The sequence below is a fragment of the Ambystoma mexicanum genome, chromosome 6p (assembly GCF_040938575.1).
Source record: "Ambystoma mexicanum isolate Mex_15411 chromosome 6p, UKY_AmexF1_1, whole genome shotgun sequence".
Lineage (NCBI taxonomy): Eukaryota > Metazoa > Chordata > Amphibia > Caudata > Ambystomatidae > Ambystoma > Ambystoma mexicanum.
This window is the reverse complement of record NC_090935.1, coordinates 836996709-837140887: the sequence shown is the minus strand read 5'-3', so window position 1 is coordinate 837140887 and position 144179 is coordinate 836996709.

Genomic DNA, 144179 nt, shown 5'->3' with positions numbered 1-144179 from the left:
ACATCGCGAGTCCTGCCGGTAGCATTTCGGAGTGGGTGTGGTTGTGGGAGGAGACTGGGTGTGCACTTTATGTGTTTTCAGGCTGTATGGCCTCCACCTGTGGTGATTCATTCCACCTGTGCAAGCTGCTCTCCCCTTTGGCCGAGCACGTCCCGCACACAACGCTGCTAATCGAGGAACGGCATCTTGCTATTGCAATCATGTATTTGTACCCGATGGCCGTGTAACAATTGTTGATATGTACATTCGGCTATGGTCCCATTGTTTTACATACAATCTTTGCAGTCGCGAACAGACTTGTGATGGGTCAGTGGAACGTAGTACTCGAGTAACGGTGGGCCCTCATGCATCACTGTACAGGGTTGCAACGACGGGCGGGGCGTCCCATTAGTGGGTGATGGCAGTTGACATTTTCACACACAGCTGCACTAGCTGGATTAATTTGTGATTTCAAACGGCCACAGATGCCTTTTCGACGTGATGTTGCAAATGAGGGATTCGAAGGCCGGCGCTTTCGGTCTTCGGCTAGCTGAGAGGAGATGCCCACAGGTCTGACTGCAAGTATAATGTTCTATTGTTCGATGTCCTTGAGACAGAGGCCATGGCGAGGAAGCAATGATTGATATGAATAGTTTGGGATGCGCTATATTGACGTGGGCGATGAGGCCGGACGTTCCCAAAATCATGTAACTTCACAACACAGATATTACGGGCTGGGACACTGTGGATTTTGCAGGCTGCATTACGCACAGACTCAATGGAAATCCCGAATGTCTTGTGAGTAAATATTCCAGTGTATTTATAACAGGATGAGGGAATGATGAATGGATGCATGGCCAGCTGATTTGATACAGGGTTTGCCATGTACAGGGCTTGTTGGAATCTATCCGCCTCCCCTGCGCTATGTGATGCAGGGCTGCCATAGTGGCACCATCGTCTATCTGGCCTTGTTGAGCCCTCCCTGTCTCGACGCGCCTTCAGACACTTGTGTCCATGCACGTTGACATTCCCATCTGATGGAATCTGTTTTGACAGACGCATGCACAGGTACACTCGTTTGGGATGGTGTTTACACCTCGATGTAGATAGTTATGAGTGGCAAGTGGTTTTGGGGTGGTGATGATCCTTTGGAGTGGGCTAGCATGCATATGGCTGTGGATTTAGTGTGGTCATTGGAGTGAGTTGTTCGAATGTACTTCTGAAGGCCATTCTGTTCTTTTTCTTTTCTTTTTGTTGACAGGTATCTCCTGCCCTTTTGCCACTGCCATCTGTATGCCACTCCTGCAGATGGCGTTTACTCCCGACACCTGCTGCTTCGTGTTAATCAGTGGAGCAGCATTACGATCTTATGGGACGATCGCCAATGGGCCACATGCCCTTACGCAGTACTAGTGGCTCGGAGCAACATTTCGGCCTTTCAGTTGGACTAGTGCCTCCCCATTGGGACGGGCCTGCGGTTCTGTGCGCTTCCATGTTGCCTTTTCGTACGTGAATGTGGCTCTGTGTACCATGATGGGACAGGGCGTCACACAAGTAGTAGCTGGTCATTCCTTGCGGATGCAGCCCACAATGGTGATATGTGTTTTGGAGTTCATGGACTGATGGCTGTATGGGCTTGGTGATTTAGTTGTGCATTAAATTTCTATTCTGATATGGCCCGTGTAGCGTTCTTCTTTGCGAGTGATGTGGCATATTCCTATTTGGGGAGCGATGTTTTGTGAGGAGATCTGCATTGGGTTCCGGTTTCGGAGTATAGTCGCGTGGTACTGTGCTGGGCGCGTTTGCCTACGGAGCCCAGTGAGGTCAGGGATGGGGGATGCCAATATGACTGTTTGGATGTTGTCATGCTCAGGGGCGGGGGATTGGGTTTTGTGTAACAGACGACGGTCAGCCAGGTGGACTGGTGGAATGTTGTGAGTTTCGTGATATTGCTGGTCACAGGTGCCTGTGTTTGCGTGCGTTTCGGGGGGGGAATGTGGTCATGTCCATTGGAATGGCTTCTGTATTCGTGCCATCTGTGCCCTGCAGCTCCCATTGGCCCCTCTTGTGGATCTTTTGTTCGTTGGCATGCATGGGTGACTTGTACATTTCACTGGTAGCATTGTGACTTCATTGCACCTACGAGGAGTTGTGCTTTGTGGGCAGGGAGCGGTGTACAGGCACTCAGTGGGGCCGTTTACGGTTGATTCGCGATGCCGTACTTCTCACCATGGCGGAATGGTGGTTTCCGCCATGCTTGATGGCGTTAGGTGCATGTCCGCTAGGGTCGGAATTCGCGTACCCTTGCGCCATGGTGGTATTTACGGTTTGGCATGGCGCGCGCGCGCGTACTTGGTGCAGTTAGCGTTGGCGTTCACTACGGTGTCGCTAATGACTTCGTACTTTGCGGTGGCGGGTCATAGTCGCACCGAGCGCTATTCGATGGCGGTATTGCATCTCCGCCATCGTTTTCCGATTTCCGCCTGGGTCGTAATGAGGGCCATTCTGTTTACGCCCTCCGCCTTCAAAAAGAATGAAAATACCCTGGCCCTCATTACGACCCTGGCGGAAAGTGACTGACCGGACCGCAACAGCGTAAATAGCGTTTCCGCCATTGCACGAAGGAGCAAAGAGCGGTCCATTCCGACCCACGGGCACGAGCACCACGCCATGGCGGAAGTGCAAAGTCCGCGATGGCGCAAATGGCCCCAAAACGGCCCACACCGCCGCCGTACGTCGCCCTAGGTGCAATACCGCCACCCATCACAGCGGACACCGCAGAGTGCGCCTACCGGAAAGTACGGTGACCGGAAATATACGGAAACGGAAGCAAAAACATGGGCCCGGAACGGGAAACAACCCGCCGTACACCTATAAAACCACTAAAACCACACTACCACTAAAAACACAACCCTGAGACACACCCCAACCCGTCATCCACCCTAGCGAAACCAAGTAAAATGGGAAAAGCAGCGAAGAAAGCGTGCGACCGCAAGCGGCAGGTCCACTTCTCCCGCGAGGAACTCACCGTGCCAACAGAGACCCTCCAGGAGAATGGTGCCGTCGTCTTCTCCACGCAAATGACCAGGACGGCACTTGCGAACAAGAAGGCCATATGGGCTCTGGTAGCACAGCGGGTAAGCGCGGTGGGGACCGCACCCCGCACACCACAACAATGCCGCAAGCGATGGGACGACCTGCGGATACGCGTCCGCAGCATACTCTCTGCCAACCGCAACATTGCCACAGCCACCGGGGGAGGTCCTGAATCACCCATCAAGTTGACCCCCTGGGAAGAAATCTGTGCCTCCACCATCGGAATGGAGAGCATTGAGGGAGTCGGAGGGATGGAGAAAGGAGTGCAGACATCAGAAGAATCAGGTAGGTGGGCCAGATAAAATAATGCTAAAACCACAATGTCCAATCATGTGAAGTACCATGTGTCCACATAGTGCAACAGGAACACATGTCCAGGAGAACGTCCACACACATCGCCCTCATAGCGCACCTTAAAACCACAATAAATACATAAATAATTAAAAACCCCTAAAACACCCACCACACGTCCAGCAGGCACACCCTAACTGCAGGCTGCCAAACAACTGCACCCTCACCCCACACACAAATGAAAGCACCACTAAGGCCCCGACCCAAATCACCCTCATGTACCACCCCAATGCATGTGATACAATGCCATTCCAATACCCACAGACCCATTAATAACCCTCGCCCTCCTTTACTCCACCACAGGGTCCGATCCAAACGACGAGCATCAGGACACCCCTACCAGCACACCTGCAAAGAGGGCCAAGACCAACGGCCAAAGACCCTCCACCTCAGCTGCACGCATCAAGACACGGCAGCAGCACAAATCAGGTGGCAGCACAGAGGAGGGAACATCAACAGGCACCCCAGCAGCCAGCATGCCCACTACACCACCACCACAGGTCCCCCCAACGGATGCCACAGAAGGCACTGGCTCTGGTGGCAGCAGCACCATAGGTGACACCCCAATGATGGCAGCATGCTCCGACACGGAAGACGGAGATGTCGAAGTCAGATCCATCCATGACCTGTCCCAATCCCCCTGTCTGTCCCATCCCGTACAACATGAGAATACCACGCAGGGGCACCCACAAGACGACGACTGGCCATCCCCCCCAAGCCCTGTGGCAAGGCAACATGAGGTCAACAGCCCCTCTGTGACCCCCCCGCAAATGGCCATGGCCCAGCAGAGGCAACAGTCCCTCGACAAGTTAATCGGGCAACAGCAGCAACTGGCCACGCTCCTCAAGGACCATGCCGATGAATGTGGGGGCACTAAGGCAGACATAGAAACATCAACTGAGACACTTAGGGCAGAAATGGAGAGAAGTACAGAGACAACAAGGGCACAAATGGAGAGTAGCACCGAGAGCCTGAGAGTCCAAATGGAGAGAAGCACCGAGAGCCTGAGGGGGGAACTGCATGCGACGTCCAAAGACGTATGTGCCGAACTTGCCGCAGTGCGCCGTGTGCTCACTGAGCTCTCACAAACCCTTAGGGACATGCATGGACGTGAGCAGGCAGAGACATCATCCGTTGCAAGTTCCGTCCAGGGCAGCCCCCAACGTAGATCTGGGAGGAACCTGCGCTCCACAGGCAGGGGTGCCCCTGATACCCGCAGAGGGGGCTTGCAATAGCGACAGCCCACTGACAATGAGCATCTTTGGACACTGGTGTTCGGGGGGGAGGTAGGAGGGTGGAGGGGGTGTGTTGGGCTCACTTGGGTGGCGGGTCGATAGGGTGTTCACCATGATATCACATATGCCATAAACAAGTGCACGATCAACCAATGAGATGTGTCGACAATGATCATTATGTACTAGGCCATCCTAGGCGTATAGTCCATATTGTGCATGTACCAGACACACACAGTGCCACGAGTCCCGTGTCCATGTATCAGCCACCAGGCGTGAGTGCTAGAAGCATGCATCAATGACATGCTGACGAATGTCACGGCCCTCCGGCGCCTCGCAGACTCCTTGAGGTGCTGCCACATCCCCACCCTCATCATGACCATCATCAGGTGCTTGCAGTTCTGCGTCTGGGGGCATGGGCACATTTCTACGTACGCACATGTTGTGGAGCATGACACATGCCATCACCATCTTTGCAACCTTCTCATGGCGGTACAGGAGTGCCCCGCCAGACCTGCTGAGGCAGCGGAAACGAGTCTTCAGTAGGCCGAATGCCTGTTCAATGACTACACGGGTACATGAGTGGGCATGTTTGTAGTCCTCCTCATGCTGGTCCCGTGGGTTCCGGACTGGTGTGAGGAGCCATCTCTTCAGTGGATACCCAGCATCACCTGTATGTGGACGATAAACGTATGATGTGGAATGCCATTGCTACGTACGCACCCCCCCCCCCCTTCCTGCCAGGTCATTGCCGCATCACATACCCCACATCATCATGCATGAAAAGAGACTCACCGAGTAGCCAGGATCTGTTCCCTGCGTGTCGCTCCATGTAGCGTGGTATAGTGGAGTTCCTCAAGACCATAGAATCATGGGTTGATCCAGGGAATCTGGCACAACAATGTGTAATGATCCTGTTGGAGTCACACACCATCTGTACATTCAGGGAATGATATTGTTTTCGGTTGCGGTACTGGGCCTCCATGGCATGTGGGACGACCAATTCCACATGGGTGCAGTCGATGGCACCAATGCAACCCGGTATGCCGGCAAGTGCATGGAATCCCACTTTGGTGTTGGTAATGTCCTGCTCCGAGCGTGGTAGAGAGATGTAGTCGTCTGCGTGCTTCAGGAGGGCATCGAGCACTTGCAATAGTGTCCGTGAGAACAGTGGCTGTGATATGCCATGCAACTGTCCGACTGTGTGCTGGTAGGTGCCTGTGGCCAGGAAGTGGAGTACAGACACCACCTTCAGTAGGGGTGGGATGGCGGTTGGGCTGTCTATCATGCTGACAAGGTCAGCCTGTGTCATGTCCACTATTGCGGCTATGGTGTTCCGGTCCAAACGGTAGAGGGTGTGGATCTGCTCATCAGTGAGGTTGAACGGATGTGCTCGGAGGCGTGGGATTGCGGGCTGCCTGCGTGGTGGTAGTGGCTGTGCTGGCGGCCCTTGCGGGCCCTGCCTTGGCCTCCTCCTCCTCCTGCGTCTCCTCCGTGCGGCCGGTTGTAGTTGGTGTTCGTCTTCTTCTTGGAGTTGGAGTACTTGCAGTGCTATCAGGTCCCCCAGGGCCAACATCGCGAGTCCTGCCGGTAGCATTTCGGAGTGGGTGTGGTTGTGGGAGGAGACTGGGTGTGCACTTTATGTGTTTTCAGGCTGTATGGCCTCCACCTGTGGTGATTCATTCCACCTGTGCAAGCTGCTCTCCCCTTTGGCCGAGCACGTCCCGCACACAACGCTGCTAATCGAGGAACGGCATCTTGCTATTGCAATCATGTATTTGTACCCGATGGCCGTGTAACAATTGTTGATATGTACATTCGGCTATGGTCCCATTGTTTTACATACAATCTTTGCAGTCGCGAACAGACTTGTGATGGGTCAGTGGAACGTAGTACTCGAGTAACGGTGGGCCCTCATGCATCACTGTACAGGGTTGCAACGACGGGCGGGGCGTCCCATTAGTGGGTGATGGCAGTTGACATTTTCACACACAGCTGCACTAGCTGGATTAATTTGTGATTTCAAACGGCCACAGATGCCTTTTCGACGTGATGTTGCAAATGAGGGATTCGAAGGCCGGCGCTTTCGGTCTTCGGCTAGCTGAGAGGAGATGCCCACAGGTCTGACTGCAAGTATAATGTTCTATTGTTCGATGTCCTTGAGACAGAGGCCATGGCGAGGAAGCAATGATTGATATGAATAGTTTGGGATGCGCTATATTGACGTGGGCGATGAGGCCGGACGTTCCCAAAATCATGTAACTTCACAACACAGATATTACGGGCTGGGACACTGTGGATTTTGCAGGCTGCATTACGCACAGACTCAATGGAAATCCCGAATGTCTTGTGAGTAAATATTCCGGTGTATTTATAACAGGATGAGGGAATGATGAATGGATGCATGGCCAGCTGATTTGATACAGGGTTTGCCATGTACAGGGCTTGTTGGAATCTATCCGCCTCCCCTGCGCTATGTGATGCAGGGCTGCCATAGTGGCACCATCGTCTATCTGGCCTTGTTGAGCCCTCCCTGTCTCGACGCGCCTTCAGACACTTGTGTCCATGCACGTTGACATTCCCATCTGATGGAATCTGTTTTGACAGACGCATGCACAGGTACACTCGTTTGGGATGGTGTTTACACCTCGATGTAGATAGTTATGAGTGGCAAGTGGTTTTGGGGTGGTGATGATCCTTTGGAGTGGGCTAGCATGCATATGGCTGTGGATTTAGTGTGGTCATTGGAGTGAGTTGTTCGAATGTACTTCTGAAGGCCATTCTGTTCTTTTTCTTTTCTTTTTGTTGACAGGTATCTCCTGCCCTTTTGCCACTGCCATCTGTATGCCACTCCTGCAGATGGCGTTTACTCCCGACACCTGCTGCTTCGTGTTAATCAGTGGAGCAGCATTACGATCTTATGGGACGATCGCCAATGGGCCACATGCCCTTACGCAGTACTAGTGGCTCGGAGCAACATTTCGGCCTTTCAGTTGGACTAGTGCCTCCCCATTGGGACGGGCCTGCGGTTCTGTGCGCTTCCATGTTGCCTTTTCGTACGTGAATGTGGCTCTGTGTACCATGATGGGACAGGGCGTCACACAAGTAGTAGCTGGTCATTCCTTGCGGATGCAGCCCACAATGGTGATATGTGTTTTGGAGTTCATGGACTGATGGCTGTATGGGCTTGGTGATTTAGTTGTGCATTAAATTTCTATTCTGATATGGCCCGTGTAGCGTTCTTCTTTGCGAGTGATGTGGCATATTCCTATTTGGGGAGCAATGTTTTGTGAGGAGATCTGCATTGGGTTCCGGTTTCGGAGTATAGTCGCGTGGTACTGTGCTGGGCGCGTTTGCCTACGGAGCCCAGTGAGGTCAGGGATGGGGGATGCCAATATGACTGTTTGGATGTTGTCATGCTCAGGGGCGGGGGATTGGGTTTTGTGTAACAGACGACGGTCAGCCAGGTGGACTGGTGGAATGTTGTGAGTTTCGTGATATTGCTGGTCACAGGTGCCTGTGTTTGCGTGCGTTTCGGGGGGGGAATGTGGTCATGTCCATTGGAATGGCTTCTGTATTCGTGCCATCTGTGCCCTGCAGCTCCCATTGGCCCCTCTTGTGGATCTTTTGTTCGTTGGCATGCATGGGTGACTTGTACATTTCACTGGTAGCATTGTGACTTCATTGCACCTACGAGGAGTTGTGCTTTGTGGGCAGGGAGCGGTGTACAGGCACTCAGTGGGGCCGTTTACGGTTGATTCGCGATGCCGTACTTCTCACCATGGCGGAATGGTGGTTTCCGCCATGCTTGATGGCGTTAGGTGCATGTCCGCTAGGGTCGGAATTCGCGTACCCTTGCGCCATGGTGGTATTTACGGTTTGGCATGGCGCGCGCGCGCGTACTTGGTGCAGTTAGCGTTGGCGTTCACTACGGTGTCGCTAATGACTTCGTACTTTGCGGTGGCGGGTCATAGTCGCACCGAGCGCTATTCGATGGCGGTATTGCATCTCCGCCATCGTTTTCCGATTTCCGCCTGGGTCGTAATGAGGGCCATTCTGTTTACGCCCTCCGCCTTCAAAAAGAATGAAAATACCCTGGCCCTCATTACGACCCTGGCGGAAAGTGACTGACCGGACCGCAACAGCGTAAATAGCGTTTCCGCCATTGCACGAAGGAGCAAAGAGCGGTCCATTCCGACCCATCGGGCACGAGCACCACGCCATGGCGGAAGTGCAAAGTCCGCGATGGCGCAAATGGCCCCAAAACGGCCCACACCGCCGCCGTACGTCGCCCTAGGTGCAAGGCATGGCAACACATGGCTCATTGGTGAGTATAAATGCTCATGCACATGCATGCACGTCACACACAGACAAATACACAGCAATGACAAACATCTTTGCCTCTACAGGGGACAGTGCCTACCCTCTGAGCACCTACATGATGACGCCAATACGGAATCCTGCCACACCACCCCAGGTAAGATACAACACATCCCATATTGCAGCTTGGGCCATAGTGGAGTTCACATTCGGAGTGCTCAAGTCACGTTTACGCTCCCTTGACTACTCTGGTGGTGAGTTGCTATATGCACAACCACTAGTGTGAAGGAAAATTGTAGCAGCATGTGTCCTGCACAATGTTGCAACTCAGCGCGGTGTACCGGTGGACATGGTGGTGTAACAACATCCCCAACCACATGCATGTTGTTTGCGCTGGGAAGGGCAAAGGGCACATGGCGAGGCTGCCCATACCCAACTTGTGGCACAATTATTCACCTAAAATCCAACCCCTGTGGAGTGCACCTGGCACATTCCAGGTGCCATTCAATGATGACAAAGGGGCAATCATCTGTGCCCACCAAACCACCCTTAGAATGTGTCCTTGGAAGTGCTACATTGTGTGCATCCCTTACAACTAAAACTAATTACTTTTTGTTTTTGGATATCCAAAAGAAACACATAGATGGACTATGCCACTACCACCATGCCAAACTAGACATCCAATGTCCTGTGTGACACATAAACCATCCCACATTTATTTTCAATGTCATTCGCATATATAAAGGACACAACAGGCCTTGGCCATTGCAGCACTTTTCCAGAAGGCTTACTCACTTACATAAGTCCTTGTCAAAACATACATGTTGCCTAGCCCCATGTTGCAGGGTGGCAGCATCACACAAATGCAGAAAGTCAATTCAGGTGGCTGTCGCTAGGAGGAGAGGGAAAGGGGAGGGGGGAGAACAATGAGAGGGGCCTACACAACATCACAGGTGACCTTGGGGGGGGCCTACACCACATCACAGGTGACCATGGGGGGGATATACACCACATCACAGGCGACATGGTGGGGCATACACAACATCACAGGTGACCATGGGAGGGGGGGCATACACAACATCACAGGGGATCATGGGAGGGGGGCATACAAAACATCAGAGGCCACCATGGGAGGGGGGGCATACACAATATCACAGGCGACCATGGGGGGCATACACCACATCACAGGCGACCATGGAAGGGGGGGCATACATAACATCACAGGCGACTATAGGGGTAGCGGGCATAAACAACATCACAGGGAAACATGGGGGGGCATACACCACATCACAGGTGACCATGGGTATAGGGGGCATGCACAACATCACAGGCAGCCATGGGGGGCATACACCACATCACAGGCGACCATGGGGGGGGGCATACACAACATCACATGTGACCATGGCGGTAGGGGGCATACACAACATCACAGGCAACCATGGGAGGGGGCATACACAACATCACAGGTGACCATTGGGCGCATACACACCATCACAGGCAAGCATGGGAGGGGGGCATACACAACATCAGAGGCGACCATGGGGGCATACAAAACATCACAGGTGACCATGGGGGTAGGGGGCATACACAACATCACAGGCGACCATGGGAGGGGGCATACACAACATTTCAGGTGACCATGGGGGCGGGCATACACACCATCACAAGCAAGCATGGGAGGGGGGCATACACAACACCACAGACGACCATGGGAGGGGGGCATACACTACATCACAGGCGAGCATGGGGGGGCATACACAACATCACAGGTGACCATGTTTGGGGGGCATACACAACATTGCAGGCGACCATGGGAGGGGGGGCATACACAACATCACAGGTGACCATGGGAGGGGGGCATACACAACATCACAGGCGACCATGGAAGGGGGGCATACACAACATCACAGGTGACCATGGGGGGGCATACACCACATCACAGGTGGCCATAGGAGGGGGGCATATGCAACATCACAGGCAACCATAGGAGTAGGGGGCATGCACGACATCACAAGCGACCATGGGAGTAAGGGGTCATACACAACATCACAGGCAACCATAGGGGGGGCATACACAACATGACAGGTGACCATGGGGGGGCAATCACACCATCACAGGCAACCACGGGAGGGGGGCATGCACAACATCAGAGGCGACCATGGGGGCATACACCACATCACAGGTGACCGTGGGGGGCATACACAACATCACAGGTGCCCAGGTGTGGGGGGGCATACACAACATCACAGGTGACAAGGTGTGGGGGGCATGCACAACATCACAGGTGACCAGGTGTGATGGGAGTCAGTAGACCATGACATGGTTCACCCATGGCATTCATAGAAATACAGGCAGAAGTGCCACACAATCATACCAATTCATTCAATCTACATAGACATATTCTGGATGCATAAGTTTCTTCACTTACCAGACATATCCTCGTATTCTGGCAGGCCTCCCATGCCTTGGATCTTATCCACAGGAATCAACTTGCTCAGAGCCTCTACAGGTGGGGGGAGCTCCTCCTCCTGCGGTGACCCAACTCCAGTCAACATAGCAGAAGCAAGGTTGGCACCCAGCTTCCCTTTAATTTGGTGGCTGAGGTCATTTCACTGCATCATGAACTCATGAGTTGTGCACCTCTCATTCCCAAGGAGTTGATGTGATCCGTGACTCGCAGCCGGTGGACCATATGCTGAGCAGGCATGTGGGTGCTCCCTGGCCCGTGCACATGTCATGGTGGTGGTCGCGCACGTAGTCCACAAGGATCTTGAGTTCATCATCATTGAAGCTCCTCTTGCTCGCCGTGGAAGTCTCCTTTGCCTTGTTTTGGGATTGAGCCTTTCCCTGTTCTGCCCGCTTCTGCCTCTTGGAAGGTGTTGCAGACCCTGTGTGGCTGGGACCACTCAGGGCATTAGGGGCTGGACCACTAGTGACCTGTGCCATGGCATCACCCACTGATGTTGGGTCATTCCTTGGCCCTGCAGTTCCATGACCCAGTGTGCCGACGTCAGGTGTTTCGTATTGCCGTCCCTTCCCCTTGGACACACAGGTATCAGCTGCCCCTGTGTGTCCGTGTCCCTGGGGCGAACAACAGGTACTGCAGTTGCTCCCTGATCCTGGTTGTTGGGGACAGGAGCTGTTCCTGCAGGTGCCTCAACCTGGGAGCAGGGGAGAGCAGATGGCCATGCAGGTACCTCAACCTGGGAGCTGGGTCCAGGTGATTTGCTTTGCCATCCCTTCCCCTTGGACACACAGGCATCAGCTGCCCCTGTGTGTCCGTGTCCCTGGGGGGGGGCAACAGGTACACAGTTGCTCTCTGACCATCATGGTTGGGGACAGGAGCTGCCCCTGCAGGTGCCTCAACCTGGGAGCAGGGGGGAACAGATGACCCTGCATCTCCCAGACCCAAGGTGCAGGGGATAGCAGCATCACCTGCAGCTCCCTGACTCTATTGGGGCTGGTGCACAGCTCTCTCTGCACCTCCCTGACCCTGGCCACCTCAGCCACCTCTGCCAACTTTCCCTCTTGGGGCCTTCCCAACCATGGTACAGATGGATTAGTAAATGGGAGGCACACCAACCAATTGTCCTGGGCAATTGCAGTGAGGGGGCAGAGTATGTGATGTAAAATGTACTAGTATGGTGCAGCAGGGCTCAATTTGACCCCTGGCAAAAAAATAAACGACGCGTAACACACAGGCACCCCAAATATGAAAAAAGCCTGTATGTGACCCTCGGTAGCTCACGTGAAAAGAAAAAGCATTACACGGTACGGTGTGGCACCCAGCAATACAGAAAACGCATACTTGAAGCCCACAAAAGCCAGTGTGATGTCAACAATAGGGGTATGTGTTACACAGGGGCAGCCAGAGTATGAATAATGCGTACGCAACTCACTGTCGGCCTCAAAAAAGAAAAAGACACATGCGTGCGCGCAGAGGCAAATCCCGCACCAAAATAATAAGTATGCACTGTCACAGTAGTGAAGAAAATGCATCGTACCCCGAAAATCTCTGAAGTCCACATGTCCATCCACTCCAACTCACACAAGCAGTGTGATGTTCTCCTACATACTCCTTTATCCCGAATCTGGTCGCCAACGCCCAACAGCCAGCGCGTGTCATGTAACTTACGCAATTAGGCCCTTTCCTCTGATTTCACGTGTACGCGCTAATTTTGCACGCGCAAAGTAACCGTCACTCTGTATCCAGCTGCCCACGCGAGTAACACAGAAAACCCACATGCCCCTGCCTACGAGCCATTTTACCTGACTCCTACTGCCCTGAGCTGCCTCCTACGAGCCATATGCTGCTGCCTGCCCACTGTGTGTGCCTGCTGCCCACCTGCCCTGCATTTTGAGTGCCTGCTGTCAAGCCATTGCCAGTGCTCCTGTCGTCAGCCAAGTGACCACCTCAGCCAATTCAGAAGACTCCCAATGTGCCAGACCATCACCACCGCTCCACAGCCAGCCCCAGGACCACCTTGCCCACCCACACCTGCCTCGGGGGTTGCCATGTCTGAGCAAACATCTCCAGAAGCAAGTGGCAACCCCAAGGCAGCGAGGCAGAAGGCTGTCAGCTTGGTGTCCAGTCATTTGGTCGACTGAAAACTGGTCGACTGCAATTTGGTCGACGTCATTTGGTCGAAAACCAAATGGTTGAATTTTTTTTTTTATTTATATATGTGTTTTGTGGGTTTTCGTGTAGAAAAAAAAAGAAAGAAAAAAAGGGGGTTGGGGGGACCCCCCCACCCCCCCAAAAAAACCCCAAAAAATGGTAAAAATAAAAATAAAAAAAAATTCGACCATTTGGTTTTCGACCAAATTGATTCGACCAGTTGTCCAGTCGACCAATTGTTTTCGACCAAATGACCGGCAACCTGTCAGCTTCACAGCCAGGGAAGTTGACATCCTGGTGGAGCATGTCCTGGGGCATTATGATACCCTCTTCAACCCTGCAATGCGGCAAGGAAGAACGGAAGCTGATCTGGGACCAGATCGTGGGTGCTATCAATGTGGTGGGGTGGCACCCCGTGACTACCAGCATGTGCTCAAGTGCTGGGAGGACCTGAAGTCCAGGACCCACAACAAGGCCTGGCGCTTCCACCAGGCTGGTGAGAACCAAGCGGGGCGCCTGGGCTGGTTGAGCACCACCAACATGCAGGTCCTGGAGAGGTTTTACTTGCGCTGCACACCCAGGTCAGCAATTTACAGCACTGTATTGAGTCATCAGGTGAGTGTCTATGTTTTGCTGTCCTCCACTGCTGTGCAGATTGATGTATGGTGGGAATGTGCACCTTGGCCTTACAGCAAGTATGCCTCCTGTACGGATGTCTGTGTGCATGTCCCAGACTGTGCTGCACATGTGTTCAATAAAGCATGCATGATTCCAACAGTGTTACTTTTGTTATGTGTGTTGTACTGCAACATATTACATTGTGCATGTGGTTTCTTTCATGTGTCTGAGACGTGCCTTTGTAAGAGGTGTTATTCATATCAATATACATTGGGGGTCATTACGAGGTTGGAGGTAACCATGGTGCTATTAGCGCCATGGCTACCCCCTTACCGCATTCCGGGTCCGGGTTCCCGGAATAGCGACTTACTGGGTAATTCCGACCTTGGAGGACCCGGTAAGTCCCCATTCCGGGAACCATTCCCCATTCCCATTTGAGCCCCCATAGGGCTCAATGGGAATGGGGATGGTGCTAATAACGGGCCCGCTATCAGTGGGCCCGTTATTAGCTCTGAAGTCCCTTAACGGGTCCCTTCCATAACGCCGGGTAAAACCAGGCGTTAAGGAAGGAACCCGCTAAGGGACCTCCTAGTAGGGCGATTTACCGGTGCCGGTAATCCCTTACCGGCCACCTCATAATGACCCCCATTGGGCCTCATAAGAAGGTTGGAGGTAACCATGCCGCTTTTAGCGGCATGATTGCCTCCATACCGCAATCCGGGCCCGGGTTCCTCGAATGAGGAATTACCGGGCCATCGCAACCTTGGCGGACCCGGTAATTCCCCGTCCGAGGAACCCGGACCGAGTCCATCCCCATTTCCATTCGAGCCCTCATAGGGCTCAATGGGAATGGGGATGGAGCTAACAACGGGCCCGTTAATGACGGGCCCGTTGTTAGCTCCCTGGTCCCCTTGCGGGACCCAGTAAGGACGCCTGGTTTTTCCAGGCGCCCATTGCGGGTCCCGCGAGGAGACCTCGTAATAGGGCGGAACGGGTTTACCGGCACCGGCACCTTTACCGGTGCCGGTAAACCCATTCCGCCAACCTTATAGTGAGCCCCATTGTCTTTTTACAAATACTGACAACCACTTGGTTCAATGGCATAACAGTTTCAATTTTAATAAGAAACACAAACAGTTACATTTTTGTGTTTCTTATTAAAAGTATTTTAAATTTCTCATGAACTAATGTCAAGTTGATCTGTGCCATGGTTGACTTTCTAACACCTCTTTTTATGTCTTGATGACCTAAAATAACTTGGAAGAGCTCTATCTTGGGTTCAACTTAAATTCTAATAAGCCTTGTATGTTCTTGTGAGTGTTTGTGCGTTTTTGTGGTCTTTCTTCTTTAGAATTGTATATATTGGAAAAGCGATAAGAAGACTGATGGAAGTTTATAAAAAGGTTGTAAAAAGTTTTGTAAAAAACTGATACAATAAAAAAAGGTATGAATAATCCCTCTCTTCCACTGGTCCATCCTGTTTTGTTGTGTTGATTTAACTTTAGCCTGTAGGATCAGGTTTGTGAATCAGGCTTTCTCACCCCTATTTACTGTTGTGTGAGAGGTGTGACACATGGGTGTTGTCGTCAACATCATGAACAGGCATGGTGTACATGTGTATGTGACTGAGATATGACTGGCCATCACTCCTGGATGAATGCAACTGGTGCATTTCAATATGTGCACTATTCCTGTTGCCTGATTGACATTGAGGGGACTCTGATATGATAGCTCAGTGCACTGCTTCAGGACTGTCAGGTGATGTGTTTGCATGACATGTGTATGTCCCATGATGCAGTGTGTGTAGCATGCACAATTTGTAGGTGGTGAGAGTGCCATATCCAAGGATGTGATTCTCTGCTGTGAAGGACAGACAATATATGTGCACGTATGTACATTGTATGTACCTGTGTGTTGTGGAGGGTGATGATGGTTGTGACCTTTGGTAGTGTACTTCATGTGCATATGTTTTGTGCCAAACGCATGTAGGTCCAGTACCCTGAAGTTTGTGTTCTATGCCTCCTTATCCACGTTGGAAGAAAAGACCAGAGAAGGTGCTGTGGAGCAAGGCAGCAGGGATGCCTCCACCGGGCAGATACGCAAGGTCCAGCCACACCCCCTGGTCATTTCATGATTGGAGAGCAAGGAGGCTGGTGCCGCGTCTGATCCATCAGCCACAGCTGCTGAGGGGAGGTCCAAGAGGGTGAAGATGGACATGAACTCCTCAGCAGCAGGGGCTACAGGTGAGCTCACACAGGGGCAATCCACTGCAGAAGATGCTGGGGAGGCATCCAGGTTGGTGGGGGAGGAAGATGAGGCTGTATCAGCCCAGTCCATTCGGCCCGGCAGAGGGTGATGAGGTGGGTGTGACGGGTACAGTCCACACTTAGGGGCAGGAGGCAGTGCAGGTTGCTGTGGAGGTGCCTGTGCCAAGTCCTGGTCCTGGGCCAACGCCGGTATGCCCCAGGCCGGACCCATCTGCAGGTGACGGATGTTTGCATGCAAACCAACATCTCAATGCCTGCGGATGTGGCCATTCGAGACAGAGTGGAACCCATGCTAGCTGGTGACATTGTTAAAACCATTCGTAATGATGTTCAGGCTTACCATTGTGGGTTTGCACATCATCACAATGAGGCCTGGCATCTCCTGAACAGGCTAGCTACGTTCCTAGTCTTGAATTGGGTGCATGGAATGGCCACTTATGCAACCCCCTCCTCATCTTCCTCCTCTGTGCACCAGTCGTCCTCCCTAGCTCCTTCCTGCCCAGACACCATCAAGGCCCCTTGTGTACCTGTCCCAACCATGTCGGCCCCTCTGGTGGCGATCACATCCCTGCCTGAGTAGGGAGTTAGCTTTGGATCAGCCGAGGTGGTCACCACGCCGATCCAGGCTATGACAGGAGCTGTGGCAATGGAAGGAGAGCAGGCACCCAGGAACAGGGCATGTGCAAGAGGCCCCCGGACAATTTCATCAGCCCAGAGGCTGGCCAGGCAATGCAGGCCCTGGGCAATAAGACAGCAACAGACTCTGATTAGGAGGCTTCGTAACTCTGGTCAAACCATCGAAAGGGGGCAGGTATCCATGGGCGTAGGACATGGGGGAGTTAGGTGGGACAAATCCCCCCCACAATTTTAAGTGGGGGGATATAAAGTAATTTACCCCCCCAGAATTTGTGTCACTTCAGCATGTAAAATACAGCTGCAGATGTCATGCACAGGGATGTCATTTAGGGGTCACCAGAGGCCGCAACTGCGACCTCTGAGGTCTCCCTTGCTACCCCTATGGTCTCCCTTGCTACCCCTAAATAAATGGGGGAAAAAGTGTCCTTTTTTATTTTTGTAATGCAAGCTCCTGGGCTGTGGCCAGCACCATGTGGCTCTTGACTTCTGGAGTGGCTGGCTTTCTTGGTCAGGCCTCTAATAAAAAGAAGAAAAACAAGAACAGGGGTGCCGCAAGTCTAACACTTTCAGCATTGACCCTAAATAAGAAAGAATAGGAAAACCAAATAATGTGTCTTTCTGGAATTCTATACAATAATTGCTACACTCATTAAATATTCATTTCAGGCACACTTCAGGGGTGAGTCACTGATTTAGTCTGTTCTTAAACACCTCAACTCAGCCTTTCATCATTCTGAGGTCGATAAATGAGCACCAACACAGGTTGGGTGATATGGGGTGTATATTTCTTCTATATAAAGCGCTTAAGCGTAAGTGCTATATAATACATCATTATCATTTGGCCATGGACGTCTGCTTGCATTCACAGTAATTTGGTAATATGGGTCAATACACACTGATCCTAACGATACATATGGTGATCCATTCGTGCATGAAATGTACATCACATTATAGTGATATTGTAAACATATTTTTCGTAGTGTACTTAGGAACAATGCTATGTGATGCCACTTCCTGTTTTGTCAAGGGGTGAAGGGTTGAGTTCCATCGCTTCCCGTGATATCACTTCAGGGTGACATCAGGGTCGAGGTCGAGGGTCGTGTGATGTCACTTCCGCTACCCCTGGCATTTTGGATAAATGACATCTCTGGTCATGCGTGCAAAAGTACAAGTTAACTTCAGACTGTCTGCAGCAGTGGGCTAAAACAAGAACTTCTGCTGCTTGCTCATGCGTGCCCTGCACCTGTGCATTTGGAATGTGCCCAGGCCGGGGAACTGCACGTGCCCCTGCACAGTGCACCGCTGCCCAGCCTCAGCTTCCAGAACGTAGGAGAAGCCAGGCATGTTCCTGCTGAGAGTGACTGACTGACAGTGTGTGTTAATATCGAGGGAGCAGAGTGAGACTTTGAGACTCGACCTCTTGAGACCTCAGCTACCGTACTTAAGGTAAGTCAAATGGCCCCCGCTCCCAGGTGCAGTGCAGGCTGGCATAGGGAGGATTTATTAGAGGAAATGTGCCAACATCATATTTATACAGTTTCTAAACACGTACAGCACATTGCAAACTGATCAGGGAATCCTGGACTCTTAATGTTTCCTCATGAATTGAAAAACTTGAGGGTCGAACCCTCGTTTTATTTCATGATAATAGGAAAAGACAGGCTTTACCCCAGGACTCGTGAAGGTTTCAAATTGCATGCAGGTGACCCAACAGCATACAAGTACTAATTGGGCTGTTCTGTGCATGAAATGTGCACTTTTAAACAATGAGCAAAATACATACGTCCCTGATGTGTTGCATGCACTGTTCACGTTTCGCATAGCCCCATTACAGAACATAAATGATAAATCAACACCCAAGACCCCTGTGTTGCGAAACGTGCTCACGAGTGCATCGCAAACCTACGCGACTTCAGAAAAAAGCCTCCAGCTCAGAGTGATTCAATATTTACAGATTTGTACCCGCTGGTGGAACTCTTTGCATGTCGCCGCACTCAAACTGGTTTGTGCTGACAAACCTGGAGCGCTATTCTGGGAAGGTCTCCATTGTTTGGAAAATTAAGTGATTTGTTTATGTTGAAGTTCATATGGGGTACATTGTGCATTGTGGTCTTCTCAATAATGAGGGCATTCGTGAGGACCACAAATGTGGGTGTGAAATGCAAGTTGCCTCAGCCTGAACCTGGAGCAAAGGGATGTGCTCACACATCTGTGTATTCATTTGAAGCAGTTGAACCCAACTATGGTACTGTGGTGGCTGTGGCTGAGAGGAGGTGTGCCTCGCAGGGAGTGGTTGGCCCGGGTCCAGGGGGAGGGGCATGTTTAGGCTCTGTAGAGTTCAAATTCGGATTAAGGAACCATAAGTGTACTGTGAGGTCATAGCACCACTACTGCCACACCACCTGCGCCTTGTGGGAATTAAAAAGACATGATAGAGAGATGACCGTTTGGAAATCGTGTCAACTACAAAGAATAGTCTGTATTACATGAATGCATAAATGAGAAATTACTTAGACCTGCACTGCAGGTTAATGTGTAAATACTATGAAGACCTGACCCCACAGCTCAACAACCTGAAAATAAGTGCAGGCCAGTCACTTACATCGTGCTACTTACCTGGTGACAGTGACCCGAGACAGCACTGTATGGCCTTGTTAGCAGGCCTCTTTCCCCCATGGACCTGCATGCCCATGTAGATTCCTGTCCATGCTCCATTGAAGTTTCCTTTCCCTTGTTTTTTGTGTTTGCCTCCTAGAGCTCCCAGGGGTCCCTATGGTATATGCAGTATTAATGTTGTTGCTGTGAGAAGAATCACATTGCCATCTACCCTTCCATTCCCTTAGCACATCCAGAACAGTGCACTAGTTTATGAAAGTTCAAGTGGCTTATAATCCCCATTACCCACTTGCCTCCCTCAACCCCCTGCTGGGTCCATACCTGGACTTCATCACCACAGAGCGATGAGTGTATGTATACTTACACTGCATACAGTGCAGGTGAGGCAAACATGTGGTCTCAGACCAGTGCGGTGCAGGCTGGTATGGGGGGGCAGCATCCGGCAAGCGGCAAGCAACATTATAGTGTAAATAATAAATACAAGCATGTGTTCACAGTATTGGCTAAGCCTTGCCTTGACAGTGACCTGGAGAACACCCCAAAATGAGGTACGACAATGGAGCATGACTAATAGTTGTAGAAAAGCACCCAAGGATATCAAGGGTGCTCTGAAGAATGAGGAGAAAGTGCTGAGTAAGTGTACAGATGAGAGTTGTGGGGTTCTGGCCATGGGGGAAAGGGAAGTGAGGGACTGGGGTGCAGTAGAGTGGGGGAATGCAAAGTGAAAAAGGGTTGAAAGGGTGCAGAGGATAGAAAAGGAGAGGAGCAAGGGAGGGGAGAGATGGGAACAAGAAGGGAGTGCAGATGAAAGTTGGGGATGGTTTGCATCATGGAATGATCAGTCTGTGCAGGGGAGAGAGGGGTTCAGGAAAGACCAGAACACAGGGAGAGTGGTGTAGGGCAGAAGTGGCATAGGATGTGCTTCGGGTTTAGATAAAGCCATTGATTTAGGGATGTTTGTATGGCACTGCACTGGCTTCTCATTTCATCTCTAAAACTCAGGACATCCTGTCCTCTGTCTCCTCCTCTTCCCTTCCTCCCTCTACTCCCTGCTCTTCCTCTGACCCTTCTTCAGCCACCTCTCCCACTCCTTCTCTGCCTTTCTCCTGTTCTCCCCAGACGAGATTTCTAGACAGGTCTGATCTATGCAAGTCTCATCAAAACAGGTTCATCCCTGTTCCTCGAAAGCCATCAAGGACCACATTGACTCCCTGGCTCCTGCCCTGTTCGACTTCTGCAACCACTCCTTCACCGCTGCAGTCTTCCCTTCAATCCTGAAGCACTCCCTTGTGCACCGTCTCCTTAAGAAACCCTCTGCCGACCCGTCTTTCCCGGCTACCTATCGCCCAATCTCCATCACTCCTTTCCTGGGCAAACTCTTGGAAAAGCTGGCCTTCTTCCAGCTCAGTCTTCACACTGAATCTGTTGGTTGTCTTCATGATCATCAGTCTGGCTTCAGAGCTGCCAGAAGCACAGAGACTGCTTTCCTGAACATCCGTGAAGACCTGCTCCCCAACCTTGATTCCAACACTCCCTGTGTCCTCATCTTACTTGATCTCTCTTCTGCCTTTGACACAGTCAACCATGCCATCCTGCTCAACCGTCTACGTGATAACCTGGGGTTCACCGGTCAGGCCCTGGCATGGCTGACTTCTTTCCTCGATGATCGACCCTCCCAGGTTCAACTTGGGTCCTTCCCCTCCTCTATCTCTATCTCTCTATCTCTACATGTGGTGTTCTCCAGGGGTCTACCCTCTCTCCCTGGCTGTTAAACCAATACCTGGCACTTCTTGCCCACGGCATTGCCGCACTCTGTTTCAACTTCCAGTGCTATGCGGATGACTCTCAGCTCACTTTCAGGCTACCCTCAGCCACCTCTTCTCCATCTCTCATTTCTGACTGCTTGCCCAGCATACAGGAGTGGTGTGCCGCTAATGATCTCTGCCTTAATGACAGTAAGACCAAGATTCACCTCATCGGAACACCTGATCCCTCCTTTCCTGTCACTCTTTGGCCGGCCTCTCTTGGCCCTCTTTCTGCTCCCACCTGTAAGGCCAAAAACCTCAGCGCAATCTTCGTCTCCACACTCTCCTTCTCTCCTCACATCTCTGATGACTCTAAGAAGTCTGACTATCAGCTGCACCTCCTCAGAGGTATTCTTCCATTTCTCTTCTTCCCCCAGAAGCTCACTGTCTCCAGAGCTCTGGTTCTCTCTAGGCTGGACTGTTGCAACAGCCTCTTTCTACATCTGCCTGCTACTCTCCACCCTCTGCAACTCATCCAGAACGGGACGGAGAGACTTGTCCTTGGCCTCAAGCCCAGGGATCGTATCTCTCCAGGACTGAAATCTCTGCATTGGCTCCCAGTGGCTGTGAGGATTAAGTTCAATACCCGCTGCAATGTCCATAGGGCCTTCTGGGGCCAGAGGCCTCAATACCTTCAACTCTCTCTTCCTAAATATCTTCCTTCTCAAGCTCTTTGCTCATCCGCCTCCAACTCCCTCACGATCAGACACTCCTCCAAGCAACGAGTTGGTGGTAGATCTCTTTCTTCGGCTGGGGCCTCCTTCTGAAACAGTCTCCCTGCCTCCTTGAAACTTGAGAAGAATCATCTCTGGTACCCAAAGCACCTCAAAACATGTCTCTTTGCTTCTGCTTTTTGTTCCTCCTCTCCCCTGCTGACTTCCTGGCTGATACTGAAAATGCACTGGTTACCTGGTCACCCTCTGATCTCGGACCCAGGCCCCCTCCCACCACCAGTCGCACTCCTGCATTGCCTTCCTGGCAACCCCCACACTTGGGGACAGTTTTCTGTATCCCTACAGACCCACTACCAGCACTTGACTGCTGTTGTTTATTTATATTTTTATCCCATGTACTGCACTGTCCCTTCCACCCACCCCCTCCGCACTTTCCTCCTTCCCCTTCTCATGCACTTGCGTGATCTGAATGACAACTGGCCTAGTAGGATTGTTGTCTGTCTTCCCTCTGTTTCCCCTCCCTTGCCTCGTCGGGCCTTGAAACACTGTTGTATAGGTGTGTTATAAATGCCATATCATATCATACTACAAAGCCCTGTGTAGTTAATAACTTAATTGGAGCTGGGAACATACTACTAGTGTGATACACATGTCTTATTCAGGGATGCCTTCAGCCCCTCTATTAGCACTTTGCTTTTCCTTCACTGAAGTCCTGCTCTAAACCAGCAATGGCAAGTATTTGCTTGTGTATAGGTATTGGGCATTTGCCAGGCACTGCCATTAAATGTCCAGGTACTTTCACCATTTTGCAGCTGCTACCATCAGAGGGTACCTAATACCACGATCGCGGTGCCTGGCAAGTGCCTTTTCCATGCCTACATTAAAACCTAAATGGTTGGCGTTGCCAACGCTTGTTTTAAAATAGGGATGCAACTGAATTTCTGGTACCCACCCCAAGCTGAATAATGAGTTTTAGACAAGTTTTAATAGAGGCCTCCATAAGCCATCTGGGTGACCCAGAAAAAAATAAAGCAGAGCCTCGAGATTCACAACAGCACTTGTTCCGCTATCCATGTAAATTCAGTGAATACCCTGGTGCTGCGGCATGATTGCAGCTCATACACTGCTGTAAAGGGGCACACTCATGTTCCATCATTGAGGGTTCAAGAGGAATAGGATAGGATGGGTTGGTGAAACTCCATAAAGCATTTGCACTTAAAGCGCAGGTGAGAGTGTTATTGTTATTGTTATTGTTATTTTGCACTTATATAGCGCCTTATATACCATTGGTATGGTCTGAAGGCGCTGGTAGGTTGAACGCCCTTGGGAACCGAAGTTCAGATCAGTAGAGAGAGTAGGGAGAGTCAAAAAGGTGCGTGTGTGCACCGGATATGTGTGCAGCTCGTGCGGTACGCGTGTAATAGCTGATTCTTATCGGTAGGTGTGGTGGTTGAGAGATCAGGAGAATGTGTTCGTTCTGGCAGGATTAATCCGGAACGGATGTGGCTGCGTTAGGTCTGGGGAAAACGCCTGGCTGAGGGTGTGAGACCAGCAGTGTTTACATAGAATGATGTGGAGTAAGCGGCGGATGTTCGTATGAGAACAGTTATACCGAATGGTGTCATAGTATCTCTGTGTTCTAGTTGAGTGGTGATGTAAAGGAGAGAGTAAGCGTGGGGTGTGGTATGACTGGTTATATGCTCTTTGAGTGTGCAAACTTCTAAATGCAACTTTCCCAGATAGGGTACTGGGCGAACTTCTAAGTTCTATTTTCCACAGAGAGGCAACTAGGCAAACTTTTAAGTACAATTTTCCATACAGAGGCTATAGGGAACATTTCTAAATTCACTTTATCAGCGAGGCTACTGGGCACACTTCTAAGTGTAATTCTCGCAGAAGTTATTGGGTACACTTCTAAATGCAATTTTCGCAGGGCGTCTACTGGGCACATTTCTAAATTCAATTTTCCAGAGAGGTTATTGGGCGAACTTCTAAATGCAACTTTCCAGAGTGTCTATTGGATACACTTCTATAATCAACTTTCACAGATGCTATTGGTAGCACTTCTAAATGCAGCTTTCACAGCGTGGCTAATGGGCACACTTCAAATGCGGCTTTCACAGAGGATATTGGGCCCATATCTAAATTCAGTTTTCCACAGAGAGGCTACTGGGCGCACTATTAAGATCCATTTTCAGCGAGGCTATTGGGAATACTTCTAAATTCAATTTTCCAGCGAGGCTATTGGGAATACTTCTAAATTCAATTTTCCAGCGAGGCTATTGGGATCTCTCTAAAAGTCCATCTCTGGGAGACCTGGAGAAACACAAGAAGTGAAACGGATCATCACACCAACTGAGGTGGAAGAGAAAAACAAGGCCCAGGGGGGGAATATTATTTATACCAAGGTATTTGCATACATTTGGGTAAGCTCCTGTACAATCTACTGCATATGTCAGTGATGGGGGAAAGATGTAAAGGAGTATCTGCGAGCAGGCAATTCCTACCTCTTCCCGCCCAAGTCCCCAAGGTGTCCCCCCCCCCCCAGATTTTATGGGTCTCCTACGCCTCTGCAGGTATCCGGCATCAGGCAGGACGCAAATGTGCACCTTCGCATAAGGATGTCTTCCATGTTGGAGCGATGTGGGCAGAAAATCGTGGCAGAGAGGCAGCAGGCTCAGGAGGAGAGACTCACAATATCTAGGGCAGAGATAGAATTGCATCGGGCAGAGAGGTGGGCTGAGGTCATCGAGGAGACTTGATATGAGAGCAGAGACCTGCCTAGGGGAATTGGATGCAGTGTACAATGATGCCCTGGCTGAAATATTAAGAGAGAATGGTGAGAAGGACTAGCCCGCTGCTTTCGTAAATAGTTGTTTAGATATAAGTTTCCATTGTTTTTTTTTAATTATTTGGAGATTTTGAACTTTACTCCATTTTTTGTGCATAGTTCTTCATGTGTGGTTTTGCTTTTATTTATTTTATCACTTGGAGCTCACTTTGGACTTTACTCTATGTTTTTTTTTTACATAGTTTACTTGTTTTTTGTTATTTTGTGTTCACCATGCAGTAATGTTTTTTTTTTCCTTATGTTGGTGCTATTGTAAATAACTTTCATGTACATGAACATTTTTGCATTCTTTTGATTTATTTATGTACGCACTTTTTACAATGATTTACAGTGTGTATGAGCAAAATACAACTGCACAATACGATGGCCCTCATTACAAGTCAGGCGTTAAGGGTTTAGCTTTTTGCAGGCGTTAAAGTCCAAGGCGCTAAGCAAAAATGGGAATGGGGAAGGGGAAATGGTGAATGGGGAATTACCACCCCACTCACCTTGGAATGGGGTGGTAATTCCGCCATCCACCATGGCGGAATCCGGCATGGACCATGGTGCTAATAGCACCATGGTCCACCGCCTGACTTGTAATGAGGGCAAATATATTTTCTTAACTCACAGTCATTGTTTCTCAGATTTGTTTTTCAGTTGGCCGCTTAATTAGTCTGTTTAGTGTCCCTGATGCTCACCATCGTTGGTCGTGTGTGTGCTTACTTGCATGCCTGTGTCATGTTTGCTATCCATTTTGCGTGATGAATATACACATGTGGCTGACCAGAGGAGGAGTTTGGGTGTACACGGTCAAGTGGCATTTGCTTTTACATGTGCAGCATTACTGTGTATCGGCCCTCACTGTGTTGTGAGGGAGGTGGATGTGGTGACTGTGGGAGTGTTACATGTTCACAATATTTGCACATGATTTACTTGATGCTGTGTAACACACATATCGTGTTGCTTTCCCCTTCACCAGCATGTGTTTTTACAATTATCATTGTCTCTGTTGTTGCTCTGCATCTTGCACTGGCATGCAACATTGACATTACTTGTGGTTTTACACATTGGCAGACCAATGCAGCAGTCTCGGTGCGTGGCGCACTGTCTGATTGCCATGTACATGATCAGATCGCAAGTCATTCCTCTTTGCTTGTGCTTTCTGTCCTCCTCTACCCTGCTGAACTCCTGTCTGAATCTGCACTGGTCACCTGGCTACCCTCTGACCTTGGGCCAAGGTCCCCTCGCCCGCCACTTGCACACCCACACTGCCTCTCTGTCATCCCCTGCACTTGGACTGTTTTTCTGTATACCAACAGCCCCTTACCTGCACTTAGCCTTGCACTTGCCACCAGCTGGCCGCTGTTTGATGATTTCCTTAGTTGTTGTATTTCTTATGTCCTTCCAATGTACTGCACTGCCCCCTCTGACTTCCCCCGCACATTTCTCCTTCCCCACTTCCCATGCACTGGCACCATCTCACCTGGCCTACCAACTTGTTTACTCTGTCTTCACTCTGTTCCCCCTTCTTCTACTCGTTGCGCCTTCAGATACTTCTGTGTAGGCACATTATGAATGCCATGTCATTTGATATGAATTCATGTCAAGTTCTTCACACATGGGAGGAACAGTGATGTGTTTATTAGGATATCTGTTCTGGTAATGGCAGCTCATTGAAGCTCAGGCTGTGACACGCCTAGGCAGAGTCTGTTCATGTGGCACTGTTAGGGAGAATTCTCAAGAATGTGCTAATTTCCCTTACCTTTTGAGACCCCCAGCAACTTTGCTGGATTTCTAAGATTTTCTTTTTTACCTGGAAAGAGTGTGAGCCTTTTTTCCCACTCTTTCATGCATTTTGATGTGTGTTTTACTTTTGTGTTCTTTGGATATGGGGATTTTAAACAACTCCATAGGCATCATCTTGTTCCTGTGTGTCACACAGCACCTTCAGTACAGTGGCACAGGGGTGTCTTTCAGACTCCCCAAGGTTTAAATACCTTCTCTGGGACTGACTACCATCCCCCAGAGCATGTAAAGTTAAATTGACTTTGCTAGTCTTTTTAAATTCATAGACCCAGCACACACTAGTTTCATATAGAGTGCTGGAGGGTTTGCCTAGCATCCCCTGTGTCTAAACACTCATGTAACAGTCAAATGTTACCCTTTCCTCTTGAAATGACTGGTGGCAGTGGTTTTACAATGAACTACCATGATGTTTCTCGAATGGGAACACCGGTAGCTAAAAATTGGGTCAGCCATGTTTTTCAATATGGCGCCCATGACCCCTCTGTAAAAACAGACTCTAGTCATCTTTTTTCGTAGTTTGTTTTAGGAAAGGTCCTTTTTGTGTTTAACCCTGCGCGCCAAACAAGGTTTGGTCCCTTTGTTCGATGCCCTTTGGTGGGCTTCAGTGCTGAAGCCCTCCTCTGGTGCCTGAGTGTCTGGGGTGGACAGGACGTGATGGAGCTGCCCGAAATTCCCTGTGCTTAGTCTCCTAGAGGACCTGAATGCACTCTGGCGTGATTGGCTGGCTGACTGTCCAGCAAGGACAGCCACCCTGCTGGGTGAGTGACAGCTAGGCTGGAATGAATGGGAGAAAACTGTTTAAAAGCAGGTCTCTGGGACTTGGAAGGCAGAGTCGACCACAGGAATGAAAGAACGGAAGACGAGCTTAAGGAATACAACTGTTACAACTGTGTTTATTAGGATATCTGTTCTGGTAATGGCAGCTCATTGAAGCTCAGGCTGTGACACGCCTAGGCAGAGTCTGTTCATGTGGCACTGTTAGGGAGAATTCTCAAGAATGTGCTAATTTCCCTTACCTTTTGAGACCCCCAGCAACTTTGCTGGATTTCTAAGATTTTCTTTTTTACCTGGAAAGAGTGTGAGCCTTTTTTCCCACTCTTTCATGCATTTTGATGTGTGTTTTACTTTTGTGTTCGTTGAATATGGGGTTTTAAACAACTCCATAGGCATCATCTTGTTCCTGTGTGTCACACAGCACCTTCAGTACAGTGGCACAGGGGTGTCGTTCAGACTCCCCAAGGTTTAAATACCTTCTCAGGGACTGACTACCATCTCCCAGAGCATGTAAAGTTAAATTGACTTTGCTAGTCTTTTTAAATGCCTAGACCCAGCACACACTATCTTCATATAGAGTGCTGGAGGGTTTCCCTAGCATCCCCTGTGTCTAAACACTCATGTAACAGTCAAATGTTACCCTTTCCTCTTGAAATGACTGGTGGCAGTGGTTTTACAATGAACTACCATGATGTTTCTCGAATGGGAACACCGGTAGCTAAAAATTGGGTCAGCCATGTTTTACAATAAGGCGCCCATGACCCCTCTGTAAAACCAGACTCTAGTCATCTTTTTTCGTAGTTTGTTTTAGGAAAGGTCCTTTTTGTGTTTAACCCTGCACGCCAAACAAGGTTTGGTCCCTTTGTTCGATGCCCTTTGGTGGGCTTCAGTGCTGAAGCCCTCCTCTGGTGCCTGAGTGTCTGGGGTGGACAGGACGTGATGGAGCTGCCCGAAATTCCCTGTGCTTAGTCTCCTAGAAGACCTGAATGCACTCTGGCGTGATTGGCTGGCTGACTGTCCAGCAAGGACAGCCACCCTGCTGGGTGAGTGACAGCTAGGCTGGAATGAATGGGAGAAAACTGTTTAAAAGCAGGTCTCTGGGACTTGGAAGGCAGAGTCGACCACAGGAATGAAAGAACGGAAGACGAGCTTAAGGAATACAACTGTTGCAACTCCTGGACCGTTGGTTTGCCCAGTGAAGCCCTGCTGCAGGTCCGAATTGCCTGAAACTCCATTGACAGAGAAGCTCCTTCAAGGACGACTTCTTCCCTTGAGCTGGTGGGAACAACCAACTCGTAACCTGGACACCGTCTCCATACTGGTTGAATTTTCATCACAGTGCTGTTGAAAACCAGATAGCCAGTGAGAAGGATACCAGTTTGTGGACTTTAAGGCACTCACATCTTAAAACAAACACATAGCCAAGCTTGTGGCCTCTTCCCTGGGCAGTGCAGGAACCCTCATTCTTGTCCCCACAACTGAAGCTCAGGAACAACGAGATCTGCCAGAGCTGCCCGGAACAACTGAATCAGCTACAGCATTTCTTCACCCATAAGGTATTGCGCAAACGCGGTGTGTGAATCCTTTCTGCCGCGGTGAAAGTTTGTGAAACTTTCCCAACTTTGGACTTTTGTTTGCTCCTTATCTGACATATAGTTCTTTTTCTGGCAAACTCCTTCTAAGAACATTGGCAAAGACTTAACCGTTTACTACCAGAACTGTGCAATCCTATCCAAGACTCTGAACCACTGACTTTGGCCCAGGCCTATTGAATTGAATTGCTTGATTGTAGTGAACTGAAACTATTTGCCCTGCCTATGAAAGTAATTGTGCTTTAATTATTTTAACCTTTGTTTTTCTACCCCTTTTGAAAGTTACAGAAGTGACATTTTGCTCCCACTTCAGGGGAGCCTAACTTGTTCAGAAACGTATTGGTTGTGTACTGTAGTGTATGAGATTGTGATATTGAGCTGCTTCCTACAAGTGGAATGATTTCCAACTGACTGTGTAAATAAATGTATATTCTTTTACCAAGAAACCTTGAATAGTGTTTGTTTGAACTAATGTGATTGCAAGTCCTTTGTGAAACATGTTGTACTGCTCACATCCCTCCTGTGACAAGTCTGGCTGCTCAGCCACTGCTACCACATAACACTGTAGCACAGGCTTGTACCAAAGGTGTGATTGTGCTACACCTGTAGTCTTAATTTTGTGTAGTGTTCCCAAAGGGTACTGCATGTAATGTTGCCTAACAGGCACACATTGAGGCTGCTTTTTATTTTGTCATTGTGTGACTGTTTATCCATGGGGATCATTGACATGACATTGTCACATGGCCAGCAGTGCCTCACTTTACTATTAACTTGTCAGATGTGTATGTTGGGAGATGGTTGCAGACAGCGCTTCCACATTCAAGGATGTGGCCCAGGTGTATGCATTTATTTGTGTTTGCAGGATACATTTTGATGTGGATGTTCATGGTGGTGTCACAGCAGGGCAGCCAGGGTGTATGACACGCCATCGATGGAGTGATCATGTGTCACCATGTCAGCGTCCTGCATGCAGGTGATGTCCGGTCTGGAGTGGGCTGCCTGCAGGATGGCATCATGGGTGATGGGGGCTGGGTTGCCCCATCTGGAGAGGGCTGCCTGCAGGGTGGGGTCACTGGTAATGGGGGCTGGGGTGGGGGTGTCCCATGTGCTGAGAGATGCCTGCAGTGTGGGGTCACAGGTGATAGGTGCTGGGGTGGGGGTGTCCCATGTGGAGGGGGCTGCCTGCATGCTGGGGTGATGGGGGCTGGGGTGCCTTGTGCGCAGAGGGCTGCTTGCATGCTGGGGTGATGGGGGCTGGGGTTTTCAGGGGGCTGCCTGCAGGCTGGGGTGATGGGGACTGGGTTGTCACATGTGGAGGGGGCAGCATGCAGGCTGGGGTAATAGGGGCTGGGTTGTCTTGTGTGGAGGGGGCTGCCTGCAGGCTGGGGTGATGGGGGCTGGGCTGTCCCATGTGGACGGGGCTGCCTGCATGCTGGGGTGATGGGGGCTAGGGTGTCCCATGTGGAGGGGGCTGCCTGCATATTGGGGTGATGGGGGTTGGGGTGTGCAGGGGGCTGCCTGCAGGCTGGGGTGATGGGGGCTGGGTTGTCCCATGTGGAGGGGGCTGTCTGCATGCTGGGGTGATGGGGGCTAGGGTGTGCAGGGGCTGCCTGCAGGCTGGGGTGATGGGGATTGGGTTGTCCTATGTGGGGGGGGGCTCTGCCTGCAGGCTGGGTGATGGGGCTTTGTTGTCCCATGTGGAGGGGGCTGCCTGCAGACTGGGGTGATGGGGGTTGGGGTGTGCAGGGGGCTGCCTGCAGGCAGGGGTGATGGGGACTGGGTTGTCCCGGGTAGAGGGGGCTGCCTGCATGCTGGGGTGATGGGGGCTGGGGTGTCCCATGTGGAGGGTGCTGCCTGCAGGCTGGAGTGATGGGGGCTGGGGTGTCCCATGTGAAGGGGGCTACCTGCATGCTGGGTTGATGGAGGCTGGGGTGTTCCATGTGCAGGGGGCTGCCTGCAGGCTGGGGTGATGGGGTCTGGGTTGTCCTGTGTGGAGGGGGATTCCTGCAGGCTGGTGTGATGAGGGCTGGGTTGTCCTGGGTGGAGGGGGCTGCCTGCAGGCTGGGGTAATCAGGGCTGGGGTGTCCCGATTGGAAGGGGCAGTCTGCATGCTGGTGTGATGGGGGCTGAGGTGTCCCATGTGGAGGGGGCTGCCTACAGGCTGGGGTGATGGGTGCTGGGATTTCCCATGAGGAGGGGGCTAACTGCATGCTGGGGTGTTGAGGGCTGGGGTATCCCGTGTGCAGGGGGCTTCCTGCATCCTGGGGTGATGGGGGTGTGGTGTCATGTGTGGAGTGGGCCTCCTGCAGGGTGGCATCGTGGGTGATGGGGTGTCAGTGTCCCGTCAGGAGTGGTCTGCTTCCAGAGGATTGCGAGGTGCAGACGCGCTATTTGGCTATGGTGCGACCAGGAACATGCAGAGTTTTCACATGATTTGGCTAGGGGGGGCTGTATGCTGGACCAGGAATGGCGCTGAGGCTTGCGCTTTGTTAGGCATTTCAGTTGCTTTTTACTGCATGTGGGGACGTGCTGGGGGCGTTACTGGTGAAGCTTGCTGTTCCTTGCACCACGGCTACTGATGCTTTGGAAAATCCATGAATATGTGTGCTGCGCAATCATTTATCTGCGCCACGACTGGCACACTCTCCTTCTCAGCATGCGGTGCTTGCGCCTTATCTGCGCCAGATTCTATGAATCAGGACCAAAGAGTGCTGAAAGTTAGTAAATGCAATACATGACATACATTTATTTGATATCACTTAGGTGTGTGACACACCGAGTAGGCATCAGAATAAGGATAGTTGTATGAGCCATTGTAATACACTAGGCCTCAGAAATCCATGGTTAATTCTACACATTAAAATGCATTCAGTTTCAGCCCATAGAAAACAGACACACATACAAGGTCAGCTGCCTCGATGCAGGGTGTAAAGCTGCGTTTTGATTGGTCAGCAGCATGAGGTGAAGTTCTTTCCCAGGCACAGAATGAGAAAGCATGATTTAATCAGATGTTGCAACTATGACAAGACTCCATGATGGGAAGATGTGAAAGCTGAGTAGGGATTGGTTACGAGTAGGAAGGCGCAGCATGTTCCCACACATCGAACAAATGAAACATAAAATCAATGAAGTTCCTACCCATGTTCTTAGAGACTAACAAATGCAAGGCCACAGTGTGGTGGGAACGAGGAAATGTGCAGAGGCGTGCACAAGACAAACACACTCAGAGAGCAGACACACCCTACCCCCTATAGGAAAAAATTCACTCAGGAATCAAGCACAAGCATTAGATAGTATAAGCACGTTTCATCAGGTATACACAGAGATGGTCAATATCAATTTGTAGAAATCAACGAATATATTAAGCAATGTAGGAACATAACACATTGCATTTTGTTAACACTTAGTAAATTACATCTGCATTTAGATACACAAACCACGCACATCGACCCATTCATTACCCATTCATTTAATATACAATTGCACACTGTCTCAGAGCAAGAGGTCAGAAAGCGTACCCCATTAAGTCATATATACACATCATGAGAAAGGAAGTAGAAGGGAATCATGTTTCCAACTGAAAGTCGCAACGTTAACTGCCTGTTGAGCAGTGACATGGGTGAGAACATTCAGTTGGTACAAACCTTTTGACCTAATTGAGTTCTGCAGTTACTCAGAAGGAGATAATCTCCAAATCCTGCTGCTTCCTTAAAAGTTCTTCATAAAAATCAATAATGTATACCTTTTGGTCAATCTAATTTGGTATCATAAGTAAAGTTGCTTCCTTAGGCATGAGTGCACAAATAGTGCCTCTGTAATCAAAAGTGCATTCCTTGGTACGGTCGCACGCGCGCCATAATCCTAAATGCATTTCTTTGCCTGGGCGCATGAGTAGTGTCGTCGTAATCAAAAGTGCATTCTGTGGTATGGGCACATGTGTAGTGCTGCTGTAAATTAAAGTGCAACCATGAGTAAAACATTCCTCAAAATGCTTTACCTTTATCTTTATCTTCATTACAATTCCAGCATCAGTTCATATCATATGTGATTACACCCACAGTAGCATTCAGCCATCATACAAATTTCTAAAATGTTTAAGGCAAGTCTCGCGTTCAGTAATACAAATCAATCCAAAGAGCCAAAAAATAATGCATAAGATATGAGAAAACAAAAAATGTATTCCAACACAGACTAGGCCGGGAGTTATCAAAAGACATTCAACAGTATGACAGAAAATGGCTGGTACTATAGCAAATTACAGACGAGAAATGACAACAAATGTTACATGTTATTCACATTTTCCTAGACTCTGATTGGACATTCTGCCCTCATGCCAATCGGTAGGCACCGGCAGGCGTGAGCCGGCCTCCAAGGAAAATGCAGACAAGAAAGGCTCCTGACCGAGCCTGACCAGAGCATGCCAGAGGCCAAGGCCAGTCATTCTGCCCAACTCATCCCCGAATGAAGGAGCACTATCATTTGAGTGCGCAGTAAGCATATCAGCAGTGCTTAAACACTGTACTACATTTCCTTTCTATCATGTCCCCATAAAGCCTGACCTGATTAGCCCAACCGTACCCATACTGCAAAAGCCACTTCTCTGCAACCTGTACATGGTGTTCCCACCAACGGCGTTCTCCGCAAGGATCTATCATTAACACGCCCAGCCACGCCTTTGAACTACACATGAGAACCTGATCCACCACAACTTCTAACGACTTTTTTAACTGATCCCTTATATTTTTATGTAGGTGGTCTGTTGCACTTGCCCGCACACCAACCTTATATGCTATCAGATATGTTGCATGGCAATTCCTAAAAGACTACGGCCTAACCCGATCTTTATTTACCTATTAAAGAAATCACATTGTGTAAAATATATTCTTTTCACTACCACAACCAAGCACCTCCTTGTATCTAGACCACATATAGCCCAGCGTATACTAATGAACGTGCATAATACAAGCCCACTGTTGACTTAGCCTCTGCTACTGCTTGTTGCATCTTGTGCCTCCGACGGTAGCACTTCATTGATTTCGCCTTTGCCTGCTGCATTTCACTGTTTTAGCCTTGTCTGTTTCATTTCACTGATTTAGCCCGTGCCGCTGCCTGTAGCATTTCACTGTTTGCCTATTGCATTCCATTGATTTAGCGCTTGCCGCTGCCTGTACCATTTCATTGATCCAGCATTTGCCTGCTGCATTTCATTATTTTAGCCTCTGCCTGTTGCATTCTATTGATTTAGCACCTGCCGCTGCCTGTACCTTTTCATTGATCGAGCCCTGGCTGCTGACTGTTGCATCCTCTGTTCAGGATTTCAGTAGACTAGCTACAGTCTATAGCTTACTATGCCCAAATGTATTATTTACTGCCTACTACACGACCCACTCACTAATGCATAGTATTAGCACATCTCCATCCCCCTATCGATGACTGCCTAAAATTTGCTACATTGCCTCTAGTCTAGCTCCCACACCTACGCTGCCCACCTACTGCAATGTACAACAGCCCACTGCTTACTCTCAGTCAAACCATACAAATGTACTAAACCACATCCATCATTTTAAGAAGTAGATAGATATCCGCTACTTACACGACTAGTGCACCCTCCTAACTCCACTGGTGCCACCTCATTACTCCTGCCCCAATGCAAACTTACGCCTCACCACACACTGGCAAACATCACCCCCAGACCCTCAAAGCACAGCATAATAGCTCTGACCACATTCCAACGAGAACCCCCTCCCAGAGCTACAACACCATCGCCATCCTCAGCTCCCTCATCTTTCTCGTATATAGAAGTATGCCTCAGCACATCATGCCCAATTGTACCACCACCATCAAAATGACCACCACCAACCTTAGCTTCCAAACCGACACCCCCATGGACAACAACGACTGCTCTAAAGGTACATTTGTATGTCACAAGACATGTCTGGCATGGCTTTACTGCCTGAGACACCACTCTCTTCCCTGCCCCACGCCCTTCCTCCCCAACCAACCAGCATTCCCAATCACTCAGCAACTCCATGCCCATGCCAAAACCAACCCTATACTGGGCAGCACCCGCCGTACACGTCTCTCATCTAGAATGTCAATTACTACAAAAACTAAACCCACCAGTGTCTCTAAATGCAGTTCCACACTCACAGGACGCACCCGTCTCCAGCACCTCCCCCTCAATAACCATCTCCCTACCCGCTGCTTCAAAAGCAACACAATACCCAATATCCTTGAGATTAAGAACAGCGCTGACACCAGGCACCAGCAGACAACCTTCCCGAAAGAAACTCTTACCACTTGTCCTAATACTAAAGTATCCAGCACCCAACCCCACCCGATCCAACCTCCTACCCCTCCCAACACCAGACAGACCCTCAAAGGAGCCCTACTAAATGTCAGATCCCTTGGAGCACACGCAACTGAGACACATGACTGCATATTAGAATTGAAACTTGACTTCATAGTGCTCACAGAAACCTTTTTACACCCTGCCTCAGGTCCACAGATCACACTAGTCCTCCTTACCGATTACACCCTCCTCAGAGCAGACCACTCTGACAATCTAGGCGGAGGAGTGGCCATCAGTCACAAAACCTCTCTATCCTTCAAAGAATGTAAAATGGAAGCACCTAGTGGGTTCTCTCTCTCAAACTAGCTGTCAACCATCAAGAAACCATTCACTTCCTAATAGTCTACAGAACACCAAACGCACCAAGTAAGCCAGACATTGACCTACCCATACTCATTCAACCTAAAACTAAATACATCCTCCTAGGGGACCTCAATTTAGGCTATGATGACCCGGCAGACCCCAAAGCTGCAGCCTGCCAAAATACATTCCAGGAGATGCAATTTTCCCAAATAGTAGACACCCCTACTCATTCCAAAGGAAGAATCCTCAACTGGATACTCACCCTTAATACCACAGTAACCATTATAAATGTCCTTAACTTGCAATGGCCTGACTATTGCCTAATTAAATTCAAAATAAACCTAGACTCTGACCACTCACCTGAACCCTGCAAACTACCACCCATTCAGGTTAGAAATGCACAAAGGCTTATCCCTGAGAATTTAAACCCTGTCCCCAGCAACCTATTTAAATCTAAACCACTGGACAGGACCAGCACAGAGAACATCGCCAACCATTACCACCAATGCCTGAAGTTAGCAGTTGACAAAGTAGCCCCACTCAAAACTAAAGTGCCCAAAAACAAACGCAGCGTCCCCTAGTTCAATCATGAACTCATAGAACTTAGAAGAATAAAAGAGCACTAGAGCACCTAACTAGAAAGAAATAACTCCTTAGAACTTCAAACCAAACTACAAGACCTCTCTAAAACCTACAAACTCAGTGTGCTTTCTCACAAAGCAGAATCTCTCAATGACCGTATATTTTCTGCAGCCTCAAAACCAAACAGTTATTTACTATTATTAGAGAATTAGAAACTCCCATCTACCCCACCAACCCCGTAACCCCCAGCAAAGACTGGTGCACAACCATTCAGAATGCTCTATCCTCCAAAGTGATCACACTACAAAACAAAATAACTTTAAAAAAAACTTCTATATCTCTCTACCATGCCCACCCACCCTATAACTAATACCACTAGAACAGACACACCCGAATTCCACTTTACCCAAGTCACTACTGCTCAGGTCCTTAAAACAATAGCATCACTCAAGCCATCTAATTGCAAAGGTGATAGGTAGTCAAAGACTGCGCTACCATACTAGCACCCACTATCACTAGCTTTGTGAACCAATCATTTAAATCTAGTGAAATACCAGCAGCCATTAAAGTAGCCTGGGTCACACCACTACTTAGAAAGCCTTCTCTAGACCCAACAATCCCCACAAACTACAGACCAATAACAACTGTGCCCTTCCTTCTTAAAATCATAGATAAAATAGCCTACACCCAAGTACAATCTCATCTTGAACAGAATCACCTACTAGGGGAAAAACAATCAGGCTTTCGCCCCAATCACAGTACGGAGACCGCCCTCCTGGATCTAAAAAACGAGATGGAAGCTATCAGGGACTCCGGCAAACTGTGTATCCTACTACGCCTACACCTCTCAGCAGCGTTTGATCTGGTCGACCATGACAAACTATGCCAAACCCTATCCTCTAACTTCCACTTCTCCCAGAAGGGCACAGCCTGGATAAAATCCTTCCTCTCCGAATGCACATCAAGACTCACCCTAGGGGAAGTTTCATCAGATCCTATCCTGGTACCACAAGGATCCTGTCTCTCTCCCACCTTATATAACGCCTACACTAAACTACTGTTCGCAGCACTAGATGCTATGGGAGTAATCTACACAAACTTTGCTGATGACACTCAAATACTTATTCCCATTACAGGTAACTTGGAACAGGATATGGCCACTATCAACACAATATACTGTCACATTCCGACATGGATGGCCAACAACAGTCTCTGCCTTAACGGAGATAAAACAGAGATTCTAATAGTTGGGTCCCCTTCCAGGCTCAGTAAACTCCAACCAGACTACACCACCATAGTGATTGACGGTACACCCATCACCATATCCCACAAAGTCAAAACACTAGGAGTATACCTTGATTTCAACCTCACAATGAACAACCACATCAGCACCCTCGCCTCCTCAATGGCCTATACTCCCCAACTTATCACACTAAGCAAACCCCTCCTATCCTCAGACAACTGCCTGAAACTTACAAAACTAGACTGCTGCAATATTCTATTACTAGGCACTTCGAAAAAAAAACGAACTAAACTCCAACTCCTACAAAATAAAGCCCTCAGAGCAGCACTGGGCATCAATAGAAGAGAACATATTATGCAACACAGACACACTGGCTCCCAGTTCACGAAAGAATCCTCCACAAAACACTTAATATTACCTACAAAAGCCTCGCACAGAGCTCTCAGATCCAACGTCTACACTCAACTACACATTCCACGCTTCACCACCACAAGAGCAGGTAACTTTAGTTTCCCCATAGCAGCCCCCCGCATCTGGAACTCATTGCCACCCCATCTGTCCAATGAAACATCACTACCAAAGTTTAAAAAACTACTAAAAACTTGGTTGTTCAATAAATACTTAAACTCCAGCACTAGTACTCCTGCAGAGCTGCAACCTTCCAAGTTCCACTACTAATCCACTAGATTACTGCATTATCTTATGATAACCAATGTGAATATTTGCTTGTACCATTTATGCAAAGTATAATGTATGCAACTTTGATATGTTAACAGAGATATATGTAACCTATGCCATGATACTTGTAACCTACAATTACTTTGGTATTGAAAATCAATGAAAACTAAGATACATGTAACCTACGCCGTGATACCCAAAGGTTTGTGCGTGTAATCAAATACAATAAATAAATACAGTTCCTGGATAAAGATGTCCATTTATTAAGTAAATTAATTATTAATTAAATGACAGTCAGATAAACTCCTTTCCCATGGGGCTGATTGGACTGTACTCTTTTAAGTTTTAAATTTGTATCAGATGAAGCTGACATTTGATTTGCTGTTTCAGGAGGAGTATACATGGAGAGAGTGAATATGTTTTAGCCAATCCCTGTGTGAGATGTGACAGTGTAACAATCAATTTATAACTTCTGCATTCTCTTACCATTTACCTAATTGGTTGGCACTGTGTTACTGTTCCCATCATTGTGAACTGTTCACCACCAGTTCAACCTTGCAACTCTTCATTGGAAACATGACTTACTTTTCCTTCTCGGCCGTGTAGTTGTGGTTAAATTGGTCAACCCGTAGGAAGACCACTTTTTCGGTGGCTTATGACTTTGCTCACCATGGATGAATTTGGATAAAACTTTGCCCAAAAAGTATATGGGGTGAGGTTTCGTGGGGTGGGGGTGTATTTTAACCAAATGTGCCTCAGGAGCAGGGGCTCGGTTCCGAAATCCTGCTTCTGTGTGTTTGGTGGTCTGTACAAAGAACTGAAATGTACATCTAAAAAAAAGTGATATCTGGCTCCGCTCTGTGGGCCCATTCCCTGTTTGCTCCACGGACAAAAGTCTTATTGGCTTGCAGTATGCCGTGATGTCGGCGAACATTGGTTGCGGCTGGTGGTTGGCTGGAGAGAAGCAGGCTGTGCATTAACATTTTGGGGAAACGCTGCCATGGAGTAACGGAGGACAGTGTGGTGCTGAAAGGGCCTGACAAACATACTTTATGCCATGTGGTGGTGGGAAGAAGGGATGGAAAGGGTGGGGGAGTGAGAAGTGGTTCATCTCAGATATGTCATTAGGTGGAAGAAGACGATGGTGTGCCTGCAATATCCGTGCGTACTGCACCAATTTGGGGGTCTTTCCGCAGGCAACTACCATGTGTGGTAAATGCAGGCAGCCTTTGTTACGGCAGGATAGCTCGTGCGGCAATCTCTTACTGTGGTGACTGCATTGCACATGACATTAAAATTGTAACAGTGTGTACTACGGTTTGTTGTGTGTGGTAACCCGATAGCCCATTCGATGCATGGGTGGAGGCATTGCACCGACGACTATGTGTCCTAGTTGCAAGTAGGTTTGACAGTGTTGCGTTCTGTGTGTGGTTTGTGAGCATTGCATACATTGTTGGTTCTATGGGTGTGGTGATTGTTATCACATCCTAAAGTTTTTAGACAATGGCTGGAGCTGATGGAGTGAACACTCCTGCAGTGTGTGCACTGGGTGCTGTGTTGAAATACTGTGTGTTTAGAAGTGGATAGGGTAGAACTGGATATTGTATGTACTTGGGTAGTGTGCATTGCGCAGCTTACTGACTACTGTACTGCACTGGTTGTTTGCACTTACTGCAATGCTGAGAGCAGAAAAATATTGCTACATGTACTTTGTGGTGATGGGTGCTGCTCTGGGTGTATCTGGATGCTGAAAGCGTCAATACTTTAGTAAAACTTTTTACTGGAGGTGCTTTGGAATCAAACGAGACATGTACTCAGAGTGTGTACTGGTACATATGGAGTGCTGTACAGAAATGATAGTGCTCGATGCATAGGTCGTGGATGTCATTGGTGCATGCCTGTGTGACTACTTAATAGTACCTAATGGGGGAGTGCTGCAAAAACAATAGTGGAAAGAGCAGATGGACTATCCCTGCTTTACTGGGGTGCGACCCTCGCTGTAGCTGGGAAAGCGCATGTGCCACATCCTGCCATTCTGGGCATGGTGGGCATTGAAATGGAACTGTGGGGATTATCCAATCAGGTGTTCAGGGTGTGGTTCACAGGAAGGGGCGTACTATTTTTTCCCAATACTCTGTGCAGTGAGGTTGGTAGAGATGGAGAGATGCATAGTGCTGATCATGGGTGATACCTTTGTGCAAGATCTGCACAGGTATGCGGTGCAAATAGGCGTTGCTGCTAATTTAGGTTTGGAAGGAGTGGAGGATTTGTAGGGCAGTCTCTATGAGGGCAGTTTTGGTGGGATGGTTCACCTTTGCAGCTATGTGGACTCGGTCGCTACTGTCAACGTTGTTGTGGTGCATTATGGAAGTCTCCATCTGGGTTACATGTTGTGTGGGCCTTTGCTACATCAGCTGAATAAGTTGATGAATGAAGTGATGCAGATTTTTCCCACTGCCAAAGTCATTTTCTCATGCATACCACCAAGAGGAGTATGGGACCATGCCAGTGTAATTTGTCCCCAGCCAGAGCTCAGAAGGTGGCTTATAAACAGAAGCATGTGTGAATTTATGTGCACTGATGGGATGTTCTCCACCCACTATGAGATCATGAAGTCAGAAAATGTGCACTGTTTCCATGCAAATGACATTTCTTTGACTGCCATTGGCAATGCTATTTTCTTTTACACTGTGCAAGAAGCATTGACCAGAATTGGGTAAAAATGTAAGGAGGAGAAGCAAACAGAAAGTCAAATAAAGAGAAAAAAAAACGGTTGTTTGCAAGCACGTACAAACACACATAAAAAGAAATCCTGAGTCACCACTAAGACCACTAAAGACCCAATCCCCTACCCTGTTTCAAATTTCTTCCCCACCGTCCCATTCCTAGCACTATAAGTCGTTTCAGGATTACACGTGCCACATCCAGGCCTTTTCAGGATGGCAGGCATGGAAATGGGATTGTGGAGGCTAAGGCATTGCTCAATAAGGTTTCTGGTTGTGGTGTGTACACAAAAACTGTGGCAGAAGGTCTATTTGTACAGAGAAATGCAGAATGATATGGTTAAAGTGTGCAAGGTAAGGGGCAGGCATCCAGTGTGTATGCATGCACTGTATTTACTTTTTTAAAGTTGCTAAGATACATTCAGTGCTGCCTTTGTGCAATATTTATGCAAATTTTGTAGGAAATGGGATACGGTGGGAAAAAAATCTGTGAAGTGTGCAAGGTAAGTGGCAGGCATCCTGTTGTAATGCATGCAATGTGTGTATGATATGATATAATATGGTATGATATGGCATTTATAACGCGCCTATATACATGTGTTTCAAGGTGCGATGAGCCAAGGGAGGGGGAACAGAGGTGAGACAGAGACAATGATCCTACTAGGCCAGGTGTCATTCAGATTGTGCAAGTGCATGGGTAGGGCAAGGGGAAAGTGCAGTACGTGGGAAGAAGAATAAATAACAATAGGTACAAATGTGGGCCACTGGTTGCAAGTGCAAGTATAAGTGCAGACATCAGGTGGTGGTGGGGATACCGAAAACAGTACTCAAGTACGAGGGTTGCCAGAAAGACAGGGGTATGACTGGCAGGGGAGGTGGCCTGGGCCCGAGATCTGAGGGTGGCCAGGTACATACTTGCCAACATTCTGTGACCAAAAAGATGTCGGATTTTTTGAGTTTCAAAAATAATACCTAGCATAACAATGACATCACAGGAAATTATAAAACATACATTGTTGGCACCACTGGAGCATTCTAAAATGCACAACTCAAACAGAACATGGAAAGATGCTCAAATGTTTAAATTGTATAATTGTGAATGCTAAATTGACACCAATTCAATTACCTAACTTCACAGAAGATAATCATCCAGAGCTGGTAGGCAACGTAGCAGCAGCCCGGGAAGTACATATTTATTTCTGCAGTGCAGAATGAACATTGAGCAACATGGAGACTGATACCTTCCTCAGTCTGATAGGCAGATGCTGTGTGATGGTGGTAAGCTCTGCCACTTGCCTTCACTGGTGGTTCAACCAAGGTCTGTCCCGGCAAAAGTGCAGGGCAGAGTCATCTAGCTGTCAGGTCAGTGGATTTATCTGAGTCCATCACTCAAATGTATCGCTTACACTGCACAGACAGATGTATTGCCTAAGAGTCACATAAAGTACCTTTCACTGTAAAAAGGAGTAGCATCTGTCACCCAAATCTGTAGGCGGTAGGACTGCTTAAAAATCAGTAGCCTACTGCCTAAATCAGTAAGGTTGGCAAGTATGTAGGTAACCAGTGCAGAATCAGTTTCAGCCAGGATGTCAGCAGGGGAGAGGCAAAGAGAAAGGTTTTGAGGTGCTTCCGGAACCGGAGATAGTTCTCCTCAAGTTTCATGGAGGCAGGGAGGCTGTTCCAGAGGGAGGCCCCAGCCGTAAAAATAGATCTACCACCAACTGTTTGTTTGGAGAAGCGACTGACCCGGAGGGAGTTGGAGGCGATGAGCGAAGAGCTCAAGCGGGGAGATATTTAGGAAGTGAGAGTGGAAGGTATTGAGGTGTCACAAACCTTTTTGGGTGGTGATTGCCGCGGATACGGCTTCACCGCCATTGAGCTGTCCCATCACGTCTCCTGACGTTCTGCTGCAATGTTCTAGTTGTTTCCCTCCAATCGCCGCCGCCAGGAGTACTTCCTCCCAGTCAACCCTGCGGTTGGAGCGTTGCAACCGTCCAGCTCCCTCGCGATTCTTTCAGTGAAACGCTAGTTTTTCTCCCTTTCGCTTCATACCGAAGCCTGCCTCTCTCTTTGCCTTCACGCCTCCTTCCACTCTGCCTTCTCTTGGCCCCCGCCCCACTGTTCTCCCATCCCTCCTCCTCTTTCCTACTTCTTATCCCTCTCGGGTTTCGTTCTTGTTTCCTCCCCGTTTTTTCTTTCCTCTTTCCTCTTCTTAGCTATTGTTATCTTTTCAGCATCCCCCCTTGCTCGGTCCTTCTCCGGCTCCATTACACTGTATCCTTCTCAGATTTCTGCTACCTCACCCTTGTTCTTTATCTGCCTCCAGTATATCTACCTCGCCAAGGATCACCCAGTCTGCTCTACCCGGACTCCAACCTATGACCACTACCCCCTGGGCCAGCGTCTTCCAGAACATTGTGGTTTTTTTTTTTTTTTCCCCCAGAATTGCCTGTACCTGGGGCTGCAGTCGTGGAGTGGTCCACATTAGGATCCACCACAGCTGCTCCTCGTGTCAGGTCACAAGACAGAAGAAGGACTATCGGGCCCATCGACAAGGCATCGAGGAGACAGACACCAAATTCTCAGGTTAGGAAAGTGGCGATTTGAGTGAGAAGGTGGGGACCTTAGACCGTGGCAGCCAAGATACCTCAGAGACAGTTCAGGACATTGACATGAGGCCCCAGGGCCCAGAAGGCCTTGCGGCTAATGTAGACAGATTTGACCAATGCCTGAGCTTGAGGCCAAGGACAAGTTATGCAGTCCTGTTTTGAATGAGTTGCAGAGGGCAGAGAGTAGAAGCAGGCATATTTAGAAAGAGGCTGTTGCAATAGTCCAGCCTAGAGAGAACCACAGCTGTGGAGACAGTGAGCTTCTGAGAACCTGGTTTAGGGTGGTAAGATACATTCAGTGCTGGTTCAGGTGCGATATGTTTACGATTTATGTAGGAGATGGGTTAGTGCAGGAAACATTTTTGTAGCATTCTTGGAAGGAAAGAAGAGAGTCCCTGTTTGGATATTAGAATGGGTGGTATGGGTAAATGAAAACATTGAAAGCATATACCATCGAAGTGTTATTTGATGGTAGGTGATGGGAGAAAAGACAATGGGCCTCATTACAAGGTGGGCGGAATGGGTTTACCGGTGCCAGTAAACCCATTCCGCCCTATTGCAAGGTTCCCTTGTGGGACCCGCTCAGAACGTCTGGTCAGACCAGACATCCTTTACGGGTCCTGCAAGCGGACCAGGGAGCTAATAACAGACCTGTTATCAACGGGCCCATTATTAGCTCCATCCCCATTTCCATTGAGTCCTATGGGGACTCAAATGGGAATGGGGATGGGTTTTATGAATGAGGAATTACTGGGTCCTCCAAGGTTGGAATGACCCGGTAATTCCTCATTCAAGGAACCTGGACCCGGACACAATTTTGGAGGCAGCCATGGCGCTAATAGAACCATAGTTACCTCCAAACTCGTAATGAGGCCCAGTATGATTTTTAAGTACGTAATGGACGTTCAGTGGCAGATGCCGTGCTCAGAGACACTTATAACAGAGTTGTAAACATACTGCAGAAACAATATTCAGACCTGTACTTTGTGATGATGGGTGGCCATGTGGATGTATGTGGATGCAGAAATCTTGCATAGTTTTACTGAACTTTCTACTGGACGTGCTTTCGAATGACACAACACTTGCAGTCTGAATGTGTAACAGTACATATGCAGTGTTGTACAAAACTGACAGTGTTAGATGCTGATGTCTTGGATGGGATTGGTGGATGCGTGTATGACTATTTAACAGTACCCAATGAGTAAGTGCTGGACAAGAAACAGTGGACATGGAAGAAAGACTGCTCCTGCTTTACTGGGGTGCGGCCCTCGCGGTACTTGGGGAAGCACATGTGCCAGATTCTGCACTTCTTACCACGCTGGCCAATGGAAATGGGGCTGTCGGGATTATCCAATCATGTGCTGAGGGTGTGGCTCACAGGAAGGGGTGGTAATACTGTTTTTCATTACTCTGCATAGTGAGGCGGCTGACATGGAGAAACACATTGTATTGGTTTTGGGTGATGCCTTTGTGATAGATCTACAAAGGTATGCCCAGGAAATACACTTTAATGGTGATTTTGGTTTTGAACGAGTGGACGCATTGTAGTGCGCTGTCCATGTTCACAGTTTTGGCGATATAATTGCACTTTGCAGAAAAGTGGCCAGTTTCGCAACTGTTCATGTAGTCATTGTGCATTATGGCTACATGCATTTTGGGTTACATGGCTTGTTCATGTTTGTTCCATCAACTGAAGAGGTTAATGAATGCAGTGAAGAGGCTTTTTCCCACTGCACAGGTGATTATTTCAACAGTACCACCAAGAAGAGTATGGGACTATCCTAATGTATGTTGTTCCCAGCCAGAGGCTGGAAGGAGTCTCATCAACAGAAGCATGTGTGATGTTGTGTCCGCTCGAGGGATGTTTTTCTGCAACAATTACATCATTAATTCTCGAAATGCTGAGTTTTTCCATGCAAATGGCATTTCTTTGTCCAGCATTGGTGATACTCTTTTGTTTCCCCATCTACAGGAGGCGTTGAAAAGATTACTTTAAGAATGTGAGGAGGAGAAGAAAACAGAAAACCCTATAAAAACTGAAAATAAAGGTGTATCTCTAGAAGCACCTAAAAAAAAGTCTCTTTAGAGAGCCACCACTCAAGACAAAATCCCCTACCCTGGTTGCAATTTATTCCCACACGCAGCACAAAATCCACATCCAGGGTTTTTCAGGATGGCGGGCATGGATATGGGACTGTGGAGGCTAAGGGATTGTGCAATAATGTTTCTGGGTGTGGTGTGTATGCAGAGGACTTTTGTATAGAACTGATAGTATTACATCGAGAGCTCTTCAATGTGATTGGTGGATGCATGTGTGACTATTTAACAGTACCCAATGAGGGTGTGCTGGAAAGAAGATAGTGGAAACGGAAGAAGGACTGTTTCTGCTTTATTGGGGCACAGCCCTCACCGTACTTGGGGAAGGGAATGTTCCACATACTCCCATTTCCAGCATGCTGCCCATGGGAATGGGACAGTGGGGACTATAGGTACTGAGGGTGTGGTTCACAGGAAGGGGTGTTAATACTTTTCTCCATTACAGTGCGTAGTGAGCCGGGCAGACATGGTTGCCATTACTTGCAAAGGTAATTTAACAGAGCAGATTTGGTCTGACATCAATTACAGCTCAAAGCTATGTGGCCTGCTACATTGTTCTGAAAAGTGACAGATTGTGGAGCGCCTTTGGAGTGTGGCCTTTTGTAGGGCTGCTGTAGAGACCTTGCATGCGGAAAACAGGCCTACATCGTTCAAACAAATATATACATGTGCAACGGCACATTGTGGGGTGTTTGTAAGCGTGTACTTTCCCAATACCACTCTGTAGATTGCAGGACACTGTACTTTTCCGCTGTCTGAGGGTCCGGATCATTTCCGTGAAATAAGGTCCTACACACAGCATGGGTGCGGTCGCATGGTGATCTCGCGAATGTAATCGATTGGGACGGCTGTCGACAAGACGAGTTTTGGGCGGAATACTTTGTGCACATTTGCATAGGTGTCTGATTAATAGTGCAACACACATGCCCCAACCATTTTGGGACACACTGGGTGTTTATAGGGTATTGCAGGTGGGATGTTTATGTGTGCAGCTACCTGTAGGACGTAGGTGGGTGGCTCAAACTAATTAAAGTTCGTCAAAAGTTCATTCACATATGCTGCACTGGGGCGCTGTCGCCAGGATACAGAGGAAGAGATATGCACGCAACAGACAAACGTCCACTCCCACAACTAATTATAGGTGGTAGGACACCACCCTTTTGCTTACTTGCGGTCATTCAAACCAGTACTGTGCGCCGCTGAGTCATAACAGCATTTTAAAAACAAAGGAAAAGCCAAATATACACTCAGCAACAATTTAAATATCAATGTTTACTTCCACACATTCATGCATACCATTAGGAAAGGGAAGAGTTAGCAGAAGTGGACACTTATTGTGGGGAATTGGGGATTTGCACAAGTTGGTCGTGAGGGGAGGAAGGGATTGAGGTATCAGCGTAACGTCTGTAATCACATGGATTTACAGGGGATGGTGGGCTGTGAAATGGGGAAGGGGTACACATGCGGGTCGCGCAGTTGCATTTTATTTTGTCCATAATATGTCCTTGTACATAATCTTTTAAGGTGGCAAGATTGTTCACCAATTCTTCCATTTTGGCTTCCAGGCTGTCCAGTTTGTTATACAGAGTTTCTTTCCTTTACTGTGCCTGTATGCTGTTGGGGAAGGGGTGCCGCTTGTGCTGCCTTGCTTTCCTTTCCAATATGTTCTCTTAAAGAAAACAAAAATCAGTTAGGTGCACATGATGCAATAGATATTACATATTTTATGTTTCAGACTGCGGTACTGTTATGCTTGAACTAAAATGGCGCCGGTGCGCAATGCATTCTGGGAGCGCTCGGAACCATGATGGATAGTTACTTCATGCCGCAGTGAAAAGCTGCACACATTTTGTTGAGTGTTAGATTCATGGTGATTCATGGTGCTGAGATAAACCTGCTTTCCAAACCTGGTATGCGGTCAAGGACATTTCTGCTGGGAAAGCTAACTTTGTTATGGTTTGTTACTGTTCTCCGCGGAGCGCGTTTTTAGAGAAGGGAGGCACTCCGTTCCTTGAGGGTAGCTCTGGATTGACCCAGCTGGCAACCGACGGCTGCTCCTCAACTGCGCAAGTGCAATTTCCAGAAGTTTTGAGAATTGACTCCCCTTTGTGGAGTGTGTATATATGCGGAAACCCGGAGGTGGTCAGGTGAGACTTCAGCCGGAGAAGGACACTTACGTCCGGCACTCCTGTGAGCTGTGGTGCTCTCGGCCTGGCTGTTCCCGGGGTCTTCTAGCCGCTTCTGGGCGAGATGAGGAATCCTGTTACGATCACGGTGATGTATTTCCTTTACTTATATTCTTTACTTCTTCTGTGATTTATGTCTATATTACTTCTGTGAGTTATTTCTATGTTATTTTTGGTTGCTTGTAAGCTTTGAATAAATAGCCGTATAAGAGCTGATTATCTTCTAAGAGTGTGTGGTTGTGAGTTATTGCGTCTGTCTGCGTTCAAAGTATTTGCTCTGTAATTGCATTGGTGATTTATGTTTTTCCATGCACTCTGGGGAGAGCAGTACATTTTTGGCGTCACAAACAGGATACTTGTGATGAGTTGTTCCGAGTATTCAAGAATCTGTTGGAAAGTAGATAGGATTCGGTTGTCTTGCAAGTGAAGTTTTTGAGTAGTGAAGTTTTTTCTTTTGTCAGTGTGTTAATGCCTGTGGGAGTGATTGCAGCGTGGAGAGAAAATATATAGATATAACGAGGTTTTGTTTTGTTTGTGATAATGAGTAGTTTGTTCAGGAAGAAGAGCATTACCGCTGGCGGTGACTGTTCTGATGTTGTTATTCCAGGCTGGACTAAGAGTCCATATGATAAATTGGCCCAGGCATGGGCATATGGTGCAGGTCTAAGTGAAACATGGGATCAAGGATTGGGAGATGCCGATCCGGCTGAGGTAATGGCATGCTTGCAACAGGTTCCAGTGGAACATGGCAGAAAATGTGCAGCATTAGGTAGGCGAGGTTGGGTTCTTTTGCATGCTTATAGGAAAATACATCAAATGAAGGTGGAAATGAAAAATGAGGTTTTGCGATTAGAAAGAGAGCTAGCTGCAGAACGGCAGACTGCGTTAATGCAGCAGATTCAAATGAAACTGTTTAAAGATAAGGCTGACACATATCAGGCGGTGGCCGAGAGGGCAGCAGTCAGAGTAGCCCGTATAAGTATAGGAAAAGACGGGGAGGGTCAACAAAAGAAAGGTGGCAACTGTAATCACTACAGCTGGTGTGGACTTGGATCCGGATGAGTGGGATGGTGATATTTTAGATTCAACCAGTCTAGAAAGTAGTTCCGCAAATGAGTCTGACCCCAACATGGAAGTGAAACAGAAAACAGTGGCGGCTAAGACAGTTAGAAGACGGCGAGCCAGACCCAACCCGCAGAATCCTGCTGGCGGAATGGTGGATTTAACCACGCTGGAGGATTACACACAACAGGAGGTTGGGGAAATTATTACCCGTTTGAGGCAAAAATCAGGGGAAGCTTTATTGACATGGATGGTGAGATTACTCGATGGGGGTGCTGCAGGGTTGTTGGTAGATTCTACGGATTCACCATGTTTTTTACCACTGTCAATTGACACCAATGTACAGGAGGCCTTAAGGGCAGGACCGCCCCCTGATGCAAATGGTCAAGATACTCAGGTGTCTTTGTTGCACCTCTTAGCCCAATCATATAACTGTAAATACCCCGTTACCACAGATTGGCCCAGTGAAGAAACAAAGTGGTATACATTGAGAGAAGCAATTCAAAAAGTCAGAGAGCATGCTATGAAAGAGGCTATTCACATAGAAGCTCCTGATCACATGGGAGCCATGCCGCTCTCAGTTTCAACTCGAAACATGGTGATCAGAAATGTGCCACCCGCATACAAAAGTGTCATTATGACTTTGCTCGTAGGTATGATGGGCAAAGCTACGGATGAGGTAGCAGATGCCATTCGGCAACTTGCAGATTTGGGGGAGTGGGATAAGAGCGATAACAAGCCACGGGAGAGAGAGGGGCATAGTGAGAGAAGAACCGAAGGCAGGCGGCAAGATAGTAGAGACTCCCGAGTGTCCCGAAAATATATGTTTTTGGCTTTGTTGAAAGATGGTGTGCCACACAAAGAAATTGATGGCATTGAAACCAGAGTAATGTATGAATTATACAAAAAATGAGGACTTGCAGCCAAAGAGCGCTATGAACAGGTTAAGAAACAGGTAGTCACCACGCCACAGGGGGACACCTCACCTTCTGCTCGCCCTGTGGAAGAACAGGACGAAGGGTCTATGGGAACACATTCCCCGTACCAGCCAACATACGCTGATTTGAGAAAAGTGGTGAGTGCGATGTTAGAGGTGGAGTCGAGTCACACTCATTCGAAGTTTGATTAGGGCTTTGGCCAAGCTCCGGCAGCGTCTGCCCGCATAAAAGTTGATAGGCGGCCTCATGTTGATGTTAAGATTTTTTGGTGGACAGGAAATACACAAGGGGTGCGAGCATTGATAGACACCAGGGCGGAGGCCTCTTTGATTCATGGTAATCCAACACGATTTAAAGGCAAACAGTTTACTATTACAGGTCTAGGGGGAAAGGAGACCCCCGCAGTACAAACGAAAGTGGAAATGAAAATAGGCAATTTGAATAGGCAGAAATACCAAGTGTTAATTGTCCCGATACCTGAATATATAATTGGATTTGACATTTTGGAAGGGTTAACCTTGGGACTTGGCGGTAAAACGTACCAGTTTGGGGTACGTGCATTGATCTGTACACCCATTACCATAGGCAAATTGAAGATGCCCCCAGTGCAAGTGCCGGTGGCAACCAAGCGGGTAGCAATGAAACAATACCGCATTCCTGGGGGGCACAAGGTAATTTCAGACACCATCAAAGAGTACGTGGAGGCGGGTGTATTACGCCCTATTACCAACGCATGGAACAATCCTCTCTGGCCTATTAAAAAGGGAGATGGGTCATGGAGGATGACAGTGGATTACAGGGAGTTGAATAAACACAGTCCTCCCTTAGTGCCCACAGTCCCAGATGCCATTACCTTGATTGAGAATGTTCAAAAGTTTGAGGGGAATTGGTATGCAGTGATCGATTTAGCCAATGCATTTTTCTCTGTGCCAATTGCTGAAGAGTGTCAAGAGCAGTTTGCATTTTTCGTGGAGTGGACGGCAATACACTTTCACGAGGCTACCTATGGGGTACATACACAGCCCGACTATCTGTCACCGGCTGGTGGCAGAGCACTTAGACAAGATACCGTGTAAACCTGACATACAGATCTCTCATTACATTGATGATATTTTGATTCAGGGCAAGGATGAACACAGTGTGCAAAGCCAGTTAGATGTCATTATGGAAGGATTGAAGAAGGAAGGGTGGGAGATTAACCTGAGTAAAATTCAAGGCCCAGCTGAAACAGTGATATTCCTAGGGATTCAGTGGCACCATGGGCATCGAGAAATGGAGCCAAAAGCCTGACAGAAAATACTTGAATTCACCACTCCAATGAACAAAAAGCAAGCTCAGCAGTTTATAGGACTGTTTGGGTTTTGGAGACAGCACATTCCCCAATTAGGGCAGATATTGGCCCCCTCTACAAGGTGACACGAAAGAAATATGAGTTTCAGTGGGGGGAGGAGCAGCAGAAAGCCTTTGAGATGGCGAAAGACACCGTGCAGCAGGTGCTTGATTTATGGCCCTTGAAGGAAGGCGAAGTGGAATTAAATGTGTTTGTACAAGACAATTATGCTAACTGGAGTGTGTGGCAGAAACAAGACAGGAAACGTGTGCCATTGGGGTTTTGGAGTCGTAAGTTGCCCGACGCTGGTAACTCATACACTCCGTTTGAGAAGCAATTGCTGGCATGTTATTGAGCACTTGTTGATACCGAGCAGATGACGGTGGGCCATGATGTATTCATGAGACCAGAAATACCAATCATGCAATGGGTACTGAGCTCTCCTAAAACACATTGAATAGGACATGCTCAAGAAGCCAGCATAATTAAATGGAAATGGTATATTCAAGACAGAGCCAAATCAGGAAAGGGTGGAGTGGCAAAATTACATGAGCAAGCAGCCAACATACCGCCCTCAGATTACATATCACCGGAAGTGCCTGAAAAACGTGAGTCTCCCGTGAAATGGGGAGTACCTTACAACGATTTGACCGTGGATCAAACAGAGCATGCTTGGTTCACGAATGGTTCAGCTCGATATGTGGAAAGCAGTGTCGTACAATCCCAAAACAAAAAAGATGTTGACAATGACCGGGAAAGGCAAGAGCAGTCAGTTTGCAGAGCTTTACGCAGTTTACCAAGCATTGAAACAAGAGACCCCTGGTCAATGTTATGTGTACACAGACTCATGGTCAGTGGCGAATGGATTGGCAGTGTGGTTGCCAACTTGGCAAAATAATGGGTGGAAGATTCAATCAAAAGAGTTGTGGGGAAAAGAACTGTGTCAAGATATTGCAGAAATGTTATTACAAAGTGAAATCACTGTATATCATGTGGACGTGCATTGTGCCACAGACTCATTAGAATGTTGGTTTAATTCTGTTGCAGACGAGCACACCAAGATTTCATCTGTGGATGCGGAGGCTCAGGAAGACGATTTGGAGGGTTTGGCCAAATGGGCCCATCAGAAATGTGGGCACCTTGGAGAAAAGGCTACTATCAGGTGGGCACAAGCTCGAGGAATCAGTCTTCCTTTAGAAGTAGTGAAAACAATCCTTTTGCAATGTCCAGTGTGCCAACACCAACTGCATAGACCTATCCCTCAGATTGTTCGAGGCACATTGAGAAGAGGAAAATTACCAGGTCAAATTTGGCAGATTGATTACATTGGTCCCATGCCAACCAGTAGAGGTTGTCAGTATGCATGCACTATTGTGGATACATACTCAGGATATTTGATGGTTTTGCCGTGCAAACGTGCAACACAACTGAACACCATCAGGTTGTTAGATCAGATCATGCTACATTATCGAGTGCCTTTGCAGATTAAAAGTGACAATGGGTCACATTTCAAAGGCAAATTAATCCAGGAGTTTTGTCAGGAAAAGAGCATTGAGTGGCTGTACCACGTTCCCTATTACCCAGCTGCTTCAGGGTTAATTGAACGAATTAATGGGTTATTGAAAGAACAGTTGCGCAAATCTGGAGATGGCAGTTTGGCAGGCTGGCGTGATTGTGTGTTTGATGCGGTGCAAGTATTAAAGAATATGCCTGTGTATGAACATGAAACTCCTTTGATGCGATTAATGACTCCTACTTTACAGGTTCAACCCAATTCAGTCAGAGAAACACTATTGTACTGGGATATTACTCCAGGTTCTTTAGCTCCCTATCGAGCAACTCCAGAGTCAGCAGGGGTAGACTTGCATTCCCAATCAGAAATCAGATTAGACCCAAGAGGGATAGTTGTAATTGAAACAGGGATTGGAGTGCAAATTCCCCCAGAGCATATGGGATGGATTGCCCCTAGATCTGGCCTAGCATTGAAGGGAGTTCAAGTGTTGGGAGGGGTAATTGATGCTGATTACCAAGACGAGATTAAAGTCATCCTATTGAATATTTGGCATCAATTATTATGAATCCACATGGGTGATCGAGTGGCCCAATTGCTAATTATTCCCATTCCGTTGTCCATGATTAAGAAGGGGGAGCCTCCTACAGTGTTAACTACCTGTGGGGACCGCAGTTTTTGCTCTTCAGACAGTATGGTACCAGGTGTAAAGGTGTAGGTGGAAAAGCCAAGTGGCCCACCAGTACCCGCATATGTCACTGCATCAGGCAAAGATCAAGTAGTTTTAGTTATGGAGAGAAAGAAATGACAATATGTATCCACAGACAAATGTTACCTGAGAGAGTGATGTGCAACACTGATATCTCTTTTCTGGGTTTGCCTTGTAGATCATGTGTCTGGCTGGTGTAATTGTGGTACTAAATGGACTCCATTTGGGAGAGTTAAACAGCCTGCTGCTATCAACGAAAAATGTCACATCTGTGCCAGTGATCAAGGGGATACTGATAGTGATGAATGATGTTGTCCCAAAGCAGCCTTATGCCAATGCCGAAAAGCCAGCCAGACCTAAAACATGGATTCGTGAAATGCGACAAACACATCAGGAGCAAGTGAAAACAACCTTGATGCCAGTCGTGCAAGATGCATTTGCAGGAAGGCAAAAACATTCTCCTATGATCACCCAAACGGAAAATATGTGGATATCTGTTCTCCGTGGACAGTGTTTTTAGAGAAGGGAGGCACTCCGTTCCTTGAGGGTAGCTCTCGATTGACCCAGGTGGCAACCGACGGCTGCTCCTCAACTGCGCAAGTGCAATTTCCAGAAGGTTCGAGAATTGACTCCCCTTTGTGGAGAGTGTATATATGCGGAAACCCGGAGGTGGTCAGGTGAGCCTTCAGCTGGAGAAGGACGCTTACATCCGGCACTCCTGTGAGATGTGGTGCTCTCGGCCTGGCTGTTCCCGGGGTCTTCCAGCCACTTCTGGGTGAGATGAGGACTCCTGTTGCGCTCACGGTGATGTATTTCCTTTTGAATTCTTTACTTCTTCTGTGATTTATGTCTATATTACTTCTGTGAGTTATTTCTATGTTATTATTGGTTGCTTGTAAGCTTTGAATAAATAGCCGTATAAGAGCTGATTATCTTCTAAGAGTGTGTGGTTGTGATTTATTGCGTCTGTCTGCGTTCAAAGTATTTGCTCTGTAATTGCATTGGTGATTTATGTTTTTCTGTGCCCCCTGGGGAGAGCAATACAGTTAAGTACCAATGGGGTTATCATCGTACGTCATTGAATCATGAGGGACATTTTCTTCAAGCCACTCTAAGGTGCTTGCCATTGCTGGGTAAAAATTATCAGACAAACGTTAGTGTGCTTACTACATTATAGTGATGATCTGGTCTTAGTACTTTCCAGTACTTACTCCGCCCGATCATTCTTTGTTACCATGAAGAGTAGCAGTGCGGTAAGATTGTTGAAAGCAAACGTCACTTCTCTTGTTGGTGCATTCCGTTATGGTGTATTCACTATGTCTATGTGCATAAGTACACAGTTTGCAGACCTACTCTATTTTCCCTTGCAATTCATGTACACGGTGCCGTTTGTTTATGTTCCTTGTGTTTGTTGAATGGTAGCACTACATAAGAGAGCACCTGCCTTTGTGAGCAGGTTGGATGCCACCCGATGTCTGTAACCAGACGCATAGTCTGCGACTGCTGTGCACATTAACATGGTGCCAGCAGGTTCAGTATGTTGTACAGTAAATCTTTACAAACTAAGGGTATACCAGTAAAAACCTGTGAAATTAAATGACAAAAACTTTGTTAAACGGATGTTATTGTGAAGTTGCATTAGTCAAAACTTATGAAATTCAATAGAAATATGTTGTTATAGGGATGTTATGGTTACAGGTAAAACTGAAAAAAACAGTAATTTGCCAGCTATGGTAAGCTAAGCAACCATAACTCACTCTAACACTATGCACTGCAAGGACTAACACCAATGACATCACTTGTGTCTGTCTTACTGTATCATACCATGCCTTCCTTACATTATGTAACTTGTAATTTTATACCTACTGTTTGGAAGGGGGCAGCTCTGTCCCACCCCCACAGGCACTTTAGAGTGAGGTGAGATGCATTCAAAGTACATGAAGGGACGGGGGATGGTAAGAAGGGACAACTCCCAGTTTAACAGGACCCCACTCTGATTTAACCAACTATAGTCTATCCATGTAGTACAGCATAAGGTGCCCGTGCTATTTTTACATAGAAATTAGTAACCATAGGTAGAAGGGAAGACCTGAATGGTTAATGCAGAATTGCATGTGCTAGGCCCAAAAGTGTGAGACAAGATACATCCCCAGCCATGCCCAAGCTTGCATGAGGACATCCCACACCCCCAACCGCCACCAATGCCTAGACATTGTTTTAACAGTGTTGCAAAGATGTTCAAGAGGAATGTGCCCTACAAGGCCGTGAACAGAGACCAGTGCCTGGTGTGCATGTTATCTCACACAGACCACAGCATGACCTGGCCCATTCCCAGGTGACTATGAGTTATAGCATGCATAACTGACTAAAACTTAAGATCTCTGAATTTCATGGCAACAGGTGCCATTTGATTATCATCCCCAAAATAACAAGTCTTAAAATGTTCAAAGAGGATGGACAGGGACTATCATTGAAGCGACTATTGTGTGATTTGTATTGTGAGGTGCTGGGAGGGATAAATTATAGTTCAAAACAAAGGTTGAGGAACTTGGTACCGGATGGCACGGAGGGAAGTTGTGAAATTTGTGTGTGAAGGTTATACTACCCCAGAACCTCCTTTGTGCCCATTTTAAGGCCTGCCAAATGGGTAATATGAGTGATGAAATATTTGTATGGTAGGACTATAATTAATTTGTTTTCTGACCTTCACAACACCCACGTGATGGAAGTCGGACTGCCAGGGCTGGGACCAATAGGCCGGCTTTCTTTATGGTTACATGTGGAACATGTATAGGGTCCATCCAATCAGCCATGCATGTTTTTATGTTGTTGTATCATTATGTTGCTGTGCCCCTTTAAACATTTCTGCTTCTTCCTCTATTTGGCAGAACATTCTAAGCAGCCAAGTTCTTTGCAGTTGCTCTCATCTGCGTGTGGGATTAAAGGCTTGGTATCCTTACAAGATTGACTCAGGCCTTTCGTCCCTAGCATGTTTTATTCTCTCTGGTGTGAGTGTTCAGGGACTTTCTTTTGATATGCTCTTCATATATATTGTGTGTGTACTTTGAGGGTTGGGCATGAGTTTCCATAAAGGTCTCTGATACCTGATTAATTCTACTCAATGTGTAATGGTGATTTGCATGGCTCTTCCTTAACAATTGGAGCTCCTTCAGCGAGAACTTTTCATAAAGAGGGCTGGGTTGCAGCTTACTCATTCTGAGTGGGCAGGCATACTCTTCACTGCTTGTTAGGGAGAATTCTCCAGAATGGCTAATGTCCCTTACCTACTGAGTCGCTCAGCAGCTTTGCTGGATTTCTATGATTAATTATTTTCACCTGGTAAGAGTGCGAGCCTTTTTTCCTACTCTTACATGTATTTTGCTGTGTGTTTTACATGTTTGTGTTCATAGACTGTGGAGCCTCACCTACTCCATAGGCATCATCTTTTTACTGTGTGTCACAGAGCACCTTTAGTGCAGTGACACAGGGTTGTCTTTTTCAGACTTCCCACTTTAAACTCCATTTTCTGGGACTGACTACTGTCTCCCAGAACATGTAAAGTTGCCATTGACTTTATTAGTCTTTTTAAACTCACAGACCCTGTACAAACTATCTTCCATAGAGTGCTGGAAAGGATTAATAGTTATCCCTTTTTGACTGTCTCTCATGGAACATTATTCTGTTCCTCTTTCTTCAATATTTGGCTAGTGGCAGTGGTGTCTACCATTTTTTCCGTACCGCGGACAATGAAAATAGCCTTGGTACTGTTTTAGGCTATGTTAGTAGCCTCAAACTTTAATCCGCTGGTCCCCTTTTAATTTTATTTGGTTCTGGCTGGGTTTATTCACAATTTCTTTTTGTAAATGTCTTTTTCGTGTTTTACTCTGTGCGCCAAACCAGGTTTGGTTCCTTTCTTCACCGTCCTATGGTGGGCTTCTGCACAGAAGCCCTCCTTAGTTACTTCAGAGTCTAAGTAGACAGGATGTGAGGGAGAGGTTTTAGTCCCCCTTCACAGGGTCTCCTTGGAGACCCAACTCACACATTTGTTTGATTGGCTAGGTCACTGTCTTGCCAGGACAGTCACCTTGCTGTGTGATTGACAGCCAGGCTGTGTGAATGGGGGAAAACTGCATAAAAAGCAGGTCTCTGGGATTTGGAAGGCAGAGTCACCACTGGATCGAGAGAACCGAAGAGAAGCTAAAGGAAGAGGATGACTGCAACTACTGAACCTCCCAGTGAAGCCCTGCTGTTGGTCCCAATCTCCTAAACTTCGATGACAGAGAAGATCTGTAAGGAATCTTCTTCCCTTGAGCTGGTGGGACCAACCAGTTTGCCAAACACCAAGCAAGGCCTCCCTCCCCTGGTTGAAATTGCTGTGCATCGCTGCAGTGAACCGGATAGCCAGGAGGACCGGACTCTGTTTGGGTTTTAAGGAGCGCACCTTTTATTTGTCGCTTTGCTCTGCTGCTGGTTTCTTCCCTGGGCAGTGCAGGACCCTCCAGTCTTCCTCCTTCTTGTCAGTCCAACAGTCACTTCAGGAACCATGAGCCTGCAGGACCTGCTAGGATCTTCTACCACAGCTACAGCATTCTTCTTCTACTAAGGTACTCTTCAAATCCAGTCGTTCGTTCGGTACGACCGTGGTGAAAGTGTTTGAAATCTTTCGCTAAACCGAGGGCTTGTCCTTCTCTACTCTTTTAAATAACTTTTCTTTCGACCAAATTTGTTTCAAACTCTTGGCAAAGACTTAACCGCGAACTACTCTGAACTGTGTGATCCTCTGCAAAGACTCCAAACCATTAACATTGGCCCAGGCCTATTGATTTGAATCCTAGTTGTAGTGAGCCTTTTCTAGATTGCCCTGCCTACTTACTTGTTGGTGCTGCTTGATTTTGAATAAGCTTGTCTTTTCTTCCATTTTAAAATTGCTGGAGTGTCATTTTGCTCAGACTTCATTTTGAGCTTAACTTGTCTAGAATTCATTGGGTGTTGTGTAGTGTATTAAGATTGTGATTTTCTGCTGCTTTACATTAGTGAACTGTTTTAGAACTGATGGTGTAAATAAATGTATAGCAAAAAGTTGATGGCTGGAAGGTTTAGAATGAATCTTAACCACTGGCATTGCTCTGTGCAACCCTCCAGACCACCGTTCTTCACCTGCCAAGCCATTACAGAAGGGGAAAGACCATATGCAAATCAGGCTTGGCCCCACCCCAAAAGGGGCAGTGGACTCGTGCAGAAAGGGATGTGACCTAGCAGTTTGGGCTGGACTGCCCCTTTTGGGGTAGGACCATGCCTGATTTGCATATCGTTTTCCCCTTCTGTAATGTCTTGGCAGGCTGATAAACGATGGTCTGGAGGGTTGCCCAGAGATTTGGCCGTGGTTATGATTAATTCAAAACCTTCCAGTCATCACCTTTCTGTTTTGCTTAAGTCACCCGAGTGGGACGGGTATGCCCAGACGTGGGTCCCAAGTCTACCGGGCGTAGAGACCCAAGGTACTCCTCACTGATGACGCCCAACAAGGCTGAAACATGTCTGGGGATGCTTGTGGTCTCGTGCAGAAAGGGATGTGACCTAACAATTCGGGCTGGACTGCCCCTTTTGGGGTAGGACCAAGCCTAATTTGCATATGGTTTTTCCCCGTCTGTAATGGCGTGGCAGGCTGAAAACGATGGTCTGGAGGGTTGCCCAGAGCTTTGCCCGTGGTTATGATTAATTCAAAACCTTCCAGTCATCACCTTTCCGTTTTGCGTAAATAAATGTATATTCTTTTACTCAGAAACCTTGAGTCAGTGTTTGTTTGAACCATAGCAATTTCTGTCATTTGTGTAACTTTTGATACTGCTCACTTTACTGTTGAGATAAGTCTGGCTGCTCAGCCATCGCTACCACTTTAATGTGTAGTACAGACTTGTACCAAAGGTGAATTTGTACTTAGACTTGTAGTCTTAATTGTGTGTGGTGTTCCCAAAGTGTACTGCATATGATTCTGCCTAACACTGCTCATTGTTCAGGTCTTACTAGCGTGTTGCCTTCATTATTATACATGTTGATGCACTGCCTAGGAACGTAAATTGTTATGTTTTCTTTAACACAAACTTGGGAACTCAGCTAAACTGATGTATTTTGACAAAACCATGTACAGTGTTTGTCCTTTAACTCTGGGGTCTGATATTTTCTTTGTTGATTGTTCATGAACCCACTACCGCACTTCAGGCCTGGTAAGATGTGCAATCACCTTGCCTTAACCAATCACTGCATGGCTTTTAGCCTTGCTGTGGGAAGTTGGAAATTGGTATATGCACCACTTTGCAAGGACCTGGCTGATGCTTTCTGCTGAGGTGGTGAGGATTTTCATGCTTCAGAGATTGCTAACTGGGTCTTGCGACCTGCATGCATTATGTATCCGGTTAGTGTAAATGTGTATTGCCATGAACTATCATCATGAGTACCTCTTCAATGTTTCCCTGACGACTGCTATACTTATTAAGGACACATGGTTATGGTTGAATACATGATTTGTGCATTATGGCTCTCTGCAGCATAGCAATTGGCATCTCAATGAGACTATATCACGGAGTTTCTATGTGTGGTACTGCTCTCTTTGTACTATGTGCATTCGTACAATAGCTTTTGTAGATTGTATTTTTGTGCACATTTAGGGCATTGGATGCATTCTCCAACATTATTCTAATCGCCAACATTCCCCCCTTTCGTCCCATCAGGGAGGAATCTCTCCATATATTCTCTGTATTATTTAACTTCTTCTTGCTGCCAGTCGTATATGCTCTTGTGCTGCCACATTTTACATACATTTCTTAAATCCCATCCGCATATGCCTTAATCCCATGGGCTGCTTCTTTAGAGACTGTTTTCCCAATTCTCAGTAGTGTCTAAATAGCATTCTAAGTATTTTCTAGGTCAGGGTAGTGCCCAAAGGATGCCCTCTTGGCAAAAGTGGCTATCTATTGGGTATATCTTTATTTTCCCAATCAGTTTGGCAGCTTTCATCTTTCCAATGAGGAGTGGCACTACCTGTCATAACTGTAAGGAGGTTAGGTTTATTTCCATGAGACACACAGTAAGTCATTATTTGGTAAATGCACCAGATTATTATCATAAAAATAAGTATAGGAAACACAACTTGGCAGACATTAATGAGCCACTGGGGAATCTATGAAGTAAAGACTGACAAGCAGTCGTCATCTTTAATGATTCCCCCGCTGCTTCCATGTCCGTTTTCAACTTGGACATTTGTTTTATTGTGAGCGTCAGTGTGCCATTGTTGGTATTGTTGTGTGGCACTTAGGTGTAGCACATTCTGCTGATCTTCCTGCAGACACTGCCCTACATTGCTGTTAATCAATTCAGCACCATTCGGTTCTGTAGTTCTTTAAGCCTGAGTGCACAAAGCTCCTCTCTTATTGCATTAAATCAATTTTCTGCAGCATTTGAAAGTTCCATCAGGTTCCAGCAGATGATTTGGATACATTTTTAGTTTTTTGCAGTTTGTATTCCAGGAGCTAACATTGAGGTGAAGAAAACTTTAGTTTTTGAAAAGAGCCTATATTGTGCTTGCATCTTCTCCAAGGCGTTGTCTGCTTCCTTTGAAAAGTAATTCAATCTTTTCCTTCTTTTCGGTCTGTAGGGCAATATGTAAATATGGGCACTACTATTCAGCACTCTAAACCTGCATGAAAATACAACCTGCAAACACCCCTCTAAAATAGACACCAAAGGGAAGAGAACGAAATTAATAAACAGCCTATTCAGTGACAGGCATAACACAACAAGAAATGACAGTTACATATTGATTTAGCTATAGAATATCTTTTATAGTCAAGCATACATGTGCTTTCAACCCACCTAGCAGCAGATTGCATCAGTTTAAGAAATATTGAAAGAGGTGTGCAGAGTGTTGAAATACAGGAGTGCCGCCACTTCCTATTAGTTAAACGCATTACATGAGAACTCCAGAATTTAGTCAGCCTTTCTCTCTTAGAAATAAAGGTAAGGCTCTTCCACTTCTGAGCATAAAACAGCAGCCCGGTTTTTATGGAAATACACACACATTAAATATTACAAATAAAATATGATTCTTTGCTTCATGGCTAGATTAGCATCATATCATTTTAGTTAGAAGAGTCTATAGGAAGTGTCCATTATTTTACTTTAGCTAAATGCAACACACATAGGCTATAATTTAGTCACCTTTCCTCAAAGCATGAAATCCTTCTCTCAGAGCATAATATTCCAGAGTTCATTGAACAGTTTGCAACATTGCACGGTCAAAAGCCTAATGATGCACAGAAACTGGCAGCGCACCAATTTTGAAGTAACACAACCTTTTTCCACTTAAGTTAAGCTTTCAATAGTGAACGATATAAATGCAACTTTAAAAGAGAGTTACAAAACTATCAAGTTTGCATAGTCATATTTCAGATGAAATATAACAATTTGTGTTTTTAGGCTAAAAGCATGAAGGTCGCACTCTTGCAGAAACTGAGTAGCCAGACATGTTCATAGAGATAGAATGGGTGCAGTACCACAATGCTACCTTTGGACTAAATAAGCATATGCAGCACTCTCTTTTGCAAGCAAATTGTTATGCAGAAACCATTATTCACAGCTCAGTCCTTTTTATGAAGTAGTGAAAACACAGACATTTCCACATGAATGCTGCATTAATAAAAGACAATTTATGAAGCTAGACCACAAATGAACACATATTACTTTTATCATAGCATTAACCAGGTGCCTGATGTCAGTACAGTAATTCACATTTGAGTCACATTACTTGAATGCACTAGGAAAATAAAAGCCCATTTTGTGACTAGTGCATTGCGCAAACACATTCACACGTGTATGAATGAGCTAAGCATGCTAGCACTAAGCCCTGCATGTATGGTCAGGGACAGGGACAGATGACTCATGGGAATAGGAAGATGCATGTGAATTAAGTTTCCACTGAGCCGGAATGAAAATATGTATTGAAAACATAGACTTTAATGGTGGAGTATAGTGTTTTGGTGCTAAATCGCAAAGTAGTCCAGACAAAACTCGAAAGTTATATTTTATGTCTCTCACGAAGATAATTGGTTCTAACAATTGTAATCATTTCACTCCACTCTTACACCTACTGAAACAAACAATGGTAAATGTAGTTCAGTTAGATACCTGTGTCTAATGCTTTTGACCAATAATAATGTGTGTGAAATACAATTACTTCATCAGAGATGAGCTAACCTGCATATCTGTCATTCTGCCACATGTTTAGACTAGGCCAATGAAAGTGCACACTGGGTGATATCATGTATATTGACACTCACACAGGCCAATCAAGGTGAAGTTGTTCACATCTGGTGAGGTTTGCTTTCTGTAAATCACAATATAAGCATGTACTCACACCATTACAAACTGAATGTCTGTGGATATTTCCCTGCCTATGCAGTTTGCAATACAGTTTTGATTTTTCTTGTATCCTGTGCATAGCATTTTTTGGCACTTGGTGTATATTTATTGGCAGAAGAAAGGACCTGCCATATAGCTCTTTGTGAGTTTGTCTATCTTACAATTGTTGGGGGCTATGCAGGTGACTGACACTGTCCTTTGGGCAATTTTACATGACTTTCTGGAATCCTCATTACAGCAGCATGCAATGTTACTAATGAGAAAAGTCTGTTCCCTGAGGGTATAAGGTAGGCCTTAGTTCCACATTGCCAGAGAAAGTCCATAATGGTAGTGGTTCCTTCATTTAGTGCTGGCATCACATATGTTTGATTGTGTTTCTTATTGCTTGCAACTGACACGCTTCCTTTGCCCCTAAAACAACATGAGGATTGAGTGAGTTTCTGTACTTTTACTGGTTGATCATGCTGATGTAGACTGGTCAATTTGTTTACATGCAATGGCCATACATTTCTACAACTTTCATCTGACTGCATTATTTCTTCTCCTGAAAATCCCATCAGTCCCTCTGCATTACAAACTGACTGCTCCTTCACCCATTTCCTGTTCAAAGATGTTGCTCCTTCTATGACCATCTGTGATTTTGCTGGACCATGTGTTTCTTTATACTTCCCCATCCCTTCAACTTTGGATCTCCTTTTCATCTTTAGTTGAAATGTGTGTCCCTGAAATTGTCCTTGCATTCTACAAATGATCTAGTGTGCTAAGCACACTGCTAAAGTTCTTGCTTCCTTAGATAAGAATAGTCTGGGTGTGCCAACTGCACGTGGAATAAACCCACATATGTAACATGACTCATTTACCTGGGACCTACAAGTGACTTTAATTAAGTCATACCACACGTTTGTACCATCAGAATGATATCTGTCTATATGTTATAAGCTTCTTCATTCAAGAAGGTCGCAAGGTTATCCCTAACATTACATAAAATGTCTACTTTTGTATAACGTCATTAATTCCATAAGTGAGCAAGAAAGAATAAGAGAAAAAAATAGATAACATACCCCTATAAAAACAATCTTGACATTTCTACAATTATTTTCCTTGGCTTCTTGGATATTGACTGGTGCACTTTTTCTGCTGAGCTCAAAAAGGGTTCATTCTCCTATTGCATGTGTTTGGAGTCTTTTAGGAATACTCAACTTTGGTTTTCGTTTCTTGTTTGAGCCCTACCATCTGTTGCTCATCAATGCTGTGGTGTTGTTCTGGTGTGTTTTTTCAGATAAGTTAAATGGAGACATCACTATGATTCCTTAGCTTTGCTGCAGTTGGTGTTGCTTTCTCCACTTCAAATGATCCAGTGAACTTTGGTTGATTCCAACATCGTGTGTGCTGTCTTGGGTAGACTCTGTCACCGGGTTGTAGCTGAAGAGGTTCTTCTGTTGCTGTGTCCTGCTGGTCAGTTGGGACCCAATGGTGCAATTTGATGTCTATCTGTGAAGAAATGAGCTTAGCACAGGTTGACATATTCTTAAAATAGAGATCAAAAATGCATCAGACGCTGTTCATGAGGGTGCATGCGGGATATGCATCCTCCCTCCGGCATCACTTTGCGGGCTGTCAGGCGGTGGTCCTTACTTGGCTGGTTACACAGACTGAACAGTGCTAAAGGCAGGCAATAGATCCTGCTATTTGTGAGGTTTTCACAAAGTTTGACCAACTTTAATTTGAGCAAACAGTTCACCCACTCCACCATTCCATTTGCATGAGGTTGGTAGGCATTGCACAGTTTATGTCTAATTCCTAGCAATTAGGTAATTTCCCACAAAAAACCCATTCACAAAATGGGGCCCATTGTTGGATCTTAGAACTTCATCGATGCCCCATCTAGGAATACCTCTCTAATGAGGAATCTTGCTGCTGATTTGGCATCTGCATTCACACAGGTACCTGCCTCTATCCATCTTGAATATGTGCACACTACCACTAGTACATGCTGCACATATTCACCATTTGAATATAATCAACATGGAGCTCCTTGAAGGGCCCTGGGGTGGGGCAATGTTGCCTTTAGTGTCTTGATTGTATGTACATGATCAAACCGGCTGCATGTGTTACACTTTGCCACACATTTGTTGACTTGTTCGGCTGGATTAGACACAAACAAGTCCTCACTAATGTCAGAAGCAATGGGCTGCTTAGGTGCATGCATAGTAAGGTGGAGCTGTTTTAAGAAAATGTTTAGTAGCTGTATAGAAATCACTACTTTACCTGTGCTGTTTTGTGTCCATATGATATCAGTGGGTGACAATGATTGCCTCTTTTTACCCATAATTCTTTTTCTTCTGCTGGGGTTCTTTCTTGATAATGCTATTTAAGCTTATCAAAGTCTTCTTTTCTGTACTGCTCTGAAAGGGGTTTGGCTATCCTCCATTGTTTCCTCTTGGCGTTTGGCAGCTGCATCCACAGCCGCATTTCCATGTGAAATCACATATTTCCCTTTAGAGTATGCTGCACACTTCACAATTGCTATGTGAAGGGGTCCTTTCAATGCTTCTATGAGTCTAGGTCACAGCATTGCATGTTGGTCTGGTGACCCATTTGCCCTTCTGTAACCTCTTTTCTTCCATCTTGACAATCCTGAATGTACTGTAGATGTCATGTATGCTGAGTTGGTATAGATGATGATATCATCGTATGCCGGTATTTCTAGGGCTTCTATGAGTGCTACACATTCTGCTGCATTTGCTGAATAGTGTGAGGGTAATCTCTATTGCATTACTATTTGGTATTTTGTCTTCTTGGTCCTTCACATATTTTATTGCTGCTTCTCCTGTGTGTCTCAGGCATTGGTCTATGCTTGATGACCCATCTACATAGACCATTTCCCCTGTGTCAAGGGGGTCCTCACTCAAGCTGCTGTATTAGTCTGCCTCTTTTTCATAAATTGCACAGTCATGAACCTCTTCATGTGGCTCTATTGGTGTGGATATGTATGGTACTGAGTTGACTGTGTGGCATCTCACTATGGTAATGGCTTGGTTAGTCAAGATTACTTCATAACCACTTGTTCTCTGGGTGTTGAGTGTTGATGTGTTTCTCATTAAGATGGAAAAGACAGTGTGCTCAATGTACAAAGTAAGTGACCATCCCATAATGATGGTTGTAGACTTTTGTACAGCAAATGCTGCAGCAGCTAATGTTTGTTCATATGGGAAGTGGTCTTGCATTACTGAGTTTAAGATGCCACTGTAGTATGCCAATGGCTTGTCTTTTATGTGATGATCACTGTGTGAGTATTACTGTCATAACCTGTCAATTTCAGTGTGAGAATAGGAACAACTGTTTGTTGTAGTCTGGGGTTGCTAGTACTGGTGCACTGCTGATTGCTTTTTTGAGTTCCTCGAAGTATTTTACCATCTCCTCGGTCCATTCAAGTAAGCCTTTCATCTTGTGTGCTTCCTTAAGTGCCTGCAATAGGGTTCTAACATGTGTTGAATAATCAAATAACCATGTTCTGCAATAATTACACAGGCATAGGAATTGCTGCATGTCTCTGCTTGTCTTAGGCTGTGCTGTGTTTTTACTGCTGTGACTCTGTATGGGTTTATAATTCTTCCTGATGAGGATATTATCTTTTCCAAATATAACACTTATTTCTGGCAGTATTGAAGTTTGTCTTTGTCAGTTTGTACCCATTGTCTGCACGTATTGTCAGGAGTTGTATTTTGTCTTTTCTGCACTGTTATTCTTTGAGGCTGCACACTAGTAAAATCTTTTACCATTAACACATGTGTGCACTTTGTTTAATTTTACCGCCCACCCACTGAAATGCCATCTTTTAATGAGGAGATTATTCATCTTCTAGCCCCACTGAATCAACCTAATACCTGCACCGTCTTCTTAGAGGATTTAAACGGATGGAAAGGAGACTTGAAGGATAAAGATGCCATTGAGCTTGAATTAGAACTGGCCAACACAGGCATCCGGATCCAAAATCAAGAACCAATGCACTTAAAATGACATATTTTAGACTGGGTGGCGACATGTAACATTATTGTAAGTGAAATCGAAACCAAAGCATGTATTTGGTTGGATCACTCCATTTTAGATTGTATTGTAAGACTTCCAGAAACAACTAGTGTCAAAATGTAAGTACAACAAATAAAGATGTAACTTTGGTGCATGGACAGTGGCCTGGCCCTCGGCAAGGACAAATCTCTACTCTGATTTGCCTATTGTGAAATGCGGCATAGCCGAAGCCCTTGCCCCATGGATTGTGGAGACTGGCCATGGCTGCAAACCATGAGCACTGGCCATTGGTCACATTATGAGGGTATAGTGGACACTGAACTAGGATGTAGGGTAGGTGCAGTGGATAACGTTGGTGATTAGTGGGGCCAGGGTCATGGTCAAGCCTCATGACCTAGACAATTCAACCATGACTTGCATCCCCAGCATGCGCTACTGATAATTATACTATGCATTGCAAAAACTATGGGCTCATTACGAGTCCGGCGGTAACTGAGGTGGTAACAAGATGTCAGGGGTGAACAGGAGACCTATCAGGAACTACTTAATGTATTAAAGAATGTTCTCATCTAAGGAAAACGTTATATTGGAGTGTTGTTGTTAATACAGGAACCTAATCATACCTACACCTAGGCAATGGCTGCAGCATGCACAATAGAAGTACAATATTTTTAATCTGGTAATTTTGGATAGTAAAATAATGAATGCTATTTTATCAGAGTTTTGAGTAATGCTAAACATGGAATACATAGCTAATAATTCAAGACTTACTACATACTTGTGTTAGTACAAACAAAACATGAGCAGACCCATAATGCAAAAAAAAATCAGAGGTACATATAGAGAAACTAAAGTAAGAAAGAAAGAAACAACATCACCAGAAAATGTCAATAACATTAACCTTCATCATCATGTATACAAATTAATTGTGTGTTTGAGGCCTGCTTATTGCTCCATATATGTGCATCATGATATCAAACCATAAGGAAAGTACTTTAAGAACGTAAAAGAAGGTTAAAGTCTAGATATATAGAACCTTTTCAATTTTCATATTTTGACTGTCAATGAACAAAACGGCATGTCTTAGATATGTCAAGGTACAAAAACAAGTGGCCCAGATATGTGATGTCATCAGTGATGTTGTAATAAAGATGCAAGTTCAACGCATTATAAAGGAACACACTTATCAGCTCTGAGAGTGGCACTGTACAAGGGGAGGGGGCTCTTTCTGATATCTTTGAAATAGAATCCATAATGAAATGAATCCATAGATACTGGGGCACAGGTAAATATAATCAAATGCAGTGTTATGACGAAATGTGGTCAATAGGCCTTAAAAACTTGCTTTTGCAGAAAACGTGTGTTAGCCTTTTGTGTGCAGACAAAAACGCTGTGGCTGGAGATTCAGTGCACAATCTGTGATCCCAGTCCGGTGCTAACAGAACTCTACAATGGTTGTTATTTTTCAAAGTCATATATGAGAGCTCCCAGGTTCCGCCAAACGAATAATGATTGCATGACCATTTTATAATTCAAAAATCACTTCTAATATACGATTTTCTAATGGAGCAGAAAATAAACACAGTGGTTTAAAATTGTTCCATGGGAAAAAGGTTAGTGTATTGCTGATATGCAACATTTGTGTAACAGTGCATTCGTGGCTCAAGACTCTGGCTGTGACATGGTGGTAAGTGCTTCTCATGAGAACCAGGGTGCGGCAACCAGGTCAGTTAATTAAAGTTCCTCTGGTCATCTCAAATTGTTTCAATTAATTCACTTTTGGCTATGGGAAGTTGGGGTGGATTGTGACGTCACATGTTATAATTGAGGGCAGTGTGGGAAGGTTTTTGGAACATAATGTATGCATTTCTATAAGGGGTTCAGAGTGTGAACTCCAATCTGCTTTGTTTGGGGAGATTCTTTCATGTTTCACGATCATGAATACTAATTACTTTGCATTGTATACAAGTTCTAGATTAAGGGGCATTTCTTTGACAGTGCCTTTTCACACAGTTCTGTTCCATATCTGTTTGAATTTTCTTGTCCCATTTGCGTCTGGGGTCCTGAATAAAACTGTGTTGCTTCTAGCATTGGCGTACACTCTTTTTGGACTACTTTTGTAATGTTTTGGTGTGTTTCTCGAGGCGACCCGTTACACATTTTTGGAGGCCCCAGTGAGAGATCTTAGCCTTTCAACCGAGTCATGGGAATTCCAGCCATCTTCCCGGCGGAGTGCGGGACAGCGTCCGTTGGCCAGTACGAAGATCTCTAGTACAATGGGGGTCTCTGAACACTGAGTTCCCGAATGTCCATCTGGTGCGGTGCTGCCTTCACTCTAACGGAAGTGCAGTCCTTTAAAGGGAGACTCTGAGGTCAAGAGAAGTGAATAATCTCCTTAAATGATATGTGAGTATGCCCATGCACGAAAGTGAAAAGGGCGGGAGGGATTATATTGATTGTTTATAGGACACACACTCATTAGTATTGGAGGGTGATTGACTGTAGTATTCATAGATGTTAGGTCTGCCGTTCTGAAAGGGAGCAGATGGACGGTGGCACATCTGCGCTAGAGCAGAGGGTTGCATAGAAAGTGGCAGATCTTGTTTGACAAGAGTTGCGTGTAGTTGTTGTATTATATATTTTATGTGCCTGTGGAAAAACAGAAGAGCTAGAGCTGAAATAACTTGTAAATAGTTGCAAAGCTGCGTAGTGTGAGTAAATGATGCAGTTGAATGAGAGGATTGTTAAGGTGGTGGGCCTGGGGAGAAGGCCATTTCTGTACTAATATGATATAACAAGGCAGGTCTGTGGAGAAGGCCATTGTGTGCAAGCATTGAGTGTGAAGTCTGAAAGGGCAGAGCCTGCGGAGAAGGCTGGAGCAAATGAAAATAGAGCGATCAAGTGAAGTGTTAAATATAGAAATTGTGCAAGTGGGACTGCTTGAAGTAGGAGCATTTAAAGGCTTAGAATAATAAAGGAAGGATGGAAAAGGGAGAAACAAATATTTCGATAAAAAGGATTAAGGTGTTGATGATTAAGCCCTATTGGATGGATGCCCCATTTAATCACATTTGCAGAAAATTGCCCCAATATCGTGATAAAATATCAAAGTACCATTTTGATTGGGTACATGGCAAAGTGGGAAAGTGTTGAATGGCATGGGGCAGGAACGTTCGAAAAAGATATTATAGAAAGTATGTATTCATACTTGCCAGCTACATACAAAGGAGCAAAGCTTAAACAGAGACATGATATTCAGGGCTTTGGAAATTGTATGAAGGAAAGGAAAAAGGGGCAGAGAAAGTGAAAGAGGAGGAGCAGGGAAGTGCACCGCCCGCTCCCTATACAATATACCCATTATTAAAACCAATGGAATAACAGTGAAAGAGATGCAGCAGTTGTTGGGCTTGTCCATTCCATGTACACCAGGCCATTGTTCCATGTACACCAGACCACTGTTGCAAGCTCTAAAAGAAGCACAGAAAACACACACATAAAATAGACAGTTGAAATGGGCAAAAGCTTTGATTAGCTAAAACATGAGTTAGCACACACACCAGTGTTAGCAACTGCCAATTACAAAGAAAAGCTTCAGCTGTTGTAACATTAAGATGGAAAAGTAATGACAGCAGTACTGGCACAGAAAAAGGGACAGGGACACAAGCCACTTGCATATTACAGTGGGTCAATGGATGCAGTGATGCAGGGACATTTCCCATGTGAGCAAGCCTTTGCTGCTGCTACATTTGCTATTTAGAAGGCTTCCATGATAACTGTGGGGTGTTCAGTAGTTTTGTCCGTGGAAAACATACATCATTTACAATACTGGAGAAAACAAAATCAACACTGACAACTCAGAGATCTTCAGGGTGTGAGATAATACTAACCAACCATGCAATAGAAGTGGTGAGATGCAGTACCCTAAACCCTGCAAAGTTAATTGCAGAGACAATAGAGGAAGGGGATTATGTACATGAATGCATAGCATGCATAGACAAGAGTGAAGGTAACCCTTGATTAAGGAGGAACTGATAGACGGGCGGGACATGATTGTCATTGATGGAAGGTCCAGCATTGATCATACTACAGGACAAAGACATTCAGGTTCCAAAGTTTTGGGGCATAGACAAGGAGTACAGAAAGGGGAGGAGTTGATAGTGTACCACAAATGCAACTCCCAAACCATTACTCTGCACAAGCAGCAAAGCTGGTGGCCTTGATTGAAGCACTAAACATGTCAGAAGGTCAAGCAGTGAACAGCTTTGATTTGCCCAGGGTTAGCAAGATGGGAAAAGAGAGGTTGTAAAAGATGTGTTGTCACTCACATACACCATGCAGAATTACTGAGTAAACTACTAGAAATGTTACTGCTCCCAGTAGAGTTAGCATTAATAAAGTGCAAAGCTCATACAGGAGGTCAACATTTTTTTTCACTTGTAAAAGAAGCAGCATATCTGCCAGAGGGGTCACATGTGCTGTTCCATAGTGAAAAGAAAAACATACCTATAACAGAAGTATTACAATTGAACAAATAAAAAGATACATTGCCAGATAACGTTAGGGCAATCCCAATATTGCAGATAATTGAGTTGCAGGGAGAATCATCAGATACTGAAAAAAGATCTATGAAAGAGGCGAGGATGTTATTTGTCCCCAACAGACTTGATCTGGCAACACGATAGCACAGGAAAGGTTGTTATGCCGATAAATCGGTTACAATTGATATTGGAACAGCTTCAATACCCTGCTCACACATCAAAAGAGAATGTGGCTGGAGGGATAAGTGAAGAATGGTTTAAGCCAAATTAGTATGAGTATGTCACAGAGTTCGTAAATAACTGTGTGACCTGGCAGAAATGTCTACCAGGTCACACATTGAGAGTTGTACAGGGAACATTGCAGCAACCGGGAGACCCCATCTGGCACTTGCATATCGACAATGTTGATATGCAAGAGAGATGTACTTTTTACAAGTACCTGCTTATAGCTATGTGTCCATTCTCACGTTGGCTTGAGGCTGGCCCCTGTGCCCAAAATCATAATTACTCTGCGGCTACATTTCTTGTGAGGGAGGTGTTCCCATGGTGGGGAATTCCAGATGAAATTTGTTTGGATAATGGGCAGAACTTTGCTAATGATTTAATAAAGGAAATAACAGCACTGGGGATAAAGCATAAACTATGCACCATCCTCAAGCAAATGGTTTCGTAGAAAAGATGAATGAACTACTGACGATGCGATTGGAAAAGCTTACACAAACGCTTGAAAAATCATGGGTGCACTGCTTGTCTCTTGCTTTGTTTGCACTGAGAAATAAGTCTTGTGGAGATCACAACCTGACTCCTCATGAGATATTTATAGTGTGGAAAATGCATGCACCTATTTTGCTGTCACTTACAATGTTTGTGCTCACAGCAGCTTTAATGGATGGAGGCTCATCCTTACAGATGCAGTAAAGATATAACACTACATATAAGCCAAAAAAGGCTGTAGCCCTTTATCCACATCATCCCAGGAGACTTGCAAGAGATGACTTCACAAATTAAGTTCCCAACCTTTCTGACAGAACCTTAGAAGGGCCACGCCCTAGTGTTTTCCTGCACAATGTCTGGAAAATACAAATGTACAACCGGTGAAGAAAAAATAAAATAAAAAAATGACAACTCTATAAAGAGAATGCCACAAAAAATTAAGCTACCTCTCTAAACCTCTCTAGCATTTCTAATAACTCTTCAAATGGAGTGTGTCAGTGCTGCAGATGTTTGAAGACTCTAGCTGTTCCTAGCAGCACCTTTAATAGGTGGAAATTTATTATGCATAACGCTGATAACACATACTGCAGTAAAGATATAATTCCACATACGAGCCAAAAAAGACTGCAGCCCAGTATGGTCCATATCATCTCATGCAATTTCCAATACACATCATCCACATCATCACAGGAAACTCACACCAAATGATTTAACATAATTGATGTACCCAAGTTTAATATCCCATTTCTCAGCGCACATCTTTTTCTTTTTTCAGTTACGACATGCTGAATTGTCTTTCAACTGAATAAAAACACTATTAATACCCCAGGATGAAGTGGATAAAACGTCTGACAAATGCATTGTATCAGAAAGAAAAGATCTTACAAAGGCTTCTCGCTCATCCAAGTGGTACTACTGGAGATAGGAGCACCACATTGGTAAACACCTTATGAAAAGTCTCCTCTCTGAATCTCTCTAGCATTTCTAATAACACCTCAAAAATATTGTTCCTATCATGCAGGTACTTCAAAACTCTAGCTCTTGCTGGCACCACCTTTAATAGGTGGAGGTTGATTATGCACAACCACTGCTCACATTCCTCATCCCATACTGTGTTTGCATTTATTGGAGCAATTTGCGCCGAAAAATACATTCCATTTCTTTTTTAAATAATAAGTGTTTGCATAGCAATAAGCCTAAAGCCAAAGGGGCATTCCTGCATCGGATACTGCCCAAAAGTCTTTAATATAGGCATCATATTAGTCAGAACCTATAATTATGGGCAAACTAAATATCACATCAAACCAGCAAAAAAATATCTTTTTAAAACAAACACATTTTTATATCACCCCAACCATGACTTTAACACACCACACGTGATTAGAAAAGCATTGTAGATAACCTCACATTTCTACTGCTCTGTGATAAATCTTTTATTTTGAAACCAACAAGCATACTTCATGATTTTATATCATACACCTCACTAAAATTCAATTTCTTTCCTAAAAAACAACTTTCAATAATAATTCCGACCCATTTTCTACATATACAACAGCACCACTTCATTGTTAACAAATACAGTAAAAAACAAAAAAAACACAGAGCCCCATTATCACATCAAACTTTCAACAAAGCAATGACTAACAACTGATTAATGGCAATCATATTTTATCACATGTAACAAGAACTGCACAGTGTGAGTTCTGCAGTCAAAATGAGAAAAGTAGACACAATGGGGAGTTTCATACTTTCCAAAATCAAAACCACAAAAAGAGGACTATATTGTAAGAAAACTGGGTGACATATTCACTGCAACCTACCACAATAAAGTACACATTAACAACTTTAACACTACCCAATTAGAAACACCAAAACACACACAAACCCTGCTCAGAATCAAAAGTAGCCGTGTACATACAACTCAGCTGCAAATCTTACTTGTAGCACCATGTAGATGTACATTTTTTTGCAAGCCCCAAATCAAACTAAATTGGCCTTGAAACCTTCAAATCAAATAAGTGAACAAACAAGTACATTGAATAACACACACACAAATGACATTCTGTACTGTATCATTCACATAAAAGTGTGCTTATTGCATTGATAATGTATATTTGTAGATGCAACTTTAAATATACCTGTAGTTCCAGCCGCAACTAATTAAATGCAGAATAGCATTGACACACTCAAAATTGAATTCCACTCCAACAAACTCAACAACTGTCTCCAACATGCCTAACATCCCCCATCCACTCCTCATAGTCTTCCTCCACTCCCCTAATCTCTTATAATCCACCAAAATACTCAATGCATATAAGAGGCCACCCAACATTTTGGATAGCCACGGCTACCACACGTCCACAAACACACGACGTTTCACTTGCTCAAATATATCCACGGCTGCAATAGGGGGTGTGAGGATCTACCCAAAAATAGAAATGCTGCGTGCTGGGCTGCTGTTGGATAGCCACAAATAATAACAACAACACCATCAACCAATTAGAAAGTACAACACACACACATCATGCATACCCTTCTCATACAAACTACTAAAAATTCAAACTAGGAATCATCTTCCTGGAAACAGGGAAATACTGCAGATATCATGGCTGGTTAGAGAACTGTGTGGCTGATTGGAGACAGTTGTTTTTTTTTGGTTGCTGGCTTTTTTTGGGAGAAAATAAATATTAACATGGATGTAGGTTTGAGAGATTTTACAATTAAATGGTTTAAATTGCAGGAAATGTGTTGGTTCCAGGTTTTTCCAAAATGATTAGGTCTGAGAAGTACAGGGCACCCAGATGTCATACTAATTCATTGTGCAATGATTTGGGAAATGTAAAAGGGTTGCCCCTTACTTTAATGATGATAAAAAGACATGGGAAATTTAATGGAACAATTTCCTCACACCATCTTTATCTTCACTCAGATACAAACATGGAAATGGACCACCAGATTTAATGGTAAAATTGAGAAATCTGGGAGAAATGTTAATAAAGCAGTTTCAGCATTCATGACAGACCACAACCAATTATGGATTGCGAACAACAACATAGAGTTCTACATGGCCAATTTATATAGATATGATGGAGTACACCTAACCGATGAAGGAAATGCAGTGTTCCTTCATAATATCAAAACAGGACTCCAAATGTGCTAAAGTTCTATACTCAGTGTACCCCGAAACAATTCCTTTAAGGACTACCTATTATATAAAAATACACAAATACAATAAAAAATAACAAAAAACATGTTTTATTATAACCGCAGCTACTGATCAACTTAAATGATCAATACAGAACAATACTACTCAAGTACTTATGTAAAGTAACTGAAAAATAATAAACCATAGAAAAATACATAACAGTAAACTAGATAGGCAAACATTGCACACCCATACAACATAATAAGATAAGTGAGAATACACGACCAAAAATAAATTGTATGGCACATCTAAAATTCGACTACAATTGCTCCTTTTTATATTAATTGTGTTAAACTATTTTCTTCTATCTTTCTCCAAAGTCTCACATGTTGAAAAGTCTGAAAACACACATTCAAAGTAAAAAAGACTCTCTAATAGCTACCCCCAATGTCACTATACCCAAACAAAGGACTTTCAAAAACATATAAACACGGATACTGCAAACTATATAGCCACGGATACCAAATTACACATACCCATGTCTATCTGTAGTCCTTTGCAGCATCGGATATAGCCGCGAACATCGGCAAAATGGCTGGACAAGAACATGCTTCCCTGTACCCCCACACCACCTCAAGTGCCCCCTTCATCTGTGCCTGCTCCCCCCACTCCCAGATGGCCTTCTCACCTCTCCTGCCCTCTCCCTTCCCCCACACAACACATGCTGTTTCAATGATGCAGTTTGCTATGAGATGTTGGCTAGTCAGGGCTATAGCCAAGTTGCAAACTCGATTCCTGTACTCCCTCCAACTCCCAAATTTCACTCTAGCCACCCCACACCTCTACCCTGATTTTATTGGTATGTTCTTTTTACCTGTAAATAGCTTTTCACTGAGTTTGGTTTTCCCCCATAACCTCGGCTATAGACACGAAGATCTCTCGCACCAAGAGAAAAACAAGATGGTGGTTGTTTAATATCTGAAAACCATGATCCTGCAATGCACCATGGGAGCTATAACTATACTTTTTGGAGAAGAGGGTACCCCCTTCTCCCTCAAATTGTAAAATAACTACAGCATGGAATAACCTCAAACCATACATGTGTCGCGAGTCAACGCTTCATGTCCAAGTTGTTTCAGACCGGGTGCAAATTCGTCCAGCGGTTTGGGCTTTGCCCGTTGGAAAAAATTGACCTGTCTATGGGAAAATGAGAAAATATATATTTTTGACGCTTAATAACTTTTTTGTATTTTTTTATGAATCGTTACGAAACCTTGCAGTCTAGGGAGGCCCAGAGAGTTTTAATCACTGTCGAAATGCCTGCCAAATCCATTACTCGAATCAAAAGTTATGAACAATAGAATTTTGAAGGATTCCTATGTGTCTCTGACTCACCTTAACTATGGGGTGGCACCCAATAATAATAATAATAATAATAATAATAATAATAATAATACTAATATATATATATATATATATATTTTCAGTAAAAAAACTTTCTTAAAGGTTGTTAAAGGGACGTTATGGTTAATTTGTGGTTGACATTTGTGATGTCATCTTTTTTTTTAACAGCTTTATGTATTTGCACACAGGCTATGCATATACATTTATAACATTCGATTATTCATGCATACAACATATACTGGTCAACTGTCTTCAGTGCTCAGGTTTTTGAGGTCTGTCAGTTCTGCCAGATATTGCTTATATCGTGACCATATGTTTCTGGGTCTACAGGGGGGCATGACTGAGTCAATGTACAGTTCTTCAGTATCATTAAGCCACACCATATCTCTGTTTCAGTCTTCTATTGTGGGTGATTGCGCATTCTTCCATCTCATTAAAATGACCCTTTTTTCTACTAGCAGACTTAGGTTCAATAGTTTCCGTCACGTTGGGTTCATTTTCCCTTCTGCCCCCAACATGCAGATCCGTGGTGTCCATTTCACCGGTTGGTCTGCCATCTTATCCAATGCTCTGCAAACTTCTGACCAGTATTGTCTCAAATCAGCACAGTCCCATTGCATATGAAATATGTTAGCATTTTCAGAGTTACATCTCAGGCAGGTACCAGCCGAGGTGGGATATATTCGCTTGAGTCTGGACGGTGTGTAATGTGTCCTATGAACTATTTTGTAGTGAATCAATTTGAATCTTGAATTACAAGATATCCATTTGGTCGTTGCACAGATCTGAGACCATTCTTGGTCTTCTATCAGTTGCCCCAGGTTGCGTTCCCACTTGCCCTTAGCTGTGTGAGTTACCGCAGGGCGTGTTTGTATTATAGTTTTGTAAAGAGCGGAGGCAGTAATTTTCTGGGTCCCCCCTGTGAATATATAACCTAATGTCATGTTTATCTCAGGTTCTTCCGGGAATGTTGGGTAAATATGTTGTGCGAAAGCCGCCACCCTATCGAATTGTGGCTTATGTGCAGTTGTGTTACCTACTACGTCTTTAATGTTGGCCATACTCGGCTGATATAGCTTACTGGCTCAAAATAAGTTAGCAATTCTGGACCATGCTGTGATAGTGACCTTGGATGGATTTGTCGTGTTGTATTGTTTAGGGGTGCGCTTAGTTATCCTATGCAGAGCCAGCATTGCTTCGCGCTCCCTTAATGAGGGGGGTGGGGGCAGGGTTAAGAAAGCATGTGGCCCACCCAGCCGCATGTTGTGCCTGCGCTGCCAGATAGTACAATTCTATGTCCGGTGCCATCAGCCCACCCCTGGGATATGTGTCTGTTAATACCGTCCAACTCAGTCTCGGATATTCGCCCCATACAAAAGTTATGCAGGCGCTGTTAATTTTGGAGAACAGAGCGTGGCCAGGCCCTACTGGCACCGTGCTGAAAAGATGAAAGAGTTTTGGCAATATTACCATTTTGATCAAGGCTATCCTCCCGGCCAACGATATGGGTAGCGCATTCCATCGGTTCATTTTGGCACACAGTGCATCAGCTAGTGTAGCATAGTTCAGTGCGCGGGACAGTTGGCAGTTCTGGCTATATGAGCCCCTAAATAAACAATGTGTATCGGGCTCCATATAAGACCATGTAGGTTTTGGGGCTGTGAAGTGTTCTCCGTAAGCGGGAATATCTCTGATTTATAGGGATTAAGGCACAGCCCTGAGTATTCACCAAACTTTCCCACCTCTGCCAGCACCCTGCCAAGTGTGCGATCCGGATTCTTAAGATATAATAGAATGTCATCCGCGTATAGCATTATAATTTGGAGCTTGCCCTCAAGCCTTAACCCAAACGTGCTATAACGTGATCTGAGTATGTCTGCTAGAGGTTCTATAACCAGAGCGAAGAGTAGTGGGGAGAGTGGACAACCCTGTCTGGTGCCACCCATCAATTCCAGTATGTCCGTGAGGGATCCATTAATTCTAATCCTCGCGTGGGGCCGTGTGTATAGTATCCTGATCCATTTGTATGAATTTTGGGCTGAACCCGTAGTTCCGTAGCACTCCAAAGAGAAAGGGCCAGGAGACTGTATCAAACGCTTTCCTCATGTCAAGGGAGACTGCTATTTCCTGAGTTGCAGGGGGTATCGTAGCAATTATTTGGTGACATCGTCTTATATTTGTTGCTGTGGATATGCCCATTATAAATCCCGCCTGGTCCTCATGTACCATATATGGCATCAATGGTGTGAGTCTGGTCGCTAGTATTTTTGCTAGGATCTTGGCATCAGTATTTATTAAGGATAATGGGCGGTAATATTGCTTCTCTGGTAGTTCCTGGGAGTTCACCCTTGGCTAGTGCTTCCATCCAAACGGCATGCAGTCTGGGAGCTAGTAGTTGATTAAATTCTTTGTAGAATTCAGCTCCCAACCCATCCGCGGCCGGGGCTTTCCCATTGGGGAGAGCTTTTATTGCTTCACTTATTTCAGCCACTGTGATAGGTTCCTCCGGTGATTCCCTAGTCGCTTCTGCTATAAGCATTATCGGTATCTGGGAGAGGTATTGTTCTATCTCGGGAACTGTGACAGAAGACTGGCGGGAGTATAAGTCTTTATAGAATGCGTAGAATGTCTCTTTCAGTTTATTCTGATCTGTGGACATTGTACCATCTGCTAATTGTATGCAGGGTATGTTTGTGGGGCCTCATTCTCTGCGCACCATTCTAGCTAGTAGTTTCCCAGGGTCTCCCTCTCCATATCTATGCGCTGCTGTAGGTCTATCAAAGTATCTGATCTCCTGGTCTGCTGCTTCTCGAAACTCATCTAGTTAAGTCTTTATTTCTATGCCCAGATGAGGGGATGAGGACAGAGCATACTGGGACTGCAGGGATGTTAATTGTGTTTCCAACCTAGCCAGTCTACCCCAAATGTCTTTGAGAATTCCCCCCTCTGTGGATATTGACTGACCTCTTATGCAAACCTTAAATTCCTGCCATAGTATAGCCTGACTTGATACCGCATGTTCATTGATCTCGAAATATTCCCATATATATTGCGCCATTGAGTCTTTGTACACTAGGTCTCTTAGGGCCGCAGGTTTGAATCTCCAAGGTGGTCAGTCACTAATCCTGTCCGGGATTTGCAGTGTCAATTGTATCGGGGAGTGATCTGATTAGGTCTTAGGATGTATGTGAGAATCTGCTATCCATGTCATGCTGTCTGTGTCTATCAGCCATAGGTCAATTCTGGAGTGCATGTTATGGACAGTCGAGTAGTACGTGTATGCTCTCCTGCTGGGGTTTAGTGTTCTCCAGACGTCCCTTAAATGTAGATCTGCCATATGTGTAAGTATTGTCTGTGCTGCTTTGGTTAGTGTTCTATTTTGTGTTGATGTGCGATCTAATTGCACATCCAGAATTGTATTAAAATCTCCACCGCATAACACCCGGGCCGTAGGATATCTCGCTAGCTTTTCAAACACTGAGGAGTAGAAATCTGGATGGTCAATATTCGGTTCATATCAGTTGAGAAATACTATTTCCCTATCATAGAGATTACCATGAAGCAAAACATACCTCTCTTCTGGGTCACACTCAGCTTTGATACAAACGAACAGTAACGTTTATGTATAAGTATTGCAGCCCCTCTCGATCTGCTAGAGTAAGTTGTGAAGTACTGATGAGTCCCCCAATTTGGTATCAGTTGTTCACCCTGTCGGGGTCCTGTGTGGGTCTCCTGGAGGAAGATTATCTTAGCGGCCTGTCTATTAAGATAGGCCATGATCTTCCTTTTCTTGATCTTGAAGCCTAGCCCCCTCACATTCCAGCTCAGCACATTAATACCGCCTTTGTCAGGTTTAGCCATTATCTATGGAGAGTTTGCATGTGTGTGTACACCAATGTTTTGTTGTTGTATGCGTAAGTATTTCCGTGCTTAGAACCTGTGTGCTTTTTGTGTTACCAACCTTCTTTTCATAACAAAAACCCAACTTTCCCCAATCAGTCACACCCCCCTCCCTCACAGTCCCCCTAACTTCAACTGTGCTTTTGAGTTTCCCCTCCTCCCCTACCAACACCATCATGAGCACCTGCTACAGGGGGGGCTGCAGCGTTTCCAGTGCCCAAGCCATTATTATTTGTGGGCGTTACCTCTAGTTCTGGCTTGTTACTCTCATTTATTATAACATCTTTGGATTAACACTTTCAATGTGATTTGAGTCATAGTTTTTCAACATCTGCAATGTGGGGCTCCCAAGGGAAGCCTATGTCTTTGCCATTTCTTCTTACTTCTTGAACGCGGCGGTGATCTTGCCTCAGGATTGTTTCGACAGCCCTTCTTTCAGGTTTGTCAATTATTAGGGGGAATATGTGTCGCTATGAGGCTCGCGGCTTCTTCCGGAAATATGAAGAAGTATGATTTATTTTGATGTTGTATCTTGAGTCTGGCGGGGTAGAGCATTGCATATTGTACTTGTCGGTCACGTAGCATTTTCTTGATTCCTGAGAAGAGCTTTCTTTCCTGTTGCACAGCCAGAGTGAAGTCTGGAAAGATGTGTATAATGTTGACTTCCCATTTTAATTCTTGTTTCTCCCTAGCTGTTTTTAGGACCAGGTCTCTGTCCCTGTAGTTTAGTATGCATGCTATGATGGGTCTGGGGTATGCCCCGGGTTTCGGCTTCGGGGCTAAAGACCTGTGTGCTCTCTCCACCATAAACACAGGCGACCATCCTGGCTCCCGTAATAGCGTACGCAGAAGATCCTCCACCGCTTTCTCCATTGATCCTTTAATAGCCCCGTCCGGTACACCAATTATACAGACATTATTTCTTCGAGATCTTGCTTCCAAATCTTCACATTTGGATTTTACTGTCCCTTGCTCGATGGCCATCGTGGACACCGTTGTCTTCAGGGTCTCCATCGTGTCTTCTGTGACTGATATTCTTGTTTCAGCCTCTGTCATGCGAGATGTGGTTTTGTCAAGTTGCGTTTTTATATTCGCGACACTAGCCGTCATGCCATCCCGCTTGTCTGTTAATGCTGCGAAACCTTGCTGCATGGCCTGGAAGACAGCCTGAGGATACATCATGGAGGCTGGGGGGGTCTGTTCAACCTGTGTGAGCGTTTCTTCCTCCCTTTCGGGCTCAGTGTCTTTCTGCATTGTGGTTGTGAATTTATCGATATTTTCTCTGCTCCTTTTAGGGCCAAAGTTTTTGGGCATCGTTCCGGATCTGGAGCGTGTATTGGGAGGAGTTTCTTTTTCTATAAATACCATTGCCAATTGCTTTATGGTTGCACTATATTTCAGAAGCCAAGCTGTAGAGTGCATAGCATAGGTTGACTCAGTGTCCAGTTACCGCTATATCTTGTATTGTTATGCTTAGCTAGTATGTGCGTGATTGGTGTCCATGGCAGAGTAACATTGGAGGTGGTTCCCCCCAGCTATCAGTTTAGTGTTTCATTAACGATGCACCTCTATTGCCAGGATGGTTTGGGTTGTCCAGGGGGCTTGTTTCGTCGTGGCATAGAGTGAGGGTATCTGTGCTGACGCCCTTAGAAGGGTTGATATTGTCTTGCCCTGTTTTGTTTTTCCCCCTTTCGTTGGGATCACGGAGAGGTGGTTGTATCGTAATTTGTTACCCCTGTATTTAAGGGTGGGTATGGAGGTTGTTCCAGTGTCCGGGTCACCCCAAATGCCGTTGCCGCTGGACCGGTGCTTTATCCAGTTCTCTGCCGGTCGCTTCCAATGTTTCTGTTGATTTGTGTGTAGAAGGGCAGTAGGGAAGTGATTCCACCCTCCTTGCTCATGAGTTAGTAGTGTGGTCCAATGCCTCAGTAAGTCCACGGTGGGGGGAAGGGGCCCAGGTGTGGATTGCTGTGGTGGGGGAGTTTGGTCTTCCAGCGTTCCCGCCACCCGGAGGCGGGTTAAGGGAGGCGGGGGGGCCACCCCGTCTTCTCTGCCCCCGTTCTTTCGTATCAACCATTCTGCTGAGTGTGGATAGAGTGGAATATGTTAGTTGGGGCAGATTGTCCGCCCATCCCTCCCGTTGTCCCGGAGAGCTGCGGCGCTGCCCGCAAGCCGAGCGGAGGGTGCGATGACATGCACTGGGATCAGGCCCAGCTTACCTTCACCTCTGCGGGCCGATGGGCCAGGGTTGGCTGGTTCCTCCCTTCACATGTGTCGCTGCAGCGGTGTTACCAGAGGGGGTCTGCAGGCACTCAACGAAGATCGGAGCACCCGCGACTCTCCCTCGATGGGCGGGTAATTCCGACAGTTACTGCCGCTGTTCGAATTGTTCTGGTGCCGGGCTCCTCCCTTCACTCCTCGGCAGGCGCATCCCGCGCTGCCTCAGACGACTCCTGGGTCCACAACTCGGTACTTGCTTCACTGTTTGGCTCCAAATTTCACGTGGGCTATCCGAAGCTGTAGTTGCATGTTCTATGCAAAAATAGCCCCGAGCGGGAGTGGATAAACGGATTATTTAGGCTTTTCGGACCTGGATACAGCCGGAACTTACACGGGAGCTGCCATTTCCTTCCGTGCGCAACAGCGCCCCCTTCCGTGTGCAACAGCACCCCCGACATTTGTGATGTCATCTTTGATGTCCTGGGTGTTAGTCTTAGCAGTGGTGGCGCAAGTTATGGTTGCTTAGCTTACCATAACTGGCGAATTTCAGGGGTTTTTTGGTTTTACTTGGAACCATAACGTCCATTTAACAAAGTTGTTTTTACTGAATTTCACAGGTTTTTAGTCGTGCAACTTAACCATAATGTCCCTTTAACAAAGTTTATTTACTGAATTTCACAGGTGTGTAGTACGGTAACTTAACCATACCGTCCCTTTAACAAAGTTTTTTTGCTAAAGGTCATCGTTTTGTAGTAGTGGCACCTAACTATAATGTAAAGTAACTTCTGACTTAATTGCATACCTTGCGGAGAAAGCCACATGATCATTTGCTGGCGTACAGAACGGTGACGTGTCCGAGAATCGTACACACTTAACAATAAGATGTATGCCTTGTGGACAGCGTGGAAATACATTTTATATTGATGTAGGAACGTCCACCTTCAACATTTCCCTTGCACAGCTCCAACACTTATTCGTAGTCAGCCTTTAGCAATATAGTATACATTACATACTTTTAGCAAAAGTTCTAGTTATCTGAAAACCACATTATTAGCTGTTCTAGTTTTTTTTAAAATGACTAAAATGTAAGGCAAAAAAATGAGTGATATCTCCGTTCGCTCCGCGGACGGACTTCCCTGTTCGCTCCGCGGACAACGCCCCGTTTGGCCAAGCAGGTTGCGTGATGTCCGCTGATTGGATGGCATGGTGCATGAAGCGTGTCATATTTTTTGTGACGCCCGCCATCTTGCATTCGCCGATGACCGAGGACACCGCAGTGAAACTTGGATTAAAAATTGTATTTAGTGGAGTTTGTTGGTGTGTAAGAGTGTTTGGGGAGGGTGGGGGAGTTTGAGATAGGTTCAATGTTCTGTTTTTTTTATGTGCTAGACGCTTTTGTTGTGTTCGATTTGTCTGCGAACAACACGGCTGTTGTGAAATTTTCTATATAAACTAAATGGTGGGGTGTTCTGAGGATGGAGTATGTGTCTGCTTTGTTCGCAAGCAAGCTAAAATTGAGCTAAGAACACTCGCAGTGTCCTTAAATGTTCGTACATAAACAAAATGGGGGTGTCCTGAGGACGCTGTCCGTATTGTACATTGGCAAGTTGAATGTGTTCTAAGAACACTCGCGGTGTCCTGAAATGTTTGCAATTAAACAAAATAGGGGTGTTCTGAGAACGCTGTTCGTATTGTTCGTTGTCAGGTTGAAAGTGTTCTACGAACCCTCCTTATGTCTGCTGACATTACATTTTCCTATGGGCCTTACCCGACTTTTTGTCCACTAAACAAACGATAAATCAGGCTTGATCACGTATATTACATGGCCACGGTAGTGGCCATGTAGTTATGGTTAAGTTGCTGTTTCCATAGGAAGAGCACTTTTTGGGCGGCTTATAACTTCGCTCTCCCTGGACGGATCCTCACCAAACTTTGCAAAAAAAGTAGTTGGGTCACTCTGAATTTTTAGCAAAGTTTGGTGAGGATTCGTCCAGGGGTGGAAAAGTTATAGAGGGGGTCCCAAAACTTTTTTTTCCCATAGACTGAATGGGAAAAAACTTTGCGCACAGCTACAGCCCGAACCGCTGGTTGGATTTACACCAAATGTGCGGCAGGAGCGGCAGCCTGGTCCCAAAAGCATGCTTTTGTAAATTTGGTGTAAATCTATCCAGTAGTTTTTTTAAAAATGACCAAAATGTAAGGCAAAAAAATGTGTGATATCTGTGTTCGCTTCGCGGACGGACTTCCCTGTTCGCTCCGCGGACAGCACGCCGATTGGCCCATGGCCTTGCGTCATGTCCGCGGACATGCGACGTGTTCGCTGATTGGACGGCGAGGGGTGTGGAGCACGTCAGATTTTCTGTGGCGCCCGCCATCTTGTATTCGCAGTCGACCGCGTACAGCGCAGTGAAACGTGGATAAAAAATTGTATTTAGTGCCGTGTGTTGCAGTGTAAGAGTGTTTGGGGAGGGTGGGGGAGTATGAGATAGGTTCAATGTTTTTTTTTTATGTGCTAGACGTTTTTGTTGCGTTCCATTTGTCCGCGGAGAACACGGCTGTTCTGACATTTTGTAAATAAACTAAATGGTGGGGTGTTTAGAGGACGGAGTATGTGTCATTTTTGTTCGCAAGGAAGGTAAAAATGAGCTATGAACACTCGCGGTGTACTTAATTGTTCGTAAATACACAAACTGGGGGTGTCCTCAGGACGCTGTCCGTATTGTAATCTGTCTAGTTGAATGTGTTCTAAGAACACTCGCAGTGTCCCGAAATGGTTGCAATTACACAAAATGGGGGTGTTCTGAGAACGTTGTTTGTATTGTTCGTTGTCAGGGTGAAAGTGTTTTAAGACCACTCCTTTTGTCCGCTAATAGTACAATTTCCTAGGGGAGTCAACCGACTTTTTGTCCACTAAAGAAACGATAAATCCGGCTGGTGTGCGCCGACATTATGTGATAATCCTATCACTTGCCCCATCGACCTGGCTGACCTGCTTTTGCGACACTAAATCATATCTCCCGCCCCTAAGCCTGACAATATCAAAGCATTCATATTCCCCGTCTCTCTCCGTGACGTTACAGGGTGTGCAGCCAAATGCGCCCAGTCGTCTCCAGTCCTACGCGACTTTACACAGAACCTGGAAAACAACACACATTATCTCACAACACAGAGCGCCAAAATTCGGAATATGAAACTGTGATTTAAAAGAAAACAGCAAACAGCAACATTGTACATTTCGTAAAGTACATTTATTTGATATCAAATGTTTTGAGAATATTCAGCGATTTGCATTTGTCTTTGTTGTCGATCCGCAAAAATTCATCTTGAGTCACGCGCTGTTCCTTTGCGCTACACAGGGTGTTGGTTTGTGATAAAAGAAGCACTATGGTCGCACTGATAATCGGAAGGCTGTTCCAACAACGAGGCATTATGGATTATAAAATACTAGCATATTAAAAATGGCAGTACACGTTTGAAAAGTGACAACAGAACAACCTAATCATTGTGGGGTTTATTTAAATACTACTGCATTTGCATGTGAATGTATGCATATGGATGTAATGAGTTTGCATCTGTGCATTCGCGACTTTCATTACAAAAAAGGGGTGAGCTCAATGTGAGGCTATAACAACCATGCCCTCGGCAAACACCCATCATGCACCTGGTGAATTATGCAAATTAGGTTATGACGTCATTTAGCTACTTCTAGCTACTTTTATGACGGCCAATAGCTACTTTTCTTACTAAGGAGTTGCCAACACTGCTCCTACGCGACTTCATACAGAATCCGGAAAACAACACAGATCATCTCACAACACAGCGCGCCACAATTCGGAATATGAAACTGTGATTTAAAAGCAAACAGCAAGATTGTACATTTCGTACAGTACATTTATTTGACATCAAATGTTTAGAGAATATTCAGCGATTTGCATTTGTCTTTTCTGTCGATCTGCAAAAGTTCATTTTGAGTCACGCGCTGTTCCGTTGCGCTACACAGGGTGTTGGTTTATGAGAAAAGAAGGACTGTGGTCGCACTGATAATCGGAAGGCTGTTCCAACAACGAGGCATTAGACCACCATAACGGTTGGTATGTTGCGTCTAGCCGCTAGTACCGCGTAAGGGCATATTGGTCCTTGGCGATTGTCCCATAAAACGGTGAGGGTCATGAAGTTGTTTACTAGGAGCTGCACCTGGCAATTAAAAAATCCATCGGCCGGGGTCTGAAAATCGTGGCATTGACAGTAGGGAAGGATGTACCTGTTTTAAAAACATAAATTAGTCTCACCAGTCGATCTTCATTAAAAATATTCATTTTATTTATTAGGGCGTGAAACTATTTGCTAGCGAGGATAGTGCAACAGAGTATGTTAACTTTTTCCCACTAACCTATCCTCTCTCCTCTGCCTTTTTCAGAGCCGTCTGAGCGCCAGGGGATCACTTCGGCGGTGATAGTGCGCGGTACAAAACAATATGCCACATTGAACGAACAAGTACAACTTAACTGGGCTTTAACGCCACGCTATTGTTATTATATTCCGGTATAAAAAATTCTAAAGGGTTACTTACATTATATTGGAATTTTCCATTGTCTACGCGTAATGCAGTTCCTAAATATGACTCCGTCTGTGCCAACAATCTTTCTCATAGTGATATAATATATAAAAGCGGTTTTGTTTCAGAAATTTCATCCTTATTGTCTCTTACGTTACTGCATCCCTACTTCAAAAGAAGTCTTTTGGCACGATCCCTGTCTGTCAAGGTCAAAAAACAATAGAACCTTATAGTGCGAGTCATGGGCCACTCCGGCCCGCGAGCAAGAAATGGAAGCAGCTGACCTTCACTGTGAATGAGCATAAATGCTTACTTTGCAACATTCTGTGTTAAGCCATCCCTGAGAAGTTGCTTTTTACACTCCATCTTTATATATTGTCTGCGTGCTAATGAAAAAAGTTTGTTAAAGCGAGGTTATATGGTTAAGTTGCGCAACTATAAACCTATGAAATTCAGTAAAAAAACTTTGTTAAAGGGACGTTATGGTTCCAAGTAAAACCGAAAACCCCCTGAAATTCGCCAGTTATGGTCAGCTAAGCCACCATAACTCGCGCCACCACCGTGCACTGCTAAGACTAACACCCAGGACATCAAAGATGACATTACAAATGTCATTGATGACATCACTGATGACATCACATGAGTATTTACTTTTCATGAAATTTTTGAACAAGGGATTCTTAATATAATGTTGAGAAAAACATGTCAAGGATCATTGCAATAAATATCATAAGCTAATTAGTGCATTAAATAATGCATTAATATAAATAGCATTCTATTATGAGGTTCTATCTAGTATGCTAAGCTACTCATGCAGAAACATAGCATTGTGTGCAGCATGCATGATGAAGGTATAACATTCATAATGTTGATATGTTGAATAGTGAAATGATAAATGTTTTCTTATTAGAGTTTTGTGTACTGTGAAATATCTAATAAGTAGCTAATAAAACCCATGTGTTACATAATTGCATTACTACAGACAAAACACAAAGAGACAAGAAAGTGAAGTAAGCAAAAAAGCAGAAGTAGTAGCAGAAACAATTCATAACCTAACTGATTATTTTCATGCAAATAAATGATTGCTCTGTTTGAAAGCTGCTATTTACCCTAGGTATATGTAAATGATGTGACTGAACCCTAAGGAAAGTAGTGTGAGTACAATGTATACAAATATGAGTATATACAGGGAAAGTACAAATAAAAAACAACAGAACTATCAGAAAGTGCTGATAAGGCTATTGATTATCTTCATGCACAGAAAGGATTGCTGTCTTTCAAGCTTGTGTCTTCCCCTATGTATATGTTTCATATGTTGTGACTGGACTCTAAGGGAATTACTGTAAGAACCTACTTCAAGGATACGTCTACAAATAAAATAAAATTTTTAGTTTCTGACTGTTACTGAAGAAAACCATGTGGCCTAGATATGTCAGCAAAAGAAAAAAGAGTGAGCCAGACATGTGATGTCATCAGTGATGTCATCTTTGATGTCCTGGGTGTTAGTCTTAGCAGTGCACGGTAGAGGCGCGAGTTATGATTGCTTAGCTTACCATAACTGGCGAATTTCAGGGGTTTTTCGGTTTTACTTGGAACCATAACGTCCCTTTAACAAAGTTTTTTCACTGAATATATATATATATATATATATACATATATATATACACACACACACAGTGCAAAGAAAGAAAAATCACATCTATCTACAACATTTTGTATGTTCTCTGCCTTTCGTCCCTTAGTGTGGGTGAAGAATACAGTCCTCGCTAGTGAAGGACTTCCCACTCTTATTTCTCAAGCAGCGCTGCACTAGCTCCTTTACTGTGGGATGTGAACCCTTCACTTTCCAAGTCTTAAAATGAACATGACATCACCGCTCATTGCTACAGGAGCCCTCTTCAGTTTCTACTTCAAGAAAGAAGAACAAGGCAAAACAGACCATGTGGCTCACACCGCCACTCACTGCACTGCTGCATTTATACTCAGTTCCCCATTGTAGTTCTCGAGTTTAAGGTGCACTGGCTTGTTATGGTCTTCTGACATCCAATGGGCTGCCTCTACCCACAATGGCCTGCACTTGATGGTGTCGGCAAGGGTCTGAAGTGATCAGAAAAGCCTTCTGGCTAACCCTGGCACTTGCTACCTCATGGTGGATTGCACAGTCTTCTGTTCTCTCCAGGCAGACCTTTCTTGCCCAGCAGTACAGTGAAGGAGCCCATTGCTGTCCGGAGGAGGCTTGGAGTATCCATACGGTCCATCAAAATTAAAACGATAAGTCCCACGTTCTGTAATAAAAAATCAATCCAAAGAGCCAAAAAAGAATACAAGAGATATGAGAAATCAAAAATGTATTATAGCACAGCCTAGGCCGGGTATTATCAAAATACATTCAACCGTATGACGGAAATGCCAGGTTTTATAGCAAAGTACAGAATAGAAATGACAAGAAATGTTACAGGTTATTCCCATTTTCCCCACCTCTAATTGGACATCGTCATTTGCACTATAGGTGAACCCTTACACTAACTAGCAATATTGGCTCATTCTTTCCTCGTGACCAGATCAATATGTCAGACTAATTAATAGACAGTGAGATCATCTCCATTCCCATTGTGCTGATTGGAGGGTACTGTTTTAAGTTTGTCAAAGCTGAACCTGAAATTTGATTGGCAGTTTCAGAAGGAATATATGTGGAGTGAGTGACTGAATAAGTTTCAACTAATCCATGTTTGAGATGGGACAGTGTGACAATGAAATTATAACTTATACATCCTCTTCCCATTGACTTAATCATTGTGAACTGTTCATCACCAGTTCAACCTTGCAACTCTTTGTTGGAAACATTACTTACTTTTCCTTCCTTTCTCATGATTCTGTTTGCCCTGCTTCTGATCTTATTAGCTGGGGGCTTGGTTGCTGGCAAGCTGCATTCTCTTACAATAGCATATATATATATATATATATATATATATATATATATATATATATATATATATATATATATATATATATATATATATATATATTACACAGCCATGGTAGTGGCTGTGTAGTTATTGTTAAGTTGCTGTTTCCATAGGAAGAGCCCTTTTTGGGTGGTTTATAACTCCGCTCACCCTGGACGAATCCTCACCAAACTTTGCAAAAAAAGTATATGGGTCACTCTGCAAAGTTTAGTGAGGTTTGGTCCAGGGGGTCAAAGTTATAGGGGGGGTCCCAAAACTACCATTTTAACCATAGACTGAATGGGGAAAAAACGTTGCTCACACCTACAGCCCAAACCGCTGGATGGATTTTCACCAAATTTAGACAAGGGGCAGTGGCTTGGTCCCGAAAGCGTGCTTTTGCAAATTTGGTGAAAATCCACCCAGTAGTTTTTTAAAAAATGACCAAAAATTAGGTCACAAAAAATTGGTCATATATATGTTCGGTCCGTGGACACACTTCCCTGTTCGCTCCCCGGACAGTGTCCTGATTGGCCAATCGGCTTGCGTCATGTCCGCGGACATGCCACGTGTGCACTGATTGGACGGTGACGAGCGTGAAGTGCATCAGATTTTTGAAAACGCCCGCCAACTTGGGTTCGTGGACGTCTGCGGACAGCGCAGTGAAACTTGGTGGAAAAATACCATTTAGTAAAGTGTTTTGGTGTGTAAGACTGTTTGGGGAGGGTGGGGGAGTAAGAGATGGGTTAAATGTTGTACTTATTTAGGTGGCAGGCACCCCTGTTGTGTTCATTCTGACCGTGGACAATATGGGTGTCCTGAAATCTTGGTAAATAAACGAAATGGGGGTGTCCTGAGGACACTACGCCTGTCCGTATGGTTCGTAGGCAAGTTGAAACTGTTCTAAGAACACATCAAGTGTCCTGGGATGTTCTAAATAAACGAAAAAGGGATGTCCTTAGGACACTATACCTGTCCGTACTGTTCGTAGGCAAGTTGAAACTGTTCTAAGAACACATCAAGTGTTCTGGGATGTTCGTCAATAAACAGGATGGGGGTGCCTGAGGACGCTATGCCTGTATGTACTGTTCGCAGGTAAGTTGATATTGTTCTAAGAACACATCAAGTGTCCTGGGATTTTTTCGTAATTAAACAAAATGGGGGTGTTCTGAGGACGCTAGAACTGTCCAAATTGTTTGCAAGCTAGCTGAAACTATCCTAAGAACACACACGTTGTCCGGAAATGTTCGTAAATAAACAAAATGGGTGTGTCCTGAGGATGCTATGACTGTCCGTATTGTTCGCAGGCAAGTTGAAACTGTTCTAAGAATACAGACAATGTCCTGAAATGTTTGTAAATAAACAAAATGGGGGTGTCCTGAGGACACTGTCTGTATTGTTCGTAGGCAGGTTGAAATTGTTCCAAGAACATGTGTCCTGGGTTGTTCGTAAGTAAACAAAATAGGGGTGTCCTGAGTACGCTATACCTGTCTGTACTGTTCGTAGGCAAGTTGAAATTGTTCTAAGAACACATGAAGTGTCCTGGGATGTTTGTAAATAAACAAAATGGGGGTGTTCTGAGGACGCTAGACCTGTCTGAATTGTTTGCAAGCAAGTTGAAACTGTCCTAAGAACACACGCGGTGTCCTGAAATGTTCGTAAATAAATGAAATGGGTGTGGCCTGAGGATGTTATGACTGTCCGTATTGTTTGCAGGCAAGTTGAAACTGTTCTAAGACTACAGACGATGTCCTGAAATGATTGTAAATAAACCAAATGGGGGTGTCCTGAGTACGATATACCTGTCCGTACTCTTCGTAGGCAAGTTGAAATTGTTCTAAGAACACATCAAGTGTCCTGGGATGTTCGTAAATAAACAAAATGGGGGTGTTCTGAGGACGCTAGACCTGTTCGAATTGTTCGCAAGCAATCGAAACTGTCCTAAGAACACATGTGGTGTCCTGAAATGTTGATAAATAAACGAAATGGGGTTGTCCTGAGGACGCTGTCCGTATTGTCCGTAGGCAAGTTGAAATTGTTCTAAGAACACATTATGTGTCCTGGGATGTTCGTAAATAAACAAAATGGGGGTGTCCTGAGGACGCTATACCTGTCCGTACTGTTCATAGGCAAGTTGAAACTGTTCTAAGAACACAACAAGAGTCCTGGGATGTTCATAAATAAACAAAATAGTTGTGTCCTGAGGACGCTATGCCTGTCCGTACTGTTCGCAGGCAAGTTGAAACTGTTCTAAGAACAAGTGTGGTGTTCTGAAATGTTCGTATGTAAACGAAATGGGGGTGTCCTGAGGACGCTATACCTGTCCGTACTGTTCGTGGGCAAGTTGAAACTGTTCTAAGAACACTCGTCATGTTCATGGACATTAAAAGTGCCCATATGGCATAGTTAAAATGTTTGACTCTATGGGTGTGATATGCTGCGCTGGTAGTGGCCAGGGCATAGAGTCTTGGGAGCATGGCCGTATGGCCATGCACCCAAGACTCTATGCCCTGGCCACAACCACCGCAGCACATCACACCCATAGTGGCTTATCCAGTCTTGGGTGCATGGACAAGACCACATTTATAAGCACTGAAGTTATAAGCTATTATGGGTGTGGTATGCTGTGGTGGTTGTGGCCAGGGCCTAGAGTCTTGGGTGCATGGTCAAGACCAAATGTATAAACACTGAAGTTATAAGTCACTATGGGTGTGATTTGCTGTGATGGTTATACTTATTATAATATACTTACTGTTTGATTTAATAACTGGAGTACATGTATTCCTTGTTAAATTCTGTGATAAAAGAAAAGATCATGTTAGTATTGGTATTTTGTAACGGCTCATAACATTGAATAATCAACATTTTTTTTACCCTCATAATTAGTAGATTACAAACCAGTGCACTGTGCAATTTGCTCAGTTTCTGTGTTTTTTGCTAAAATCATTGGGTCTGTGGAAATAAAAAATCCATGTTGGATTAAAAAAAAACTTTTTTTGTTATGCTATAGTCTGTTTGTTTTCAGTGTTCATCTGTTGTTTCTGGCTAATGTTCTATATGTTGGCCTGTTGCAGATTTTTGGAGCAGTTAGATACCTGTTGACATATTGTAACTGTCTATTTTTAATTATAATGAAGTGGTATTGCAACCTTTTTTGGAATTACAGCATCCATTTTGTAGTAGGTGTTGACCATTTCAGGTTTTTCAAACACAAACAAACACCACCAAAAGGCTCTTTTCAGAGCCACCACTTCCTCCCAGACAAAACTGCAATGGTTATGATAGGGCAGCACCCCAAAAATGTAGATGTTCGCGAACTGTCCATGGACTTCTAAAAAATACACAAGGCCCTGCTCCATTTATTTTGCACTTCTATTTTTAAACTGTGAAAGGTGGCTCTGAAAGGAGCCTTTTATTTTTTATTTTAGTTTTTTATATTTTCTTTGGGTTTTTTACACACAACACACTAGGAGAGGAGGGAAAAGGAGGGTAAGCGGGGACACCAACAACAGGGATAAGAAAGGGGGGGTGGAGAGAAGAAGATGTAGGGTGGGCCTTACTTAGGTAGTGAGCAGGTCTTCTCGTGTTCTGAGACCAGAGTCTCAAAAGCACTTCAAAGTCTCTCCCCCCTGCAGAGCACTGCATCACAGTACATACACACAACTGTGATCCTCGAAAGGTAAGGGTCATCAGCATTGAGAATGGCCTGTGAGGCAACTGTAGGAATAAGCTGTCCCACAGGAGTGTTCCTTGTGGTGACAGGATCAGAAACGGAGGATGTAGTAGAGGAAGTCAACCTACTACGCTCTTCACAAGGTGCAACCTTGCGAATGGCACCAGCGTGGAACGACCTTAGGTGTCGCTTCATAGTAGTCTAGTAGTCGTACAAAAGCTGTACAAATCAAGCCTCCCTCGACTGAGCACCATTTTGCACTCTTTGCAGGTGACTTGGTTCGCACGCACCTACCAAAGGCGAACAAAAAACAATAAAAAATGTCCCCGCATATCAGCCTTTGTCCTGCCCAGGGGCAGTCCAGCGCCGAAATGCTAGGCAATTCTCCTCTGAACAAGAGTACCATCAGTAACCCCATAAAAAAGGGGGGTCTGGGACAAAGGCTGATATGCGGGGAAATTTCTTCTCTGTGAAAAGGACAGTGAGCTAAAGACTTGGTAGAGTCTCTCCCAGGGGTTATTCACCCAAGAACAAGTCATTGGGCTGTGTTCGTGCTGGTAGAAAGATTCCCAGACCCCCCTTTGTTTGCATACATTAACTTTGGGTTTCACCCTAAGTTAACAGGGCAATCCAGACGTGGACCCCTTGCTCACTGTTCTTAGAGAGGCAACAGTTTCACCTCACTGATGATGCCCAACAAGGCTGAAACACGTGTATGGGGTTACTGATGGTACTCTTGTTCAGAGGAGAATTGCCTAGCATTTTGGCGCTGGACTGCCCCTGGGCAGGACAAAGGCTGATATGCGGGGAAATTTCTTCTCTGTGAAAAGGACAGTGAGCTAAAGACTTGGTAGAGTCTCTCCCAGGGGTTATTCACCCAAGAACAGGTCATTGGGCTGTGTTTGTGCTGGTAGAGAGATTCCCAGACCCCCCTTTGTTTGCATACATTAACTTTGGGTTTCACCCTAAGTTAACAGGGCAATCCAGACGTGGACCCCATGCTCACTGTTCTTAGAGAGGCAACAGTTTCACCTCACTGATGATGCCCAACAAGGCTGAAACACGTGTATGGGGTTGCTAATGGTACTCTTGTTCAGAGGAGAATTGCCTAGCATTTCGGTGCTGGACTGCCCCTGGGCAGGACAAAGGCTGATATGCGGGGACATTTCTTCTCTGTGAAAAGGACAGTGAGCTAAAGACTTGGTAGAGTCTCTCCCAGGGGTTATTCACCCAAGAACAGGTCATTGGGCTGTGTTTGTGCTGGTAGAGAGATTCCCAGACCCCCCTTTGTTTGCATACATTAACTTTGGGTTTCACCCTAAGTTAACAGGGCAATCCAGACGTGGACCCCTTGCTCACTGTTCTTAGAGAGGCAACAGTTTCACCTCACTGATGATGCCCAACAAGGCTGAAACACGTGTATGGGGTTACTAATGGTACTCTTGTTCAGAGGAGAATTGCCTAGCATTTCGGCGCTGGACTGCCCCTGGGCAGGACAAAGGCTGATATGCGGGGAAATTTCTTCTCTGTGAAAAGGACAGTGAGCTAAAGACTTGGTAGAGTCTCTCCCAGGGGTTATTCACCCAAGAACAGGTCATTGGGCTGTGTTTGTGCTGGTAGAGAGATTCCCAGACCCCCCTTTGTTTGCCAACATTCAATATTAGCTCTAGCTAACAGCTAACAATATTTGCTGTAACCAACAGCTTAACACTGCACGACACCTTAACACTGCATACACACCTCTCTGATTGTAACCAACAGTCAATACTGGCTGTAACCAACAGCTTAACACCTCACCACCATCAGCCTCAACTTAAAATAACCATGCACAATGCACTCCAGTCGAGATACATAACAATTACAACACACAGAATTCAAAACTAATGAATTACAGTAAAAACACCATCCCCAGCAAAGGTTAACAATTTACAAAAATGGAAGAAAATGTCCCTGCACCAAATAGAAATCCTCTTGGATTGTCCACATAGGTCCCCCATGACTAGGGTTGAGACATAACCAGTCCCCTATTGCATGTCCATGAATACACACCTGTAAAGGAAACAACGTAAACATGAACAGCAAAACACCAACATTAATGTCCCACTTCATAAAATACATTCACCGCACCTACATGTCCAAATGGCACCTCTGAAAAAGAAAACTTAACCTCCCATAAGAAAAATTGAACACACCAGTAAGGGAACCCAGGGGCCACAACCTATACATCCACCACCACACACTTAACGGGCCCCAGACACACATAAACCCATGACCATCCCAACAGAAGCACTAACCCAGAGGCCACAATACCAAACATCAAGACATCAACATTATTACAGGCCTCCCCAGACACCTACTTATTACTGTACTGAAAGGGTGGGACACTTCAACGGCACATAGTATCCCCATAGGTCTGGATCTAACTTTCTCAAATTACTTGTGAATCTTCTGCACTCTTCACAAAACTCTTTCACCAACTGTGCACCCACCGCACAGATAGTACAAAGCCTCACGTCCAGGGGTGCACCAGCAACAGTGCACCACCTGTTCTCGTGTTCCTGGTAACACATGGCACATGTTACTGCCCATTGCTTCCTCTTCACGCCAATTGCACACCTACTGTACTCATTTTCGCCGCCAGGCCCTGATGTACACTGATTGTCGCTACCATCCCCCATGGCAGCAGTAACCAAACAAAAGTGAAATGCACATTGCATTCCACAACATTCACACTGCGTTCCATACGACCAACTGCACAGCTCTGTCCAGGGCTTATGACATCAGCACTCCACTGGCCTTAGGGGCCAGAGTTACAACTCTGCCCAAGCTTCCTCAATAATGTCGATCACTGCAATATGGCCCATCGGCATGCTGGCACACTTGTAGTCTGCCACCAGGGAGTCAGATTTTGCTCTTCTCCTTGCCCTTATCAGCATCCACCTCAATGCTGGCAGGTGCCTTGTCATTTGCCTGACTGCCTGGCTCATGGTCTCTCCTACGCCACTCGACCTGTAAAATACTGGTGGCTCTTTTTCCCAAGCTCTGAATGCCGTTGTCTGTGGACACAAAACGGGCAGCAAGTACGCAGTCCTACCAGGTTCCCCTCCTCTTCGGGGATCGTCTGGATGACTTACTATTGTCACGTCTGCACTTATTAATGAGAGCTACATACGAACCATGGTCACAACATGTTCCTCCACCTGCACTGACCGGCTCACAGAACACAGATAGAATGTCCCTTCACCCATCATCGCCTGCTCCACCCAGACCACAGGACCATGCAGGATGGTCTTCCTGCCAGAACCACTGTCAGCCCCAACCGATTCCAGATGCAACAGTCACCGACAGCAACATAAAGTCTACTGTCAACCCTGCTCCGCCTGGACCACAACCTAAACCTCCACTGAAGTGCCAGTGGATGCGAAAACCTCCCAGGGCCAGTGTTTTCCTCCAGATTCTCCCCCGCAGCAGCAGCTGGTCCTGGCAGAAACCCCTCTTCACCAGTGAAGTACCCAAGGTGGGGTCCTTCCACCAAATACCAGACAAGAACAGGTAAGTTACATGTACGTTTATTGTGCCCAGATGTACAGGTTTGTTCTTGAGTTCACAGGGAAGAAACACTGGGCCATCCACACAGCTCAGCTCACTCTCTCTCTCTTACTGTCCCCTTAGAATCTAAACACTCAAAGGACAACTTGCCTGCTTCAACCTTTACTTTTTACGTCTGTTATGCCTTGATTCTGGTGAACTCCCTACAGCATTGTACCTGGAACGCCCGTGGAACAATAACAGCGTTGCAGGTTATGTACTGATTAAGGCAAGCCGACATCTTCGTGAACCGACCTGCCCAGACTATTTCTCCCCATACACCCTTGCCGCCAGCAGGGAACTAGGAGACTACCCTACCACGACTTTTGTGACGATCATTACATGTTGGTCCATATATGTCTCTGAGGTCAACCATGCTAATTGCCAATGCCAATGAGAGACTAGCCCATGTGTTTTGATGTATACCTGCTAAGGAGGGACTAGCCCATCTCATTGGACTTTAAACTTGTTACTGTGGGACTAGCCTACTTCACTTGATATTTGCCATGCTACTGTTAGCCCATGTGATTTGACCTAAACTTGCCAATACAGAATTAGACTATTCCACTTGGTTCACTCCCCGTTGAACAAATAAATATCTCAGCTTAACATAACTATGCCCACTAGCAAGTCCCAGCTGACCATTGCACGACTGACACTCCTTTATATGATCGTAATAATGGCCTGCGTCAATTACATACCATGCCCTGTGCAGGACAGAAACCATAGACTAAGTGCAAGATTATCCTCTCTTCATGAGCCCAAGACAAATAGAATCAAGCTTCTCAACCATCTCCTGAGCCATAACATGACCACCTCAGATCAAAAATCTTCCATATCGGATCCAGAAACACCACTAGAAAATAGACCTGAACCACCCCCCATTCACCCCATACCCATACAAGAACTAACCACACCAAACGTAGACCTTACGCTCGCAAAGGACAGAATAAGATGACAACTATTTCAGGAGTGCTTATTAATGCAAGATCCCTTACAGCTCACTCCACTGAAATTGCAGACATGCTACCAATGATTAAGACTTCGTGGCAGTCAACAAATCCTGGCTTCATGATGCATCAGGCCTCGCCTTCATGCTAGCTATTCCAGATAACTACCAAATACTGAGAGTAGACAAACCCAATGCCAAAGGAGGTGGACTAGCCATCATAGCTAAAACAAACTTAGCAGTAAGACTAACCATCCCTCCCCACATTAAATCTTGTGAAATACTCTCAGCCAAATTGTCCATCTCCAACAACCACACGCTAACTATTTTCTTGCAATATAGACTACAGGGCCAATAGGTACCTTTGAGGAGGATCTTTCAAGTCCCCTCACTAACAATACCAAGGCTACTACACAGCTTCTACCCCTATGAGATTTCAAACTGGGCTTTAATGACCCTGAGGGCAAACATGCTCAAGCAGTTGATGCTATCCTAACTGAAAATGGCTTCATACAAAAAGTATGGCTTCCAGCCACACCAAAGGGAGAAAATTAGATTGGGTCGTCCACTTAAATTGTGATATTACTATCTCTAAAATAACACAGCAACCATGGACCGACCACTTCCTAATTAGCTTTGCCTACACAACTGAGCCCCAAAAATGAAAAAAACATAGATATGGCTTCCCCCCTCCCGACCAGAAGCAAAAAGACGTCACAGTGGAAACATTACTTCCACACCTCCTCCCCACCCTCATCCCTCTCACTAACGACACCGACCCCAATGTACTAGTAGAGACTTTCAATAAATCATTGACCAAGGCCCTTGATATCATTGCACCAGTTAAACTACCCAAAAGTAAACAGCTGACCCACCTCAACTCCTGGTTTGCCCCCCAGCTGAAAGAACTATGACTTCAAAAAAGAAAGCTCCAAGCTATATGGCGACACACCCCCACAGATGAAAATAAAGCCCATTAACCAACTTCGCCAATATGTACAAAAAAGAAATAATCCTCACCAAAAGGAGCATGTTTAATGAGAGAATTCTGAAGGCCAACTCCAACACCAAGGAGCTATTCACCATCCTCCGTGAAATGGAAACCCCCATTCCACCCATAGGCAATGCCCCTAAAGATAAGCAATGGTGTACCAGCATCCAGAATGCCCTAACTAATGAAATAGCCACTCTGCAAACTAAAATAGCCAACAAAAAAGCATCCCTGCTCTCTGCTGAGACGCAACCTACCCTCCCTCCGGTAACTTCTAGCACCTGCACACCATTCAAATTCAGTAGAATTTCCATACTAGAAACACAAAAAGTCATACTATCTCTTAAGCCATCAAACTCTCAGGGTGACAGTTGTCCGCCAGAAATAATCAAGGATGCAGCCAGAGATTTGGCACTGTTTATCTCTAAATATATTAATGCCTTCTTCAAGACTAGCACCGTACCAAACAACCTCAAAGAATCATGGGTTCTTCCACTACTGAAGAAACAGACCCTAGACCCATCCATCCCTACGAACTATAGACCGATCACCACAGTCCCGTTCGTCCTAAACATAATTGACTGGGTAGCTTATCTCCAAATTCTAGACTATCTTGAAACTAACCGTTTATTAGGTTCCCGCCAATCGGGATTCAGACCACAACACGGTACAGAAACAGCTATAATCGATTTAATGACTCAAATTGAAGAGTTGAAGGACAAAGGTAAAACTGCTATGCTACTCCTCCTCAACTTATCGGCAGCGTTTGACCTGGTGGATCACGCAGTGTTATGCAAACACCTGGCGTCAGCTGCCCATTTCTCGAGTAATTGTTACACCATTTCGCCAATGGCAGATTAGGCGTCATTGGTCCATGTGTGGAGCTATGATTCGAGGAAACTCCGGTATAGCAAGAGAAACCTGTGTCAGCAGTCTAGTTGTTTCACGTTGCCGTCAGGAACACGTGATCAGTCATCTGATCCCTCTTATGGAACCCGGAACTCTGCTCCGGCACGTCGCTTCTACTGAATGTGATGCTCCAATTGTGTCTAGTCTCGGGCTGCTCACTTCCTCTCCCTCGATCAGTCCAGGGGATTCCCCCATCCCTTCAAGCGGGGCCTTCCATTTGATATCCCGCTCTAGACAGCAAGTCCGCCTAGCGGAAGTAAGTCCAGTTCCTACATTTGACTTATCTTTACCTTGTTTAAGAACCATACTTATCATTCTTCCTTTGTCAATTGTTATCCTCCTCTTTGGACTACAACTCCTTCAACTGCCAGGGAAGACCCATTCGAAGGATCTAACTCCAGTCATGCCTAAAGTTAGTTTTCATACTCTCCACATCAATTTACCCTTCATTCTGCTCTTCTAATACTCATCTGTAATTCTCGTCCTGTAGGTTTCTTTCCACTACACCATCTAGAGAAGGGCCATCCTGTGAGAAAGCCAGTCCCGATGTCCGGAGTTCTTCCTTCAAGAAGACCGATTCAAGATCTCCAGGGTTTTATTCCCCAGAGGGTTTCCCTGGGTTTCGTGTTTTCCCTCACCGATTCTTATATGTTCGGTGCTAGGGGGGAACAGGGATTCCAGGGTGGTTCTTCTCCTCTGCAGTTGCTGCTCCGAACAAGTTGTCATCCGATCAGGTTAGTGTGTGTACTCCTAAGATATCCTTTTTGGGATTTGGTTACACAATACCGAGAGGTATTAATCTCTACGGAGTTATAACTGTAACAGTAAGCGATGCCAAGAATATAGCTGACAAGATCGGATGGCAATAACATGGAGCAGCAAATGCAACAATTAATGGCCACTATGCAGTCTATGTCACTATAAATGCAAGCTATCAAGCAGGATAATGCTCAATTAAGGCAACAGGTGACCCAAGCCTTTTCCGAGACTCCCCCAATTTCATTGAGCAGGGGCAGGTTTGATGGGGATCCTCATAAACTCAAAGAATTTTTGGATAGCTGCACCATGCAATTCACTTTTAAACCCAGATTCTTTCCAACCGATAAAGATAAAGTGGGATTTTTGATCTCGCATTTATCTGGTCCTGCCCTAGCATGGGCTACCACTTTAGTTATGTCAAGTAACGCTGAATTAGATTCCTACCCTGCATTTGTAAACAGTCTGAGATCTATGTTTAGTCACCAGGAAATTTCAGTTACTACGCAAGAGAAGCTTCTTGATCTCCGCCAGGGAAACAAGGACCTTCTTGCTTATATCACCCAGTTTAAACAGTTGTCCTCGGAGGTTGGATGGCCAGATGACGGTCTTTTAACGTTGTTTCGCCGAGGACTCTCTGAGGAACTGAAGGATGAGGTTTCCAAAGTTTCTCTACCGGCCAATTTGGCCGAAATGATAACCCTCACCATGCAAATAGACTACCGGCTTCAAGAAAGGGAGCATGAAAGGAAGAAGCCTAAGGGAATCCTTACTCATTCTGATCCTCTGCCCAGTGTTCTCAAAGCCCCTACGGTGGATGAACCCATGCAGATTGGATCTGTCAAGTGTCCTTTAACAAACACCGAAAGAGAACGAAGGAAGACCCTGGGACTTTGTATGTATTGTGGCTCCTCTTCTCACATATTACGTGATTGTCCGATTGTTCTTCTGCGCAGAACCAGACCTCAGATGGCAGGAAACGCCAAAACCCTGCTGTAGAGGGAACCACGGTAGCGAAATTCATTCAGAGTTCCCCACATCATTTAGGATTGTCTCCTGAACAGCCCGTCTTAAACCAATCCATGATTGTACTAGCATTGACTTTTAGCCTTCCAGATCGTTTAATCCAAAATATCCCAGCCTTAACCGACTGTGGGGCGATGGGGAACTTCTTGGATGACCAGTGGGCAGCTACTAATGGCATCGCAAGGACTCTTGAATCTTGCTCCACACCAATCCAAGGAGTAGATGGCAGTCCCTTAATCTCTGGGCCTATTCGAGAGCAAACCAGTCCTGTGACTTGTCTGATTGTCTCACATAAGGAGAGTTTGACTTTCAATCTGATAAAGGCTGCCCACTTCCCTGTCATTTTGGGACTCCCTTGGTTACGCACTCATAACCCGTTTATAAATTGGACAGCAGGGACTCTTTTTTTGGGTTCGGAGTATTGTTTAGCCCATTGTATATCTCAAGAGGCGGTCGAAATTCAAGTTCCACCGGAAATTTCCAATATTCCCACAACTTCCTCTATTAATCAGTTAAAGACAGTGGGCCTCATTACATGGACGGCGGTGGACCAAGGTGCTATTAGCACCTTGGTCCATGCCGGTAAAATACCGGCACCGCCTTGGAGGAAAGGGGAATTACCGCCCTATTCCAAGGTTGGTGGGACGGTAATTCCCCCTTCCCCCATTGCCCTTCCCCATTCCCATTTTTGCCCCATAGAGCATAATGGGAATGGGGAAGGTGCTAATTACGGCACCGCAAATTGCGGTACCGTAATTAGCTCCCTGTTCCCTTTGCGGGTTGGTTTTTAACACCTGCAAAAAGCAAGCGTTAAAGTCTCCAACCCGCAAAGGGACCTCGTATTAAGGCGTAAGGGTTAATGGTCACCGGTACCATTAACGGTGACCGTTAACCCTTACCGCCATCCGTGTAATGAGGCCCAGTGCCTGAATGTCATCAGCAATACTACAAAGTCTTTTCAAAACCCCTCTTTCCCTCTTTACCACCTCATCGCCGGGATGATTGCCATATCACCCTGCTCCCCGATCAACCTCTTCCGTTTGGACGGATGTATGTCCTGTCCCAAAATGAAAAGGCGGCTCTCAAGGACTATCTTCATTCCAATCTACAGAATGGGTTAATTACTGAGTCTAAATCTCCAGCAGGGGCCTCTCTCTTTTTAATCCCAAAGAAAGACTCAGAGGAGTTACGTCCTTGCATAGACTATCGAGGACTCAATAAGATCACCGTCCCAGACAAGTATCCAATGCCACTGATTAAAGACATCCTGGAAGCGGTTCAAGAAGCAGCACTTTACACCAAACTAGATCTTTGCCGGGCTTACCATCTGATCCGAATCGCCCCCGGAGATGAATGGAAAACAGCTTTTCGCACACCCTTTGGACACTTTCAGTATCAGGTGATGCCTTTTGGACTGGTAAATGCTCCTGCTGTTTTCCAAAGGTTTATGGATCATTTATTCTCCGAAATTCTTCTTCATTTTGTAATCATCGATTTGGATGATATAGTAGTGTTCTCTGCAAATGAGGGTGACCATATTCGCCACGTGAACATCGTCTTGGAGCGTCTTCAGGCAAATCAACTGTATTGTAACGCCAAAAAGTGTGAGTTTCATCAAGCACAGATCACCTACCTGGGATTCGTCCTATCAGCTCACGGTATCTCCATGGACCAGAGGAAGGTTTCAGCCGTCCTAGTTTGGCCATCCCCCACATCAGTTAAAGAGATCCAACGATTTCTAGGATTTGCAAATTTTTATCGAAAGTTTATTCCTTGTTATTCTGAGACTGTCTTACCCATAACAAGGTTACTCAAGAAGGGCGTATATTTCAAGTGGGAGGAACAGGCTCAACATGCATTTGATACCTTGAAAGGCCTCTTTACCTCTGCATCAATCTTGGTCACTCCAGATCAGACTCGTCCGTTTATTGTAGAAACTGACGCGTCTAATCATGCGCTAGGGGCGGTCCTATTACAACAATCAAGTACTGGTGACGAAAGACCAGTAGCCTATCTTTCGAAGACATTCACTCTTTCTGAAGAAAATTATTCAGTACTTGAAAAGGAGCTTCTGGCTATAAAGAAAGCCTTTGAAGAATGGAGACACCTCTTATTAGGTTCTCCCTTCCCAGTAGTGGTACGTACGGACCATCAAAACCTTAAAGTACTTCAGCAGGCCCAAACCACCAATAGCAGACAAGCAAGATGGGCACATTTTTTTCTCCCATATCGGATTGAGTTCACCTTTTTACCAGCGAATCAGAACCTACGAGCGGATGCGTTATCCCGTAAGAATCCTCATGCTACTAGGTTCTGTTCTGAAAAAATGTTTCCCCAAGCCCAATTTGTCTCCGTCATTTTTGATTTTCTCGAAGCCCTTAAATCTGAAACCTCGAATCAAAGTCAACTGTGTGAAGGGTTAGCTACTTCCTACCATCTAACCAGAGATCAGGGATTGTATTTTCATGAAGGCCAAGTATTGATTCCTACGTACCCATTACAATTGGAGGTTCTTCGGATGTGTCATGACACCCGTGCAGCAGGGCATCGAGGCATTCAGACTACTCTCGACTTGATTAAATGACACTTTTGGTGGCCTACCCTTCAGTCGGACATCACAGATTATGTGAAGGCATGCAGTATTTGCATACAATCGAAGACACTATGGTCTCCTCCCTTCAGATTGTTGGCCCGCATGCCTATACCAGAAAGACCGTGCAAGTCATCACTACTGACTTTATAGTTGATCTTCCACCCTCTTCTCAGAATACTACTATTATGGTCACTGTCGACTATTTCACCAAGCTGGCACACTTCACTCCATTACCCAATCTTCCTGGAACTGCTCAGATGGCTAAGATATTCATCTCAGAAAAATTCCCAAGACATGGTCTTCCAGATACTATCATTTCCGATAGAGGTCCTCAATATACATCCTGTTACTGGAAGGGAGTATGCCAAGCCTTAAGCATCGAGAGAGCTCTGAGTTCAGGATATCATCCCAAAACCAACGGGCAAACAGAACGTTTGAATCAGACGTTAGAGGGCTACCTCTGCTGCTTTGTGTCGGCTGCTCAAGACAACTGGGTAGAGCTTTTACCTTTTGCAGAGTTCGCTTATAACAATGCCAGGCATGCAGCATTAAAGAGAAGTACCTTCTACTGTTCCTATGTATACCATCCTTTATTTATGCAGTCCATCTCCTCAACCTCATCACAAATTCCTGGAGTGGACAGTTTGATAGCTGATATACAAGAGGGACATCGAACCGCACATGTTGCTCTGCAAACAGCACAAGACCATGCCAAGAAATATGCAGATAAACGCTGTCAAGCAGCGCCAAATTTGAACCGAGGGGACAAAGTTTGGTTGGCCTCTCGCTTTCTCCACAAACATCTGATCCCTTCCAAACTATCCCCAAGATTCTTTGGACCCTTTGAAGTACTAGAACGGGTGGGATCTGTGGCAGTGCGATTATCCTTACCTCCCTCTTGGTCTCGCATTCACCCTGTTTTCCACTTGTCCCAGATCAGGCTGGATGTACCAGACCGTTTCCCTCGGTCCACCAAACCATTACCTCCTCCCGTTATGACCACTTCTGGGGCTGAATATGAAGTTGCCGGTATCTGTGACTCTATATATAACCTCAAGACCATCTCCAATTCCTTATTGATTGGAAGGGTTACTCCCCTGCTGTCAGAACATGGGAACCGGTATCAGGAGTATATGCACCTCGATTGGTCTGCCGTTTCTTTCGCCTTCACCCGGGTAAACAGGGTTCGCCTCCCCTGAGGAGGGGGCATACTGTTACACCATTTCGCCAATGGCAGATTAGGCGTCATTGGTCCCTGTGTGGAGCTATGATTCGAGGAAACTCCGGTATAGCAAGAGAAAACTGTGTCAGCAGTCTAGTTGTTTCATGTTGCCGTCAGGAACACGTGATCAGTCATCTGATCCCTCTTAAGGAACCCGGAACTCCGCTCTGGCGCATCGCTTTTGCTGAATGTGATGCTCCAATTGTGTCTCGTCTCGGGCTGCTCACTTCCTCTCCCTCGATCAGTCCAGGGGATTCCCTCGTCCTTTCAAGCGGGGCCATCCATTTGATATCCTGCTCTAGACAGCAAGTCCGCCTAGCGGAAGTAAGTCCAGTTCCTACATTACACTTATCTTTACCTTGTTTAAGAACCATATTTATCATTCTTCTTTTGTCAGTTGTTATCCTCCTCTTTGGACTACAACTCCTTCAACTGCCAGGGAAGACCCAGTCGAAGGATCTAACTCCAGTCATACCTAAAGTTAGTTTTCTTACTCTCCACATCAATTTACCCTTCATTCTACTCTTCTTATATTCACCTGTAATTCTCGTCCTGTAGGTTTCTTTCCACTACACCACCTAGAGAAGGGCCATCCTGTGAAAAAGCCAGTCCTGACATCCGGAGTCCTTCCTTCAAGAAGACCGATTCAAGATCTCCAGGGTTTTATTCCCCAGAGGGTTTCCCTGGGATTTGTGTTTCCCCTCACCTATTCTTACATGTTCGGTGCTAGGGGGGAACAGGGATGCCGGGGTGATTCTTCTCCTCTGCAGTTGCTGCTCCGAACAAGTTGGCATCCGATCAGGTTAGTGTTTGTACTCCTAAATATCCTTTTTGGGATTTGGTTACACGATACCGAGAGGTACTAATCTCTATGGAGTTATAACTGTAACAGTAATGCTATAGCATGGGTACAATCCTTCCTAGACAACCGTTCGATGAGAGTGTTTTCCCCCTCAGCATCTGCAGACGCAATCCAAATTACCTGTGGCATTCCACAAGGATTATGTGTCTCATCGACAATGTATAATATCTTTACCAAGCCACTCTTCGACAAAATGGATAGACTGGGTTTCACCTACACCAATTATGCAGACGACACCCAGATCCTCATACCCCTTTAGGACAATTTTGTCAAAGACACAGCTCTGGTAAACAAGATATACATCCTCATTCAGGCATGGATAACATCTCATGGACTCTGCCTGAATGACAACAACACTGATATCCTGATACTGGGTTCTGATGGCAGCCTAAAACACCTCAGCCCTAACTATGCTGCATTCAATATTGATGGCAATGTAATTAAAGTAGTAACGGAGGTAAAAACATTAGTATTAGGATTTTACCTAGATGCAAACTATCATTAAAAAAACAAGTCAACTCCATGGCATCATCAACTGCCTATACCTGCAAACTTATAAGGTCTTGAAGACCCTTCCTGTCCAATGCCAGCTGCATCACGCTCACCAATGCACTCATTATGTCCAAATTAGATTATTGCAACGCCCTATACACCGGAGCAAATAAATACATCTTAGACAAAATGTAAATACTACAAAATAATGCCCTCAGAGCACCCCTGAGTGTACCTAGTAGAGAGCACATCTCTAACATCAGAAGAGACCATCGTTGGCTAGAAAAACTTAAACAGCATCCCTTACTGTAGTATCTGCATTGCTGGAGATCAGGTAGGATGCTGGAGACTGATTATTATAAAAGTAGATGAGCTTTATTATTAGTTACAGAGTAAGCTTATATATATATGAGACAGGAACTAGGCAAGATACATCCAGTCAGTAAGCTCTCCCATCACGAAGATCCAAACTGTAGGATTCAGAACCTTGATGACACATAAGATTCTAGATGACCTAATGACATTCCATTATCTGTACAGTGTGCACCCACTGCAGACAACCAATCTAGATATGACACTTCTCCCCTTCTTCGGAAAGGAACAAACAACAACCTAAAACAGTCACTCTGGAACCACCACAATTCACACATATACCATCAACCGACCACCACATCCACAACTGTCACAGCGTATGCTATATTCACGTATCTAACTTCCATGCCAACAAAGAAAACATAACTAACCATCTGCCCAACACTGCAACCACCGGGCCTTGCAGCTGCCACCTGCAAGCAATAAACAATCACTACCACATTCTACCCAACACATCGCATCACCTTCCTCCTCACCTGCCATGAGAGGACTCAGGCCTGCCACGCCCGCAGCACATTCGCGTACACACGCACATCTGTCAAGGAATAGAAACTAACATCCACATTAACCATCACTCACATCATCATCACAAGCAAAATCAATCACACCACCATTCTCACTACAGAAACACTCGTCAATTGCGCCCTCCATTTGTACCAATAACATACGTATTCACTGTCCCGAAGAAAAACATAGAAAAGTAGGTAAATATAGAACAATGCAACTGGAAAGGAGAACAGTGCATAAAAAAACACCACAAGAGAAAGCTGATCAGACCTTCTGTCCAAGTGCAGAAGATCTTACAAAACTATGAACGCAGTCAAACTCATGAAAGCATTCAAACTTGAAAAAGACTTGGCCAAATACATACCGGTTAATTATTAATATATCACTACCGCTTCCAAAGCAGAATATATAAATACGCCCATGCTCTCTCACACACATCAAATGGAGGCATTACAATAACCAGGGCTAGATTAATTGCATGTAATACATATCCATCAGGGCTTATAAAACTTCATGGCACTAGCGCACGTTCATCGGTGTCACTACTTATACAAAACCGCATCTGCCTAATACAGATTTTGTATAAATCACTTGACCACTGACGATGCAGTGTCTAGTAGAATTAACCGACAACTGACAATGCAGTGTCATATTACATTAAACCTGTGAACATGGGCTAGGATCATTGCTCTTTAAAATAATCATCACACTAGAGCTAAAATATACATATATGCAGTTCATAAATGCAGTGAGATGACCAACCTAAAAATCCTGCAAAACTGTTAGACACTCAGAGAAACTATATATATATATATATATTCAGTAAAAAAACTTTGTTAAAGGGACGTTATGGTTAAGTTGCGTTTCTAAAAACCTATGAAATTCAGTAAAAAAACATTGTTAAAGGGACGTTATGGTTCAAAGTAAAACCGAAAAACCCCTGAAATTCGGCAGTTATGGTAAGATAAGCAACCATAACTCGCGCCGCTACCGTGCACTGCTAAGACTAACACCCAGGACATCAAAGATGAAATCACAAATGTCATTGATGAAATATATATGAAAGTTACTTTTCTTATATTGTGTTGTAATTACTTTCAGTTCCTTGTGATAAAACCAATTTAGGTGGCCATGGACACCGCGGTTGTTAGGAAATGTTCGTAAAGAAACGAAAATGTGACTGTCCTGAGGACACTACATCTGTCCGTAATGTTCTCATGCAAGTTGAAAATGTTCTAAGAACATTTGTGGTGTCCTGAATTGTTCGTAAATAAACGAAAATGGAGGTGTGCTTGAAACGCTATGTTTGTCCGTATTGTTAGCAAGTAAATTAAACTGTGCTAAGAACAAACGGCTGTCCGTAACTGTTCGTTTTACATGTGACGCACTTTTAATTAGTTCAGCACCCGAACACTGTCCGCAGAACATCAATACGCATGCACAAAACAATGTCCGTACATTGGGTGTCCTGCGGACGGCCGCTACCTTAGCTCACAAAACAATCATGTGACCGCGCCCACGCTCATCTCGTGCTCTAAATGCAGACACTGTTTGTGTCCCCAACCAGTTTAAAAGTACATTTCCAAGTAATCCACAATATTTCTCATTACAAAATCACCATACCACACATCCCACATACTAATCCTAACTTTCCACATAGTTTTTGTGACTTTTTGAACCTTTTTTGATATTCGATCTGTCTTGCGGACGGCGCGCATGTCCGTGACCCGCGCACAAGCACCCCGATATAAGACCACACCCTAGAGCGCATTCTCATTCTGTTCCTGACTATTCCACAGAGCACACTGCATTTTGCTGCATACTTTGCAGATTTTGAGATTTCCATCTCCAAGCCTATGACATCCATGACTCAACTATTACCACATGGTGCTACATCTGCCTCAGCACCACCCCCACCCCCTCCACCACCACCACTTCCCCAAGGGCCTGAAGAGGGGAACAGGAGTGAGGATACAGAGGAGGAAGAAGAGGATGACGAGAATGAGGTAGAGGAAATCCCTACTACCTGCCCTCGGCGTGAATCTTGGCTGTGGTGATTGTTTACCGTTCATGGAAACGGTCCTAAGTCTCATGCGAACTGTGTCACCTGTAATGAGTGCAAAATGGTACTCAGTCACAGGAAGCATAGTTCGTATAGCTTGGGGACCACTACCATGAAGCGACACCTGCGCTCATTCCACACTGGGGCCATTCGCAAGGTTGTACCTTGCGAGAAGCGTAGTAGGTTGATTGCCTCTACTTCATCCTCAGTTCCTGATCCTGTCACCACAAGGAACACCTCTGTGGGACAGCGTCTTCCTCAAGCTGCCTCACAGGCCATACAGAATTCCGATGACCCTTACCTTTTGAGGGTCACAGTTGTATGTGTGTACTGTGACACAGTACTCTGCAGGGAGGAACGACTTTGGAGTGCTTTTGAGACGATCGTCTCAGAGCACCAGAAGACCTGCTCACTACCCAAATAAAACCCACTCTACATCTTCCTCTCTCAGCTCGCCCTTTCTTATCCCTGTGGTTGGTGTCCCCCTCCGTTTACCCTCCTTTCCCTCCTCTCCTAGTGTGTCGTGTATAAAAAAGAACAAAAAAAATACAAAATAAGAAAAATCAAAAAAAAAAAAATAAGGCTCTTTTCAGAGCCGCCTTTCACAGTTAAAAAATAGAAGTGAAGATACATAAAGCATAGCCATTTCCATTTCGTGAAAGTCCGCGGACGGTCCGCGAACAGAAAAACAATTGCATGGCTACCCTATTGAAACCAATGCATTTTTCTCTAACAGGAAGTGGTGGCTCTGAAAAGTGCCTTTGGGAGGTGTTTGAATGTAAAACATTTTAACTACGTAAGACGTACTTCAAAACAAATGCTGTATTTGAAAAAAAAAGGTCGCAATGCATTTTGTACATTTCTCAGAAAAATCTGATTGCCAGCATAAGTAAGATGCACTCCATCTTTGCGAAAAATTGATGTACTACGAAAAAAATATTTTCATTGTTAAAAGAGTACATGCCAAAATCTCTTAGGAAGGCACAAACAACCTTATTAACATTACGCCTTGCTTTCTCCATTTGTGGACCACATGAGAAAGAACGAAGCCACACTTGTCTCTGCGCAATCCGTGAAAAAATTATTTTAGAGTTTGGAAACATGTCCATTATCTTCTGAAGTCCTTTTTTCATTGCAAATTGCAAAGAAATTCCAGACACATGTCCTAAACTGTTCCCTCCACAATGAATTACAATTATGTCTGGATGTTCCTCTATGTTCAAAGTTGCACAGAGAGGTAGCAAGTCCAACCACTTCATTCCACACACTCCATGCCAGTGCACTTCCACATGTGGGAATCCAAGATCTATCGATACTCCACAGCTTTCTGTATGCACCTTCAACCAATGAATCCACGAGTCTCCCAAAATCCATACAATCTGTGTTTTGAAACACTTAGCCATAGCTATCTGTTCTTCTCTCTGCAAAAACAATATCTGAGAAAACCTCTCCTAGCACAACACACTCAGTAAACTTTACTGACCAATCCCTTGCTTCATCCAATCTCATTTCCATACCTCCCCTCCCCAAATTCCCCGGATGTAATACGCGGTGTCCTAGAACTACCGCCATGTCCGCGAATGTATCGTAACATGTACAGCCCTTCTACCATTTCGATTTCACTCTCTGTGCCATTCCCTCATTGGATATAGCTAAGCAATCACATGACCATCCACCAATCAAATCCAATAACTCTACATGTAACTGCATCATCATAGAGCAGCAGTACAAATGTACGGTGTATCTCTCAGAGTACAAGTCTCATACCATTGACAACCACGATCTACGAGAAATACTATACAAATCTCCAATATTTCTACTTGCAGCTTGGTCCATATCCATATACATGAACAGAAAGCACAAGTATGCATATTTTCTACACAGTACATGAACACATTTTCTAACCGACTTTTACCTTCTCTAATCTGAAAAATGAATGGTTGATCACTGTTTCATTGTCCTAAAATGACCTGTCACTTACAAACCTTTATATCATTTAATTTCTTCATACACACACATACATGCAAATACTATTAAACTAACATTGTCCAAATAAAATATATACACGACATATAATCACACAAAATAACATACACACTCTATGATCAAATCTCAAACAATAATATTTGTACAAACACATAATTGGTTTTAATTGTTTTCGTTTATATAATACTTACATATATTTATATAGGACAAGCAGACTATGACATTCACTCACTGTTACTTGCAAAATCAGGCTATGACAATGACTCACTATTACGTGGAAAAGCTTAGTTACAAGAATGGTGGTATACGTTGGTAGATTATGAATTCCACAAACCATAGTAAAGATATTTTCTTTCCTACTCTTAGTCATAATATAGTTTTAATTGTTTTCAGGAAGACGCTGAGCATTTCAATTTAAAAAAATCTATGTCTAAAATGAAAACAGTGCTATATAGCAACCAAATTACTCATTTCTTTCTTTTGCAATTGCAGTGAAGCCCATTCTCCTGAATAGAAGCAGCTGATTTTGATTTACAAAGAACAACTAAGAAGCAAACTACTCATTTAAAAAAAAAAGTAGATTGTTACCATAATATTTGATTTATAACTCGCACGCACTGTACGGTGCATTCATGGTATTTCTGTGCCTAAAAATAGAGATTCTGCACCATTCTGACCAAAAATCCCCCCCGTCTTAAACAGTGATCTCCTGTCAGAATGGCCCTCAAATCCCTATTTTTCGGCACACAAATTACCCAACTCAGCCGCTAGAATGTAGATGTTGTAGCACAAACAACTGTTTTAATTGTATAGCTTTACCTATATTATTTATTCTTCTCCACACCACCGGCTTACTTTTTTCTGTCATCTGAACCCCAGTTTAGTAACACATTAATTGAAGAATACCCATCCCTGGTAGTTCAACTTCCCAATTCACAATCACACACCATTACATACATCTATATCATCTTACTCAAACAATCATGCACACAACACACATGCATTGCAGAAAACCCCAACCCATACCTTCTGTATTTTTTTCAACAGGCGCTACAGAATGCCCACCAAAAAGCAACTCCGTAGAAAGGGACGCATAAGTAGAGCAAATGAAAAGAAAAGTCTCCAACATAAACACCCATCTATAGCAGAATTTGTAAAAAACGTTGAAACACAACAGCTAATACAGTCAGAAGTTTCTAGTGCAAAAACTTTGCCTCCTCTATCACAAAGTAAAAAGACCCAAAAAACTATTAACAGAAAATCAACTATCACTACAAATAAAACATCTTCTATAAATCTTCATATAGTACAAAGTAAGCATACCAAGAAAAGTATATTAGCCAAAATGTTCCATCACAAATTCATTCAAAATCTGATAAAAATAGGAGAGAAACCAGGTTCAACACTTCAAACCTATCGTAGGAAAGTAATCTTAGAAGCGTTGATAGACAGTGCAATTCTTCTCAAAAGAAACTTATTTATTGTGTGTTAAACAGAATTAAACCACTAACAAAACTAATAACTAAACTTCAAAAAAGACTTCTCAATAAACGAAATGTGAACAGAAATAACTTCTTAAATATCTGTGGATTTGAATGGAGTCACACTACAAGCACAGAACCATACTTTAATGAAGAAGCATACAAACAAAAGCAAACAAATACAATTGCCATACATAGCAGTGGTCGAGGTTATGAAAAAGTTAATAATACCATAATGGAACAAGAAGTACTCCTTATAAAAATATGCCCTGAAAACTTAGATTAACCCTCCATTCGACTGAATCATGCACGTCAATGTGTAACATTCCCAAAAAAATGTTTCAATCTTTATGCCTATTCCTCAATCAATATGTGAAAAGCAAAGACAAAATCAAAATTAAAATACTGCAAAATATGGATGCTTGTCCAGTACGCAAGCACACAGGACTGCAAGGACATTCGTTGGCCTGCATATCAGGAGCTACTTTCAAAACAACCTTCCATCAAAAGGATATCAACACATCATGCAAGTATAAGAAATCTAGTTTATAAACTGTATTATGCAAAAAGTCCTGCTTTAGCACTATCCAATTTAAATAACATTCTTCTACATGGTACACCAAAAGACCTACTAGAAGAAATCGAGTATATACAGAAAAAATATTTTGGAAATGAAACCCACTTACAAGATGAAATAGCTGTCAACCAACTTCGTAACAAATCTGCACATGTCAACCTTTCACTACACACATACAAAAAAGAAATACTAAAATTTCAAAGCACTTCAGCTGAAGTACCAAACCACGTGTGTGTATGTTGCCGCAGAACGTGTTATAAAAGTAACACAAAAACTATAGACCTTTCATACAAAATAGAAGACAATGAAGATTCTAAGTGGTTTGAATTAGCTCTCTACCTTATAGCAGAAAACAAATACGAAATAACTGACCCCATAATACTTTGCAGTTACTGCACTACCAAACTTGACAACAACCAAACTCCTTCACGTGCTATCTCAAATAACTTGGAATTACATCCACTACCAAAACTCCTTCAACAACTTAATTTATATGAGAGCATCATAATTCAAACAGTTCATCCATTTCAAGCAATAATACGCCTTCAACCAAAAACTGCAAAATTACCTCCCTCTGAATTAGTGAAAGGTATTCGTGGAAAAGTAATGTATTTACAATTAGATCTAAAAGAAAATGTGCACACTCTAGGAGTGCAACGTCCAATGCAACAATCTTTAATTATCTTGGTAAATGGAGTACCTACAAAAGACAAAAAAAAAAATTGGCAACAACTGGTAGATTTACATAAAGTTAGAGAAGCCCTGCAATGTCTCAAAGAGAATAATGATTATTACAAAGAAATTAATATCGAATAAAACTTGAAAGATACAACTGAAATAATTCAAGAGACACAAGAAACTAGTCAATTTGAGCTCCTAGATCCTGCTACAATAGCAAACACTTTAGACCATTATACAATTCACCCATTGCACTCTAATGACACCATAGAAGATGCACTGGAAACGTACCAAATGCGTCAAACAAAAGGATCACCAATCAGCATATGGGAAAAAAGTATAGAAGCACGTGCTTTTCCTCTACTCTTTCCTACTGGCAAAGGAGGATGATACGATGATAGACCTGTTCAAATGTCAGCATCAGAATATCGCTCATTACGAATGTATTCTGAAGATCCCAGATTTCGACAAAATGTGGAATACATATGCCACCTACTCTTTGAAAGTGAACTAGCAACTTTATGTTATGGAGTTGCACACATATTAAAATCAGGATCACACTTTCAAAATATGACAGCCACACAATTGTTACAAAAAGTTCAACAAAAAGATGAGGTTTTACAGACAAATCTTACAAATCTATTAGCAAATATGCGAGGTACTGAAGAGTCATGGTTTTGACGCCATGGAGATGTACTTTGTATGATCAGAAACCTTGGCCCACCCACTTGGTTTGTTACATTAAGTTGCGCAGAATATGCATGGGAAGATTTACATGCTTTCCTACGCATATCAAACAAAAACAAAACAAACATAGATATACTAACACCTGGAGAACTTTGTTCTCAGGATCCTGTTAATGTTTCTAGATATTTTCACCATCGCTTCACTGCTATGATACATTTTATTTGTAATAAAACTGTTCGTCACCTTGGAGAAGTGCAACACTTCTTTTGGAGAAAAGAATACCAAGCCAGAGGAGCGCCACATGTCCACATGCTTTTATGGATTAAAGATGCTCCTAAATTTGGTCAAGACAGTGATTCCATTGTTTTACAGTTTATTGAAAAATATGTCACTTGTGAAATTCCATCAGAATCTACAAATAGTGATCTTCATGCAAAAATCTTACAATTCCAAAGACACAAATGTGGCAAATATGGTCATCGCAAATACAAAAACAAAGGGAAATACTACACCAAATGCAGATTTGGTTTCCCTAGACCAGTTACAAATACAGGTCAAGTGAACAACCTCATGTCTTCAGTTAGACATAGTATTAAAGGTAAGTCACCTAAAAATACATATTGCATAAAAAGAAAAGAAGAAGAAAAATATATCAATGATTACAATGCAATCATTGCCCACTTGTGGAATGCAAACATAGATGTGCAGTACATTGCAGACAATTCTACTGCACTTGCACGATATGTCACCGCATACTTAACCAAATCAGAAAAGACAGAGCTCCAAGACCTCTGTAATGACCTGTCATCAGATAAAACAGTGTCTCAGAAATTATACAGCTTGGGCATAAAAATGATGTCCCATAGAGAATGTGGATCCTATGAAGCAGCTGATCGATTAACTGGTACTGCATTGTATGGTAAATCTGCAAAAATAGTATGGCTAAGTCTTGGTCCAGCTAAATCTAGAAAAAGAGTTCTAAAATCATACGAAGATATAGAAACAATAGCCAAAAATGATCCCAACAGCCAAGACATTTTAAAAATGGCCATGCACCCAACATTGTATACCCTGGCCACAACCACCCCAGCATATCACACCCATAGATGCAAACATTGCAACCATTGTTATGTTCGCAGACAGGGGGAAGGTCCTAGGATACATTCAACTTGCCAGAGGACAATACAAACAGCGTCCTCAGGACACCCCCATTTTCTTTATGTACAAACATTTGTGGACACCGCGATTGTTCTTAAAACATTTTCACCTTGCCAATGAACAATACAGACAACGTCTCAGGACACCCCCTGCAAACATTCCAAGACCCCACGAGTGTTCTTAGAACACTTTCAAGTTGACACCGAATCCATTCTGTTAATTTACGAACATTCCAGAACAGCCGTGTTGTCCGCAGAAAAATCGAACACAACAAAAGCGAGTAGCACATAAATAAAATACAACTTTGAACCTATCTCATACTCCCCCATCCTCCCCAACGACTTCTACACACCAACACACTCTACTAAATACACATTTTGAACAAACTTTCACCGCGCTGTCCGCGGACGTCCGCAAATGCAAGATGGCGGGCGCGACAGAAAATCTGACGCGCATTCACGCACCGCACCGCCCAATCAGCGAACACGTCGCATGTCCGCGGACATGACACAAGCCACTGGGCCAATCGGGGTGCTGCCTGCGGAGCGAACAGGGAAGTACGTCCGCGAAGCGAACACAGATATCACTAATTTTTTTGCCTTACATTTTGGTCATTTTTTTAAAAAAACTACTGGATGGATTTACACCAAATTTGCAAAAGCACGCTTTCGGGCCCAAGCTGCCACTCCTGCAGCAAATTTGGTGTAAATCCGTCCAACGGTTCGGGCTGTAGCCGTGCGCAAAGTTTTTTCCCATTCAGTCTATGGGAAAAAAAAATGTTTTGGGACCCCCCCTATAACTTTTCCCCCCTGGACGAATCCTCACCAAATTTGCAAAGAAATTCAGAGTGGGCTATATACTTTTGTTTGCAAAGTTTGGTGAGGATTCGTCCAGGGGGAGTGAAGTTATAAGCCGCCCAAAAAGTGCTCTTCCTATGGAAACACCAACTTAACCATGACTACATGGCCGCTACCGTGGCCATGTAATATATATATATATTACATGGCCACGGATGGATTTACACCAAATTTGCGGCAGGAGCAACGGCTTGGTCCCGAAAGCGTGCTTTGCTTTATTTGGTGTAAATCCATACAGTAGTTTTTAATAAAATGACAAAAATGTAAGTAAAAAAAATTAGTGATATCTGTGTTCGCTTCACGGACACACTTCCCTGTTCGCTCCGCGAACAGGACGGTGATTGGGCAAGCAGCTTGCGTGATGTCCGCGGACATCTGACGTGCTCTCTCATTGGATGCGGTGAAAGCGTGCAGTGCGTCTGGCTTCAGAGACGCCCGCCATCTTTGTTCCTCGCATGAGAGGCTTTGTATCCCGCCTGCACAGTAAGTCCCCCACTCCCGCTCATGCCCGTGTCCGTCTCCTGTTCCTCCCACCCCCCCACTCATGCTCCGTGTCTTCCCTTTCCCTCCAGCCCCCCGTTCATGCCATCAGCACACGGTGGCCAGCGGAGGGCCGAGGAGCGGGATCTGCCGCCTGCACCTGAACGCCATGTGTCTTTCTCCCTCCCGCCCACCACCCGCTCATGTCCGTGTGTCTTTCTCCCACATCGCCCACCCCCCGCTCATGTCCGTGTGTCTTTCTCCCTCCCGGCAACCCCCCCGCTCATGCCCCGCTTGTGCCCCGCTCATCTCGAAACACCCGCCCACCACCCGCTCGTGCCCCGTGTGTCTCTCTCAACCCCGTGTGTCTCTCCCACCCCCTGCTCATGTCCGTGTGTCTCTCCCATCCCACCCAACCCCCGCTCATGTCCGTGTGTCTCTCCCCCACCCGCTGCCCACCCCCGCTCATGTCCGTGTGTCTCTCCCCACCCGCCGTCCACCCCCGCTCATGTCCCGTGTGTCTCTCCCCACCCGCCGGCCACCCCCGCTCATGCCCCGTGTGTCTCTCCCCACCCACTGCCCACCCCCCGCTCATGCCCCATGTGTCTCTCCCCTCCCGCCCACCCCCCGCTCATGCCCCGTGTGTCTCTCTCCCCCTCCCGCCCACCCCCTGCTCAAGTCCCGTGTGTCTCTCCCCCTCCCGCCCACCCCCGCTCATGCCCCGTATGTGTCTCTCCTCTTCCTGCCCACCCCCCGCTCATGCCCCGTGTGTCTCAATCCCTCCCCTCCACCCCTGCTCATGCCCTGTGTGTCTCTCTCTCCCTCCCCCCACCCCCGCTCATGCCCCGTGTGTCTCTCCCCCTCCCGCCCACCCCCCGCTGTCTCCTGTTCCCCCCACCCTCCGCTCATGCCCCGTGTCTATCTCCTGTTGCCCCCCAAACCCCTGCTCATGCCCCATGTCTGTCTCCTGTTCCCCCCACCCTTCTCATGCCCCGTGTCTGTCTCCTGTTCCCCCACCCGCTCATGCCCCGTGTCTCTACTCTTGTTGCCCCCCACTCCCCCGCTCATGCTCCGTGTCTGTCTCCTGTTCTCCCCACCCCCCGCTCATGCCCCGTGTCTGTCTCCTGTTCCTCCCACCACCCGCTCATGCCCCGTGTCTGTTCTCCCCACTCCCCGCTCATGCCCCATGTCTGTTGTTCCCCGCACCCCCCTGCTCATGCCCCGTGTCTGTCTCCTGTTCCCCCATCCCTCGCTCATGCCCCATGTCTCTCCTGTTGCCCCCCACCCCCCGCTCATGCCCCTTGTCTCTCCTGTTGCCCCCCACCCCCCGCTCATGCCCCGTGTCTGTCTCCTGTTGCCCCCACCCCCGCTCATGCTCCGTGTCTGTCTCCTGTTCCCCCCCGCCCCCCGCTCATGCCCCGTGTCTGTCTCCTGTTGTCCCCACCCCCCGCTCATGCCCCGTGTTTGTCTCCTGTTGCCCCCACCCCCTGCTCATGCTCCGTGTCTGTCTCCTGTTGCCCCCACCCCCCGCTCATGCCCCGTGTCTGTCTCCTGTTGCTCCCCACCCCTTCTCATGCCCCGTGTCTGTCTCCTGTTGCCCCCCACCCCCCGCTCATGCCCCGTGTCTGTCTCTGTTGTTCCCCCACCCCCCGCTCATGCCCCGTGTCTGTCTCCTGTTCCCACCACCCCCTGTTCATGCCCTGTGTCTCTCTCCTGTTGCCCCCCACCCCCTGCTCATGCCCGGTGTCTGTCTCCTGTACCCCCACCCGCTCATGCCCCGTGTCTCTACTCTTGTTGCCCCCCACTCCCCCGCTCATGCTCCGTGTCTGTCTCCTGTTCTCCCCACCCCCCGCTCATGCCCCGTGTCTGTCTCCTGTTCCTCCCACCACCCGCTCATGCCCCGTGTCTGTTCTCCCCACTCCCCGCTCATGCCCCATGTCTGTTGTTCCCCGCACCCCCCTGCTCATGCCCCGTGTCTGTCTCCTGTTCCCCCATCCCTCGCTCATGCCCCATGTCTCTCCTGTTGCCCCCCACCCCCCGCTCATGCCCCTTGTCTCTCCTGTTGCCCCCCACCCCCCGCTCATGCCCCGTGTCTGTCTCCTGTTGCCCCCACCCCCGCTCATGCTCCGTGTCTGTCTCCTGTTCCCCCCCGCCCCCCGCTCATGCCCCGTGTCTGTCTCCTGTTGTCCCCACCCCCCGCTCATGCCCCGTGTTTGTCTCCTGTTGCCCCCACCCCCTGCTCATGCTCCGTGTCTGTCTCCTGTTGCCCCCACCCCCCGCTCATGCCCCGTGTCTGTCTCCTGTTGCTCCCCACCCCTTCTCATGCCCCGTGTCTGTCTCCTGTTCCCACCACCCCCTGTTCATGCCCTGTGTCTATCTCCTGTTGCCCCCCAAACCCCTGCTCATGCCCCATGTCTGTCTCCTGTTCCCCCCACCCTTCTCATGCCCCGTGTCTGTCTCCTGTTCCCCCACCCGCTCATGCCCCGTGTCTCTACTCTTGTTGCCCCCCACTCCCCCGCTCATGCTCCGTGTCTGTCTCCTGTTCTCCCCACCCCCCGCTCATGCCCCGTGTCTGTCTCCTGTTCCTCCCACCACCCGCTCATGCCCCGTGTCTGTTCTCCCCACTCCCCGCTCATGCCCCATGTCTGTTGTTCCCCGCACCCCCCTGCTCATGCCCCGTGTCTGTCTCCTGTTCCCCCATCCCTCGCTCATGCCCCATGTCTCTCCTGTTGCCCCCCACCCCCCGCTCATGCCCCTTGTCTCTCCTGTTGCCCCCCACCCCCCGCTCATGCCCCGTGTCTGTCTCCTGTTGCCCCCACCCCCGCTCATGCTCCGTGTCTGTCTCCTGTTCCCCCCCGCCCCCCGCTCATGCCCCGTGTCTGTCTCCTGTTGTCCCCACCCCCCGCTCATGCCCCGTGTTTGTCTCCTGTTGCCCCCACCCCCTGCTCATGCTCCGTGTCTGTCTCCTGTTGCCCCCACCCCCCGCTCATGCCCCGTGTCTGTCTCCTGTTGCTCCCCACCCCTTCTCATGCCCCGTGTCTGTCTCCTGTTGCCCCCCACCCCCCGCTCATGCCCCGTGTCTGTCTCTGTTGTTCCCCCACCCCCCGCTCATGCCCCGTGTCTGTCTCCTGTTCCCACCACCCCCTGTTCATGCCCTGTGTCTCTCTCCTGTTGCCCCCCACCCCCTGCTCATGCCCGGTGTCTGTCTCCTGTACCCCCACCATCCGCTCATGCCTCGTGTCTGTCTCCTGTACCCCCCCACCCCATGCCCCATGTCTGTCTCCTGTTGCCCCCCGCTCATGCCCCGTGTCTGTCTCCTGTTCCCCGCACCCGCTCATGTCCCGTGTCTCTCTCCTGTTGCCCCCCGCTCATGCCCCGTGTCTGTCTCCTGTACCCCCACACCCCCCGCTCATGCCCTGTGTCTCTCTCCTGTTGGCCCCCACCCCCTGCTTATGCCCCGTGTCTCTCTCCTGTTGCCCCCCACTTCCCTGCTCATGCCCAGTGTCTGTCTTCTGTTCCCCCACCCCCTGCTCATGCCCCGTGTCTGTCTCCTGTTCCCCCCACCCCCGCTCATGCCCTGTGTCTGTCTCCTGTTGCCCCCACCCATGCCCCGTGTCTGTATCCTGTACCCCCCACTCCGCACTCATGCCCCCTGTCTGTCTCCTGTTCCCCCATCCCCCACTCATGCCCCGTGTCTCTCTCCTGTTGGCCCCACCCCCCGCTCATGCCCTGTGTCTGTCTCCTGTTGCCCCCCGCTCATGCCCCGTGTCTCCCTCATGTTCCCCCCACCCCCGATCATACCCCGTGTCTCCCTCATGTTCCTCCCCACCCGCTGCTCATGCCCCGTGTCTCTCTTGTGTTCCCCCCACCACCGCTCATGCCCCGTGTTTCCTTCCTTTTCCCCCCACCCCCTGCTCATGCCCTCGTTTGTACCCTGTTCCCTCTCACCCACCGCTCATGCCCATGTGTCTCCCCTGTTCCTCCCCACCCCCCGCTCATGCCCTGTTGTGTTCTTTATACACCCCATCTTCCCTTTCCATGGTGGCCATCTTGGTAAAAGATTTTCCTTCCTACACCGGGACGCCTTAGGCGTCCCGGTGTAGGAAGGAAAATCTTTGGTTTTTTACCACCCGGCGTTCCCACTTTGAGGACATAAGATGTTAGTGGTCTTCATCTATTGTAAAGGATGTTATGGTGACTTTGCACTAATAAAAACCTTTAAAATTTAGTAAAAATAAAATGTTACAGGGACGTTATGGTTAAGTTGCACTAATAAAAACCTATGAAATTCAATGAAAAAACTTTGTTAAAGGGACGTTATGGTTTTTGAAAATGCAGTTTTCTCCTTGGCATCGTCTGTCAGGGCTATTTGCCAATAGCCGGACATCAAGTCAAATGTGCTGAGGAACTTGGCTGCGCCAAGTTTGTCCACCAACTCATTTGTTCTTGGCAAAGGGTGGGCATTAGTCTTGGTGACTGCATTAAGAGCTTTATAATCCACGCAGAATCTAAGTTCTTTAGATCCGGCCTAGACCATGGACTAGTAGAGGGCTCTATTACCCCGAGATCAAGCATCTTGCTGACCTCACCTTTGATGTGGGTTTGTACATTTTCTGACATTCGGTATCCTCTGCTTTTGACTGGCAGACAGTCACCAGTGAGTATGTCATGCTGGCCCCAGGGGGTCAAGCCTGGTGAAAGCGAGAACAGAGAGGCAAACTGATTCAACATAGATTTGCACTCTTCTTGTTGCTCGGGTGTCAGATTTGAAGAGAGATTTACTCCTTCAATTTTTTCGTCTAAAGGTAAGCCTCTGAGGAGATCCGGAAGAGCTTCACTCTCTTCTTCTTCCTCGGATGATGCTAGAAGCAACACTCCTACATCAGGTCTTGAGACATACGCTTTGAGTCGGTTGGTGTGGAAGACTGTCGGAGCCTCCTTGGGATTGCCCAAGTCCACCAGATAGTTGACTTCTCCGAGTTTACCCACAACTCTGAAGGGTCCCATCCATTTGTCTTGCAAGGCCCTCTGCCTTGTTGGGATCATAACGAGAACGAGCTGGTCTTGACCAAACTCAACCATGTTAGCCTTTTGATCGTGCCAGTGCTTGACCATTGCTTGTCCAGCTTTCAAGTTATCGCTTGCTTCCGTCATCATGTGCGACATTCTCCTCCAGAGACCTATCACGTAGTCAGTCACTCTGACTGGCTTGGGGGAAGGAACACTCTCCAACCCCTCCTTAATCAGGGCCAATGGACCTCTGACGGGATGACCATAGAGAAGCTCGAAGGGAGAATAACCTACTCCCTCCTGAGGGACTTCTCTATAAGCAAATAGAAGGCATGGCAGTGGAAGGTTCCACTTACACTTAAGGGGTTCTTCTAAAGCACCTATCATGCTCTTCATGGTTCGGTTGAACTGTTCTACCAATCCATTGGTTTGGGGGTGGTAGGCTGTTGAGAACTTGTAAGTAACTCCACAGGTTTTCCACATGGCTTTCATGTAGTGGGACATAAAGTTTGACCCCCTGTCAGAGATTACTTCCTTAGGAAACCCGACCCTGGTAAAAATACCAAGGAGGGCCTTAGCCACAGCCAGAGCTGTAACAGTCCTCATAGGAATTGCCTCAGGATACCTAGTAGCATGGTCTACTACAACAAGTATAAACCTGTTGCCTGAAGAGGTTGGAGGATCAAGGGGACCAACAATGTCAATCCCTACTCTCTCAAATGGGACTCCCACAACTAGGAGATGCACTAAAGGTGCCACATTCTTGGAGCCAACCTTACCAGAGGTCTGGCAGGTGTGGCAGCTCCTGCAGTGTTTTTCTACTTCGGCCCCCATCTTTGGCCAATAAAAGTAGAGAGAGAGCCTTTCCTTAATCTTCTTGAAACTTAAGTGACCAGCCAAAGGAATCTCGTGGGCTAACTGCAAGAACTATGGTCTGTTCTCTTGGGGTACTACAAGTCGTTTGTAGTCTCCAGGTGCAGACTCGGTCGGTTCACTTTAGAAGAGGCCATCTTCCCAGTGCAACCTGTATTTCCCAGGCTCTTGCCCTTCAGCCTGAGCTTCTGCCTGGTGGCGAAGACCTTCCAGAGTTGGACATTCTCTCTGTCCCTTACTGAAGTCTGCCCTGTTGGGTCCACCTTCTGCCAGTAAAGACTGCAGCTCAGGATGGTCAAAAGGATCCAGATCTCCAATGAGTTCCTGGCCTTCCATTAGCTCCTCGTCAGGGTCTAATTCTACCACACAGGGTTGTACTTCCCTCTCAGCCTCAGCTGGAGGTGGAGTTACGGGTGTAACTTTGGACAACCGCAGGGAAGTCCTTGTTGGCTGCACTGAAATGATGGCTGCTGGTTTTGGGGTAGAAGTCTTAGGTTTCCCTTTCGCTTCTGATTTCTTCGAGACAGCGGCCGACAATTCCAGTGGAGCAGGAGTGATTTCTTTCTTCATCATCTCCTGGAGAGTACCGCGCATGGTCCTCTTTCTTGCAGGTCTGGTTAGCTCCTGTAACCGTTTACTAGGAGGTCTGGGGGTGTGCGATACAACTCCGAGAGTTTTCAAATCGTTACCCAACAGAACGCGTCCTGGTACCTCACTCTGTATGCTGACAGGGATCTTCACAGTCATGTCGTTACACTGGATGAGAACTGGTAATTGGGGAAGCATCTGCACAGGCCCTCCAGCTAACTTGGTGAGGCGTTTGGGTGCCTTAGCAACATCCTCAGCCTGAAAAAACGATTTATCCACCACAGTTATGCTGGCCCCAGTGTCCCTAATGGCAGGAGTCTCCTGACCATTCACCTGGACACTGTCCTTATAATACTCTTTAGTATTATCGGGGATAGAATTATAGAGGTCTAAATTCTGTTGTTCCCACAACCCCAGAGATACTAATGAAACGCTGGCTGAGACTCCAATGGGTTCATCAGCCGCAGTAGAAAGTTTCCACTTGCCATTTGGACTTCCTCCTCTGGAGCGAAGGCTAAGGAGACAAGCTGGACCCCTGAAGGTTTACCCTTACATCTGGGATCTCCTTTCACGTGGTCAGTCGAGCCACAAACAAAGCATTTACCGAATGCTTTCTGGAATGGTGGCTTGTTCTGGCCTTCTTCCTGTTTGGCACCAGAAGACACACTATTCTGCTGCGGTTTTCCTTGTGGCATACCCTTCTGGTTTTGTTTGGGGCCCTCTTTGGAATTTGAGTTATTCGAATTCTCTTTCGAGTCTTTCTTAGACTGTTTTCCCTCATCCTTTTTCTGAGTTGCCCCAGAATCCTTATGAGTAGCCCTGTTGGCAACCCACAAGTCAGCAGCCTTAGCTAGCTCCCTGGAATCCAATTCCTTCGAATAAGCCAAGTGCTGTCTGAGCTCAGGAGAACAGGCATCATAAATAGACTCCAACATAAAAAGATTCTTCATACCCTCATAAGTGTTAACTTTGTAACCCTTAATCCATCCCTCTAACTTTTTCAACCCTTCACTCACCCAGGTAGCCCAAGGGGCACCATCATGCTTTTTGAGGGTTCTAAACCTCTTAAGATACTGGGAAGGGGTCTTCTCAAATCTAGCTATCAAAGCTAGTTTCACACTTTCGTACTTTTTCCTATCCTCCTCCCCCAACTCCATTACCACATCAGTTGCAACAGGGGGGAGCCTAGAGAACAACCAGGTAAGCAACTCGTTACCTCTGATGTTCTGGAGCCCATGATTGTACTCAAACAAACTCAGCCAATCCAATACATCCAACTTCGGGTCATATATACCAATTAATTCCTTCGGCATCCTTTTGGGACTGGGGCTTCTAGAAGAGCCAGAGACAGAAGCAGTTTCGACAGACAACTTTTTTCATTTCTAACTCATGCTTGAGCTCCATTTCTCGGAGCCTAAGAATTTGTTGGATTTCTTGGTGTTTCTGTTCAGTTTGAGCAGTAATCCTTCTGAATTCCAAGTCTATTTTCATTTTTTCTAGTTCAAGGACTTGAGGACTTAATGTGGGACCTGTTATAGGCCCTGTAGGTACAGCTGGTAAGGCAGACAGAGGAGCATGGGAGACAGTTTCGTTAGCCTCTCCTTCCTCTTCAGCCTCTTCATCACTATCATCAGAATTATGGTTTAGATCAATACCATTACTGTTATCTACATTTGCTGGAGAAGTCGGTTCCTCTGAACCAGTACCCAGACTTTGGTTTGCCCGCAATATCGCTATCAGTTCTACTTTCTTGCCTCTTATAGAAAGATTCTCTTGTCTACAGAGGGCTCGTAAACTCTCAGTATTTTCACCTGACAAAGATTCTTGACTGTAAACTTCCATAGTAGACATGTTTTCGAAAGTTGCTTTTAGTGCTAAGCTTTGTGGTTAGTTATCCTAAAGTGTTGAAAAGCACTCTAAACTGTATACTCGATACAAATCCCACCGCTGCACACCAGTGTTAGGTGGAAACCTGTGCAGTTCCCTCTAGGACCACTGCAAAAGATTTAGGACTACAGATGTTTAGCAGTAAACCCACTTGGTAGCAGTCTGTACCACACAGATTCACTTGGTAGCTGTGGCTGAGCAGTCAGACTTCCCTCAAGAAGAGTTAGGCAGTATGTGGAGTATACAACATAGGGCAATTTACACAGTAGAACAAGCAAACACGGAACAAGGCTTTGGTGTAAAGATATATAGTTATTTATTTATAAAAACACAATGAAAAACACTCGGCCACTAATACGGCAAACAACTTCAATCACAATTACTATTAAGAAAAAGATCAATCCCCCTAACAATAGTTCGACAAGTCTAGGTTCAACGGCACCACTTATTTGCAGACAGAGGTGAATGCTTTAACCTAGATGGCACTCTAGTATTCGTTAGGACGGGAGAGAAAAGGCAGGGTATGAAATCAACTCAGTACCAACACTTTTACGAACAAATGCAAGGCAAGTAAGGCAGGGTCTACTGTAGATCGCAAAGTTCAGAGGCCAGGCCCACTCGGAGAGAGGCAAGGCGATATGTCCCAAAAAGTATCTCAGTGGAAATGCACTTCGAGTCTTTGTCACAAATTGTTATAGAAAGATTGGACCAGTTCAGAACAGAAAGTTAAGAAAGCTTGGAGTCGACCCAATGAAGAGGGGAGGATTCAGACACCTCACGCTAACCGACACAAGGGAAGCCAGGTGGACACAGTACCTTGTTTGTGGAGAGACAGCTCCGGCGGGGGCAGTTGTTCCTGGTGGTGGATGCACTTCGGGTCTTTGTCAAGAGAAGAGATGATCTCGTCGTCGAAGGAAAGTTGAAGATTGTTGCACCACCAAGGAAGAGACCAGCCGCGGAGTGCTCCGTCACAAGGCACCACCTTTTGGTCGCAGTACAGTGGTAGTGGCTATCCGGTTGCCGGGGTGCTCTGCACGGGCAATTCGACCACCATGTCCTGAAACGAAGAAAAAGCAAAGGGGACTGGTTGTTCCCACCAGTCAGGGGAAGAGACTCTCCGGCGGGGAGATCTCCTCTGTCGTCGGGACGTGGTGAGTCGGTTCAGCAGGGCTCCACCGGAGGTGTCGTCGTTGCAGGTCGGCTCAGCTTTACCCTCGTCGGATTCTTAGGTCCTGTGGCGACTTCTGAAGATCCAGTCCCAAAAGCCATGCTTTTATGCAGAAAAACCACATTCATTCAACCTAGCTGTCAATCAAAACACGCTAAGTGGTGAGCGGGGTGGCTCACCACTTGGGCCAATCACACCAGAGTGTGACTTGAGTTGGCAAGGCAACTCAGTCCAGGGTGCCTAAATCCCCTCCCACAGCCCCTGTGGTACCCAGACAGAATGGCACCACTTTGGACGGCCTCTGTGTAGAGGCCCGCCAAAAGTGGACCAAAGTGCTCAACCTTTGGTTTAGGAGTCACAGAGACGAACACAGACGCCATTTTAAAAACCGAGTTCTGGCAGAAAATACCAACCGATAGATTTATTTAAGATAAATAAACCGGTGGTATGTTAGAGATTAACGAGAAAAAGTATTAACCTCCAACAATGGGAAGAATCCCATAGGGTTATGCTCGGGGTCGAATATAACAAGTAGTTTCCACTGCCACCAGCCAAAACTCGACAAGGGGGGACGGGACAGTGCCCCCTCGAATAACAGACCCTGGAGTAATCGAATTACCCCTACTAGTAGGTCCACAATAGGATGGTTTGTACTAGTTCTGTTAGTAAATTTAGGTCTAGTAAAGCCAATGGTGACTTTACATGCCCGGGGAGACAGTAGTCAGTCCCCGGGTATGGAGTCTATGGTGGAGGTCCGGTAGGACGCCCCAGTGTTACGGCACGGAGGGTGCGTTGTAACACACATAGCAAAACATATGAGACCCTATGGCGTAAAAGACCCCATAGCCCGTAGAACACATTGACATTCAAAGGAATTAACTACATTCATGTCCAAGAGTGGGAGAAAAAGAGTCTCACTCTTGGCAAGATGGAAAAAAACAAACTCCAGAAATCCTGCAAAGCTGCTGGGGGACTCACTAGGTTAGGAAATTCAGCCTAAACAGATAATTCTCCCTAACAGTGGGGGGTAACACGAGGGAGAAACGGGGCACGAGCAGGGGTGGGGGGTAACATGAGGGAGACACGGGGCATGAGTGGGGGGTAACATGGGGCATGAGCGGGGGGGTGTGGGGAACACAAGGGAAACACAGGGCATGAGCGGGGGATGGGGGTACAGGAGGGAAACACAGGGCATGAGTGGGGGGTGGGGGTACAGGAGGGAGACATGGGACATGACCGGAGGGTGGGGGGGCAACAGGAGACACGAGGCATGAGCGGGGGGTACACGAGGGAAACACGGGGCATGAGCGGGGTGTGAGAGGGACAAGGGAGACATGGGACATGAGCAGGGGTGGGGGGAATAGGAGAGAGACACGGAGCATTAGCGGGGTGGGGGGAACAGTGGAGACACGGGGCATGAGCGGGGGGGTGGGGGGTAACACAAGTAAGACATGGGGCATGAGCGGGGGGTGGAGGGTAACAGGGGAGACAGGGCATGAGCGGGGGGTGGGGGGGTAACACAAGGGAGACACGGGGCATGAGCGGGTGTGGGGGTAACAAGAGGGAGACATGGGGCATGAGCGGGGGGTGGGGGGTACCACAAGGGAGACACTGGGCATGAGCTGGGGGTGGGGGTAACACAAGGGAGACATGCGGCATGAGCTGGGGGTGGGGGTAACACAAGGGAGACACGGGGCATGAGCGGGGGGTGGGGGGAACAGGGCACACGGGGCATGAGCGGGGGGGTACACAAGGGAAACACGGGGCATGAGCGGGGGGTGGGGGTAACAGGGGAGACAGGGCATGACCAGGGGGTGGGGGGTAACACAAGGGAGATACGGGGGTGGGGGTAACACGAGGGAGACACGGGGCATGAGCGGGGGGTGTGGGGTAACACAACAGAGACACGGGGCATGAGCGGGGGGTGGGGGGGCAACATAAGGGAGACACGGGGCATGAGCTGGGGGTGGGGGTAACACAAGGGAGACACGGGGCATGAGCTGGGGGTGGGGGGTAACACAAGGGAGACACGGGGCATGAGCAGGGGGTGGGGGGAACAGGGCACACAGGCATGAGCGGGGGGTGGGGGGGAACAGGGGAGAGACACATGGGGCATGAGCACGGGTGGGGGAAAGGGGAGAGACACACGGGGCATGAGTGGGGGGTGGGGGGTAGGGGAGAGAGACACAGGGCATGAGCAGGGGGTGGGGGAACAGTAGGGAGACATGGGGCATGAGTGGGGGGTGGGGGTGTGGGGGAAAAGGAGAGAAACACAGGGCATGAGCGGGGGGTGGGGGGAAGGGGAGAGACACACGGGTATGAGCGGGGGGTGGGGGGAAGGGAAGAGAAACATGGGGCATGAGTGGGGGGAAGGGAGAGACACGGGGCATGAACGGGGGGTGGGAGGAAGGGGAGAGACACACGGGGCATGAGCGGGGGGTGGGGGGAAGGGGAGAGACACAGGGCATTAGCAGGGTGTGGGGGGAGGCTAGAGCCACACGGGGCATTAGCGGGGGGGTGGGGGGAGGGGAGAGACAAGGGGCATGAGCGGGGGTGGGGGGAGGGGAGAGACACGGGGCATGAGTGGGGTGTGAGGGGAAAGGTAGAGACACAGGGCATGATCGGGGGCTGGGGGGAAGGGGAGAGACACGGGGCATGAGCGGGGGTGGGGGGTAACACAAGGGAGACACGGGGCATGAACAGGTGGTGGGGGTAACAGGGGAGACAGGGCATGGTTGGAGGGTAACACAAGGGAGACACAGGGCATGAGCGGAGGTGGGGGGTAACACGAGGGAGACATGGGGCATGAGCGGGGGGTGGGGGGTAACACAAGGGAGACACGGCGCATGAGCAGGGGGTGGGGGGTAACACAAGGGAGACACGGGGCATGAGCTGGGGGTGGGGGTAACACAAGGGAGACACGGGGCATGAGCGGGGGTGAAGGGGAGAGAGACACTGGGCATGAGTGGGGGGTGGGAGGGAAGGGGTGGGACACACGGGGCATGAGCGGGGGTGGGGGAAGGGGTGAGACACACGGGGCATGAGCGGGGGTGTGGGGGGAAGGAGAGAGAGACACGGGGCATGAACGGTGGTGTGGGGGGAAGGGGAGAGAGACACGGGTCATGAGCGGTGGGTGGGGGAAGGGGAGAGACACAGGGCATTAGCGGGGTGGGGGGAGGGGAGAGCCACACGGGGCATGAGCGGAGGGGTGGGGGGAAAGGAGGGAGACACGGGGCATGAACGGGGGTGGGGGGACTGGAGAGCCACACGGGGTGGCATGAGCTGGGGGGTGAAAGGGAGGGTGGAGACACACGGGGCATGAGTGGGGGGTGGGGGGATGGGGAGAGAGACACGGGGCATGAGCAGGGGGTGGGGGAAGGGGTGAGACACACGGGGCATGAGCAGGGGTGTGGGGGGAAGGGGAGAGAGACACGGGGCATGAGCAGGGGGTGGGGGGAATGGGAGAGAGAAACGGGCATGAGTGGGGGGTGGGGGGGAAGGGGAGAGACACAGGGCATTAGCGGGGTGTGGGGGGAGGGGAGAGCCACACGGGGCATGAGCGGGGGGGTGGGGGTCAAGGCTGGAGACACAATGCATGAGCAGGGGGTGGGGGGGAAGGGGAGGGACACACGGGGCATGAGTGCGGGGGGGCAAAGGGGAGAGAGACACGGGGCATGAGCAGTGGGTGGGGGCAGTGGAGAGAGACACAGGGCATGAGCGGGGGGGTACACGAGGGAGACATGGGGCAAGAGCGGGGGGTGGGGGGAGAACAGGGGAGACACAGGGCATGAGCGGGCGTGGGGGTAATAGGAGAGAGACACAGGGCATGACCCGGGGTGGGGGGAACAGGGGAGACACGGAGCATGAGTGTGGGGTGGGGGTAACACAAGGGAGACATAGGGCATGAGCGGGGGGTGGGGGTAACACAAGGGAGACACGGGGCATGAGCGGGGGTGGGGGGTAACACAAGGGAGACACTGGGCATGAGCTGGGGTGGGGGGTAACACAAGGGAGACACAGGGCTTGAGCTGGGGGTGGGGGGTAACACAAGGGAGACACGGGGCATGAGCGGGGGCTGTGGGGGAACAAGGCACACGGGGCATGAGCAGGGGGTGGGGGGAACAGGGGAGACACACAGGGCATGAGCGGGGGTTAGGGAGAAAGGGGAGAGACACACGGGGCATGAGCAGGGGGTGGGGTGGAAGGTGAGAGACACACGGGGCATTAGCGGGGGTGGGGGGTAACAGGGGAGACATTGCATGAGCGGAGGGTGGGGGGGTAACACAAGGGAGACACGGGGCATGGGCGAGGGGTGGGGGGTAACACAAGGGAGACACGCGGCATGAGCGGGGGGTGGGGGTAACACGAGGGAGACACGGGGCATGAGCGGGGGGTGGGTGGTAACACAAGGGGGACACGGGGCATGAGCTGGGGGTGGGGGGTAATACAAGGGAGACACAGGGCATGAGCTGGGGGTGGGGGGAACAGGTCACACGGGGCATGAGCAGGGGGTGGGGGGAACAGGGGAGACACACGGGGCATGAGCGGGGTGTGGGGGGAAGGGGGAGAGAAACACAGGGCATGAGTGGGGGGTGGGGGGAAGGGGAGAGAGACATGGTGCATGAGCAGGGGGTGGGGGAACAGTAGGGAGACACGGGGCATGAGCGGGGGGTTGGAGGGAGGGGAGAGACACACAGGGCATGAGCGGGGGGTGGGGGAAGGAGAGAGACACACGTGGCATGAGCGGGGTGTGGGGGGGAGGGGAGAAAGACACAGGGCATGAGCGGGGGTGGGGGGAACAGTAGTGAGACACAGGGCATGAGCGGGGGGTGAGGGGGAAGGGCAGAGAGACATGGACATGTGTGGGGTGGGGGGAAGGGGAGAGAGACACGGGGCATGAGCGGGGGTGGGGGTGGGGGAAGGGGAGAGACACACAGGGCATGAGCGGGGGGTGGGGGGGAAGAGGAGAGACACACGGGGCATGAGCGGGGGGTAGGGGGAAGGGCAGAGATACGGGGCATGAGTGGGGGTTGGGGGGTAACACAAGGGAGACACGTGGCATGAGCGGGGGTGGGGGGTAACAGGGGAGACATGTCATGGGTGGGGGGTAACATTAGGGAGACACGGGGCATGAGCCGGGGGTAACACAAGGGAGACACGGGTCATGAGGGGTAGTTGGGGGGTAACACAAGGGAGACACAGGGCATGAGCTGGGGGTGGGGGGTAACACAAGGAAGACAGGGGGCAGAGGCGGGGGTTGGGGGGTAACAGGGGAGACACGGGGCATGAGCGGGGGGTGGAGGGGAAGGGGAGAGACACACCGGGCGAGAGCAGGGTGTGGGGGGAAGAGGAGAGAGACACGGGACATGAGCGTGGGGCGGGAGGGAAGGGGAGAGAGACACAGGGCATGAGCGAGGGGGTGGGGGGAACAGTAGGGAGATACGGGGCAAGAGCGGGGGTGGGGGGGAAGGGCAGATAGACATGGACATGTGCGGGGGTGGGGGGAAGGGGGAGAGACACACGGGGCATGAGCGGGGGGTGGGGGGGAGGGGAGAGACACAAAGGGCATGAGCGGGGGGTGGGGGGAAAGGAAGGAGACACGGGGCATGAGCGGGGGGTGGGGGTAAGGGGAGAGACACATGGGGCATGAGCGGGGGTGTGGGGGGATGGGGAGAGAGACACGGGTCATGAGCGGTGGGTGGGGGGGAAGAGTAGAGAGGCACGGGGCATGAGCAGGGGGTGGGGGAAGGGGAGAGAGACACGGAGCATGAGCGGGGGTGTGGGGAAGGGAAGAGACACACGGGGCATAAGCGGTGGTGGGGGGAAGGGGAGTGACACACAGGTCATGAGCGGGGGGTGGGGGGAAGAGGAGAGAGGCACGGGGTATGAGCAGTGGTGGGGGGAAGGGGAGAGAGACGCGGAGCATGAGCGGGGGGTGGGGGGAAGGGGAGAGACTCCCGGGGCATGAGCGGGGTGTGGGGGTAAGGGGAGAGACACACGGGGAATGAGCGGGGGTGTGGGGGGAACGGGAAAGAGAAACAGAGCATGAGCGGGGGTGGGAGGAACACACGGAGAATCGAATCAGTGAGGGGGAACATGGGCGACACGGGCCATGAGCGGGGGTTGGGGGGAACCAGAGAGAGACACGAGGGCCTGTGCCTCACAGCCTTTTCGTGGCCGATGCAGCCCACATTTACACTGTGCAGGCAGCAGATCCCGCTCTGATAAACAAAGATGGCGAGCGTTTCTGAAAATAGACGCACTGCAAGCTTCACGGCAGCCAATAGAAAGGCACGTCAGATGTCCGCGGACATCAATCAAGCTGCTTGCCCAATCACCGTCCTGTCCGCGGAGCGAAAAGGGAAGTGTGTCCACGAAGCGAACACAGATATCACTAATTTTTTCTGACCTCCTTTTTGGTCATTTAAAAAAAAAATACTGGACGGATTTTCACCAAATTTGCAAATGCACGCTTTTGGGACCAAGCCGCTGCTCCTGGTCCAAATTTGGTGAAAATCCGTTCAGCGGTTTGGACTGTAGGCGCAAGCAAAAAAAAATTCCGATTCAGTCTATGGGAAAAAAAAAAGTTTTGGGACTCCCCCCTATAACTTTGCCCCCCCCTGGACGAATCCTCACCAAACTTTGCAAAACACTTCAGAGTGGGCCATATACCTTCTTTGCAAAGTTTGGTGAGGATTCGTCCAGGGGGAGCGAAGTTATAAGGCGCCCAAAAAGTGCTCTTCCCATGGAAACACCAACTTAACCATAACTACATGGCCACTACTGTGGCCATGTAATATATATATATATATATATATATATATATATATATATATATATATATATATATATATATATATATGTATTCAGTGAAAAAAACTTTGTTAAAGGGACGTTATGGTTAAGTTGCGCTACTAAAAACCTATGAAATTCTGTGAAAAAACTTTGTTAAAGGGACGTTATGGTTCCAAGTAAAACCGAAAAACCCTTGAAATTCGGCAGTTATGGTAAGCTAAGCAACCATAACTCGTGCCGCCACCGTGCACTGCTAAGACTAACACCCAGGACATCAAAGATGACATCACAAATGTCATTGATGACATCACTGATGACATCACATGTGTATGTACTTGTCATGAACTATGTGTAGAAGGGATTCTTATTATGTTGCGAAAAAAGTGTCAAGAATCATTGCAAGAAATATACCCTAATAAGTGCATTGAACGATGCATTGATATAAATAGCATCCTATTATGGGGTTCTATCTAGTATACTAAGCTACTAATACAGAAACATAACATTGTGTGCAGCGTACAAGATGAAGGTATGATATTGGTAATGTTAATATGTTGAATAATGAAATGATAATTGTTTTCTTAATACATTTTTGTATACTGTGAAATATGTAAAAAGTAGCTAATAAAACCCATGTATTACATAATTGCATTACTATAGACAAAATACAAAGACACAAGAACACATACCAATATGGGTATATACAGGGAAAGTGAAGTTAGCAAAAAAGCACAAGTAGTGGCAGAAACAACTCATAACTTAACTGATTAGTTTCATGCAAATAAATGATTGCTCTGTTTCAAAGCTGCTATTTACCCTATGTACATGTATCACTTGATGTGATTGGACCCACAGGGAAAGTACAGCCATAAAAAAAACAACAGAACTATCAGAAAGTGCTCATAAGTCTAGTGATTATCTTTATGCACAAAAAGGATTGCTGTCTTTCAAGCTTGTGTTTTCCCATATGTATATGTTTCATATGATGTGACTGTACTCTAAGAGAATTACTGTAAGAACCTACTAGAAGGATACGTCTACAAATAAAATATAATTCTTAGTTTCTGACTGTTACTGAAGAAAACCATGTGGCCTAGATATGTCAGCAAAAGAAAAAACAGTGAGCCAGACATGTGATGTCATCAGTGATGTCATCAATGGCATTTGTGATGTCATCTTTGATGTCCTGGGTGTTAGTCTTAGCAGTGCACGGGGCGGCGCGAGTTATGGTTGCTTAGCTTACCATAACTGCCGAATTTCAAGGCTTTTTCGGTTTTACTTGGAACCATAACGTCCCTTTAACAAAGTTTTTTTCACAGAATTTCATAGGTTTTTAGTAGCGCAACTTAACCATAACGTCCCTTTAAGAAAGTTTTTTTCACTGAATTTCATAGGTTTTTAGTAGAGCAACTTAACCATAACGTCCCTTTAACAAAGTTTTTTCACTGAATTTCATAGTTTTTTAGTAGCACAACTTAACAATAATGACTTTGACTTTATATACATGTCATATGGAACTGACTATATCTCTTCTTATGAACTTGATGTCCGCGAACTTATTTAATGTTCGCGGACATGTTCGGAGAACAGTACCACCACCTAAAAACTCTGGGGAGGTATTTGTAATAGTTATATCATAACATAGGAACATTTAACAAATTCACAAAGCACCACACATACAAAGTATATGTAGTAATACTTAAAAAATGTTACCCATATATGTAACACACTAACCATTCATGTAAATACAATATGTTTTAAAATGGAATATACCAAAAGAAGATAACGTGGCTTCCACCATAATTACCTCACAGACGCTCCACAACCAACAGCAAGACCAGACGTATACACTACTGATTACATATCTCACCAGACATAGTAAGTGCACTTCTTTTTACTCATATATTTATAAACTTCTATATTAGAAAAAAAAAACATATTACTTCTTTCTTTTCTCACAGAAATGTGTAGTACTTTGGACTTGCTAGAGGACCATTTCCCACGAGACGAAATGTTAGAAGATAGTCCACCTAATGGTACACACTTTACTGTATAAACCAATTGATAACTATTATTTTGTATACATTCAACATATACATTCTTTTTTTACAGACCCTACAAAAATTGCAACTACCAAAGAAAAAGAAGTGGTGGATAACACTCTTGAACACATTACCCACAAAATGGACCAACTTATGGCAAATTTTATGGATTTAAAGAACTTTGTGGAAGATCACCTAAAACCACCAACAACATACCATTGTCCCACCTGTACTTGTCCCCCCTCACCATATCCCATTCATTTATCCCCAAACTCTCTCCATGGACCACAACGTTTTGACGAGATTTGCATCCCTTCTTCACCTGATCCCACTAATATTGAAAACCCTAATTCTCCTGTTTTTGTTTCCGTTTCTGCCCCACCTTCTCAGTCATAAATTGTTTATATATGTTAAATAAAGTTACTTTTCTTATATTGTGTTGTAATTACTTTCAGTTCCTTGTAATAAAACCAATTTAGGTGTCCACTGACTCCGCGGTTGTTCGGAAATGTTCGTAAAGAAACGAAAATGTAACTGTCCTGAGGACACTACATCTGTCCGTAATGTTCTCATGCAAGTTCAAAATGTTCTAAGAACACTCGTAGTGTCCTGAAATGTTTGTAAAGAAACAAAAATTAAAGTGTTCTAAAGAACACTATATCTGTCCGTAATGTTTGCTATCAACTTAAAACTGTCCGAAGAACACAATTGGTGTCCTGAAATGTTCGTAAATAAACGAAAATGATGTGTCCTGAACAACAGTACAACTGTTCATAGTGTTCGCTACCCAATTGAAAGTGTTCTAAGAACACAATTGGTGTCCTGAAATGTTTGTACATAAACTGAATTACACGTGTCCTGAAGAACACTATATCTGTCCTTACTGTTCGCTACCAAGTTTAAACTGTTCTAAGAACACACGCGGTGTCCTGAAATGTTTGTTTCACGTGTGACGCACTTTTAATTACTTCAGAACCCAAACAGTGTCCGTAGGACATCAATGCACATGCACTAACCAATCTCCGTGCACTTGGTGTCCTGCAGACAGGCGCTTCCTTCACAGACTAGTTTGCAAACAGATCATATGACCGCGCCCACGCTCATCATGTGTCCTGAAATGCGGACACTGTTCGTGTCCCCGAACAATTTAAAAGTACATTTTCAGTTAATCCATAATATTTTTCAATAAAATCTCACCATGCCACAAGTCCCACATAGCAATCTTGAGTTTCTATATACCTTTTGAAACTTTCCGATCCTTTTTTGTGTTCGATCTGTCCGCGCACAGTGCGCATGTCCGCGGACCGCGCACAAACACCCCTATAAAAGACCACGCCCAAGAGCTTATTCCCATTGTGTTTCTGGCTATTCTTCAGAACACAGTGATTTTTGCTGCCACCTGCAGACTACACCATCATCGACATGGCATCCTTGGCTGCTGAACTGCCACTTGGTGCTGCACCTGCTTCAGCACCACCACCACCCCCTCCACCACCACCACCTCCCCAAGGGCCTGAAGAGGGGAACAGGAGTGAGGATGCGGAGGAGGAAGAAGAGGATGATGAGAATGAGGTAGAGGAAATCCCTACTACCCGCACTAGGCGTGAGTCTTGGGTGTGGCGGTTATTTACCATTCATGGGAATGGTCCTAAGGCTCGTGCGAACCATGTTACCTGCAATGAGTGCAAAATGATACTCAGTCGCGGGAAGCACGGTAACTACAGCTTTTGGACCACTACTATGAAGCGACACCTGAGGTCGTTTCACTCTGGGGCTATTCACAGTGTTGTACCTTGCGAAGAACGTAGCAGGTTGATTTCCTCTACTTCATCCTCTGTTTCTGATCCTGTCACCACAAGGACCACCTCTGTGGGACAGCGTCTTTCTGAAGCTGCCTCACAGGCCATACAGAATGCTGATGACCCTTACCTTTCGAGGGTCACAGTTGTATGTATGTACTGTGACACAGTACTCTGCAGGGGGGAGTGACTTCGGAGTGCTTTTGAGACTATCGTCTCAGAGCACGAGAAGACCTGCTCACTACCCAAATGAAACCCACTCTACATCTTCCTCTCTCAGCTCGCCCTTTCTTATCCCTGTGGTTGGTGTCCCCCCCCTTACCCTGCTTTACCCTCCTCTCCTAGTGTGTCGTGTCTGAAAAACCAAATAAAATACAAAATTACAAAAATCAAAAAAAAATAAGGCTCTTTTCAGAGCCGCCTTTCCCAGTTAAAAAATAGAAGTGAAAATAAATGAAGCAGGGCTCTTTGTATTTTTTAGAAGTCTGCGGACAGTTCGTGAACATTAAAAAAATTGGGTTACTACTCCATCACAAACATTGTAATTTTCTCTGGAAAGAAGTGATGGCTCTGAAAAGAGCCTTTGGGTGGTGTTTGTGAGTCAAACATTGTAAATGCTTAACATCTACTTCAAAATCGTTGTTGTAATTCCAAAAAAGGTCGCAATGCATTTTGTACATTTCTCAGAAAAATCTGATTGCCAGCATAAGTAAGATGGACTCCATCTCTGCGAAAAATGTATGTACTACAAAACATAATATTTTCATTGTGAAAAGAAGACATGCCAAAATCTCTTAGAAAGCCACAAACAGCCTTATTAACATTGCGCCTTGCTTTTTCCATTTGTGGACCAAATGAAGAAGAACGAAGCCACATTTGTCTCTGCGCAATCCGTGAAAATATCACTTGCGAATTAGGAAACATGTCCATAACCTTCCTCAGTCCTTCTTTCATAGCAAATTGCAAAAAATTCCAGTCACATGCCCTAAACTGTTCCCTCCACAATGAATTACAATTATGTCTGGATGTTGCTCTGTCTCCAAAGTAGCACAGAGAGGTAGCAAGTCCAACCACTTCATTCCACATACTCCATGCCAGTGTACTTCCACATGTGGGAATCCAAGATCTACAGCTACTCCACAGCTTTCTGCATGCACCTTCAACCAATGTATCCACGAATCTCCTAAAATCCAAACAATCTGTTTTCTGAAACACACAGCCATAGCTTTCTTTTGTTCTCTCAGCAAAAATAGTATCTCAAAAAATCTCTCCTGGCACAACACACCCACCAAACTTTCCTGACCAATCCCTTTCAGTGCTTATTCTCATTTGCATGACTTCTGAACCCAAAAATCCCCGGATGTAACTCCCGATGTCCTGGAACTACCGCCATGTCTACATATCGTAACATGAACAGCCCTTCTACCATTTCACTACACTCTCTCTGCCATTCCCTCATTAGATGTACCTCAAAAATCACATGACCATGCACCAATCACATTCAAGACCTCTACATCTAACTGCATCATCATAGATCAGCACTGCAAATGTACTCTGAATCTCTCTGAGTACAAGTGTCATATCAGTGGCAAGCAGCATCTACCAGAAATACTGTACAAGTCTTCAAGATTTCTACTTGTAGCTCCACGCATATCCATATGCATGAACACAAACTTCAGGTATGCATATTTTCTGTATAGTACATGACATAGCTCTCAACCATTTTTGTTTTACAGGCGGGTGAAATCACCCGATTTTGTTTTTAGCGGGTGAGACGCCCATTGGAATGAATGGGCATCCAGGAGGCTTGGCGGGTGAGTCTGCCCTTTACAAGGCACGTGACACTCACCAAAAGCGTGCGACTTGAGAGCTATGGTAGATGAACACATTTTCAAACAGACTTTTACCTTGTAAAATCTGTTAAATTAATTTACTGTACTTTTTTCAATTTCCTAAAATCAACTACCACTTATATACCTTTACACTTTTTACTTTCTTTAAACACACACACTCAAATCATGTTAAACTACCATTTTTTAAATGAAATATGTAGACTACATATATTCAAACAAAATTGCATGCAAACACAATCTATGTTTAAACCTTTATAAAAATACTTATACAATTTCATATGTTTTGTTTTTATTTATTTATTGACTTAATTACTTTAAATTAGACATGACATTGAGGCGCTATTACCTAGAACAGTTTACTTACAGAAATAGTGGTATTCACTAATATATTATAAATTTCACAAGACATAGTAAAGATATTTTATTTTTGCTACAGTTAGTCATTCAATACAATGTGTTCATTAAGTACATATCATATACACTGAACTAATGCAATGTATCTTATGTAAATAAATTAGTTTAATGGTTTTACAGAAGGCACTGAGGATTTCAATTAAAAAAATCAATATCTAAATTAAAAACAGTGCTATATACAAACAAAGTTACTAATTTGAAGCTTTTACAGTTGCATTGAAGACCAGTTTCCTGAAAAGAAGCAGCCGAATTCGAAGAAGAAAAACTAAGAAGTTACCTGTTAATTTAAAAAATAAAGTAAGTAAAATATCACCATAATATGTATATTATTAATCAAATATACTATAACATTAATACCAGCTATTTCGGTTTCTTAAAATATAGATTTTGTACCATTTTGTCCAAAAATGTCCATGTCGTAAACAGCGATTTACAACCAGAATGGCCCACAAATTTCTATTTTTGGACACACAAATTAGCCAACTGAACCACTACAATTTTCATATTATAGAACAAACAACTGTTTTAATTGTATACATTAGATTTACTATTTGTACTTTTCCACACCACTAGCTTACTTTTTTTTTGTCATCTGAACCCCAGTTTAGTGACACATAAATTCAAGAATACCTATCCCTACTAGTTTTAGTTCCCAATACACAATCACACACCATTACATACATCTTTATAATCTTACTCAAACACTCATGCACACAGCACACATACATTCCAGAACACCCCAACCCATATCTTCTTTATTTTTTTCAACAGACCCTAAAGAATGCCTACCAAAAGACAACTCCGTAGAAAGCAACGCAAAATTAGAGCAAATGAAAATAAAGGAGTCCAACATAAGCATCCATCTCTAGCAGAATTTGTAAAAAAAGTTGAAACAAAACAGCTAATACAATCATTTAATGAAACACAAGAAGTTTCAAGTACAACAACTTCACTTCCTCTATCAAAATGTAAAACAAACCAAAAAACAATTAACAGAAAATCAGCTATCAGTACAGATAAAACTACTTCTTCAAATTTTAATATAGTGCAAAGTAAGCATACCAAGAAAAGTATTTTAGCCAAAATATACCGTCACAAAGTCCTTCAAAATCTTATAAAAACAGGAGAGAAATCAGGTTCAAAGCTTAAAACCTATCATAGGAAATTAATCTTAGAAGCATTGATGGACAGTGCAATTCTTCTCAAAAGAAATGTATGTATTTTACTGTTAAACAAAATGAAACCACTAACAAAACTAATAACTAAATTACAAAAAAGAATTCTCAATAAGCAAAATGTCAACAGAAAGAAATTCTTAAGTATCTGCGGAGGTGAATGGAATCCCACTACGAGCACAGAACCATATTTTAATGAAGAAGCGTATAAACAAAAGCAAACTAATACAATTGCCATAAATAGCAGTGGTCGAGGTTATGAAAAAGTGAATAATACCATAATGGAACAAGAAGTACTCCTTACAAAAATATGCCCTGAAAACTTAGAATTACCCCTCCATTCAACTGAATCAGAACGTCTAGTGTACAAATGTCCATTCACGTCAATGTGTAACATTCCTAAACAATGTTTCAAACCTTTACACCAATTCCTCAATAAATATGTAAAAAGCAAAGACAAAATCAAAATTAAATTACTGCAAAATATAGATACCTGTCCAGTGCGCAAGTACACAGGACTACAAGGACATTCATTGGCCTGCATTACAGGACCTACTTGTAAAACCACTTTCTATGATATAAAAAGGATATCAACACATCATTCAACTATAAGAAATCTAGTCTACAAACTGTACTATGCTAAAAGTCCTGCTTTAGCACTAGCAAAGTTAAATAACATCCTTCTACATGGTACAGCAAAAGACCAACTTGAAGAAATTCACTATAACCAGAAAAAATATTTTGGAAGTGAAAGCCATTTACAGAATGAAATAGCTTTAAACCAATTAAGCAACAATTCTACACATGGCAACCTTTTGCTTAACACATACAAAAAAGAAATACTAAAATTTAAAAGTACATCAGCTGGAGTACCAAACCATGTATGTGTATGTTGTCGTAGAATCTTTTATAAAAGTAACACAAAAACTGTGGACCTATCATACAAAATAGAAGACAATGAAGATTCTAAATGGTTTGAATTAGCTTTCATACCTTCTAGCAGAAAACAAATATGAAATAACTGAGCCATTAATACTTTGCAGTTATTGCACCACAAAACTTGACACCAACCAAACTCCTTCACGTTCTATCACAAATAATTTAGAATTATACCCAGTACCAAAACCTCTACAACAACTTAATTTATATGAGAGCATCATAATTCAAACAGTACACCCATTTCAAGCAATAATACGCCTTCAAACAAAAACAGCAAAATTACCTCCCTCTGAATTGGTAAAAGGCATTCGTGGAAAAGTAGTTTATTTACCATTAAATCTAAAAGAAAATGTGCATACTCTAGGAGTGCAACGTCCAATGCACCAATCTTTAATTATATTAGTAAATGGAGTACCTACAAAAGACAAAAAATATGGCAACAGCTGGTAGATTTATATAAAGTTAGACAAGCCTTCCAATATCTTAAAGAGAATAATGAATATTACAAAGAAATTAATATTGAAGAAAACTTGAAAGATACAACTGAAATAATTCAAGAAACACAAGAAGCTGGTCAATTTGAGCTACTAGATCCTGCTACAATATCAAATACTTTAGACCAGTATACAATTCATCCTTTGCACTGTAATGACACCATACAAGATGTACTGGAAACTTACCAAATGCGTCAAACAAAAGGATCGCCAATCAGTATATGGGAAAAAAAGTATAGAAGCACGTGCTTTTCCTCTACTCTTTCCTACTGGCAAAGGAGGAAGGTATGATAATAGACCTATTCAAATATCAGCTTCAGAATACCGGTCATTACGGATGTATTCTGAAGATCCCAGATTTAGACAAAATGTGGAATACATATTCCACCTACTCTTTGAAAGTGAACTAGCAACTTTATGTTATGGAGTTGCACACATATTAAAATCAGGATCACACTTTCAAAATATGACAGCTACACAATTATTAGAGAAAGTGCAACAAAAGGATGAGGTTTTACAATCAAATATTACTAATCTTTTAGCAAATATGCGTGGTACTAAAGAGTACTGGTTTCGACGTCATGGAGATGTACGTTGTATGATCAGAAACCTTGGCCCACCCACTTGGTTTGTTACATTAAGTTCTGCAGAATATGCATGGGAAGATTTACATGATTTCCTACGCATATCAAATAAAAACAAAACAAACATAGATATTCTAACACCTGGAGAACTTTGTTCTTTGGATCCTGTTAATGTTTCAAGATATTTTCACCATCGCTTCATTGCTATGCTACATTTTATTTGTAATATAACTGTTCCTCCCCTTGGAG